General features: G+C 54.8%; 34 protein-coding genes across 34 annotated transcripts; 19 read left to right on the top strand and 15 right to left on the bottom strand.

Annotated features, from left to right (window-relative positions):
- Positions 1–2,377: 2,377 nt before the first annotated feature.
- EsH8_I_001111 (FAD binding domain-containing protein) lies at positions 2,378–4,526 on the bottom strand (the record flags this gene model as incomplete). The annotated part of the gene is made up of 4 exons (XM_083268524.1): positions 2,378–2,597; positions 2,662–3,885; positions 3,948–4,390; positions 4,482–4,526. 4 exons carry the CDS (start codon positions 4,524–4,526, stop codon positions 2,378–2,380), a joined length of 1,932 nt encoding a protein of 643 aa, XP_083118962.1.
- Positions 4,527–5,925: 1,399 nt separating this feature from the next.
- On the bottom strand, positions 5,926–6,908 carry EsH8_I_001110 (succinate dehydrogenase iron-sulfur protein subunit SDH2; the record flags this gene model as incomplete). The annotated part of the gene is made up of 3 exons (XM_083268523.1): positions 5,926–6,246; positions 6,304–6,455; positions 6,548–6,908. The coding sequence occupies 3 exons, from the start codon at positions 6,906–6,908 to the stop codon at positions 5,926–5,928; spliced, it is 834 nt and encodes a 277-aa protein (XP_083118961.1).
- Positions 6,909–7,791: 883 nt separating this feature from the next.
- Positions 7,792–9,091, top strand: EsH8_I_001109 (type 2C protein phosphatase PTC7; the record flags this gene model as incomplete). The annotated part of the gene is made up of 2 exons (XM_083268522.1): positions 7,792–7,861; positions 7,917–9,091. 2 exons carry the CDS (start codon positions 7,792–7,794, stop codon positions 9,089–9,091), a joined length of 1,245 nt encoding a protein of 414 aa, XP_083118960.1.
- Positions 9,092–10,335: 1,244 nt separating this feature from the next.
- Positions 10,336–11,069, bottom strand: EsH8_I_001108 (GPI anchored serine-threonine rich family protein; the record flags this gene model as incomplete). The annotated part of the gene is made up of 3 exons (XM_083268521.1): positions 10,336–10,457; positions 10,510–10,818; positions 10,877–11,069. 3 exons carry the CDS (start codon positions 11,067–11,069, stop codon positions 10,336–10,338), a joined length of 624 nt encoding a protein of 207 aa, XP_083118959.1.
- A 3,743-nt stretch (positions 11,070–14,812) lies between these two features.
- On the bottom strand, positions 14,813–15,983 carry EsH8_I_001107 (protein-histidine N-methyltransferase; the record flags this gene model as incomplete). The annotated part of the gene is made up of 2 exons (XM_083268520.1): positions 14,813–15,451; positions 15,507–15,983. 2 exons carry the CDS (start codon positions 15,981–15,983, stop codon positions 14,813–14,815), a joined length of 1,116 nt encoding a protein of 371 aa, XP_083118958.1.
- Positions 15,984–18,198: 2,215 nt separating this feature from the next.
- EsH8_I_001106 (flavin-containing monooxygenase) lies at positions 18,199–20,114 on the top strand (the record flags this gene model as incomplete). The annotated part of the gene is made up of 4 exons (XM_083268519.1): positions 18,199–18,749; positions 18,802–18,959; positions 19,014–19,643; positions 19,702–20,114. 4 exons carry the CDS (start codon positions 18,199–18,201, stop codon positions 20,112–20,114), a joined length of 1,752 nt encoding a protein of 583 aa, XP_083118957.1.
- A 269-nt stretch (positions 20,115–20,383) lies between these two features.
- Positions 20,384–20,905, top strand: EsH8_I_001105 (uncharacterized protein; the record flags this gene model as incomplete). Its single annotated transcript, XM_083268518.1, has 1 exon — positions 20,384–20,905. The coding sequence occupies one exon, from the start codon at positions 20,384–20,386 to the stop codon at positions 20,903–20,905; it is 522 nt and encodes a 173-aa protein (XP_083118956.1).
- A 1,244-nt stretch (positions 20,906–22,149) lies between these two features.
- On the top strand, positions 22,150–25,872 carry EsH8_I_001104 (uncharacterized protein; the record flags this gene model as incomplete). Its single annotated transcript, XM_083268517.1, has 5 exons — positions 22,150–22,186; positions 22,250–22,388; positions 22,463–23,364; positions 23,446–23,677; positions 23,739–25,872. 5 exons carry the CDS (start codon positions 22,150–22,152, stop codon positions 25,870–25,872), a joined length of 3,444 nt encoding a protein of 1,147 aa, XP_083118955.1.
- Positions 25,873–26,686: 814 nt separating this feature from the next.
- EsH8_I_001103 (succinate dehydrogenase assembly factor 3) lies at positions 26,687–27,353 on the top strand (the record flags this gene model as incomplete). Its single annotated transcript, XM_083268516.1, has 3 exons — positions 26,687–26,908; positions 27,087–27,186; positions 27,277–27,353. 3 exons carry the CDS (start codon positions 26,687–26,689, stop codon positions 27,351–27,353), a joined length of 399 nt encoding a protein of 132 aa, XP_083118954.1.
- A 239-nt stretch (positions 27,354–27,592) lies between these two features.
- On the bottom strand, positions 27,593–29,977 carry EsH8_I_001102 (uncharacterized protein; the record flags this gene model as incomplete). The annotated part of the gene is made up of 1 exon (XM_083268515.1): positions 27,593–29,977. One exon carries the CDS (start codon positions 29,975–29,977, stop codon positions 27,593–27,595), a length of 2,385 nt encoding a protein of 794 aa, XP_083118953.1.
- Positions 29,978–31,052: 1,075 nt separating this feature from the next.
- EsH8_I_001101 (uncharacterized protein) lies at positions 31,053–32,393 on the bottom strand (the record flags this gene model as incomplete). The annotated part of the gene is made up of 2 exons (XM_083268514.1): positions 31,053–31,112; positions 31,173–32,393. 2 exons carry the CDS (start codon positions 32,391–32,393, stop codon positions 31,053–31,055), a joined length of 1,281 nt encoding a protein of 426 aa, XP_083118952.1.
- Positions 32,394–34,527: 2,134 nt separating this feature from the next.
- On the top strand, positions 34,528–37,146 carry EsH8_I_001100 (uncharacterized protein; the record flags this gene model as incomplete). The annotated part of the gene is made up of 1 exon (XM_083268513.1): positions 34,528–37,146. One exon carries the CDS (start codon positions 34,528–34,530, stop codon positions 37,144–37,146), a length of 2,619 nt encoding a protein of 872 aa, XP_083118951.1.
- Positions 37,147–37,369: 223 nt separating this feature from the next.
- Positions 37,370–37,799, bottom strand: EsH8_I_001099 (Rab5-interacting protein-domain-containing protein; the record flags this gene model as incomplete). Its single annotated transcript, XM_083268512.1, has 2 exons — positions 37,370–37,660; positions 37,734–37,799. The coding sequence occupies 2 exons, from the start codon at positions 37,797–37,799 to the stop codon at positions 37,370–37,372; spliced, it is 357 nt and encodes a 118-aa protein (XP_083118950.1).
- An 820-nt stretch (positions 37,800–38,619) lies between these two features.
- On the top strand, positions 38,620–40,694 carry EsH8_I_001098 (Mysoin-binding motif of peroxisomes-domain-containing protein; the record flags this gene model as incomplete). The annotated part of the gene is made up of 5 exons (XM_083268511.1): positions 38,620–38,668; positions 38,731–38,918; positions 38,985–39,457; positions 39,526–39,977; positions 40,033–40,694. The coding sequence occupies 5 exons, from the start codon at positions 38,620–38,622 to the stop codon at positions 40,692–40,694; spliced, it is 1,824 nt and encodes a 607-aa protein (XP_083118949.1).
- An 883-nt stretch (positions 40,695–41,577) lies between these two features.
- On the top strand, positions 41,578–42,539 carry EsH8_I_001097 (proliferating cell nuclear antigen; the record flags this gene model as incomplete). The annotated part of the gene is made up of 4 exons (XM_083268510.1): positions 41,578–41,619; positions 41,681–42,110; positions 42,173–42,462; positions 42,522–42,539. The coding sequence occupies 4 exons, from the start codon at positions 41,578–41,580 to the stop codon at positions 42,537–42,539; spliced, it is 780 nt and encodes a 259-aa protein (XP_083118948.1).
- An 872-nt stretch (positions 42,540–43,411) lies between these two features.
- Positions 43,412–44,867, top strand: EsH8_I_001096 (Ribokinase-like protein; the record flags this gene model as incomplete). The annotated part of the gene is made up of 5 exons (XM_083268509.1): positions 43,412–43,465; positions 43,525–43,535; positions 43,632–43,711; positions 43,827–44,182; positions 44,334–44,867. The coding sequence occupies 5 exons, from the start codon at positions 43,412–43,414 to the stop codon at positions 44,865–44,867; spliced, it is 1,035 nt and encodes a 344-aa protein (XP_083118947.1).
- A 524-nt stretch (positions 44,868–45,391) lies between these two features.
- EsH8_I_001095 (bifunctional dITP/dUTP diphosphatase) lies at positions 45,392–46,005 on the bottom strand (the record flags this gene model as incomplete). Its single annotated transcript, XM_083268508.1, has 2 exons — positions 45,392–45,660; positions 45,732–46,005. The coding sequence occupies 2 exons, from the start codon at positions 46,003–46,005 to the stop codon at positions 45,392–45,394; spliced, it is 543 nt and encodes a 180-aa protein (XP_083118946.1).
- Positions 46,006–46,871: 866 nt separating this feature from the next.
- Positions 46,872–47,910, bottom strand: EsH8_I_001094 (uncharacterized protein; the record flags this gene model as incomplete). Its single annotated transcript, XM_083268507.1, has 2 exons — positions 46,872–47,750; positions 47,803–47,910. 2 exons carry the CDS (start codon positions 47,908–47,910, stop codon positions 46,872–46,874), a joined length of 987 nt encoding a protein of 328 aa, XP_083118945.1.
- Positions 47,911–49,899: 1,989 nt separating this feature from the next.
- On the top strand, positions 49,900–51,440 carry EsH8_I_001093 (KH domain-containing protein; the record flags this gene model as incomplete). The annotated part of the gene is made up of 3 exons (XM_083268506.1): positions 49,900–50,412; positions 50,475–51,354; positions 51,418–51,440. 3 exons carry the CDS (start codon positions 49,900–49,902, stop codon positions 51,438–51,440), a joined length of 1,416 nt encoding a protein of 471 aa, XP_083118944.1.
- A 955-nt stretch (positions 51,441–52,395) lies between these two features.
- Positions 52,396–53,213, bottom strand: EsH8_I_001092 (antibiotic biosynthesis monooxygenase family protein; the record flags this gene model as incomplete). Its single annotated transcript, XM_083268505.1, has 3 exons — positions 52,396–52,422; positions 52,491–52,543; positions 52,631–53,213. 3 exons carry the CDS (start codon positions 53,211–53,213, stop codon positions 52,396–52,398), a joined length of 663 nt encoding a protein of 220 aa, XP_083118943.1.
- Positions 53,214–58,112: 4,899 nt separating this feature from the next.
- EsH8_I_001091 (Ser-Thr-rich glycosyl-phosphatidyl-inositol-anchored membrane family-domain-containing protein) lies at positions 58,113–58,929 on the top strand (the record flags this gene model as incomplete). The annotated part of the gene is made up of 2 exons (XM_083268504.1): positions 58,113–58,344; positions 58,415–58,929. 2 exons carry the CDS (start codon positions 58,113–58,115, stop codon positions 58,927–58,929), a joined length of 747 nt encoding a protein of 248 aa, XP_083118942.1.
- A 9,806-nt stretch (positions 58,930–68,735) lies between these two features.
- Positions 68,736–70,325, top strand: EsH8_I_001090 (major facilitator superfamily domain-containing protein; the record flags this gene model as incomplete). The annotated part of the gene is made up of 2 exons (XM_083268503.1): positions 68,736–68,870; positions 68,928–70,325. The coding sequence occupies 2 exons, from the start codon at positions 68,736–68,738 to the stop codon at positions 70,323–70,325; spliced, it is 1,533 nt and encodes a 510-aa protein (XP_083118941.1).
- A 1,481-nt stretch (positions 70,326–71,806) lies between these two features.
- EsH8_I_001089 (RecQ family ATP-dependent DNA helicase) lies at positions 71,807–77,031 on the top strand (the record flags this gene model as incomplete). Its single annotated transcript, XM_083268502.1, has 3 exons — positions 71,807–72,227; positions 72,278–75,756; positions 75,817–77,031. 3 exons carry the CDS (start codon positions 71,807–71,809, stop codon positions 77,029–77,031), a joined length of 5,115 nt encoding a protein of 1,704 aa, XP_083118940.1.
- Positions 77,032–78,942: 1,911 nt separating this feature from the next.
- EsH8_I_001088 (uncharacterized protein) lies at positions 78,943–81,524 on the bottom strand (the record flags this gene model as incomplete). The annotated part of the gene is made up of 2 exons (XM_083268501.1): positions 78,943–79,052; positions 79,145–81,524. 2 exons carry the CDS (start codon positions 81,522–81,524, stop codon positions 78,943–78,945), a joined length of 2,490 nt encoding a protein of 829 aa, XP_083118939.1.
- Positions 81,525–86,826: 5,302 nt separating this feature from the next.
- On the top strand, positions 86,827–88,428 carry EsH8_I_001087 (uncharacterized protein; the record flags this gene model as incomplete). The annotated part of the gene is made up of 1 exon (XM_083268500.1): positions 86,827–88,428. The coding sequence occupies one exon, from the start codon at positions 86,827–86,829 to the stop codon at positions 88,426–88,428; it is 1,602 nt and encodes a 533-aa protein (XP_083118938.1).
- An 898-nt stretch (positions 88,429–89,326) lies between these two features.
- On the top strand, positions 89,327–90,709 carry EsH8_I_001086 (proteasome regulatory particle base subunit RPT4; the record flags this gene model as incomplete). Its single annotated transcript, XM_083268499.1, has 4 exons — positions 89,327–89,537; positions 89,631–90,017; positions 90,073–90,529; positions 90,589–90,709. The coding sequence occupies 4 exons, from the start codon at positions 89,327–89,329 to the stop codon at positions 90,707–90,709; spliced, it is 1,176 nt and encodes a 391-aa protein (XP_083118937.1).
- A 4,422-nt stretch (positions 90,710–95,131) lies between these two features.
- EsH8_I_001085 (glutamine--fructose-6-phosphate transaminase (isomerizing) GFA1) lies at positions 95,132–97,661 on the top strand (the record flags this gene model as incomplete). The annotated part of the gene is made up of 6 exons (XM_083268498.1): positions 95,132–95,136; positions 95,302–95,372; positions 95,476–95,707; positions 95,809–96,100; positions 96,278–97,382; positions 97,441–97,661. The coding sequence occupies 6 exons, from the start codon at positions 95,132–95,134 to the stop codon at positions 97,659–97,661; spliced, it is 1,926 nt and encodes a 641-aa protein (XP_083118936.1).
- Positions 97,662–98,169: 508 nt separating this feature from the next.
- On the bottom strand, positions 98,170–99,111 carry EsH8_I_001084 (proteasome core particle subunit beta 7; the record flags this gene model as incomplete). The annotated part of the gene is made up of 3 exons (XM_083268497.1): positions 98,170–98,783; positions 98,854–99,001; positions 99,082–99,111. 3 exons carry the CDS (start codon positions 99,109–99,111, stop codon positions 98,170–98,172), a joined length of 792 nt encoding a protein of 263 aa, XP_083118935.1.
- Positions 99,112–99,733: 622 nt separating this feature from the next.
- EsH8_I_001083 (uncharacterized protein) lies at positions 99,734–100,707 on the top strand (the record flags this gene model as incomplete). Its single annotated transcript, XM_083268496.1, has 2 exons — positions 99,734–100,222; positions 100,303–100,707. The coding sequence occupies 2 exons, from the start codon at positions 99,734–99,736 to the stop codon at positions 100,705–100,707; spliced, it is 894 nt and encodes a 297-aa protein (XP_083118934.1).
- Positions 100,708–101,188: 481 nt separating this feature from the next.
- EsH8_I_001082 (uncharacterized protein) lies at positions 101,189–102,697 on the bottom strand (the record flags this gene model as incomplete). Its single annotated transcript, XM_083268495.1, has 1 exon — positions 101,189–102,697. The coding sequence occupies one exon, from the start codon at positions 102,695–102,697 to the stop codon at positions 101,189–101,191; it is 1,509 nt and encodes a 502-aa protein (XP_083118933.1).
- Positions 102,698–103,356: 659 nt separating this feature from the next.
- EsH8_I_001081 (3-beta hydroxysteroid dehydrogenase/isomerase family-domain-containing protein) lies at positions 103,357–104,574 on the top strand (the record flags this gene model as incomplete). The annotated part of the gene is made up of 2 exons (XM_083268494.1): positions 103,357–103,845; positions 103,933–104,574. 2 exons carry the CDS (start codon positions 103,357–103,359, stop codon positions 104,572–104,574), a joined length of 1,131 nt encoding a protein of 376 aa, XP_083118932.1.
- A 1,209-nt stretch (positions 104,575–105,783) lies between these two features.
- On the bottom strand, positions 105,784–109,469 carry EsH8_I_001080 (uncharacterized protein; the record flags this gene model as incomplete). Its single annotated transcript, XM_083268493.1, has 4 exons — positions 105,784–106,233; positions 106,288–108,317; positions 108,370–109,066; positions 109,128–109,469. 4 exons carry the CDS (start codon positions 109,467–109,469, stop codon positions 105,784–105,786), a joined length of 3,519 nt encoding a protein of 1,172 aa, XP_083118931.1.
- Positions 109,470–113,870: 4,401 nt separating this feature from the next.
- On the top strand, positions 113,871–114,603 carry EsH8_I_001079 (cytidine deaminase-like protein; the record flags this gene model as incomplete). Its single annotated transcript, XM_083268492.1, has 5 exons — positions 113,871–113,942; positions 114,016–114,102; positions 114,177–114,270; positions 114,346–114,517; positions 114,579–114,603. The coding sequence occupies 5 exons, from the start codon at positions 113,871–113,873 to the stop codon at positions 114,601–114,603; spliced, it is 450 nt and encodes a 149-aa protein (XP_083118930.1).
- A 388-nt stretch (positions 114,604–114,991) lies between these two features.
- On the bottom strand, positions 114,992–120,226 carry EsH8_I_001078 (DNA-binding E3 ubiquitin-protein ligase SNT2 domain-containing protein; the record flags this gene model as incomplete). Its single annotated transcript, XM_083268491.1, has 5 exons — positions 114,992–116,427; positions 116,482–116,878; positions 116,939–118,808; positions 118,865–119,348; positions 119,434–120,226. The coding sequence occupies 5 exons, from the start codon at positions 120,224–120,226 to the stop codon at positions 114,992–114,994; spliced, it is 4,980 nt and encodes a 1,659-aa protein (XP_083118929.1).
- Between the last annotated feature and the right edge of the window lie 1,670 nt (positions 120,227–121,896).

Genomic DNA, 121,896 nt, shown 5'->3' with positions numbered 1-121,896 from the left:
GTGGCCACGAAGAACCCTAAAAGTGGACAGGTCCGAGAAGCTGACGGAACGTGCTCGGCCGGATCTTATACCAATCCATCATTTGGCCCGTCCCGAAATTGATTGCCGTGGACGGTTCTACTAGCAACCGGACCGATGCACCGCTCGCACGAGGATTTGATACGGGTCACTCCGGATGCGAACTGCCAAAAATAACGAGGTTCTTTAGTCTGTTCCTATCCGCCCAGACCGTTCCCCGGCAAGGGGTTCAGGTTGACGCCCCCTCGAGACAAGCGCCTTGGCAATAACGAGACAATCTGGAGTGGTCTGACAGAATACCAAGCAATGGTTATCTCTTGACGCTGGATGACACAGTCCATGATGGCCTCGCCCAGGGTTCTTTTTCTTCCTCCCTATGAAAATTCTCAAAAAACCCCTTATCAAGTTGCTCCGCAAATATTCTTCTCCCCCGTCCTCCTCTGGGGCACAATTGGCCAAACATCTTACAGCCCAGAGAAAAGACGTTGTCTTGTCTTATTCTAACATCTTCCAACCGCTCCCAAGTCCAAGGGTGCCACAAACAAAGGATATGTGCTGGTGTAGCTCCCTACGGTTCCATTCCTTTTTTGTCCAATTTAACCCTTAAAAGAAGGAAAAAAACCTGCTTTGCTCCTTGCGGAGCAGATCAACTCCAGATCCAGACCGTTCGAAAGCAGCCCAGAACTGAAACCTTAACTTGATCATCGATCAAGAATGGTGGGAGACTGACCACATTTCCGCCTCCTAGCACATGGGGCGCACGCTACTCTGTCCCTATTCATCCGGATGCACTCACTCTCCCGTTTAACGCAGCCCCAGATGATTTCTCTACTGTTTAGCCTGTCCTTCTGTCGTCTTGGCATTCCTACCACGCAAGGCAGGCAGGCATACATCGAATCAAAGTTGACCTGAGATGAACTAACAAACCGTAGCGGAAGCTGGAGAAAGGCAAGACAGGGCGACTGACCTCGTCACCGGCCGAAACTGTCGCAGGCCTACTCCCTTTAGCCTCCGCCTTCCCGCCTGGGAAGCCTTCTTTCTATCGGCCGTCGGAGAACTCGCCGGATTGTACAACTTCAACAGTAAACTTAAGAGGATATATAGGAACCTGGATATCCTCCTCGCAGTCACTCATCCATCTACAGCTCACTTACAACCACACCTTCCACATCTTCCATCACCATTCGTATCTTCCTATACCGTACCGCTTCTCACCCACCGTCTTCTTGCAAGACAACGCATACAACATGCTTTCAACTCAAGTTCTAGCACTCCTAGGCGTTGTTGGCCTCGTCGTCGCAGCTCCCCCGGGTCAGGCCCCTCCCCCTGGTGGTATCGATTGCCCACACACCATCTGCATCGACGGCATCAACCCAGAATGCGGGATACGATGGGGAGACTGCTACGACTACTGCAAGCCGAGTCTGAAACCCACCATGCCGCCCTGCAAGCCGTCGTCCACCAAGACAACCGCTACAAGGACGCCGAAACCCATCCTGACCCTTCCCACGAAGCCTCCAAAGACCACTCTGCGCCCAACCACTCGGACGCCACCGTCGTCGACGACCGATAACTGCAGTACCCGAACCGTATGTATAGACTACGTCAATGAATGCGGCCAGTGGTACGGCGGGTAAGCTTCTGCCCCATGTCCATAATGTTGTTACAGACCAAGCCGCTAACCAATGAAACCCAAAGGTGTCACGCTGATTGCCGTCCATGGCCGACGTACTCCAAGCCGCCTTGCCTGACTTCTTCGACTGTTGATACGCCGCGAGCTACCTGATTCTGTGGGCGCCAATGAATGTGCTCGCGGGGAGGTTATGTTGGCGGTGTTGGAAAAGAGATAGGAAGAGGTTAAGGTCAGCCCAGTATGGGGCTACCCCACGTTTCTCTGTAGCGGCGAGCGATCTAGCGTCAGCGTCAATACGAATATTTTGGCTTTGCTCCATCGTAGTGATATCATCTGCCGCAACGATTATCTATACACACGCCGGCCCTTGACGTCTAATCCACGGCGTGATTGAATGAAACATGGATCAAGGTGTACGACTAGGTCAATCCAGCAGAGTAGTCTTTGAACAAAATGAATTTCTCCTCCTACTTTACACGTTTTTAACTCCAGAGCCAAAGCCCAAAAGCCTGCGGTGTACACGGCCTGCCCCGACGGCCAAAATCCCAGGGCAGGCAGCTATATCCTGCACGTGGCTCACCCACGATCATTAACTAAATTGTTGTCGTGGTATTATGACTGCCTCGATATGCCCTTTCGCCACTCTTCTTCCTCTTCCTCTTCTTCTTCTTCGTCTCCTCAGTCCCAGTTCCCTACCAACACCCGACACCAGTCTATCGTAACACTTTAGTACACACGCTTGAAGGGAGGAACGGCCTTGCACTCGTTCTCATCCAGGGTGTTGGCAATGACGCCACGGTAACCCAGGTCGACCTTGCCATGGGGCTGCTTCTGGAATGAAAGAGTGTGCTTCATCCAGTTGGTGTCGTCACGGTCAGGGAAATCCTCGCGGGCGTGGGCACCACGGGACTCCTTGCGAGCGGCGGCGGAAGTGGCGGTTTGGGAACTATTGTTTGAGATTAGCGTCTTCATGTAACAAAAAGCCATGATTAACATCAAGAAAAACTTACGCGCAAGTCAAAAGGTTGCGGAGCTCAAGGGTCTCAACGAGGTCGGAGTTCCAGATCATGCTCTTGTCCTTGATGGAGACGTCGGGGAACTGAGCGTCGATCTCAGTCATCTTGCGAACACCCTCGTCGAGAGACTCCTGTGTTCTGAAAACGCTGACCTCAGTCTGCATAGCCTTCTGCATAGACAAGCGAACATCGGCGGTGGTCCTGGTGCCCTCGCGCGTGCGAACGTTGTCCAAAACCTCAATAGCCTCAGCACCAGCGTCAGCCTCGATGGGCTTGTGCTTGGTGCCAGGGGTGAAGTTGTCGCGGATGGTGTGAGAGACGGCACGACCGAAGACAACCAAGTCAAGAAGGGAGTTGGCACCGAGACGGTTGGCACCGTGGACAGAGACACAGGCGGCCTCACCGCAGGCGAACAGACCAGGAACGACCTTGTCGTTGCCCTTCTCGTCAACGGTGATAACCTCACCAGTGTATCTTGTGGGAATACCACCCATGTTGTAGTGGACAGTAGGCAGGACAGGAATAGGCTGGGTGCGGACGTCGACACCGGCGAAAATACCGGCGGTCTCAGAGATACCGGGCAGGCGCTCGTGGAGGACCTCGGCGGGCAAATGGCTGAGCTGCAGGAAAATGTGGTCCTTGTCGTCACCAACACCACGACCGTCACGAATCTCCATTGTCATAGATCGGGAAACGACGTCACGAGAGGCAAGATCCTTGGCGGTAGGGGCGTAACGCTCCATGAAGCGCTCACCCTCGGAGTTAAGGAGGTAACCACCCTCACCACGAGCACCCTCAGTGATCAAGCAGCCAGCGCCGTAGATACCGGTAGGGTGGAACTGGACGAACTCGAGATCCTGGTTGGGGAGACCGGCACGGGCAACCATGGCCATACCATCACCAGTGCAGGTGTGAGCAGACGTGCAGCTGAAGTAGGCGCGGCCGTAACCGCCAGTGGCCAGAACGGTGTGGTTAGCGAGGAAACGGTGCAGAGTGCCATCCTCCTGGTTGTAGGCAACGACGCCGCGGCACTCGCCATCTTGCATGATCAGGTCAAGGGCGAAAAACTCGATGAAGTAGTTGGTGTTGTGGCGGAGAGACTGGCCGTAGAGAGTGTGGAGAAGGGCGTGGCCGGTACGGTCCTCAGCAGCGCAGCAACGGTAGGCCTGTCCTCCCTTGCCAAACTTCTGAGATTGACCACCGAAGGCGCGCTGGTAGCTACGAGAAAATGTATATCAGCAGGCTGCGTAGCATTATTAAGCGGTTAGGCCAGAACTCACATCTTGCCGTCCTCAGTTCTGGAGAAGGGGCAGCCGTAGTTCTCGAGCTCGACAATTGAGGCGGGCGCCTCACGGGTCATGTAGTGAATAGCATCCTGGTCACCGAGCCAATCCGAGCCCTTGACGGTATCGTACATGTGCCATCTCCAGTCGTCCTCGTGCATGTTTCCGAGGGCAGCGTTGATACCACCCTGAGCGGCGACAGTGTGACTTCTGGTGGGGAAAAGCTTCGAAATACAGGCGGTGTTGAAACCGGCCTCCGCAAGACCGAAGGCGGCACGGAGACCAGCGCCACCAGCACCGACGACGATGGCATCGTACTCGTGGTCAATAACGGGGTACTTGCTGGAAAGGTAGGGCGAAGCTTCCTTCGCGCGAAGAGGCTGGTTTGCCCAGACCCGCGCCGCAGATCTGGTCGTGGAGAATGCGCGCGCCTGCGAGAACTAAACTTCAGTTAGCAGTGCCCTTCATCACAGTCGGCCTGATATAGTCGCGGGGGGAGAATTCGGAGCAAAGGAACACGGAACAACGTACAGCAGGCTTGGCGGCAAACCTCCTCAACGCCATTGATGAGGCCATGGTTGATGTATACACTATTCCACAGTATCAGTATGGGTATTCGTGGTTTTCGTGTGTGGCTGGTCGAGTTGGGAGAAGCAAGGGAAGACGGTGGTGGCCGAGGATGTTGAGCTCAAAGTCGCTCGCCTGTGATGGGTGGATGGATCGGTAACTGACCGTTATCGGAAGATGGAGATCAGGCCTGAAACTAATGGGTTAGCAAGAGAGCACCAAAGTCACCAAAGCTTCAGAATACTTGCCGTCGATTTGAATTGGTCTCCAAAACGAGGTGCTATCTCTAGGTGATGGGTAGGCCTACAACCGGTGTATGGAGAAAAGTACGGATAGAACCACGGCAAACCTCGCACACGTCTTCCGCAATAAGTCAGCTCGGCACCTCGGGTAATCACACTGCCAATGATTGGTCGGTTTGATCGTGGCTTGTGTCTGAGCGCCACACCTCCAGAAAAGCCACAAGTGGTTTCTGGGGCAGAGTTCACATGCAAAGTCCCGTCAAATTCCGAGATCGATTCCGGGGTATCATCAGTGCGACCGGATGAAAGCTTAGCCTTCAATGATTATCAGTTGAAACGTGCAGGCTTCTCTGTGGGATGAAAAGCAAGCAATGATAGCAACCGAATTGCTTTGAATTTCACTCAATTGACCGACGTCTTTCTTCACATTTTTTTCAATTGGTAAATTTCCAAGTTGCTCAGTTCGGTGGTGTTCACCCGGTCCCGATTAGCATTGCCGAGGTGCGGGTGGAACTGGGTCTCTTCGTCGATGGAAAGGCACGAGTCCATGACTTCACCACGAGAATCGTCCATCGTCATCCATTCTGGTTCGCCACACCCTTTAGACAAAAATAAGAGTTCAGTCAATGGCCCAAATCTTTAGTCGAGGGACCAAATGTAGTCCATTTTATACCAATTATGGAATCTTCAGCCGTTTAAGTGTTTTCTTGTTGCGTGCATTGCGACTGGCAATTGCCCAAACAATTAGGTAGAGCATGCATTTTAGGGCTACCGCTGTGATGAAGAAATGGAAATAATTTAGGATTACCCTAGGTATCTATAGTGAAGCCGCCGTTCCACAACTAATTCTAACGTGGCAACAATCTTTGTTTTCTCTGCTCCTCGCAGGCCTGTCCTCAATTCGCAGCCCCAGTAGCATTCTGGAGGCACTGCCTGCCACCCACCCATCCCTCACGTCGCTTTGGCACGATTAGACACACGAGGACAATGTCCCGTCAGTAGCTGCGGACTAACGGAAACAAAAGAAAGCCTGAATTCAAAGTCCCCTTTTTAGTGTGTCCAAGGAGTTCAAACTCCAGCCATGCTCATAAAGTACACACTACCTAGTATACAGCCAATATCGCGCCGCCCAAGATTATGACTCCAAACGTAGACACCACCGCTGCTTAGAAGGCCATCTGCTTCTTGATCTCGGCAATAGCCTTGCCAGGGTTGAGACCCTTCGGGCAGGCACGTGTGCAGTTGAGAATCGTGTGGCAACGGTACAAGCTCATCGAGTTGTCGAGGGCAGCCTTGCGCTCCGCCTTCTTCTCGTCACGCGAGTCGGCAAGCCAGCGGTAGGACTGGAGAAGGATGGCCGGTCCAAGGTACTCCTCAGAGTTCCACCAGTAGGAAGGGCACGACGTCGAGCAGCACGCGCACAAAATGCACTCGTACAGACCGCTCAGCTTCTTTCGGTCGGCAACGCTCTGGCGGTATTCCTTGCCCTAAAACAGGGGTTAGTACTAGGTTGCCTCAAGGAAGGGGTGCGCAAGATGGCGTACATCAGGGGCGGGAGTGTTTCTCTGCAGGTAGGGCTTGATAGAACGGTATTGCTTGTAGAACTGAGTCAAGTCGGGCACCAAGTCCTTGACGACGTAGGTGTGAGGCAGAGGGTAGACCTTGACATCCGACGAGTTTTCAGTGGGAATGCGGCCTGACAATTGATGTTAGCATTGCTTCATCAATCACCCTGTCCAAGCGATGCGCAGCCAGAGCCTGGCCGCCATACTGGAGGAGGCCACGTACAAAGGCAAGCCAAAGTGTTCTGGCCGTTGATGTTCATAGCGCAGCTACCGCAGATACCCTCTCTGCAGCTTCGGCGGAAGGTGAGGGTAGGGTCAATCTCGTTCTTAATCCGAATCAAAGCATCGAGCAACATGGGTCCTGTCTTGTTGAGGTCCAAAGTGTACTCCTGCATGCGAGGCTTTTCGGTCGGCGTTTCCGGGTTCCAGCGGTAGATGGTAAACTTCTTCATCTTGGGCTCTCTCGTCGCGGGCTCACGATCGCTAGGGGTGGCCAGGCCACGGCGAGGGACGGTGACGGCAGGGCGGAAAGCGGCCTTGGTGGCCGAGCCCAAGACTCGGGAGGAAGAGCGGAGAGATGCCATTATGGCGGTTGATGTCGAGGTGGGATTGAACAGAGAGATGCAGGCAGCAGAAATGCTTATGGGCACACCAGATGGAATATCAGCGATTCCGAGCGATTGGCGGAGCGCAGTGTGGGAAAGCGGCGGTTCACCGTGATATTATCCTTGGTGGCGTTCAGGTGAAAGTGAAAGGCATCATGGAAGTTTGCTTCAATCCCTCGGTTATTGCGTCGAAGCAGCCGGCGAGGAAATGTGGGTCTTTGGCCAATCATTGTCGAGTGATTTTTAACCACATTTAGCTCGCCGCTTTTGGTTTCACTATCAGACTCCTGCTTCTTACTTTCCCGCAGTATGCAATGTCCTTTTTACCACAAAATTGCATTCCGCTGTATCTACGAAGCTATATCTCTTGCGCTGACTTTAACAGAGAATGAATTGGAATCGAGAATGAAATCACGAGTCAAGCAATGGGAGTGGTTGGGGGTGCTCTTGGTAGCTGGATACCTAAAGCGGCGCATCTATCTCCCTATTTACCTAAGGGAAAAACCGGCTGGCCGGACCTGACTCCCCCGGATTCGTGAAGAGGACTTGAGCAGGTGAAAAATGACTAAGCGGAAATACCCCGGATGTCATCCCTGTGAAATCTGGGGTTGGTCTTTTTCAAATGACATCAAATGGACGGCATTCCTACTACCGGTAGGCGCGACTACCTCTCAGATATTGCCTAGTCCATTGCGTGTGGGTGCGTGTCGAGGAAGCTCTTTCGCTTCTGAAAATCTCAAGTCAGCAGCGTCGCTATGTGGTTTCTTGTCACATTCTAACGAGAATTCGGGACAGTTAACATGCGGACTGCGGAAGCACCGCATCTCCAGGAAACACTACACATCGCTGCACATTGGAAGCAATGGCCGCAACGGTGACCTTCTTGCGCCAGCCTCTGGTTCTCCTCCCTACCTTGAGGCCTCTCTCGCAGGGTATGTCTTCTTCTTCGCATTGGGTCTTCTCAGTCACATGCTGACCGTATCGCAGCCTGCACCAGTCTTCCGAAACACCTTGCTCGGCACCAGCCGACCCCTCCAGTCCGCCCCTCCAAGCGTTACCTCTCAACAACTAGAAGCATGAGCTCCGCCTCGGCAGCAAAGCTCTCTTTCCATGTCGCAGCCTCCTTCACAGCCAAGGATCACCCCTATGATCCATCGACACACATTTTCCACTTCAATCCCTACAATCGCATCCAGCAGACTCGGAACAAGCGATCCCGACCAGACAGCGGCCACGATGCCTTCTTCGTCAGCAGAGTGGGCGACTCGGGCTCAGTAGCCCTCGGGGTTGCTGATGGCGTGGGTGGCTGGGTCGATTCCGGAGTTGACCCTGCGGATTTCTCCCATGGCTTCTGCGACTACATGGCCTCCACAGCTTACGGACACGGCCCGGTCAGAGACGGTCTGACAACACAAGGCACAGGCGACAAAGAATCGCTCCGGGCGCAGGGCTTGATGCAGAAGGGTTATCAGGCAATATGCGAAGACAACACTGTCATTGCCGGAGGAAGCACAGCTTGTGTTGCTGTGGCTTCTTCAGATGGCAACCTCGACGTTGCGAACCTCGGCGACTCTGGTTTCATCCAACTCCGTCTCAACGCCGTACACACCTACTCCGAACCCCAAACACACGCCTTCAACACACCCTACCAACTCTCCATTGTTCCTCCCAGCGTAGCTGCCCGGATGGCAGCATTCGGCGGTGCCAACCTCTGCGACTTCCCCCGCGATGCTGACGTCACCCAGCACAATCTCCGCCACGGCGATATCGTCGTCTTTGCCACGGATGGCGTCTGGGATAACCTCTTTAATCAGGATATCCTCCGCATCGTTAGCAAAGTCATGACTTCGACCGGCGCATGGCTCATGTCCAAGAATGGCGTCCGCATCGTCGACAACCTCAAGCCCTTTACGAAACCCTCCGATGACGCCATGGAGAGGACGCCGTCCAAGTTCCTTACATTGCAGAGCGTGCTTGCGGCGGAAATCACTTCCGCCGCCAAGTCGGCCAGTCTGAACCGCAAGGTCGACGGCCCTTTCGCCAAGGGCGTGCAAAAGTATTTTCCGCAGGAGAATTGGCATGGCGGCAAGATCGACGACATCTGCGTCGTTGTCCTCATCGCATCTGACGACTCCAAGGCTGCGCTCCGGAGCCGCCTATGAAAACCTGTATCATTATCAGCATGTCTGAGCACCGGGGCGGTTTCTTCGATTTTGAGTTGCGTGTTATCCAATATAGACGTAAAAAAAAGCAGCGCCACCGTCGCATTTCCCAGTGTATTGTATCTTTTGCTTTTCTTTTGTCAGCCCTGTCAAGTGCTTTCCAAGAAGGGCATTGTCGATGTATATAGAGCAAACAAAGCAAGCCACCTTCTCAAACACTCAGTAGCAAGCCGAGCCTTTGCTGCAACAAAGTCTCGGTCTCAGTAATACACAAAAGATTCGAAGGCCTCCGAAGTTTCCACAATGCATTGTCACAGCCACCTCCTCTCTCATATTTGCTCCACTGATTAAACTAACAGGTTTGGCTCATCCGATCGGCAAACCGTCAAACCAGTCGACTTTGTTTTCCTTGTTTTTTTTCTCCTCTTATTCTGTGCCATGTTTTATCCTCTATTCTGTTTTTAACTGGATGGATTTCGCAGATCGCAGGAGGGGCGGTATAGTGTCCCCTTGCTTCTTCCTTTCCCCCCCTCCCCCTCCTCCGGGCAACCGCCCCCTTTTTTGCTCCACGCGCGCCCAGGCATGGTCCATCCCCACGTGGAATCCTCCGCCTAAGACTTACTTGCTGGGTCGAAACTTCTTTATTTTCTGGGGAAATCCGCAAAATGCATCAAGGGAGGCGGGGAGGCGTCGAGAGACCCTTGATTTACATATTCGGACGAACGAACGACGGATTCGGGATTCCCGTTTGCTCCTTTGACGAACCCTGGCCCGTGCCGGCAGGCGCCCCGGACTGCATGTTCGCGCCCGCCCGTACGGTCGCATGTCGAGCGGGACAGGGCACGCAGCCGACAAGTGTCATGTCACTGTGGACAAACGGCCAAGGCATGCATGCGACCTGATCAGGCAACAAAATAACGCGGGGTTGGGTGTTTTCATGTTGCACATTGGACATGCCAAGTAGTCACGGAGGGTGTAGTAGGGTTGAAGATGTTGATTGGTAGAGGCAGCAATGCATTGATTTGCTGATTGATTGTGTGTACAAGCCTTGACGAATTAGATACACGTAAGACACACGCCGTTTTCTTTCGTCTGCTTCTGTGAGAGCGTTGTGCTACTCAGCCATCCTACGTTCCAAAGCAACGCCTCGTCCCTGATCATTCTTGGATCGCATTACTCTATTATAAACCCTTGTTCGCATCATATACTAGTCAACTGACTCAACACAACCTTCTAATCCCCGCTTACTGGAAGTAGAGCATAGCAGCGATGGTGAGGCCGATAAGGGCAATGGGGGAACCAATGCGGCCAGCCTCACCGGGGACAGTGGTGGTAGAAGTGGTGGAACCGGTAGTAGAGCTGGTGCCTGTTGATTTGTCAGTAAAGCGTCTTCGTTGCATCGTGGCAGAGCTACGTACGGGTGCTGGCACGGGTGCTAGTAGAGACGGTGGAGGCAACGGTGGTGGAGTTAGCAGCAGAGGTGACAGCGCTGGTCTCAGCAGACGAAGAGACGGAGGCGGAAGAAGTGATAGTCGAGATGACGGTGGTGGACACGGCGCTAGAGACGGCAGTCGTGGAGACGGACGCAGAAGCGGTGACAGAGGTGACCAGGTTGAACTGTCCGCTGTAGTTGGGGGTGCCGGAGCTGTCGGTGATCTCAATGGCGTACTGGTCGGTGGGCAGGGTGGTAGAGGGGGTCCAGGTGAAGGAAGTGCCAGTCTGGCCAGCTGTGATAAAGGTCAGCGGAAAGATCTCGTAGCTTAATGAGTGGGCGGGTCAACATACAAGCAATGACACTGACGGTCTTCAGGTCGGTGCTGGGGCCGTTCTTCAGGTTGAGGGTGACGGGGCCCTGGGCATCAGACCAGGTGATCTCGAAAGGTTGACCGGCCTGGATGTTGAAGTCGCTGTTGGTAAGCTGGACAGCCTGAGCGAGAGCGGCGAAGCCAGCGACGAGGACGGAGGTGAAGCTCTTCATTGTGACGGTTTCGAGGGTGTCTTTTTTTCTTCGAAAATTAAGTAGTGAAAGAGTGTAGGGTTATTAGGTACTGTAATCTTGTATAAAAAAAAAAAAGTTGTCAACAACGAATGTCGGGAAGCTCGTGAGGAGACAAGAGAGAGAAACAGGCACCGGCGAGGGAGGGGGGGAGGGAGTAGAAAAAGGCTTCCCCGTCTCGCCGGCGCGAAATTAGGCGAAGCACAATCAGGGGTAGAGCATGAAAGGAAGGGGGGTGCGGGTTGGTGGAGGCATGCGACTTACATCAGTACCTAGCGTGCTATAGCAGACGGAGCTTTTGCTATAATTACTCGAATGCAAGCTGGGGGGGGTGTGGGTGGTGAGGAAGAACCAGCAAGGCAGTACCAACAAAAGAGACCACTACGGTAATTTGGATTCTGGGGTACGATGGAGTGGGTGGTGGTGCGTCTGTGTTGAGGTGGCGGACGTAGTCGAGTATTGGGGTGCGGTGCCTAAACGATGTTGTTTGGATACGATGGAATGTTGGATCATGAAAAAGGAAAAGAAGTGCACACTTGAACTTAATACAATACAGAAGGTATATACATGACGAAGCACGATGGAGGGAGCCTTCCATTTCCGCCAACTTTGCAATGGCGCAATCACAACAAGTCCCCAACGCAGCAACGCAACAGCAACCGCGCACCTTCTTCGTGTCTCCAAGGAGGCCGCGGGCGAGCATCACGGCTCCCGCTGGCGCGAGCTACGAGTCACAGTCGGCGCCGTTCCATTCGTCGCAAATGAGGGAAGTAACAACGGCCTGGACGGAACCTTCCCACTTTTTCCCAGCAGCCCCGGCAACAGGGGTGGCACTAGTGTCGAAACGGAACTAGTGCGAGAAAAACTCTGGTAGGGTACCCCTGTCACAGAGAGGAACTTGGCGAACGCCAGGGAGGGAGGGCACCAGGCGGCTTCAGGAATCCTGTCGTTTTCTTTCCTCCCCAATTCCTTGTTCCGTCCACCCCTCATAGGCCATGGCCCATCGAGTGCGACAAGATCGCAAGCTGAGCTGTTGGAGGCGCCACCTGGGCCTCACCATTTGCGCGCCGTTGCCCGATATGCTTAGCCTACTCAGCCAATGTTGGAGACCAAGTCTCCCAGGTTGGATGGACGCCTTTGCTTCCAGGTAAGCATTCAGAGCATTGCCTTTCCCAACGCTACTAGTGGATGGCCTTCATCCCCCGGTGTCGCCCGAGGCCCCCTATTGAAACCCTTCCACGAGCCTGAACGATTAACGGTTGACGCTGAACGGTGAATGGTGGTGTGCCCTTCCACATCGCCATCGCCGTCCAACGATTCAAACATTGCGCCTGGCAATGGTACAATCCTCCACGTCTCACTCCACTGCAAGTAACATCCGCTGGAACCCGCTGGAACGGGATGCCCCAAGACCCTCGGCTGCCCTGCTTTGCGCCAATCCCTGCCTCTCTCGCTCATGTTCTTCCTAACCCGCTTTGCTCGTTCTCGCCCGACAGTGGGAGGTTCCTGTCGATCTGGGTCTTTTGAGGCGCAGCAAGGGAGGCACAGAGAGACCACTCCAAAACGAGCAAGGAAAATCTCACTCGCTGTGACGGCATCGCCCCCGAAGACCGTCGCATTGGACAATAACAAAAAAAAGCACATTTTTTGCCCCATGGGAATGCGCGAGTGTTGCTGCCGCTGCCGCCCTGCTCTGCCTGCAGCAGTAACTGACAGCGTCCATCCCTCCACCCTCCTTTCCGTCTCGTGTTCGATCGCTCGAGGCCAAAACTCTACTTGCCGCGGACCAGTTACGAACCGCCTGCGGTCCGATCATCGATGCAGGATGACCATGACAGCTCGAGACTCCCCCACCACATTATTGGAAGATGACGACGCCCGACGAATACTGAGTCTCCTCAAGTGGAATCTGTATTTCAGCGTCTTTACTGATATGTGCTGGGGCCCTGAGCGGCCGTCGTCAGCCTTCCGTGCCCGGCGCAAGACGTTTGTTTCGTTGGGGGGGCGCTGGCATGATGCATGAGACAGCAGGTCAGCTGCTGATACGAACACACAAAGTTCCTTTTATTTTCTTCACCAAGGCAATATCGATTCAATGCATGTGCTGACGCTGCTGTGATCTCGTACCCGTTTAACTACGATGGCCAGACGCACATCCTTCTGAAATAGGGTATCGCCATATCGATCATGACAGTAACAACAGGCTGCGGCCTTTCCGCATCACCTGATGAGGATCTACCGAGGCGCGCTGGGGGCAGAAGATTTACTCTCGCCGTCACCCGCCTGATCCGTGCCGTACATTCCATCCCGCCCCTCTCTCGCTCGCCTAGGGTATCGTGGTACATGCGCACGCTGCACAATTCAGTGTGCCATGTCCGTACCGTACCTCGCTGGGCCTTACATAGTACCATCACGTCACGCAACCACGGCAATCTCGCTCCAATTCGGCGAACGGGGGTGCCTTCATAATGTGTTCAATGAGATGCAACGACGTCGGGTCGCTCAATTGCATTTTCATCAACTGCAATTTCCATGTACTATCGCACCCAGCCGGTGGCCCGCTACGGGGGCCGTTATTGGCCAAATCTCTCCAGAACGCGCTATTTCACGGCTTGCACGGTACCTGCATTATGTGTCGTGGTCCTTGCCCTGTGCGCTATTGCCTGATCTAACATCACCTGGCGGGCCCAGAGTCCATTGGGCCCTTGACCCTGCACATGCACAGGCACTCCAGAAGAAGATCCGGTGAGCATCCACCTGAAGGGCTCCGCGGCCGACGACGGGAAAGCCAGCAGCATCGGCAGGGTATCGCTGGGCTTGACTGTCGTCCGAATGCTTCCAAGAATCCATCAATTTCGAGGCTGTTTACGATGATATGCAATTCGTCAGAAGCTTCGGAACAAATCTTCAGATTCAGCAACTCGGCTCCAGTGGTCAACATCTTGGCACCTTTGAGTTTCAAGCTGAGGTCGCCGTCTCCGTGACAGGCTTGGCCCTCCGTGCTTTCCCTCAGACCTGACGCTCCTTTCGACCAGCCGCGCGATCGATGTCGGCTCGTGGCAAATCGCTCTTTGCCCGAGAGGACAAAGCCTGCTAGCCCCAACATGAGTTTCAATCTGACACCCTGCTGGAATGGATGTGCGCCGAAAATGGTACACTGCTTGTATTGGGTGATGTAAAGGGCCGCGGTCCAATGGCGGTGGCGGGAATGTCGGCGCTGGACAACTGTCGATGTTGTTCCGTGTCGCATCACCCAGTGGACAAGACAGAAAACCCCAGCCTGATGCCTATTCTGCAACGCTACAGCCGCACCCATCAGGCAGGGCAAAGACGTCTCACGTGTCTAACACCCACGGGTGGTGGGCTTGGGTCAAATCGTCGATCTATCCAAACCAAAACTCGCAAGACATTATGTCTGGTTCGAATTTCAGGGCATACGTACATGGCATGCTCGGTGCCTCCCACTCCTGCAACTGTTACAGATCACCGTGCCACCGAGGACCCTTACCAAGAGCTAGCACATCGTTCGGGAGAGGTTCCGTGTCTCGCCCTGGAATGCTCTATGGCTTGGCCGGCATGGCTCGACTCGCCCAAGCATGCGCCGTTGCGCCAAGACATCCGTCCCGGAAGGCGTGGGATAGGGATCAGGCATGACGGCACCGACGTGGCGGTGGCGAGGTCATTAACAGAAATATCATCAACGGTTTGGTCTGGAACGAATTATATTAACGGGAACTCAGTGTGCAGTGGACGACTCCCCGCCGAACACCCTCCGTCTCCTCCCTAACCTGTGTCACCGTTGCGCCTTTTCCTCTAGCCCTGTCGACAAAGTCATCAAGTGAACCTCCAACTCCAAAGTAGAGTCTCTTGGCGCCAACCAGCGCCTGCGACTGGCAGTCATTGCGCTCGCTCTGCTCCCTGCTAAGGATGGCAAAAATCATCTCATTGAAAGCTTCCAGGGCGAACGGCGAGTATATGGTCTCGGCCCCAATAAGCAGGGTGTCAAAAGTGTCGGCCTTGTCCAGCTTGGACTGAGTCTCGTACAAGAGATCGACCAGCTCCACCGACCAACCGCCAGAAATGAAGTTAAGAGAAATTTGAGAAGACGAAAGGAAGTCCTGGAATTGCCGCAAAACCTCGGGTGTGAGTTCGAGCTCATCTTCCATGGCAAATGCCTCCTGCAAAACTGGGTTATGGTCTTTCCGTTCAAGAGCCCAGGCGAGGATGAAGTTGGGCAGCGTGACCAGCTGCAGGACCGTCGGGTTGTAGTCGGCAAGCGTGAGCAAAAGCGGCGACCTTGGGGCTGTGTCCCTCATAGTCCACTGCAAGAGGGCAAGAGAAGGGAGCGCCGTGCCGCATCCAAGCTGTGTTTTGTTAGTTTCCGTTGCTACCTGAACAAGAGACGCGCCAGTCTCGTACCTCAATCACTCGGAGAGGCCGCTGCTTCAGCAAATCCAAGTACTGGCCACTGGCAAGGACCTTGACGAGGTCCACACTGCTCTCCCAGCTCTTGAAGCCGCCTTCGTAGACGCCCGTCTTAACGTCGTGGCTGCCAAGTCCTTCAGCGTCGGGGCCTTCACTGGCGGCTTCATCCTCGGCCATGAGTTGCACTCGCACGTCCCACAGCTCACGACGCGGGATTTGAGTAATGCTGCCATCATCCAGGGTGACACCCAGTGTGCCGAATGCGACCTTTGAGGGTAGCTTCGAGAGCATCTCCTGCAGGTCGTGGCTGGTAGGCGGTAGCTGGGGCTTGCCGGGGACCGGGAAGGCGCTGGCTGCAGCGGACTGCGGGGTCTCGGGCTCCGGGGCGGGCACGGAGGCCTCGGCGGCCGGGACAGAGTCGTCCTCTATGTCATCGCCGCCGAAGCCGAAGGAGAATGATGAGGACGCCATGAGGTATTCTGGAGTGGGATGTGCCGCGGGGTTGCAGGAATTTTGTACGTACCGAACAAAAGCTAAGTCGAGGGAAGAGACCTATCAAATGTGGGGGCGGGCTCGCACCAAGCTGTGCGAAACGCGATCTCCTATTGGAGGCTCACCGAGTACGATGGAGGGACGAAAGGGTGAAAACTCATGCCATCGAATCTGTACTTCGGAGAGTTATTTCTGCTACATTGAATCAACCGAAATCCTCTCAAGCTTGCACTGGCGGTTTGTACTCGGTTGGCTGTTGACTTCGTTTCAAAGTCCAACATTGCCAACATGTATGCTTGCTTTTGTTTGCCGCTGTAAAAGAAAAAAAATCCCAAAAGTACTTGCATATCAGCACCTCAAAAGCAGTCTAAACTCTTTTGACTCAACATGGCTTTCGTCGCAAACGAGCCAATAACTAACAGCTTCCAAGGGGGGGCGTTCTGCAATGCAGCACCCAGACAAAGATTCTACAGATTCATTGTCTTTCTTCCCAGAGCCGCCTTCCCTCGGCCTTCGGATCTCGTGCTTATGTCTCTGTACATCCCAGGCGCGCTGAATCGGTTGGATGGCGAGGGCGAAGCTGCAGCCTTGATAGGCTGGCGATCGGGAGTGTATTCAGCAGCTGAGCCCATCTCCTCTGGCGCATCTGACTGCGTCTTTCGCGCACACATTACGCCAAAGCCTCAAGCTGGAGAGCGGCCGTTTTGGCGCCACCGTTCAAGCCCTTTTCCGCATGATTCCATGGTTCGGCTGCAGATATCTACCAGGACAGACACACCACCGCGTCTCGAGGCCGGAGGATCTTGTACATGTTGAGCCTCGTGCTCCGGTGCATCCCGCGAGATCTCGTGTTTCAGTGGTCAGCAAACGCGCAAGAACCAAGCCCTCCCCCCCTCCATCAAAGTGTGCGGGGCCGAATCATCTCACGGCAAATTGAAGCTGGGCCCGGCTCTCACGATCCTGCTCTCCGCGATCTGCGCAACCGGGCATTACAATCCGCCGCGGGTGTTCGTCGGCACTTGGGTTACCGGATAGGATTTATGTCCGCTGACGCGCAAACATCGGGGTCGAAGCTGCTTAAACTCGTGCCCGCATCACCTTTGGTTCCCGGAGACGGCCGGGGGCCTTATTCCAATGGCTGTCCTTTTCACACTACCTGTAGTATATGTATCCGCCCCATGTTGCCCCTCCTCCCCCCCGTCCACGGCAATCGCCACGATCCAGCTCCGGCTTCCAAGCCTCCATCTGCCATCTCGGCGAGGGTCGTGATTCGCCACTCACCGCTCTAGATCCATACCTTGAACACCCCTCAGCCCGGTCTCTTGCCGTGGTTGGACGATTTACGATCACATCCAGTCGGGGTGGCCCTCTGGTAATCGGACCTTGCTTGGCCGCAACAAGCTAGCAGGCGTGCAGACAAGCCATGTCGTCAATTCTGCTCTCTTTTCATGGGCCAGCCTTGTTCCAGAGTCTTTGGATACGTGCAGCCACATCTCTGCCGTTCCACACAACCCCGATATTGATACGCTGCCCGTCGTAAACCGACCAACAACGACGCCTGTTGCAGACCCTCTCACAACATGGCTTCAACTGAGGGTATCCATATTCATTGGAGTCTCTCGAGCGCACTGGTTTGTTCCATGTGAGCTGTCTCTTTTTTTCCCTCTTTTCTTTATTTTCTAACCATGAATCCCTTCAATTTTTGATAGCGAGTTGTGACGCGCTAGCTCGTAGCTGGGGCGGGGTGGTGGTGGTGTGTCCCGTGGTGTAAGTTGTGGAAGTCCAATTAAGACTCTCCTCGGACTTTGCTTCCCACAAAGGAAGCAGGCCATGACCATTACAATGTACCTTCCGTTGCTTCTTCCTCTTTGGTCTTTCTAGTTTACCTTATCCAACCACTCATCGTCGGCAATAACTCATTTGCATCCATTGGCTATTCTCCGTAACAAGCTGATGCACCCCAACCTGCCAACCTGCCAAAGCTCAAAGTCGCCGTCCGTACCCTCCTCTCAGGCGTAACTCCACCACACGAGTATCAGAAAGGCGCTTGTTCAGAAAGAGATAGTTTGCAGCCACTGGCCGGCATCATCTCCAGAACTTGGCCCCTCCTGCAACCTTGCTGAGATATAAACCAGGCCTTCCTTCCTCATTGCTTTCTTCCTGGTTAGCTCGTTACAACTCATCCAACATCACAATGACACGCCAGGGCCCCCAACTTTCTCGCCATGTCGACGCTCATGGCAGCGGATCCGGCCATTCTGATCGTAGCACTGCCGCCTACTCGATACGTGAAGCGCCGTTCGGAACGCCGCGGCCCATCCGGATCGTCGGGATTGGCGCCGGGGCGAGTGGGATCAACCTGATCCGTACCCTTAGAAACACGCTTGGTGCTTCGACGTACGAGCTCGCAGTCTACGAGAAGAACGAGAACGTCGGAGGCACGTGGTTCGAGAACCGCTACCCTGGGTGCAAGTGCGACGTGCCCAGCCACAACTACCAATTCTCCTGGAGACCGAACCCATCCTGGTCGAGCTTCTTCGCCCCCGCGGCCGAGATAGAGGAGTACCTGTGCCAGGTATGCGACGAAGAGAACCTGCGGCCCTACATCAAGACCTTGCATCAGATCGTCGGAGCGGCGTGGTCTGAAGCTAAGGCAGTATGGGAGCTGCAGATTAAGGACCTGAAGACTGGCGCCGTCTTCGGGGACCACGCCAACTTTGTCATCGACGCATCAGGAATATTGAAGTATGTCCTTCCCCTCTAGTCCTTACCGATACACTGGATCTGACCTGTTCAGCAAATGGAGGTGGCCAGACGTGGAAGGCATGTCCGACTACAAGGGCACCTTGGTCCACAGTGCAAACTGGCCCAAGGACTTTGACTACGCGAACAAGACGGTGGCTGTAATTGGAAATGGAGCCTCGGGTGTCCAAATCGTCCCAGCCATGAGACCTGGTAAGTGGTCCAACTTGCCGTCTTAGCGCCCGCAATAGACTTATACCAAAGCAGACGTGAAGAAGCTGCATCACATCATCCGGACACCTACCCTGATCATCCCACCGCGGGTCACAACGATGAAGATGGGACATTCAGCTGCTCTCCTTGAGGAGATTGAGATGGACGAGCTTGAACGCTTCTCTCTGGCGACGATTGAGCGGTTCAAGACCGACCCGGCTTTCTACAAGAAATTTTCACAGACGCTTGAGATGGATTCCAATATCAAATTCGCCGTTTCTCTCATTGCGGGCAGTCCCCAACAGGTATGGGCATTGGGAAAGACGAAGGAGTTCATGACGGCCATGCTCGGGGGGAACGAGACACTCTGCAAGCAGCTGATACCCGAATTTCCTCTGGGGTGCAAGCGGCTCACCCCTGCGTCTGGATATCTTGAATCGTTCCACGACCCGAGGGTTTCTCTTCACACGGACGCTATCAAGAGATTTGTGGCTCAGGGAATAGAGTTGGCCAACGGGGAGATCCTCGAGATCGATGCTATTATCTGTGCCACAGGCTTCGACTCGTCATTTCGTCCCTCGTTCCCGCTTGTTGGCCGACAGGGCAACTTACAGGATATTTGGTCTGAGCAAACACCCAAGGCCTACATGTCTCTCGCTGTTGCAGGGCTGCCCAACTACTTTAGTAAGTCATTCACTCGCTACTCGCCGGTCCAGCACTGACGGTTGTCTCTCCTCCGTAGGGTTTCTTGGCCCCAATGCTCCCATCGTACAGGGAGACGTTGTTACCCTGAGCGAGCATATCGCCACCTACATCGCCAATATAATTCTCAAGTGCCAGACGGAAGGCGTTCGGTCTATTGCCCCGTCAGAAGCGGCCGTGGAAGACTACTTCGAGCACATCGCCGCCATCATGCCGCGTACGGCGTTCGCAGGCGGATGCAGGTCATGGTACAAGCAGGGCGAGGTCCAGGGTCCCGTGACGGGGGTGCACCCCGGAAGCCGGATGCACTTCATCCGCATGCTGGAGCACTTCAGGGGCGAGGATTGGGAGTACACGTACGAGAACGCGAGGCAGAATCGGTTCGCCTACCTAGGCAACGGCTTTACCGCGCCGGAGATGGCGATGCTCAAGGCTGGAGTGCCAGCTTCATAGACGGGCGAGGTTCAATATTACCTTGTTCATAGACAGGGATAGAAATGCTGGTTTGCTTGGTGGCTCGGCTCTGGGTGGTCTGCAGGCGTTGATTTTGGATGGGGGGTTACTTGGCACGACGAATATGAAGTCGATTTCAACAAGGCAACCATTGTCGCCGACAGTGACATGTGCCAATGTGAACGGTCGACGGCACCGCCGTAAGTTCCGTGAGGGTTTCCCACTTGCTGTCTCAACTCATAAATGAGGCCCCTCAGGACAGCCGCAGCATGCACGGATCGTCCGATGTCTCGGTTGCTGAGCCACTGAGTGGTTGTGTCCAGCCGACTAGGCGGATGCGGGTGTACAGTTTGTGCCTCCCACCGACTCCGCCGGCGGAGATGCGGCACGGAAAAACGAACTCTGATCTGGCTGGTGGTGGAGTTATCTCGAGAGGTAGGTATGTGTCTTGCCTGTGGATTTTCCCGCCATGGCCTGCCATGTCGACGGCCTTGTTACTATCATTGTATTCCAAACAGTCCATCTGGGAGGACACGGGGGATGGTGCTTTTGGTCAAGCGCCCCCCTTAAGTCGGCGCCACTTGCTTGGGGAGAGGGAGAGAGCGACATGGCTGAAGGAGAACACCTGGGATAATCGGATGATGAGGTCAAGCATCGTCTACAACGAGGGGGCTGCGCGGAAGTGGATTAAATGGTGGTGGGAAACCCTTGGGGGAGCTGATCTTGTTTCTGGGCTTTGTGACGGCTCCTCTCCCATGGCTTTGGGTTCCATCCTTCACAGCCCGGGTTGACGGACGATGCCGTAAGTCAAGTCGATGAGAAGGGGCTTGGCCTCGCCCTGTCTCTAAAGAGATTTAGGCTCTGGGAGACATCTGTCAACGCATCCACGAGGGGTAAGCTAGGTGCGATTATTCAGTATGAAAGAAGCGAGTAATACTTGGAATGTGTAAGCAGAGAATACAGCTCAATGACAATGACAAAGTCGAAGTGGTTTTTTAAGCGATCAGAGATCCAGATGAAGAAACTCGGACATAGAGGCGAGGGAAAGCCCACGTCCTCCAAGAGTTGTGATGGCGCTTGGGATGGAGTCTGGTCTTCCTAAGGTAGCCATTGGTAACCTTGACGTAGAACTCGCAGCGAGCAGGGCGCCCCTCATGCATGATTGCTCACCACCCAAAGCGCCACCCCGTTCAGCGGTCCGATCCGCCCCACAGCGGCCGGCGCTTACGACCAAACGGCCTGGAAACGAAGCTCTTTCCCGCCTCGCACCAGTAATATTCATCTCCTCTCCAACTCGGAACTAGGTCGGCAACGGCACTGCATACCAGAGACTCGCAAGTGCGAAAGCCTCAGTTGAGGAGGCTCACTCGGGGCCACGGAGGGGTACCAAAGGCACGCCTCGCAAGTCCCACCTCTCTCATCCGCACACCGGTCTGCCCTTCCAGACATACCATGGCGGCATGCATTGCCGCCCCCTCGGACCGGGTTCTGCGGGCAGGCAGACTGGGTGGATATTCCAGTTGGGCGTCCTCTCCCCGTTTCACGCAGAGTGGCAGAACCATTCCGTCGGGTCGACCCAGCCAGCGTTGGTGGCTGCGCAGCTCACAACCAACGCCTGCGTGGGGGCTCCTAATGAAACAAGCGGGCTCGCAGCCGGCGTTGGCACCCTAGAAGGGCGATCGCGAGCCTGTTGGTGTGTGTGGCCATGCCCCCTCAACCCCGGCGGGACGCTGGGCGCTTATCATGGATTATGCGTCAGGCGGCCTGCTGAGCAGGCCTCTGTTGGCCTAGGTGCCTCGACCAAAGGGGGCTACATGGGGCAGAGGTTGGTTGGACGGTTTTCATTGAAGAACCAACCGCCTCCCTCCCACCCGGCCTGCCGAGCCTCACGCCCTGTTGGACAAGTCCCGAGTTCCCTCACCTTTGAGTGCTGAGCGTTGCGATACCCCGACATTGCCCGTTTCCGGCCTCCTTTTTTTCCATAGAAATTCTGGGTTCAATTGTGTTTGCGTTTCGATTGTACATCTAGTTTACCATGGCTAATGATGAACCGCTCTACCTGTTGTCGCTGGGTGCGTTGTGTCTCCGTTGCTCGAACGAAATGTGCCCCAACTGACAAGACAAAAAACAACAAGACGGCGGAGGAATCAGAGGGATATCGGAACTCGTAATACTGAACGAGATCATGAAGAGGCTCCAAAAAGTGGCCGGCCTCAAACAGTTGCCCAAGCCTCGCGACTATTTCCACTTGATAGGTGGCACAAGCACCGGAGGGTTGGTTGGCCGCCCCCAACGAGACACTGGACTAAAGGGACCCCGCGCTGACAGAACGGCCTCGCTTTTAAAAGGCTCATTGCCATTATGCTTGGCCGCATGGGCATGAATACTGAAGACGCGATCAAAAGCTACGAGGACTTCGCAGAGAAGGTTTTCCGCAAGAGGAATCGGCGGTTTAACAGGACGTTCAGAGAGAAGACGCTCGAAGGAATCATCCAACTCATCGTAGCTCGCAAGAAACTGGAAAAGACCGTCATGCTCGACGCCGGGAGGGAGAAGGGCCTGACCTTTGTCTGCGCTGTCTCGACTCATGACAAGAAGACGCCCTGTCTCTTCCGCACATACAAGGGGACGAGCAACCATGCCCACAATGTTGAGATCTGGGAAGCCGCCCGGGCAACCACCGCAGCGCCGACCTTCTTCGACCCCATCTCCATCAAGATCGAAGCCGAGTGGGACCAGTATATCGACGGGGCCGTGTCCTTTAACAACCCCGCGCTGCTCGTGCTGAATGAGGCGGAAGATCACTTCGGTCCCGGGAGGAAACTGGGCTTTTTGCTTAGCTTAGGAACCGGCCTCAAGATCACGGACAAAGGGGCAGATGTAGATGTCGATGCGGAAGCAGCAGCTCGTCGTGCCGCCAAAAAGTCCGGGTTGCCGAGGAAGGACAGCGGCTCCTTAATATCGCATGGCACCTTTGATCTCCTGAAGTACGCGAAGACATCCTTGACGGACACGGAACCCACGCATAATACGCTGCAGGACCGTTTTCGGGGGATACCATACGCGTATTTCCGGTTCAACCTGGACCGCGGCGCTTCGGACATCAAGCTTCACAAGTATAAAGAGATGCACGTGCTGCGGACGGCGACTGAGGAGTATCTGCGCAACGTCCAGGTCTCGGCAGACATTGACAAGGTCGTCAGCATGTTGTACAAGAACGAGGGAGTCAGTTTACCTTTGGATGCCGCATGTAAGTCCTTCCTTGTTCGTGCTTGAGCGCCGGGGTTCCCCTCCTATACCAGCTGTCTACCAGATTCCTAACGCCCAGCAGGTCACGCGGTATCCGAAGAGGCCTCTAAGAAGGCCATTGCCCAAGAAGTCCAGGTAAAGGGCATCGCCAGCCCCCAATTCACCGGGAGAACGGACATCCTCAAAAAGATGGACCGACACTTCAGTGAACGCACTCCGGGATCGTCGCCTAGGAGGCACCTCAGGATATGGGGCATGGGTGGTGTCGGGAAGACACAGATAGCGCTCAAGTTCAGGGACTTGTGCGGATCGAGGTATGTAATATAGCGGTACTCTTTCGATCATTTACAGTATCGCTGACATCCTTTATCGTAGGTTTGACCGGGTCTTTTGGATCAACGCTGCCAGCGAAGACTCCATCTACGAGAGCCTCAGAGTAGTGACAGGTGAGATATTCGGAGGACAGCCATCCAAACCGAACATTAGTCGTGTACTCCAGTGGCTGGAGAGGAACAAGAGGGACGAATGGCTCCTCGTATTTGATAACAACGACTCGATCGACGTAAGCAAGTATATTCCTCCAGGCGATACGGGAAACATCCTCTTCACAAGTAGACGGCAGGATATCTCTCCTAGTCTCGGCGGCGATCAGACCATCGCTATCGACACCATGAACGAGGAAGACGCTCTAGCTCTTCTCCTTCGAGCATCGAAGAGACATAAACAAACGTTCGACGACAGGGACGAAAAGTACGGGAAAGAGATCGTTCAGGAACTGGGATATCTGCCTCTGGCCATTGACCAGGCGGGCTCATACATAGACAACCAGGACTGTTCACTCGGAACGTACCTGTGCGATTTCAGGGAGCGGCGGAAGGTGCTTCTGGGCGATCCCATCTATCCGGGAGTATTCGAGCGTAACCCCGCGGTCTACGGCACCTTTGAGCTCTCGTATGAGGCGCTGGAGAAGAGGTCGAAGGAGGATGGCTCAAGGGGACGGGCAGCACTCAACGCCCTTCGGGTTCTCAACATCTTCTGTTTCTACAACAACGAGAACATTCCAGACGAAATCATCAGTCGAGCGGCGACGAACCGGAAAATCGACAGGGACGTGCTTGGGGACTTGGAAAGCTCGGCTCCTCTGTCGCTCTTCGAGCTCAAGCCCGATAGATCTTGGAATGACAGAAACTACCTGGATGGTATATCGCTCTTGAGTAACTACTCGTTGATCAAGAAATCCGTGACCAACAACGACTGGCACTCGATGCACCGTTTGGTCCATTCGTGGGCCAGCGACCGGATGCGCGAGGACGACCTCAAATTTCAACGTCAGGCTGCTCGCTCCATCATCTTTGACTGCTTCCACCAGAACTTCAGGTTCGAGGACGAGAGGTTTCTTGTCCAGCTACTCCCGCATATCAAGACGTGCCTCGAACGCGGAGGCATCGAGGACATTGACTGGTACAAGCGGACCAGACAGGACAGCAAATACGCCAGGCTCCTGAGCGAAGTCGGGATGTGGCGAGAAGCGCTCTGGTCTCTCGAGGACATCGTCAGGGAGAGACGGGAGAACCTCGAGCCAGAAAACTGGTTGATAGTTGCAGGCCTCTGGGACCTGGCCAAGATGCACAAGTCCTGCGGCAACCTGGAAGAGGCAGAAGAGTTCTTACTGGAGACCACGAACCTGCTGGCAACCTGCAATGCGGAGTCCTGGGCGAAGAAGGTGGTCCTGGACGTAGGTATCGATCGCGCCGAGGTCTTTATCCAGCAGGGACAGCTGGGCAAGGCCGAGCTGATACTGAGTTGGATTATTGAGCAGGAAGAAGCCAAGGGTGGCAAGAGCCCGCGGTTCCGGCGAGCGGTCGCGGCGCTGGCGACAACGGTGCAGCTGGCGGGTAGGAACGAAGACGCTGAGCTGCTCGAGTCGAGGGTGTTGTCGCTGTGCATGGAGAACTCTAACATCGGAGAGGGCCACCGAGCGACGATGAGAGCGATAAGCAACATCGCGACGCTGCGGTCTGCCAAGGGCCAGCACGAGTCGGCGGATGACATGTGGCGGCACGTGCTCGAGGTAGACGAACGCTTCAGGGGCAAAGAACACCCGAATACGCTGCAGTCGAAGCGGAACGTAGCCGTTGGGTGCGTGAAGCTGCACCGGCTTGACGAGGCGGAGGGCTTGCTTCGAGAAGTGCTGGATGTTGGCGAGAGGGTGCTGTGGCGTGAGCATCCCGACATGCTTGTGGCAATGGAACACCTCGCCGGCGTGCTGTACATGACTGGGGAGCTGCAAGAGGCGCTGGAGCTCCAGGAAGAGTGTTTTGACGGCAGATTACAGGTTCTTGGAGACCGTCACCCCCTGACTGTCATGACGAGGGAAGGGCTCGAGAAGATGAGGGAGGGTGCGGTCATTCCTGTCGCAGAACAGGTGCACTGGCAGGATGAAGATACTTTGCAGCCTGGCGACAGCAACTTTGCCTCGCAGGGCATGAACGACAAATACCTATACTGAGGAAAACGAGGTTCATTGTTACAATGAGTTTGTTCTAAGAGGATAGAGGTTGCAGTTTGAGTTTAATGGACGGTTGAGGAAATAGGTGGCCCTGGTACAGGTTATGAGCAAAGCGGTCTGAGAGTTGAGGGCTCCTGAGAATTGAAGGTCCGGGGTGTTCCATGCATGAGCGGTTCACCTTCCTCTAGCGCAGTCGTTTCAACTTATTGTATATTAGCTGGGAACGTCTACCACAGCTGCAAAGGTGTCTCTCTACATACCCAAGTGTTCAACAAAGCTCGAGTTGCAGATGAGCATTCTCACGAATGTTGACATAGACAACCTAGGTATAAATCATTACTTAGTATGCTTCCTAACCTGTTACCACTTGTTTTATTAGCCTCAAAATATCACGCAGCATTTTCCAGTTGGTCTCTCCCATAAGGATGTGTCATTCTCATACTCGAAATGGAATACTGTACAGATAGGCAGCGATATCAACTGGGGGGACTACCTGCATATAGTGTAAGATTTAGAAAAACGCACTGTGTGGGCCCTTACTAGACCTCACAAAATGCATGACAGCAACACCCAACGCGGCGATATCTGCGAAAACCTCCTGAAGCATCTGACCAGTTCTGAAAGCCGTCTTTCAAGCGTTGAAGCACATATCGCCTCCGATTGATACCGGGGCCATTGTTCCATATCTAATTTTCTCACTTGTATGCACGTCTAGTATACGTCAACGAAGAAAGAAAACATAGACCCTGGGTTTAAATAAAAAAACAAACCTGCCCCCTCAAGGAAAAAGGCGGGCTGGACTAGAAGAGGAAGCATGCGGCCGTCACTCGTCACAAGAATGGCCTCGGCCACGGTCTCCAAGGTCGGCTCCGGCCTCTCACCCGCGCCGATGGCCCTCCTGCCGCCCATCCCGCTCTACCGCCGCCTGCTCCGCGCCCACCGCAAGCACCTGCCCTCCGAGATGCGAGTGCTTGGCGACGAGTACATCAAGGCCGAGTTCCGCGCCCATCGCCAGGTTGACAACCCGGCGCATCTGGTAGGCTTTCCCCCACGACAGTTGCATCCGTTTTCTCCTCCTTTCAACTTGTTCATTTTTATTTTTATTTTTTTACTCCGAACCAACAATCATCATTCTCTTTCTTTGACACGAAAAAAGAAACAATGCTCATGGAAACACATTGCTGACATGGTCGTCATATGACGGCGTCCCTCAGATCGGCTTCTTGACAGAGTGGCAGCTGTACGCCCAGAAGATTGAGGGTGAAGAGTGGCGAGGGGAGAAGATTGACCCGGTCAAGGTCGCCAAGATGAGTGGTAAGTCTACTGCCCATAAAGCCGTGCGCGGATTGAATTCGCAGAAAAGGGGGCGTCCAGGGGCTTTGAGAATTTTCTGACAACCCGTAGATGAGCAAATCGGCCAGCTGTATGAGCTGATGCAGGCGATTCGCGAGAGACGCGAGCGAGGCGAAAAGGAGCCATGATGGACTGGTGTCGAGAGCATCGCCTCTGGAAGTCGGGACGGGGAAGCGGACTCATGCAAACTGCGACCCCGACGGATTGTGAGAGTCTGGCAAAGTGATGGCCAGGCGTAAACGATGATCTATGGGGCACAGAAGAGACTTGTGCGGATGGAGTGTACAATATGGATAAAGATTGTTTGATTAAAGATGTACAGTCATGACACGTCTAGCTAGAATGTAAACCATCAAAGCATCTACGTCTATGCATCGCCCTCCAATGCTTCTACAATCCAGTTCGCCTGAATGACGCTAACCTTCTTGGCATAGTTCTTCTGCGTGAAGACGTGCTCCAAGAACATAATGGCCTCCTTCTTCTGCCCATGTAAGACGCTCGACGGGTGGATCGCGACGACGTGCTTGCCCTGAGACGTCACGTAGCTCGCGTCCGGTGCCAGGACGGCCGTCTTGGAGACGAAGCCGCGCAGGAAGCACTTGAGCAGGGCCTCGGCCTGCTCGGGGGCCAGCGGGCTGAAAGGCTGGGGATCCGGCGGCGGGGCCTCGGTGAGTAGGCCCTCCTTCACGCAGAGGCTGCGGAGCTGTCTCCGGATGTTGAGGGCCGTCTTCATGTTGCGGATGTTGACCTTTCGCTTCTTGCACCACTCGATGCGGTCCGCGTTCTCGGCGGCATATTGCTGCATCGTGGTGAGGTAGGTAAGGATATCGCCCTCGCGGCGGTAAAGCTCCTTGCGGAGTTCTTCGATTTCCTCGCGCTGCTCCTCTGACTGCAGCTGGTGGAAGATGTCGTCGCCGGAAGTGATGCAGGCAATGATGTCGATCGCCTCGAGAACGCAGTCGAACTCGGGCTTGGCGGATGCCAAAAGGACAGCGCCCAGAGGCGCTGCGATGGGGAACCCGGCCATTTTGCGGCCTGCGTCGGTGATGGTGCCATCGTCTGCCAGCGCCCCGAGCCCGTGGAGACTAATTAATGCTCGCTCAATGGCATCAATGTCCGGGGTGTCCATCAGCGGAAAACCAAGGATGTCATCTATCCCTCTAGCCTTCATGGTCAAGACGGCTCCTAGGACGTCGATTCGAAGAATTTCTGGCAAGTCTGTTTCCTGCAGGGTGCCGAAGGTATCCTCGGTGTATAGTCTGAAACATTTTCCGGGCCCTTCACGACCAGCTCGACCTGTTCTTTGAATGGCGGACGATCTAGAAATGGGTTTGGCCAGGAGCGATTCCATGCCTAGACGAGCACGGTATTGCTTGACCTTAGCTTTGCCGCCGTCCACCACGTACCGCACTCCAGGTACAGTAACGGATGTTTCGGCGATGTTGGTTGCCAATACGATCTTTCTGGTAAATCCACCTTTGACGGGTTGGAAGGCAGCGTGTTGACCCTCCATCGATAGTTGGCCGAACAGAGGAAGGACCTTGATCTTTGGAACATTGGATGCCAGTGTCGCCGCATACTCTTCGATGAGTGCCTGCACGGATTCGATTTCCTCTTGACCAGTCAGGAAAGCAAGAATGTCACCCGGGAGTGGCTCTTCCATATGTATTTTGAAGATTGTCTTCAGAAGGGATTCTTGAATATCTGGCACCGGCTTGGGAGTGTGTACTGTCTTGACTGGATACTGGCGTCCTTGTATCCGCAGGACTTCAACTGAACTAGACTTTCTAGCATCGTTCTCCTCGGCATCTTCTTTTCTCTCTGTAGTGTCGTGGGAGAAGAAGCCCTGTATGCGCTCGACATCGGCAGTGGCACTCATGATGACAACCTTGAGTGGTATGCCGCCTCGGCTCTTCCGGTCGCTCATGAGAATCTGCTTGAGGAAGCCGGACACCAGGTCGACGTCGACGCTCCTCTCGTGTATTTCGTCGACGACAACCGCGCTGTACTGTCGCAGGCTTGGGTCCCGCAGAAGCTCCTGCAGCAGCATACCCTCGGTGAGGAACTTGATTCTTGTTCCTTTCGGGACCTGGTGGTCGAAGCGGACTGAATAACCGACCATTCCCTCGCGGCTCTCACCGAGTGGCGATCCGGCTTCGCGAGAGACTCGATGAGCCAAAGTCGTTGCAGCAACTCGACGGGGTTGTGTCACTGCAATCATGCCGCCGACGCTGGCCTCCCTGCCGCCATCAATGCTGACAGTTTGTCTTCTGCACCATGGCTCCCTCACCAAAAACTGAGGCACCTGGGTACTTTTTCCAGAACCAGTTTCACCAACGAGAAGTAGGACGTCGTTTTGGAGCATCCGGGCTTGGATTTCTTCGCGATGAGCCCAGATAGGCAGTTTCTGCCGGATTCTGAGCAGACTCGGATCCTCCCTCCATCTCGGTCCTCGAACACCCGATCTTGGCCTGCTCTTGTCCTGCGGCCTTTTCGATTGATGCTTGATGTATGACGGCGCAGTGTGTTCCGGCTTCTTCACATCCTTCGTCGCGGCTTCCGGCGCCTCATCTTCTGTCTTTTTCGTGGGCTGCTCTTGCGCCGGTTGCTGTTCTTGAACTACCTTTTCCTTCTTGGCGGGAGGGTTGAAATAGCCTTCGAGCGAGATTATTTTGTTGCCGACCTTGACGACATGTTTCCCATTAAGCTTCCTCTTTTTCGAGGCGCGCTCGCCATCAGGTGCTGGTGACATTTTGAGAATTCTTGGTGAAAATTCACTGAGTGATCCGTAGTCGAGGTTGAGATTGAGAGCTGGATGTAAGAAGAATTTTTGAGGGTCTCCTAGCTCAGACCCGGCACCCTGGCGATTCCTGATTGGGCGCTAGCCCCGCATTTTCACAGGGTGACACTGTGCAACGCACCTGGCCATCCAATGCTGCCAACACGGGATGAATATCTTTAACGAACTTGTCGCTGGTGAGCGGGACGCTCTACCTCGCAGTCGCTGTTCAAAATAGTGGTCTTCAACTGTCAATTCGGTACAAGTATTGTCACTGAACACTATCTTTCGTGGAAATTGCATGTTGCATCGCTCCCGGGCGCTTCCCACGTCCCGCGCAGGCACCTCACTGTGTCAGGGATCCGCCGACGGCAGAGCCAGACTGACAACATCCCACCATACAACTCATGACAAGTCTAGCATGGCGAATCGATACAATATAATTTGCACTGTACCGGATAAGTTTCAAGGTCAACTGGTCAAAGAAAGATAATTGGCGTGAATGGAGGTTTCCCCGGACAGCTTCCCACTTGGTTACGACCAAGTTCATAGCCAGCATTCATGACAGGAGCCGAGTACTTACGATTAATGCAAACATGTTCAGTTTGCGTTCGAGTTCATCGACTCGGGCCAGTTCGTATCTGTTGTAGTTGTAGGGGCAGGCCCTCGCACTGGCGCCGTTGACCAGCCCGGGCGAGTTCCAGAGTGCCCAGCAGTGATACTTTTGTATTGAGTGAGATGTCACCAAGGCTGCAGTCGATGCATCGAAGAAGGCAACGTCGTCCCGATTCCTGGCAAAGAATGTGCAATTAAGTTAAGAATAAATACAGCGCGCATCCGTATGAGGTTCCAGCAGACGAGTTGTACAAGCTGGAAGACTTCTAATTGTGCCATGGTCACACTGCCTTTGTCTACCGAGGAAGACATCAAGTCTACAGGGAAACTTTAGTCCCGTCAATGAATATGTCACTACTAGTCTTGATGCTATAGAAACCAGACAACTCTGACTCTGTAACCGATGTACTCCAATACCGTAGCCCCTGGCCGCTTACTTGATGCGGTTCAGGCGTTCTCTGTTCATCCTGACTTGGTCATCGACAGCATCGCTCTGTAAACGGCTGTTAGTTATCTCTTCACGGAGTATAGTCATAAAAACGGATGGACTTGCCTTCTTGCTGATATTTTCAATCAAGCCGTTCTGCTGATCAACCTCCCTCATCTGAGCCTTGGCCAGGCCGTTGAGACGTCCGACAACTCCGCTGAGCTGATCAATACCATCGTCAATTTCATCTTCTTGCCGCCGGGCCAATTCATTGCCCTCGTCGTCACTATCTTCGAGAACATATTTGGATCGCTCGGCTGCACTGGACTTCGTCCTGGCCTGTGGCCGGCCCGAAAGAGACAACTCCTTGAAAGTCTCCTCCATGCGCGCATTGGTCTGGTACGCTGCTTGCCTGGTCGACTCGCGTGTCTCACGCTCAGCACGGTGGCGCTCGAGTACCGCCGCGTCGCGCTCCGCTGCGCGCGACTTTGATGTGAATGGGTTGCTAACATGGACGGCGAACATGCTCCGATTGAGGGTCTTGAGCTCTTTGGCTCGGTCTTCCGCAACCTTGTTGTGGTTCGTCGCCAGGTCAAGGTTCTTCTCCGTATTATGCAGGCGTTCTCCTTGGGCGCCCAATCGAGCGAGGGTTGCTCGACCGGTCTCCTCTGCTTGCAAAGCGGCTTGCAGAGCTCTGTTAACAGTCTGGACTGACTCTCCTCTGACCTCGCTGATCTGGTTCTTCGCAGCACGGTACTCCTCCGCCTCTTGCTCTTCAGCGGTAAGCTCCCTAGGCGCACCGTATCCGCCATAGTCCCCATCGGCGCCTGATGCGGCTGACTGGCCATATCCTCCAGCTTGTGGCTGTCTCTGCTTGTATCGGTCCTGGGCCCCTCCAAACAACTCGTCACGCTGGACATCGGTGTCTGCACTGTTGGTCCGACCCAAGCCTCCATAACCGCCAGGGCCACGAGCTCCGCCAGCTGCACCCGACGCGGGTTGGTTCGCTCCGTAGGAATTCTGGTTGTCGTAGCGGTTCGCTCCGTAGCCGCCGGCAGCTCCGTACTTCTCGGCGCCGTAGCCAGCGCCGTTGCGAGGGCCAGGGCCGCCGGGGAGGCCTCCAGGGGCACCAGCACCGGGAACTCCAGACCGTGCTTGTTGGTAGGGCGTCACGTTGGCGTACTTGTTGGTATCTTGAGCGTAGGGGTCGTTGCCGGCGGGTGCTTGGGCATAGGGGTTATCGCTGCCGGGGGCGGGAGACTTGTTCTTGCGACCGAATAGGGCAGAGCGGCCGGCTTCGTCACCGTCGTCGCCGCCGCTCTTCTTGCCGAAGCCGAACTTCTTCATGATGACAGCAGCGGAGTGGTTTTAGGTTTCGGGGTAGGCGAGGTGGGATTTGGGTCGGGATTCTGGAAGGAAGCAAAACGCAACGTGCTCCTGAAGGTTAATCGAGAAAAGAAAAGCAAGAAGACCAGGAGAAAAGGGACGACACGGTAGCAGAGAGCGGTCGCGGACACAGATGGATGCAGCAAGACGGTCGGGCGGGAGCGCAGCGGGGGGTGGCAGGGGGGGTCGAGTAGCCGCTTTATGTGGCAAAATCGGGCCCGTCTTGGGTGTGTTTCGAAGACGAGCGGATGCGCCCCTCTGGGTCTAAGCCATAAAACATTCGTCAGGCCTGGTGGTTTGGACCTGAATGAGTAAGTGCTCTGCCTGAGAAAGATTGGGCTGGGGGCGGCCAGCGACCCGAAGCGCCTGGAACATGCAGCGGACCTGCAATTGAACTGGGTTCGGCGCCGCGAGATGCAGACGACGGGCCAAACCTGCCAAAGTCACCGCCGTTCAGGGTGGCGGGGGGGGATCACAGCTGGAGTCTTTTTTATGGCGCAGTGGTGGGCTGCACAATGGCGGTGGCCATGAGCCTATGGCGTTCCTCCATGCTTGGCTCAGCCTCAGATCTAGCGCTGGAAGGGTTCGTGTTCTCTTGTGCCACTTCCAACTTGTCCAGCGGCCTGTCTAATCCGCAACCAAATTCCAACGTCAGAAAAGTTCCGGAAGGCATGCAGGCTTACGGATTTGGGCTGAAGAAGCCGTACGCATCTGTGCTCTCTGAGCCATGTGTTTACGATGTTGTACCCCATGTATCATGCGCCGTCGTGTGTTCTATGCAGCTGCAGCAATTCCGCTCGTGCTCAACCACTTCTGTCGAGATCAATGCGGAGCTGCAACCGTGTGCAGCTGTGCCAGAAGAAGGAGGATGAGGAGGGAGACGGATCAGCAGGGCCTGATCTTCGAAACTAACGACTCCCGCCCAGTGCAGTGCCGTCCACAGGTTCTTCAGGTCCCTGCCCGTTCCAGGAGGGGTAGCCAAGCAGCTTCAGCGACAAAGGACAGGACCCTAGGTGCGTGGTGGATGCGTCAGGTACATGATGAGCCAAACTTACATTGCACTAGTAGGCGGAGGGTGACAGGTGTTTGCAGAAATAGCCAGGACCAAGGCGGGCGGTTGAGGACATTACATTGCACCCACCTGGAGTCTCGGTACCCAAGTGGGGCTACGACTCTGCAGCAAGCGGACCAGGGCAGGCACAGGGCAGGTAGGCTGGCCCAAGGTGGAAATCAAAACCGCCGCTTTACCAACTAGGCCAGAAACATGCGTTAACAAAGACGACCCAGCCCAGTTATTCACAGTTCTACCTGCCACCAAGAACCCCTCATCGCAAATTCGGTTTATTCCCCAGGAATTGAATTGGATGGTACCAACGTCCAATTCAGAGCTCTGTGGACCCTAACGATTCCATTGCACGACCAATGCAGCGCTGCATGTCAGCATCGACAGAGAATGGCAGGGTGAGACCGTGTGCGCTAAAGCGGCGTCAGCAGGTACCGAGGCTCCTTACTTTCAGAGCTACCTGATGTGGGCTCATGGAGTCATTCACCGCGGGCTGGCAACACTAAGCGGTGGATTACCCGCACTTTCTCCGCATAGTTGAGCTATGCAGTCTCCTACACTAGATAGATACCTACCTAGTGTAGACTTCCGGCCAGCTGCGTCACACCTTGGCTGAGACCTCACCGTCTCGTTGAGTCAGTCATACTCAAAACATCAACGGCGCCCAAGTCGCCATTACAAAACTCATCATCTCCTTGGATGCATCTTGTAACATCCATACTGTACTAGTGTTCGACATTCAATCATATCCACACTCTCGCAATGGCCTCCAACTAGGCTTCTAGTTGAGCTCCCCCTACAACGCGTCCCAACATCTTCGACGACGCCTCACCTTCACCGCACACCAACAAATAGCTTTAGTTTTCAAGATGATACCGCGTATAGCGTCCCGTCCTTCTGCCCTTGTCACTGCAATAGCTTATCACAACCGGCGTTTACATCCATATCGGCATTGTACCTTCTTAGCAACGCGCTCCTGAACTGCCGTTGCGTCTTCTATCTTTGGTCCATTCGCCACTGATAAATAACAAAATGGCGTCCGGATCCATCTTCACCTTCGACACCGACCCCCAACGGGTCTCTTCTCCATGGCTAGGACCCGAGGACCCGGGGAAGAAGCCGAAGTCTGATGACGGGCAGGTTCAGTCTGGTCACCTCTCTGACTATGGGGTTACAAAATTGGAGGCAGAGCCGCAAGAGGGCCCAACTGAGTATAAACTCCATCTCTTGCTGCGACCACGGCGGACGTTTACGTCCATGAGCACCATCACGTCCCCCCAACACCCAAAGACCACTGCCACCCGCTCGTCCAAGATCGCATCTGCAGCTCTGTCGGCGTCCAGTCAGAGTCGACAAGTGCGTCTGCAGCAATTGACAACACAATTGCTTTGGCGACTTCAGCAGTCTTGCGCCTACCATGCACTGAACCCCAAAGACCTCATCATCCCCAAGCTTCCCGACGACACGGATGACTTGAGTCAGGCTATGACGCCGCAAAAACCCCTTCCAGGCCTAGAGGAATCTCGTGGAGCCCTGTATGAGATTGGCGTGGCCGACGACGGCACCTTAGTAGGACTAACCCTGGATGAGATGGATGAGAGCATCACAACTCTTAGGGTCATGGCGGCTACCTTGGGTTGCCGAGTTGAGACTCTACGCCACGTCATTGTGGGCGAATGTGAATGGCTGGAGACATCCGAGCTGGTCGATAGTGTGGCATCGCAGCCAGCACAGGTTGCTCGGCAGGCGAGACTTTGGGTTGTTGAGGCATTGGTGACCCCTGACTTTTCAACAAAAACTACCCGTACAAACTATGCACGAGACGACCATCGCGAGACAAAACAGTCTCCAAAGGTCACAGAACCCAGTGAGCTACCAAGCAGAGGACGTTCCACCACTGACCAACTGAGAATAACACTTACCGGCCCGACGACGTCGGGTAAATCTACGCTCTTGGGTACATTGTCGACGGGGACCCTCGATAACGGTCGTGGCAAAAGTCGAATCAGTTTATTCAAACACCGGCATGAAGTTGCTTCGGGTCTCACCAGTTCGGTAGCACAAGAACTCATCGGATACAAGGGTCATGTCATTTCCAACTACTCACAGGATCGCGTCGAGTCATGGGTCGATATTCATGACCGAGCTGAAAATGGACGTCTTGTCTTCGTCTCCGACTCCGCTGGCCACCCACGTTACCGCCGAACCATCCTCCGCGGCCTCTTTGGTTGGGCTCCCCAATGGACGGTTCTCTGTCTTGGTGCAGACGATGCAGAAACGAGCTCGACCAAGGACGGTGCTAGCTCCACGGCCAATGAGGTTCTCGGGCTGGCGGGTGCCGGTGTTGACCTTGCCAAAGCCCACCTGGAGCTGTGCTTGAAGCTAAAAACCCCGTTGGTCATTGTCATAACAAAATTGGACCTGGCAACCAAGGCGAGCCTTCAGCGAACCCTTGGTCAAGTTTTGACACACATCAAAGAGGCGGGCCGAGTTCCCAAAATACTCCAGCCGGCCCAGGGGAGCACTCAGACGTGGGCTAACATCCCTTCTGCGGATCTCGACAAAGCCAACACTGTCACTGCAGAGATGGAAAAAACCGGGGATTTGCTCAAGTTTATCCCGATCATCCTCACCAGTGCTGTCAGCGGCGCAGGGGTTGGTTTGATGCACGCTCTCCTGGAGAATCTTCCCCTCCCCCCCGCGCCCACGGCACAAGACTTTGTGGGAATGGCATTGAACCCTGAGCAGCCTTCGTGTCTGTTCCACGTCGACGACACGTTCAGTCTCCCAGCATCCTATGCCTCCCTAGCTGAGAACCCTAACCAAACTGACATGGGAACCGTGGTATCCGGCTACTTGCGGTTCGGTCAACTTTCCGTGGGAGACAGCATTGTTGTAGGACCTTTTCCCTCTGGCGATGACGACATCAAAGGTTTAACACCAGAAGGTCGGTCTTCTCCTGGCAACTATGGTCTGTCGATTTCTCATCCAGCATCGGCGGAGCTTGCCAAGATCGCGATACGCAACACGGTCTCAGCCTCAACCATCAAAGGGGAGTGGCACAAGGCCAAGATTGTCAGCATACGCAACTTGCGGCTGCCAGTCAACACCCTGGAGGCTGGTCAAGTCGGTACCATTGGCATTGTACTGGATATCCCGCAGGAGAAGTCACCTGAGGGGACATTAGAACCACCGCCCAGTGCGCCCCGGATTCGAAAGGGCATGGTTCTGGCAATTCCATCCAAGCACATGGTGGACACAGGCATGTCTCTCCAGGCAGCAAGCGGGTTAACGGTGTCTTTCAAAGACCCAAACACGGCGTGTCTGACGTACGGATCCCTTGTCAATGTCTACGTTGGAAGCGTCCGCGCAGCTGCCAGAGTAATGGGCGTCTCCAGACTACCAACCAAAGACGAAACCAGAAACTTGAACGTCAACGACGCTGAAGATATCTTCAACATGAATGAGCACGATGAGCCCGATTCTACTTCCGAATTGGAGTTCTCCGGAGGTGTCCAGGTCACCTTCGAGTTGCTGACCAGTCGAGAATGGGTCGAGATGGGCTCACAGATCCTTGTTCTTGAGGGAGGCCGCAATGATAAATCTGGATTAGAGGGGTTTGTAGGTACTGTTGTGGAGATTGTTGATTGAGCTGCCTGTGGGGAGTGGCTTTCTTTCAGCTCTCATGTTCAAGCGGCGTTATTGAATCCAGCGCGCCATATTTCTTGTTTGTTATGTCATTATAGCGTTGTTTTTTCCTTCCTTTTTTCATTGATAGTTCGGTATGCCATGAATGTAATCTGCGTTCAGCCTTGTACAAAGATCCCTCAACGCCCCGACGCCGGCAATGCCACTCTTGCTAAACCATGCTTCATCACGCCCTCACAAGACCGTAGAATAGAGTCCAGGTAAGGATGAAGCCAGGAAGCCCACCAGTAAGACCACTCGTCCAAAATTCCAACGGTCCCTTGAAATAGCGGCTAGTGCTGAGGAACGGCAAGCCAGCGGACGTCGATTCGGGAGCAATTCGGAGAATGTAGGTGAGGAAGACGGTGACGAAAGAGAGGATGATGTAGAACAGGAAGCCGCTGTATGATTCCAGACCGAGAATGCCGGCCGCGACGCCGAAGAGGGAGGCCGTGAGACTTTGCAGGTTCGAGAGAGTCTGCGTAAGAGAGGTAAGCGTTAGCGAGAAGCTGCGACGGTCGCAAAAGCTAAGCTTCAGAGAGCTATCCCACCTTTGTGTTGTGCATGACGGATTCCTGCACAATGGGGGAGATTTGGTAGTCGCGTTCCGACGGCATCGTTGCGGTTGTGTACGTGTTTCAGTTCGCTGGGGTTCGTTTGGCTGGGGCGATACTGGAGTTTCTCGGGTCTTGCGATTATGTTGCCGTGCTGTCGATGCGCTTCGTGTGGTGAATCAATCAGTGTCTGTTCGTACCTAGAGCTCGTCCGTCACTCAGCGTCTGGATTAGGTAATGCTAGCCAGTGGGCGGTGGAGCTTACATACACACACCAGACAAAATCGGGCAGGTCGACATCGGAAGGCGGCTTTATGATGATCCAGATTGACAAAGCCAGCGTTCCCATGTCTCTGGACCGCTAGTTTCGGCGCCCGCCCCGTTGTCGTCCCATGTCCCAAATTTAAAAATATGCAAATAATTCATCGCACACGGCGCACAAGCCACATTTTCGGCGCGCAACTTCACCGTTCACCCCGTTGGCTGGGGCAGATCATAGTGCATAGCATGCGGTCACCCCACCGAGCCTCCGTCCTCCCCCTTGCACCTTAATCGGTTACAAGGGTCCAGTTTCCTTCCCCATTCGTGAGCGGCGGCTGGTCACTTCAGCTCGGCGCTTTGAGCGAACTCTCCCTTCCCCCCCTGTGTAACCTCCGCAATCATAATACGTCTCCGTACATGCGATTCGTATATATCCCCCGAAAGCCCGTCCATTCAACGTTTGCACATGTTTTGCGTTTCCCTTGAGTCTGTTAATGGTTTCTTGTTCGCATCCACCCCTCGTTTTGTTCCGATCCCACGACGCAGCGGCAACCCGACAACTTAGAGCGACAGATGGCCGTGCTGCTTGCAGGTGCCTCGTCGATACTTGCCAGGTCGCTAGATGGAGCCCGTTGTGTTTGACCAGACGCCGCTCGCTGAGTACCTTCGTGGTGAGTGCAACTCTTCCCAATGCGACCCAGCCCTCCCGCGACTAACAAGATGCGCGCGACAGATGAAGGCGAAGACGAGCAGGCGGGATGGGCCTACGACGACCCAATCTACGACGTGTCACCACCCTCGAGTCCTGAGTTCGCGCCGACAGGTCGGCCGATGGTCAGGTCAAGATTCCGCAATAACCCTCTCCGAGTCGACATACCTACCAAAGCGGCCTCCGACAAGTCATACCGACAAAGCTATTCGGTGCGCCCCCAAAATCCCCTTTCTCCGGCACATGGGGAAATTACTGACTTGTGTGTCCTCTTCAAGACCGCGGTAGCGTCCAGGATTGACCGAGCCGACAACTCCAAATTCCTTGAGCAATTTCGCTATACTATAATCGCATCCCAGCTATTGAGTGGACACTCCATATTATCCCAGCCCCATGCATCATCCCGGCCCGCCAATGCTGCAATTGACGGCAATACGGCCGACGTATTATTGGACTCGACCGGCGCAGTCGCCGTTGTTCTGGGAGCGTTGGCTCTCGCCGTCTCGATCAACTGGCTTGCGGGAACAGGACCGTTGAACAAGAGACGCACTGTTGTTATTTTATTGGTCGTCGTGATCGCTGCAGGGATCGCCCATGTGTTCATGCGGAGGCAATGGCTGAGGTACAGACGGCTGCAGGCACTGTCTGAGGTCACTGCGTTTGTTTCAAACTCTCAAGAGTTTGACAGCGCGACCGGCGCGGCCATTGCCCTAGTGCAGGAGGTCGAACTTGTTTCCAGAGGCTACCGTCTGTAAGTTTATATCTTCCCTGGCCCGGTTGCTGACGGAGAGTTGTATCATGAACTGACACAAGGTTTAGGAGTGCACCTCTTCCGCCCATCAGTCGCATCGAAGACCGCTCGCAGACTCGCAAGTGCGTGCGCCTGCGTAGGGCCCTGCGGGCGTGCTTTGCAGACGTCATACCCGCATACGATCAGACCGCATCAATTGTCAAGGGATTCTCTGAGCAACTCGATTTGGAGAAGTACTATGACATTTATGACATCAGCGACTTTGATATGTCCGATGCCAAGCAAGGGTTTCAGGAGAATGAGTTCGAGGACAACGAATCGTTAAGAACGCTCAAGATCCTCGCCGCACGGTTCCACACCATCCGCAAGATGTTCTTGTGTGCACTGTTGGCGCTAGATACAAGTGGTGACAGCAGCGACCTTTTGAGATGGACAACTACAGTGGAAGCGGTTCGCACTCTCAATTCGGCCACTCAAAAGGCGTTTGAGCGTTTGAAGAGATTGTTGAGTGACGAGGAATGTAAGTAATCTCTCCCCCTCCAGTAAGGTCAAATCAGGTGGCTGACGACCCAAAGCGTTCCCGCCGCCGCCAACCCCAAAGATGCCCTTAACACCCGGCAGGGAGAGATGGAGATCGCAATTACGGAAACTCAACTCCTTGTCCAGTGGAATTCGCGGTTTGCAAGCCAAGTTGCAGCTTTTGAAAGAAGAGTCCGACCGAAGCCTTAACGAATCCGACGACATATCCGAGCTCGGCTCTAGCCTATTGTCTCAGTATGAGTCCATTGGAGGAGACCTGAAACTGCTCATGCAGGCCTGGGAGGAAGGCAAAGCATCCCTCGCCCTGGGTATCGACCGGAACGAGAAACGATTGTCTTCTATGAGCACTTTGCTCTCCCCCACCAGCTCGCTCAGCGGGCTCACGACAGTTGAAGAAGGAGGAGCCGCCGAAGCTCTGAAGGCGCTGAACGGAGAATCGCCGTCCAGCTTGGACTTTAGCAGTACAGGGGAGCCCGATACAGAAGAGATCTTTGAGGCTGTCGCTCAGCCACGGCCTCGCAGCTTATTAACGAGAGAGGAGCGCATCGTTAAGATGAGGGAAGATCGGGAAAAGCGAGAGATCGCCAAAGAGAAGGCGGACGCCAACAAGGGGATGCTCAAAGAGCTGGAGATGGTCATCAACCTCCGGCCCCGCCCACGAACCGGGACGACTCCGTCACGCATCGTTTCGATGTGACGAGGACACGACATATGACGACTGACACGGCGTTTTGGAACAGGAGACTAACTAATCACAGTCATTTGGACTTTTTTCTTTTCCTTTTTTGTTTCTTGAGATATAATCTGTGCAAACACATCTTCTCGCCGACTGCATATAGAAGGGGATTTAAGGACACGGGGACGGAAGCTATTGTTCACTGAGTTGCTCATTTGTATTGTATGATGACACTGATGTGCACCATGATATCCGGTGCAGGCTCCCAATTGGGCCAGTTTACTTGTACAGACTACTTACTTAGTATTCTAATTGGAAAAGGCCCATCAACCGCTTACTTGCGTATGCAATATTGGACTCAGCCACATGTTCATTTGTTGTTTTGTCTAGGATGTCTTATTGACAAAGGACCCTGGTTGTCAGGGTAAAGGAAAGGGGTCACGATTCAGGGGCGTAGGAGTGGAGGGAGCTCGGTGAGCCCGGGCCAGCCATCTTAGATCGGTAGGTTGCGCCGTGCGCGCCTGCCTACTTGTCCTTACGTAGGTGACAGCGCACGTGCCATCATGGATTCTTCTGCCCCGCGCGTTAGGTTGGCGTTGAGCCCTATTAAACGCTTGACGCGTCTTCCTCGCTCGCCAGCCCACCACGCGCAGCGTGTTTGCCCATTAAAGTACTTTCGCGACGAGACCTTCTCTTCTTCACTAACCCCTCAACCACACTTTACGCCCAACTTTCACCAACGCCCACGATCATCATTGCGCCTCCTCTTCCATTTTCTTTGATTTCCGAAGATACCCCTCTACTCTTTTTTTCAAGCACATAAACAGCCAGTACGTTTTCAATCCCCTCACCGATTTTCTCCTCATGCAATTTTGGTGTATGATGCTAACGCCGCCGAGCAGAGATGTTGGAAGCCAGACTCGACCAGGCCGATATCCTGAAGAAGGTAACACGCCACCGCAAGGCAGAACACACGGAAACCTTGGGCACCTTGCTAACCAGTTCAGGTTGTCGATGCCATCAAGGACCTCGTCCAAGACTGCAACTTCGACTGCAATGACTCCGGCATCATGCTCCAGGCCATGGACAACTCTCACGTTGCCCTTGTGTCCATGGCTCTCAAGACCGAGGCCTTCTCACCCTACCGCTGCGACCGCAACATTGCGCTCGGCGTCAACCTGACGTCGTTGACAAAGGTCCTTCGCGCCGCCCAGGGCGACGATGTCCTCACGCTCAAGGCCGAGGATGCTCCCGACAGCCTGAACATTCTTTTCGAGAGCTCAGAGCACGACCGTATCAGCGAGTACGACCTCAAGTTGATGGATATCGACCAGGAGCACCTGGGTATCCCCGAGACGGACTACGCCGCGACGATCACCATGCCTAGCAGCGAGTTCAAGCGTATCTGCCTGGATCTGATGGCCATGAGCGAGTCGGGTAAGCATTCTCCAATTGGTCCATATTTTAATTATCCAAATTGCTAACATCCTGGCGTGCAGTGACGATCGATGCGAGCAAGGATGGCGTCAAGTTTGCATGCAACGGCGACATCGGCAACGGATCCGTCACCCTGCGAAGCCACACTAACGTCGACAAGCCTGAGCTGAACGTCGACATTGCCCTGTCGGAGCCCGTGTCTCTGACCTTCTCCCTCAAGTACCTCGTCAACTTCTGCAAGGCTGCCGCCATTTCCAAGCAGGTCAAGATCTGCCTGTCCAACGAGGTGCCACTTCTTGTTGAGTACACGCTGGTGGGCCAGAGCTACCTGCGCTTCTACCTGGCGCCGAAGGCAAGTTTCCCTTACATGTCTGATATGGAGGCGAATGTCACGACTAACAGGTATTTCAGATTGGTGACGAGGAGTAAATTGGTGATTGACGATGGAATGAAGTTGATATTGCGGGCGTTGCACGGGACTAGGGACGGGGCAAAGGGCCTGTCCTTTCACTCTGGATTGAGTTTTGCATGTTCTAGAAAAGATGCGCAATACGTTGGTAGACGAAGGGCAAAAAGCACTTTTGGGACCACGAAATATAATGAAATTACTGTTTCCGCCTACACGAATTACTGGACCCATGCACTGCACTCAAAGGCATCGACTTGACGATTTTTGTGGGTTCCGACATTCGCACGAGTGCGCCAGTTGCCCGACAGCTGGTTGTGCCACCCGTCAATGGGAGACTTTCCAATCTCGGGTTAGTGCGGGGTTCTTCGATGCGCCCTTTTGGCGGGGTCTTTTTTTTCGTGCCAGGACGGGACCCTTTAAAATATCGGATTGGACGGGCACAGTCGCAACGTCAGAGTCAGAGCGGGAACCGCAAGCTAGAAGAACCTGGAACCGCATCACATCGGCCCAGGTCTAATCTCTCTTAGTCACTTCCAAGACGTACGGAAAAGAGACTGCATCTTGAGGAAGACCGATAATACTTGTTTTTGTTTTTTTTTTTGGCGCCGACAAAGAAACCTCTTTGTCTTTGCTCTTGTTTCTTGTACCGTACAAGTTTCAGTTTCTTATCTGCTTTCTAATACCCTTCCTTTACTTACTGTCCCTCTCTCTTCCTCGCCTGAGATCCTTCCGCACATCGGCATCCCGGTGGCACCCATCATCCCCGCTGATATCCAACTTCCGAGATCCAAGAACCCCACCACCTCCAGACCTAGACATCTCTAGAGATAGTAGACGAGGAAACGCCGCTTTCCACCCTAGAAACAACCAGACATAGTCTCGATCAGGAACCATGACTGTAGAACTGCCCATCCCCGATACGCGCGTCCTGGCCGTTGCCAGCCATGTAAGGCACTCTGAACTCTTGCCCTCCAAATGTGATATGCGACTGACCATGGCTTGAAGGTCGTGTCTGGGTGAGTCTTCCCGCGCCCGCCCTGCTCATTGCTTCACTATGCGCCCAAGCGCGGCCGCGGAAGAGACGCGCACAGCGCTTACCGTCCTTTTACCAGAAACGTAGGAAACAAGATTGCAGTCTTCACGCTGCAGTCCCTCGGCTGCGACGTCGCCGCACTCAACACCGTCCAGTTCAGTAAGCTTATCTGACTCTCTCTCCCTCAACCCGCCCACTTGTCTAGGCACCAGCCTTCCCCTCCTTTCTCCCTCTACAAGAACGACCAAAGGACTGACGACGTACAACCATAAAGGCAACCACACGGGCTACAGGCAATGGAAGGGGACAAAGGTCTCGGCCCAGGAGATCCGGGACCTCTTCGAGGGGCTCAGGCAGTCGTACCTCGACGACTTTGACATGATGCTCTCGGGCTACATCCCGGGGGCCGAGGCCGTCATGGCCGTGGGCGACATCGCAAAGGAGCTCAAGCGCAAGCAGGACGCCGCGGGTGCCCCCGGGAGCTTCTTCTGGGTCCTGGACCCCGTCATGGGCGACAACGGGAAGCTGTACGTCGCCGAGGAGGTCGTGCCCGCGTACCAGTCGCTCATCGAGTACGCGGACCTGATTCTGCCGAACCAGTTCGAGGCCGAGTATGTCCCCCCAACGCTAGTCTTTATTGGCTGTTCCCCGTTTCCTCTTCTTCTCTCTTGCCACAAGCCAGCGCTTGCACGGGCAGCCCCCGTCCCCCTTGACCCCCTCATGCTAACACCCCCACGGGCTCCTCTCGGGCGTCAAGATCACAGACATGGAAACCCTCCAGACCGCCATCCGCGCCCTGCACACCAAGTACCGCGTCCCCCACGTCGTAATCACGTCCGTCTCCCTCGCCTCCCCGGACCACCCGCCGTCCCACCTCTCCGTCGTCGGCTCCAGCATGTCGCCGACGACGGGCGAGCCCCGCCTCTTCAAGATCGTCTTCCCGGCCATCGACGCCTACTTCTCCGGCACCGGCGACATGTTCGCCGCGCTGATGACTGTGCGCATGCGCGAGGCCGTCATCGCCGCCGAGGGCGGGCTCAAGGACACCAAGTCGTGGCTGAGCGGCGACGGGGTCGACGCGCTGGAGCTGCCCCTCGCCAAGGCGGCCGAGATGGTGCTGGCGAGCATGCACGAGGTGCTCACGCAGACGGCGAGGGGGATGGAGGCCATCGTCAAGGCCGCCGGGGAGGCGGAGACGGAGGAGGAGAGGACGAGGCTGCACCTGCTCAAGAGCAAGAGCGCGGAGCTGAAGCTCGTGCGGAACCTGGCGAGCTTGAGGGACCCCGTTGTGGAGTTCCGCGCGAAGAGGCTGTAGGGGGCCGTAGACGACTCGGCCGAGGCGGAGGGGCAAGGCATGGTATGGCACACGGTTACATTGTATACAATGGGAGGAGGCGGTCATCTGTCAGCCTGCATGGGGACGGCGTGGGTTCGGGATAGAAAAAGGCATCATGGTTGTAGCATCGTCATTATTCATCTTTTCCCGCTCATTCTACCCCGCCTCCCCCCGAGGATGCTTGGTTCATCCACAAGGGGAAAGAGCCGTCGCCAGTCCAGCGAACACGGCGTGTGTGACCCAGTCGGCGAAGAGACCTTATAAAAGACAAGCAAGCACTCCATATTTGACACTCGCTATTTCGTGGTAGACGGGAGGGGGGCGGTGTGTTTCTTTTTCGGGTCATCAATTTCCATTTCGTTTCCCTTTATACCGTTTATTTATTTTTCCTGCCCCTTGGGCGGTGCTCCTACGTCGTCGCCGCCGGGCGTCTCTCTATCCCCACACACATCTAGAAGGCCAAGCTTCCCATCTCGGTCTGTCTTCCTCGAAGGGAACTGAATCTATGGCGCAAGAGCGACGCCGGTGCTGCCGAACCCGCCGGCGCCGCGCACGCTCTCCTCGAGCTCGGCGACCTCGACGACCTCGGGGGTGAAGATGCGCTCGATGACGAGCTGGGCGATGCGGTCGCCCTCGGCGATCTCGAAGTCGGTGTCGGAGTGGTTGAAGAGAAGGACCTTGACCTGGCCGCGGTAGTCGGCGTCGATGACGCCGGCGCCAGTGTCGATGAAGTGCTTGGAGGCCAGGCCGGAGCGGGGGGCGATGCGGCCGTCTGTGTCAAGGCTCGTGGTTAGCTTCGAGCTGTAGCAAAGAGGCAGAGAGAGGGCCGGGGGCCAAACGTACAAGTGCCAGCGGGAACGGAGATGGCAATGTCGGTGTCGACGAGAGCCTTGCCCCGCGCGGGGATGGCGGTGGCCTTGGCCGCGTAGATGTCGTAGCCGGCGGCGAAGAGGCTGCCGCGGGTAGGCAGGCGAGCCTTGTCGGAGAGCTTCTTGACCTGGAGTGGCGGGCAGGGCTCCATTGCGGCGGGAACGGGGGCGTCGTCGGAGGCGGTCTTGACTCGCTTTGCGGGATGGTCGGGCTGCTGCTGTGCGACAACGGGTTCAGAAGAGCTCATTTTCTATGCCTTTTTTTTTGTGTGTTTTGTTTTGTTTTGGGTTTGGAGGTCTGACGAGGTGGAAAGTTTACCGTGGGCCAGGTGTATGGTATTTCGGTGAAGTGGGGGACGAAGACTGCGAGACTGTGGACGTAAAGGCGGTGCAAACAGCTAGGGAAGCTGGGTAGAGCTATCCATGTGGGTGTGGGCACTTTGGCGGTGTCGCGAAGACGCGCAACGACGCGGGTGACGGCGAATTGGCCAATCAGAGACAGGGTTTCATCAATCTTCCCGAACCACTTTATTTAAAAACACCTACCTACCTACCCAGGCAAGGTCATCGTCATCAGACAGCTTAGCTAAGTTGTGTGTGTCTGCTGTTGCCGGGAATAGGTAGCTCTCACATCATGCGCCGATTCGTTGGTCCCAGGGTCACCTCAAAGCTGCCTCACGAACTACTATGGTACACCGAATGACAGACTCGGGCGCCCGAGAGTGTGTGCAACATTTGTGCATTGATAGGTTCAAGGTGTGTTCACAACGCATATACGCCAAGTTCTCAATCTCGACACCAACTTTTCCGTTCTACCCAGATGCGGAGGAAAGTGCAGAGTCAATCCTAGACACTGTGGAATGCAGTAGCAAAGGCAAGCCCGCACTGTGGCCGACGGAGCCTCAGCTGCGCCGCATGGCCCTGTTGAGCCTATTAGCTGCCATGTAACCTGACTCAAGAGACTCGACGCTTAACATCAGGAGCTCTTCTCTGACATTGGGAGCCAGGATGGACATGTAGTCGTGAAAATTCAGTTTGATTGCCTGGTAGGCCAACTCCACACGGGGGATCTGCGTGGACTGCGTCGCACGGGTGTGCGGCATCCCTGGCCCTCCTAGTCGTCCAGCTCTCTCCCAAAATCAATCAGCTTTAGTCGGGTAGCGTCCCTGGGATGGAACTGCGCGACCTTGGACCTGACCAGGAATCGCGCCGCCGCTGTTTCCTTGGGAAGCTTGACGTATGCTGCCGCGCTGTCGCCCCCTGCATCTACAAGCTGGTTGAGTAGCTGTTCTGTTAGTTCACGCATCTCGCGCCCGGCGGCGGCTGCCTCGTCCGCATCGCCTCGCCTCTGGCCTGCGTCCTCTTGCGGTAACCCCCAGACTTCCTCGAGCCGTCGCTGCCGTTTGTCCTCGTCCGGCTGGGCCTTGATCTTGACCGGTCGGCCCTGGGCATTGAAACCCGCAATCAGCTGGTCAGAGTCGATCTCCATCATGTCGCCTACGACAGGGCCACCAAGGTCTTCAGCGGCCAGCTGTGCCGCAAGGTGTTCGTCGATGAACCTTCTTAGGGCCTTGAGCAGTTTAGACGTCTCTCTGTTGTAACGCTTTTTCTTCTGCTCGAGTTCGTCCAGTCTTTCCTGGGCGGCCTGTTCGGGCGTTAATTCCATCCTAGATTCAGCCTCGTCCCTGAGAGACTGGATGCGTTTCTCTAAACTCTGCTGGAGAAGCTTCTGATCAGCCAGATTCGCCTGCTCGCTTTCCAGCCTGCGTCTGGTCTGGGCAAGAGAGGCCCCTTGGCTGGACAGATACGCTTGGGATTCAGTAATGGTCTGATGAGTCTTTCGCAGGGCCAGCAGCGCGGGCAAGACAGATCCCGAGAAGGGCACGAACGGAGGTGTGCTAGCAACTTGCTCGAACGCACTCTTCATGACCTCATAGGGCTCCCTTCCTGGTCCGGGCAGATTCCGGCCTGGCCGGCGGCCATCTTGTTGAAGCTGCGCCGGTGTTAGTTCTGAGTCGCTCGAAAGCATGATATGGGCTGCATACCGCCGCAAGCTCTTGCCGGTGTTGCTGGATCTTTCCGTGGAGTTCTTGCAAGCTCTGTTCCAAGCTCAGGGTATACCTGTCGCCGACGGGCTGGGGCGAGTCGGCCATGTTGTGTCGAGTTCCAATCTCTCCGGGCCAGGTCAGAGGTTGAAAGCCGGCGGTCTTGGTTCAGTCGAAACGGTCCGATATCTGACGGCACGGTGCAAATATCAGGCAGGAGGCGCACGCGACCTTCAAAGGATGCCCCAGAAGAAACGAAACACTTTAAGCAACGGCAGCACGAGAAGCCTTTCAACCCGTCCCAAAGCACACGGCCCGTCGTAGCAACAGAGACGTCCAATGGCGTCGAGCGTCCGATACGACCCCTGTCGCAGAAAACAAGGCGTGTCCGGGCGCTAGGTAGATGCCCTCTGGCTGTTTCAAAGGAGGTGTCACCGTGTTGAGTGCTATCGAGATTTCTGGGGGGACAGACAGCGCGCGGCCAGCACAGATGGTGCGCTCACTTGCTGAGCGATCTGGCACGCTGTCAAGTAACACCGACGGGCGGAAATTCCAGTGATCCAAATGAGCTGTTTGTGGCGCTCGAAGAAGAAAATACGGCACCAGTTTACAGGAGCCGTGGCTGACTGGCGGGGACGACCAGAGATTGAAGGGCTCGATGGAAGGGCAAGCGTCGGGGCCTTTGTCGGGGGTCTGAAGACGCGTTGTCGCGTTGACTCAGGGTGTGTAAAGGCCGTGTTGAGGCCGGACATGCACTCTTTGGAAACGACGCAGGGCGGGCACCGCATGTAGGGAGGTCGCAGCTCTCTCTCGGTCGGTTCCCTTTTTTTTTTTTTTGTCATGGTCGTTCAATTTGCAGGAGATGCAAGATACAACAGCAAACACTGTGCACGGCATGCCGCGTCTGTCCAATGAAACAGCCCGACGAGGGAGCACCAGGTGGCTAAGCACAGTTGGGAGCTCCAGTGTCCGGGGGGCCAGGCCCCCCCCATGTAGCTTAATCTGCCGGAGCAAATCACTGGCTGCACTGTAGCTACTGTGTGGCTCCTGCCCTCCGGCTCGCTCAGAAGACTGGGGATGAGGCGCAAGGGCCGTGCGTGGGGTCACTGTGCTGGGTCACGGCACCCGCCCTGTTGGCTGAGCCTGCCCTGGCCGCCCGCCCTGCCTGGTCCCTCTGGCGCTGGCACGGCACACTGGCTGGTCCTGAGGAAGCGTAAGGCCGATCTTTTCTGACGAGGTTTCAGCAATATCTTGCCCTCACCCATCCCGTTTCCCAAACCTCTTCGAGACATCCGGACCCCCTTCCAACCCATCTGTTTGCACGGTTTCTCTCCCATCTCTTTTAACCCGCGCCCTTTCTCCCCTCGCCCATTTCTCGATTCTTCCTGGTGGGTTCTATTCTCACGGCGCAGCGCATCGGTCCCTTCCAACGCTCCCATCACGTGTCGCCCCCCAAGCTCTCTCAGGTCCTTTGGCCCCACGGTTGGCGCGTCGCCAGTCTTGTTTTGCTCTGCAGCTTGACGAGCTCAAGGAGAGGATCATTGCAGAAGGAACATCAAAGCTCTGCTTGCAGGCTTGACAAACCGTCACAACACTTCGCAGCCTGCCTCACAGCTTGGACTGTTCGTTTGACGGAGAAAGGTTTGAGCTTCTGCATCCGAATCGCCTCCTACATACAGCCTTTGTCTACCATCAGCTCCTCCCCTCCCACCTTCTTTACCTCTTTTCCATCATCCACATACTTCCTGCCCGTTCGCTGCCTTCCCGCCTCGCCTCGCCCTGCCCCCGCTTGACCTGAGTTTCCTTGCGATTCTCACGATTTCGGAAGCTACCTACCTCGGCCCTGATAGGATAGGAGTCATCCTGAACCCACATCCCGACCTCAACTTCACGATCCTTTTGCCCTACGACCTCCATCCTCCACGATCACAGCCACTTCACCGAAAGAAAGTAATCTGATTCCGATCCCGACTACGCCACTACACCAGCCCGTTTTCCTTTGAAAACCGTTGTGGTGTAGATAGTCGAATACAAGCTCTTCTTGAACCTAGACGGAATCGCGAAAAACTTGTGTGAGACATTAACAGCTAGCCCATCATGTCCGCGTCGCCTCCCCAGCCCGCGAACTCGGCCAAGCGCCCCCTCGAAGAGACGTCCTCCCCTTCGCGTAGCAACGACCAGCCCGACGCTAAGCGACCCGCTTTGGACAAGATTCTGAAGAACGATGAGGAGGTCGAAATGGCCCAGCAGCCCGAGCCCGACGCCATCCTGGCCACGGACGCGAATGGCGCCGAGAAGACGAACGGCGCAGAGGCCAAGGCCGAGGATGCCGCCGATGCCGAGGGCGCCGAGACGAAGCCCATCCAGAGCTCCGTTGCCGGCTCTGTTCCCGCGACTTCCACCACCTCTGCAAGCCACGACGAGAGAGACTGGATCCACATCCGCGCAGTTATTTCCAGCCCGGAAGCCGCCACAGTCATCGGAAAGGGCGGAGAGAATGTTTCCAACATTCGCAAGATGTCGGGCGCCAAGTGCACCGTCAGCGATTATCAGAAGGGAGCCGTTGAGCGCATCTTGACTGTTAGCGGCGTTGTCGATGCTGCCGCAAAGGTTCGTGTCCTGCGCCCAATTTCGCCAATTCATTGATTTTGCCTGCTAACATGCGCGACCAGGCCTTCGGACTCATCATTCGGACCCTGAACAACGAGCCTTTGGCCGAACCGTCGAGCTCCCAGTCCAAGACGTATCCCCTGCGCCTGCTTATCCCCCACATCCTGATCGGCTCCATCATTGGCAAGGGTGGCGCTCGCATCCGCGAGATCCAGGAGGCTTCCGGGGCTCGGCTTAATGCTTCTGACTCTTGCCTGCCTCTCTCCACTGAGCGCTCGCTGGTGGTCATGGGCGTCGCCGATGCCGTTCACATCGCCACCTACTACGTCGGCAGCACTCTCCTCGAGCAGCTGAACGACAGGTTCGGCGGCCCGGCTGCCTCGGCCTACGCGACAAGGAGTGGCGGCCCCGCCGGCGTTGTCCCGGGCGGCATGCAAGTCGTGCCCTACTCCCCGCAGCCGACCACTGGCAACTACGGCAACCGTGAAAACTACAACCGGAGACATGACGCCCGCGCCCAGCACCACGGCCTGCCTGCTGCTCCGTACGCGCAACCGTACCACCCCCACGCCGCCCAGCCCAACCCGGCCATACCCGTCCACTACGGAGCGGCGCAAGCCGGCGCTTACGGAGGTGCTGCTGCTCCCATGCAGCCCCACGCCGGTGCGGCTGTTCCTCAACCCCACGGCGCTCACCCAGCTCAGCCCATGCACGGAGCAGCGATGCCCGGCGCTCCCTTGACCCAGCAGATCTACATCCCCAACGACATGGTTGGTGCCATCATCGGAAAGGGCGGACAGAAGATCAACGAAATACGCCAGATCAGCGGCAGTGTGATTAAGATAAACGAGCCTCAAGACAACAGCAACGAGCGGCTGGTCACCATCACGGGAACGGAGGAATGCAATCGGATGGCGCTATACATGCTATATTCTCGTCTCGGTATGCGGACCCCTCGGCAGGAAGCCCTGCAACATGGACCGCAAGTAGCTAACATGGCAACAGAATCGGAAAAGCACCGGATTTAACGTTGACGACGTTCATGACTTTACTGACTATCACATTTTAGTTCGGCAAACCAAAATTTCGGGCGGAATGGTACAGTTTCATTTCTTTTGCGAAACATCATCGCCGCGTTTGGGGGATATCGGATTGGTCTCCGGCAACATCTTCGCCGCGAGACCCCGGCTACATCTGGAAAGGGGGACAGGTCTTGATCAACTTCGTCTGATCAAAGGTGCTTTTAGAGGAGGTACTACTTTTAATAGTGCACTACTCTCTTTTACTTCCATCTCCAGCACATCTTGACTCCCTGCCCACATCTTCACCATCACCGTTGCGCGCCCCGTCAGTCGCCGTTCTGTCTGTCGCCCTACCATCCATCCCGCCTCACTCACACAGCCCTGGTGGACATGATAGCATTGAGCCCTAGATTCTCGTGATCCAAACCCAACATCGCCCTGACTACGTCCGCCACAAACGCCCATGCACTCCGTCCTGTCTTTTCTTCTTTCCTATCTTACATTATGACATGTGCGCATCTCCTCTTGCGGACGCGCAGATAGGCTTTCTCCCTTCCCACGTTTCCTTCCCCGCGGATTAGCGGAGGAGACAAGGTCGGGTAGCACGAGCACCGAGAGCTTCCCGTGCGAGAGCGGCTTTGCTAATGATTTCGCGGCAGGCACCAGACGACGTTCCGACGGTGAAACCCGTTGACAGCGGCTGTGTTGGTAGTGATACGCTGAAGGATCCAAGGGGGTGGGGGCAGTAGCTGGTGAGTCTAGTTCTTCCGACGCCCGCGTACTAATGGCGAGCAGCGCCTCCTCGGATCACAAGGAGGATGGATCTTCACACACTCATCGGCAGTATTGTTGATATTATTAATCATTGAGTCAAGTATGGTAAAACTTTGTAATCTTCCAAATTTCGTAGCTTTTCCGCCTCCGTTAATGGATTTCCAATCGATCCTTGCCTCGCTCCTTTTCAGATTTGCTTCAGGTTTACGTGATACTGCCTAGTGTCAGCTGTGTCTCTTCTAGGTGAGAACTGTCGGATGTGACCTGATGGTGACTGTTTACCATTGAGATATCCTTGCGTCCTGATCTTAGCAAATGGATGTTGTCTGATATGGCTGCGTCCGTGTTAGCGTTAGCTAGCAATCCTTGTGCCTGCACGGGTCCATCGTCACGGTGGTTTACAGGGAGGGGGGAATACTCACGTCCAGCTTTGGCCTTGGCGTCAAGATGCGCCTCTTTGCTGTCCCACCCCAGCAGAAGCGTGACCGCAGGGCCCGGTTGGCCGTCGCCCCCGGCCACGGCGATAGGCGTCGAGATCTCACCGTAAGCGTGGCCGTGGAACCCGGCCACCGAGGCCTTGCCGTCCGTCAGCCCTCTGGCGAACTCGGCCGTCTGGCCCACGAACGAGGGTTCCACGCTGTAGGCGACGAAGACCTCGGTGCAGGGGGCGCGGAGGACCGAGGCCGGGTCGGAGCCGGGTGCGAACGGGACCTTGTAGAAGGTCGGCGGGGCCGGGTCGGGGGAGGCGACGGCCTTGAGGGAGGCGAACCAGGGGGTGTAGGACTCGGAGGAGGCGAAGGCGGAGAAGGCCTCGGGGGAGGCCCACTCCACGACGAGGACCGTCTTGGAGGGGTCCTCCAGCTGGTGGCCCGCGTGGAGGGCGTTGACGCCGGGCACGGCCTTGAGGGTCGCAATCACGTCGGACCAGGCCGCCGGGGGTTGGTCCGGGGAGGTGGCGTGGTTTCTGAGGGTCAGGGTTATGAATTCCGTGACGGGAGAGGACATTGCGGCGGCGAGGGAGGAGGACGCGGTGTTGAATCAACGTAAAAGGGGAGCTTTGTGGGGGTGGTTTTTATTTTTATACTTTGCCCTTTTTCTTTTTCTTCGGATGGGCAGGGAGGATATATTGGTGAGGCTCTGATCCAAGAGTGCGCTTATGTGTGTGTGTGTGTCTGTCTGTGTTAGGACGACGTGGTTTCTGAGAAGATGTTTTCGAGGAGTGAGGTCACGGGGAGTGGAAGGCTTTATCTTTCAGTAGATGCGATGCTATTCACAGATTTTCTTTTCTTTCTTTGGATTCTTCCTAGACTTCCGACGCTCGTGATGGAATCATTGTCGTGCAGTACCAGCATGTTCTACAAGATTCTACGTCGAGGCGGAACGTCTGCATTCTAGGAAGCAACGGAAGGGGGCGAGTGGTTGCGGTGCGGTCACGTGGGACACTTACTCCGCACCACGAGCGCGAAGCTTCTGGTGACACAAGCCGGCTCTCTGGAAATGCCACAAGCAGCAAGCCACACGCGCCGCAGCCCCCCTCTCATCCCCGCAGGTGTTTAACCCAATTCTGCTTCCTTTTGTTCTGTCGTCCCTTATTATTTTTCGTCAACGTTGCGCTTGCGGTCCGAGGGTAAGTAAGGTTGCCCAGCTTTGTTTTTTTTACGGGTGTTATTTTTATCAACCTGTCTGCCTCCCCGGGTGGGGCCCAGAATAACGGGAGCGACACTAGGTGCCGTGACCTCCGCTCCGCAAAGCCGCTCCGCTCCCGCTCTCCCGCCGCGGGGGCGTCCGGTAGTTGGTGGCGGCGGCGGATCTGGCCAGAAGAGAAGGCCTGGAGATTGGGTTTTGGAGCGCCGCACCTTGCTGATCCTCGCGACCTGCACATTCTTCCGGCAGTTGCACATCAAAGCAAGATGGCAGCAAAGATTGCCAGGGGGAAGGGGGGGGGGCACATACACGAACAAGATTTGTGTGCGTGTGTGCTCCGTGGTGTCAAGAGCCCCGGCTCGTAATTGGCATTCCAGCCGTTCGATGGTTGTCGGGGCTTGGTCTGGCCCTGAAACCACAAGATGGCTGGAGCGAGGAACGCAAACGACGCTGGCGAAGGCTTCCTCCACCCCCGCGGGTGCTCTCGCGAGCTTTCCTTTTCCTGTTCCCCTTCTGCGACAGGAGTCACGTCAATGAAGTACCATGCCAAACATGCCTCACCCCCAGCGCCACCCAATTCCGGTTTTCGGGCGTCGCGAAAGTGGCTTAGGGCTGAGGTGCATCCAATACATGGGGCATGTCTTGGGGAACCTTTTGCCTATGCAGGCTGCGAAAGCTGACAGGGTTTTTGTTGGTGTCGCTGCGCGGCGAGGCATTCACCGTCCCACCAAACGGAGGACTCTGGCCGCAACGTAACACAGGTATCGGGCGTCGTCGTGGCACCAATACCCCAATGCCGAAGCTTTTTTCCCTCACTTTCTCGCTAGCACAGCCCACATGTTCACGTCAAAAAGAGCGACGGCGGCCGCAGAGACGAGGAAGTGGCTCGTGACACGAAGGCTTCATCGCTGTGCCACTTGGCCGCAGCGTGACGGAACCCAAAAGCCCACGCTCGGCCTTATTCAATGCTAACTAGGCGGGCTGACTGCGCAATAGGGTTGCAGGGAAATGCAAAGCTCCCAACGGTTGGCAAGCATTCTGAGGCCAAATGGAAAGAAAGAAAGGAAAAAAATCAAAGATTCCCAACCCCACGATGGCAGGGTCCGGGGCCGTATTGAAGATGACCTCAGTTTTCCCCCGGCCGAGTACGAACCCACCTCTGCACGACGGCTATTCTTGTCGCAACCGTCCATTTTGCTTTTTTGCGACAAGCTTTTATTGGTCAATGACGTCGTCACCCGGCTCATCAACTGATTTCGGATTCCCCCGTCATCAATGCCTTCATACTTGGTGGCCCACGGTTTGCGAGTCGTTTTGGTCGAAGGGTGTCGGCAATAGAGTTCGGCGTTGAAACTCTGACAGGGGAGAGGCGCAAAGGGGACCTTGCTAACGATGGCCGACCCGGTGCGACGGACGAGTCGTTCCTCGAGGTCCCAATTTAGCATGTGGCGCCTGGTGGTGTCTGTTAAAAAAAAACCGTCGGATTACATATCATCTGCCGGCGATGAGAGGAGGGAGGCCGTGATCAGAGTGTCATGGCAATGGCGGAGGACTGCATGCGAATTACCAGACGAATGAACGGACGGGGGAAGGGCAAAGCCATGTCTGATTCAACTGCGTCCGGTTTCTGTCCGACGCCTTGCATAGAGCGAGGCGTCCGGGGGCGGCGGGGGGGTTAGGCTACCTGGGGCTGAAAGCTGAGGCCAAGTCAGTCGGCCGACTCCAGTCTCCATCGTGTCTCCATGCCCACGACGACCTCACAGTTCATGAACATGGGTGTAAAGAGTCATCGGGGTGAGAATGGGTATTCAAGTGTGGCACGGGCAAGGTTCCATGACATCTTGTCAGCAGGTAAGCAACATAGTAGGCATATTGGGCTGTGGCTGTAACACTACTACATGGAAATAATGGTGACATAGATGGTAATGTTCGTATCGAATGCATTGTAAGGTTAAGGTGCGGTGAGATGGCAGCGCCGAAGCAAACTCGAGGACTGAAAAACTCGAATTGAATCGAGAGCATTCGATCGCGAATTTGTCCTCGCTTAGCAGCTAGTGCGATTCCTTCGCGCGGTTGTCAAAGGGCCGAAGACTCCAAAAGATCCTTTTCTTGCAGGAGGAGGGTGTCGTCGCCCCGGTGTCCCCTGTATGACGCTTCGCCGTCTAGCCAACTAGACCTCGCAGTAAGCTGCGCCATGGTAAATTAAGTGACCGCTTTGACGCGTGCCCGGTGTGTTAGCCCGCCCGCCTGGTAAGTGCGGCGGTGGAAAAGGGGGGGAGAGAGACGGACGGATTGGTGGACGAGGGCGGCGGAAAATGGACGGTGGCGCCAAGTCGGGGCGGTCCCATGAACGGTTTCCTTCGTTCCTTGCAGTGGCCGTGTGGTACAATGTATGCCCTCCACTACATTAGCTCCAGGGCAGCTTGCGCCCACTGTATCTGAGAAACTGAGCAATCAACGACGTTTATTTCAAGATCCCCGTTAAGGTAAATGCTGGGCTTAAACGCCCGATGCTCAATAGGACATGGGAAACGTCACATCATCTCGGCCCCGTGTGGGCTCACCAGGGCAAGACACCCAACAGCAATTCCTGGTGTAGTGTATTGTATATCCGCATGCTATGTGACTGAGTGTCCGCAGGCCTACGGATATACAACGTAGCGTGTGGTCTATGATGCCTTTTGCTCTTGTTACCCCCCCCAGCCGCGAGTGCTCTAGTCGGAGGGGAGTCCCTGGCGGGGCGAGTATGGTGAAGTGTGCGAGCTTGGGAAGCCCCGGCCGAAACCCGTCTTGTCGTCCTGGGCCCTCTCGTCAGTGCTCGCTCCCTGAAGCTATATTCCTGCCTGTATTGCATATAGGGTCCTTGGGTAGCACGCCATGTCCCAAACTTGGCTCTTGTTGGCGGCTTGGAATGGCCTTGCAGGCGGTTCCAGGGCTGGGTATTGTTTCCGGGTTCTAGAGCCTAGGTTCCGTCCTTACCCGGCTCTTCGAAGAGGCGGCCATACCCTTTGAGGCCTGGCGAGGGGATGACATGGAGGGGCAGAGAGAGATGAGTCTGCAAGCGAGTCGAATCGACCGTCGCAGCTTGGGCTGCCTAGATGTGGGCGGGTGCTGTTGCCTTGGGGCGAACCACGACACCTTCGGAGACAAGTGGGCTGTGGGAGCTGAGGGAGTATGGGAGATCTCGTCCCCCCCTCCCCCTGGAATGGCACGAATTGGGTCGCCAGGGGATGTCGAGCTTCGGTTGCAAAGTGTCCCATTGGGTAGAACTGCGGCCCATAGCCTAATAAACGGAAAGCGCGTTGGCTCAGCCCTGTTCGGTCATGATCTGTCCCTTGCCCTGAGTGGGAAAGCTGCATAGTACTTTGCAACGAGTACCGCGTTGTGGCTCCAGTGGCTCCAGTGGCTTTCCAAGAGAGGACGCTAATGCCCGCAGCTCCACGATTTGTGCTGGGAAAACCCACGCGCTTGGAGGAGGAAGGAGTCGGCAAGGTACCTCGAGGCAGGTACCTGCCTGCAGCCTGCGCCAGGGAAATTTCAATGCTCCACCCCCCTGCTTCGTGCCACGGTGACCCAATGGCAACGGGGCAATCTCGTCTTTAATTTGCACACCCATGCTTTCTCTGTGGGCGGCGCAGCGACAGTTGCAACGAGGCACGCAGAAGCCGTCAGGAGCAGTTGCGCCCAGTTCCAGCGCGCCAACGACGTCTTCCTTCCTTCCCTCCCTCGCAACCTGAGAGTCATCGGATGAGGCCATCGAATGTACCTGACCAAATTGGGCCCGCCTGGATACTTGGAGAGTTCTCCGCTCACCTCACCTTCACACACAGGACCTGGTATTAGTCTCTGAATGCCTCCTTCCCCCCCCCCCCCCGCCCCAGACCTTGGACCACGGGCCATTGCCTTGCACCCACCCCCCCCTTGCCGCGCGCACAGCACACCGCACTAGCATGGGCCATGCTCACCTCACCACCTCCTCTTCTTTTCCTATCCCTCTTCTCGTCGTCTTCGTTTTCTTTCCTCTTTCCTTCCTTACCACCATCCAACCCTGTCAACATCACCGTGTGTCCGTCTCACCCTCTGGCTTTCAGCCTGCCGCTCTTTTTATATAGTCACTCATTATCCCCGTCGTAAGACACCGCTCTCCCTTACAACAACCAACTCGCTTTCTTCCAGTCACTCGTTCTCCTGGACTTCGTTCGACTTTTACTATAGACCTAACTTCTAATCACCACCTTACCAAACCCAAAATCACTCAAGATGCAGTTCAAGATCTCCTCCGCTGCTTTCCTGGCCTTCGCTGCCTCTGTCATCGCTCAGAACCCCAACTTCGACCCCATCTACAAGCCCACCAGCAACGAGAAGGTCAACGCCGGCAGCGTTCTCAGCATTGAGTGGGATGCCCCCGATGCCTTCAAGGATGTCACCGTCTCCATCAGCCTGATCGGCGGTCCTGTTCAGGACAAGCAGGTTCCCCTTCTCGACATTGCCTGTGAGTATTTTCGCTTCCCTCGACGAGGGATGCTGCCATGTCGAACGACTCCTTGACTGACAACACCCAGCTGGCATCGCCAACTCTGCTGAGAAGTACAGCTGGACCATCCCCACCACCCTGGGCAAGGACGCTTTCTACGGCCTGGTCATCAAGTCCGAGGTCAACGCCGACGACTTCCAGTACTCCAACCCCTTCCACATCATTGCTGGTGAGGGCACCAGCTCCGGCACCACCACTGTGACCTCTTCCGTCGGCACCGCTACCGTCACTCTGTCTGCCAAGACTTCCTCTACCGGTTCCGTCTCGGCCGCCGCCTCGGCCTCGACCTCCTCTGCTGAGAGCGTCATCGTCAACTCCACCACCGCTCTCTCTACCACCGCCGCCCCGACTGCCGCTACCCAGTCTGGCGCCGCTGCCACCACCATCACCAGCGTCACCCGCGCCTCCGCCTCCGGCAACGCCACCGTCTCCCGCACTGCTTCCACCACCATTGCCACCGTCACCGGTGCCGCTGCTGGTGCCCAGGCCACCGCCGGTGTCCTTGCCGTCCTCGGTGGCTTTGCCGTCGCCGCCCTTCTCTAAGCAACACTCACTGCAGCATTTCTCGGATTTTCTACATCTGTCAAATTGCATTGGGCATGGTTTTGGGTTCGACGTGCATATAGGTCATGACTGGATTTAAAAAGACGGGAACTCGGCTTCAAGGCTAATGGGCTGGGAATCCCGCGCCATTGAGCCTGGAGGGAATGGGCTCCCGCACATGGCGTTTTCCTGTGTTTTCTATACCAGCATCTCCGTGGACGAGTGCGATCACGAGAGATAGGTTGATACCTTTCTAGTTAATGTGAGACAAGAATGATTCGGTCTATATTTTTTTACCAAAAAACAACACCTTTTTTTAACCACGAGTATCTCCATTTTCGGGCTGAAGTCAGTGACATGTCGATCACTTCGTGTAGAAGCAATGCCGATCAGATAATCTTGCAGCTGTCGCGCGACAACCGACAGCTTGTGCCATGAACGGGTGGGATTCTCAGGTATCATTGGCACAGGCGCAGGCGCAGGCACAGCAGGGTTTTCGGCTACCAACATATGGGACGAGCTTCTGCTGACATGCAAGGGTTTGCGACAGCAACAGCAAAATCCTGCAGCTTGGCAACGACTCTGCACCGGGTGACGTACCTGTTGTTCCCCCGTTGTCTTTGAAATGAGACCTTGCCATTCAATCTCGATGAAAGGGCCTTTTCTTCTTTCCCTTCCCCGCCATCTTTGTTTTGTTTTTCTATACAAATTGTTACTAATTACCAAGGCCGCCGATCGCAACCAGGACCAAAAACCACCGACCTGTCATTCTTGGAGAATACAACGGCCACCGTCCGGCCTACGGAGTCCCTGCCAAGACGTGTCGCCTTCGAACCTGACACGAAATAACCATGACTCGGCCAACAGATTGGAACGCCAGTTTTCTGGAGACGGCCAGAAACTCTGTGGTGTGCAGAGTAAAGTCCGACAAACCCCCCCGCGGAGGAGACGAAGTGAGTGGGGTGTGAGGCATCACCTTTTTGAAACTTACAGCGTCGGTCTTTTCGTATTTTTCGGCCTTTTATTTTCAATTTATTCGGGCGGCCTCTGTTTCGAGTTCCGCCAGATACAGCATCTGTGGCCTATTTTCGGCCGGCAACTCCGAGGATCCCCTCGGCTCCGTCCCCAGGTTTTCCCTTGATTTTTCATATTTGCGAACATGGAGGGTGTTGCGCTGCTTCGACGATGTAATCAATCTAGGTTTTTTTGTTTTTTTAACCCATTTTCTTTCGTCTTCTTTCCTTCTTTCCCTTCTTCTTGGTCTCCTCTCCACCCCCTCTGCAATTGCGGATCCTCAATCAAGCCTGGAAGATGCGGCGCTGTGCAATGTATTATACTTTCGGCTTGCTCATCTCGGGAGACGTTGTGGGAGCACGCGTTCCGGCGCGGCAGGCGTGGTGCCATCCGCTGCCCGGGTGGTATCACGCTGCGCACAAGGTGGTTTTTATTTATTTATTTATTATCAAGGGTGCCAAGATAGCGGGGGGTGCGGTTTCGTTGAAGGGTCGACCTTGTCGGTCCCACGAACGCGGTATTGCATCGCATATTGGCACCTTTCCTCCCGTTATTAATGAGTTAGGACTGTTCCGTCAGCCGAGAGTCGGGCGGAATGTTCAGCTTCGGCGAGCGATCTTTGGTACAGTGTGCGGACGCGCGTCTTCCCGCCTCCCTCCTGGTCCGGAAGCAAAATGCACTTACGATGGAAGGGGTTGGCTTCTATGGTGAGGTCCCGAGAGCTGGGCCGGAGCCCGACCGTTGTCGAGGTAAGGATTCCCGGTCACGGTGCAGCCCGTGGTTCCGGGTCGAGACAAGGCTTTTGGCATTGCTCCAAAGGGGACCCGGGGTGGGTTGATACTTAGGGAAGGCAGGTCACCATGTAGATTCGTCGACCAAGCGACATTGTCGGAATATGGGCGAACGGGCGAGGAATGGTAGGGGTTACCAACCTGCTCTGCCCATTGGCTTATCCGGCGAGTTCCTCGCGTGAATGGCTCCTTGGGCAATGCCTCACTGCGTCTCGTCCCAGACGTCTTGGGCTCCCTGTATGCTGAGTCGTTAGCTGTTTCTGTTGAATAGTAATCTGAGGCCAACGACGACGTTGTCTACCTTGGCCAGCAGCACCTCCATGCCGCAGGTATCCGGACCGGTTCAATGTACCGTCTTGGCCTTCTTCAACCTAGGCTGAGATCTTGCATTTCAGGGCAGCTGTCTGATTATGTCTTCTTACAATCAATCCTCTAGAGAAAGGCAGCGAGACGAGTCCACTGTCCTGGTGCAAAGGCTCGCTGCCGTTAGTGGGTGTCGTTTCCATTTGCTCTGCGTTTCCCTTCGACCAGTTCTTATACTATTCCACTGTCGGTTGATCTACAAGGCTCCTTCCACGCAGACAGCGCTGTTAACATCGCCGACGATTCGCGGCGTGGGTGCTTTGTTTGCGTGTGGTTTCAACGTACCTGATGCTTCGCCGTCGCTGCCAGGGCATCCGGCCTTCCTCTTTATCGACCCCTCGACGCAGTCCTGCCAGCAAAAGTTCGACAGCCATACCCTTGTGAAACAAAGAATACCTTCCAACGCTGGCTTTCAGGAACAAACACCCCGGGCCGTCTGCTGGTATACCAACTCCCTGGTTCCAAAATTCAGTATTCGTAGGTTGGCTATACTGGTCGCTAAGGACCTTGGAGGTGCTCGGGGATGGTTGGGGGGTGGTAGGGCTGCGTACGCAGAACCAGCAACAAATATCCTTGAACTTCGAGCACGGTCAACATTGCGACAGCGTCAAGCAAGTAAGACTTTGGCTTGGTGGAAGAGCACTTTTTGTTCTAGCGCCAAGTGGGTGTCTGATGATACAGATTGAATGTTGTTACCAGCTCGAGTTGCGAACGAATGAAATCCTTCAGTTTCGAGCCCGGCCACGGACTGTTGGAAGCAAAGTAGCAAAGGTACAATATGGCAGGACGTCCTATAAAGCCCCCGAGCGTTGGTCTGATGTCGCTTGCGGATAGGACTTGACATGCCGTTTTGCTATCGAGAGACCCTCTCATCTGACGGTATTGCAAACGCCTCGCGAATGTAACACTTGAAGTCTGGACGAGCCTGCAATGGATGCCCGGCGACAATCAAAGGCTTCCCACGGCAATTTCGGTTCATAAAACTATGGAAAGTGGGCAACGCAGCTTCGAGACGGACGGTTAAGGGTAAATTCACCTAGACTCCAACCCCTTTCGCCAGGGTAATTGCAATCGGGCGCTCGATTCGCTGCTCCTGCGTTGCCCGGAGCCATATCGTTCGATAATTTCGAAACCATCCGCCCCTCGGCGTTTAAATACTTACTTTGGGTAACCAGTCTTTCGCCTCCTTTTCTCTGTTAACGCGTACTGGCGCAAGCCTCCAAGGCAGGGTATTTTCGATGGCTCTGCATGCCAAGTCTCGTCTGGAGAAGAATACATCGTACGCCACGATCCATTCTAGGTTACTTCTAGCCACTGGCCCCTGGTTCATGCTCAGCGGCATGGTTGTGTTCAACGCTCACACCACTAGCTGCGTCTTTCTTTTACACCGGTCGTGGGATGTGGTGCAAGGAACGGAAGTCACTTCATGCTCGGTTGCATAAAAGTGTATTATATCTACTTGTACATTCCATAGAAGCTATCCAGTCGTAATATGTGTAAAAGATAAAGATAAGAAAGCTGATAAACAAAATCAACAAAAGAACACAGCACACGCGAATGAGCTAACAATATTCGCAGAGAAATTGTCGAGGATTTCAGGTTGGTATCCCGGGAAGTCTGGAGAGGGCCCACCAAATAAGCTCTGGCGTTGAGCCACCCATTTCAAGCACGGTTGGACAGGGTTACGACGATCACCTCGGAAGCCCTAACCGCACATATATTCAAGCATCAGGCTAGCTTTCTAGCTTGAAGACGCTGAGCATTGTAAAAGGAATACCATTAAAAACCGGAGTGGGATCAGCGTAGCAAATCTTCCAAGTAAATGGTTGAAAAAAAGACAAAAAAATCAGATGCGTCAATCGCTGACGGGAATTGAGCCCGACGTGGCTGGTGATTGTTAGTGGTGATGGTCATTAGACTGGAGAGTCAGGGAGAGCTTACGGGTCGAACCCACAACCTTGAGATTAAGAGTCTCACGCTCTACCGATTGAGCTAGCCGGGCGGAATGAATCCTGCCTGTAGGATGGTTGGTGACGGTTCGTAGGTGTGAGCGGTTTATGGTGGGCGAACGGAGGTCCACCAAGATTGGGCGGGCCCTTCGTGGAGGAGAATTGTCCGGGCTCGGGGTGATGGTGAAGGGGAGATCTGGTTCAGAGCACCAATTCTAGTACGTTTACTTCACGGGGTTTGCCGTCTTGTATAATTTGGGATGGTGGTTGTCTTTGTCTGCTACTGGGGTTGAAAGAGAACGGACGTCGAAGCTTGATTCTACGTGCAAGCTCAGCAATACGGTATGCAATGTGCGTTTCAGGCCATTCCTATCAATCTGAATACCCTGAAAATGGAAAAAATGACACCAGGCACTCAATACCTTCTTCGTTAGTGTTATGAGAGGATGGGCGTTGTTGGTCTAACACCATTGAGAAGCTGCTTGTGAATTGAGAGGGCCACGCTGCCATTAAATAACAGCTGGGTGTGGTAACTCGGTGCTTTGGTCCATACTTAGACCTGATAAGATAGCATTCTTGATATCTGAAGAGAATATCCGTCCTCGAAGCGTCTCGATTTCTTCGATTCCGAGCCTTGGGAGAAAAGAGCCCGACTCTCTTCATAGGAAATACACCCCATACCATTCAAAAAACAACCCCGATACACTCATGATTTTTTTGAGCCTCTTGTTTGGCAGATTTGTAGATAGTAACATTGCAAAGTCACTACAGGAGGGTTGAGGAAGACTGTTGAACTACCTAGCTAGAGTACAGGCAGGCGGTCGGGCCACGGGAAGCAGCAGCAGTCGGGCCGGCTGCCAACGGCGATATCTCCAACTGCTGCTTCCGCTGCCTACCCCTACTTTCTCCCATCTACAACCAACAGAATACAGTACCAGTTTCGCTCTTCGATCGAGTTACCGCCCGTACGGGTATCCCGTGATACCAACAAAGACAAGAAATCAAAACTGAAGGGTACTCCAATCCTGGATTTACACCTTACTTGAACGAGCGGATGCACCGCATCTCGAGATTTGAAATCAACCCCGTATAATTTGACCAAGACCAAGATGGTGCAGTTGGAAGGCCGCCACAGGAACACTACGGACGTGCCTCTGGATCATTGGAGCTCGGTGAATTCCATTGTGGAGGAGAAGCATATGACCGACTGCCTTTGCCCTTGGGAAAAACTACAGGAGAGAATTTGTCTAACTCCCCTACAAAGGAAAATTATCCTGTCCGGCAACGGAGAAAGGGAGAAGGACCATTCCACATATCGACAACAGACTTGAATCTCAGCATATTCACATGCCCGGAGGGTCAACCCGTCAGCCCAAATTTCCGAGGCTGAGAGGATATTCACAGGTTTTGGCGTCGCTCTCAAGGAGTGGGACGGAGTCGTGTGTGTTGCTCCCCCCAAGGAATGATTTTCATTAGTCATGACTAGCAACAGCGGTGTTAGAATTTCGTAAGGCAGAAAGATTCTGATCAGGGCAGGCTCTGGACGGTAGATGTTGCTCAGGGGCAACAGCTGAAGGAAGCCGCCTTCTGTGAGCTTGTGCATACTCGGAGGCGTTTTCTCTCTCAGGGACGCAAGACAGAACTCGTGAGAGAAGGGGTGACCAATGGCCACGAGATATTGCATCATTGGGTGCGATGTCAGACTCAACAGACAATGAAAGGCGGTAAAACACCGAATATGGACACTATTCTTGAGTACGTTACTGACGAGTCCCGTATGTTCAAGACAGAGATAATATCGTCGTTAACTGGCTCGTGTCGTCGAACGAAACGATTGTAGATCTGAATGCGGGATTGAGAGGCGCAATAAGATATAGGCCTAAAGCGATGACGAGGCTCTAAAACCACGATGCTCTCCCTTGCCCGGGCATATTTATTGGAAGTTGAAGTTCCTACGTGAGCCGGCCCAGTCTGGAACGGGGGCGCAAGGAGTAGATTTTGGTCTAATGTCGAATGTTGTAAAGTACAAGCGAAGGGCTGAAATGTGAGCACCAGTAGCTAACAGCTCCTTGTGTCGACTGTAAGCTAGGCCACGATACTCGATCAAGTTCCAGTTTCTGGGGATCTATGATGGCACCAGTGTGCTTTGATTGTAGGTGAGCGATGAGTGGCCACATACAATGGACCTGAAATGACACCAAAAGCTGCTCACTGTCGCAGAACCGAGGCAAGAAACCCTCTCCTATTTCATGGCACACATATTGACGCCCTAGCCGGAGGCCCGGCTTACGAGTTCTCCGGCGATTATTTTCAAGCTTCAAGCTGCTAGATAGCGTCGTCTGCAGCATGGGATGCTCACTTATGGACCTGAACCGCCGAAGAGACTGGGCGTCGCTGCCCAACTTATAATTGACAGTGGAGTTTGCCCCAAAGCCCTCGCAGGTACTGTGCGATATTATCTCTCTTCATCACATTGATTCAGGTAACTCCGGCTCCAACAAGAGATAAAGATATCAATCGGGCCGCGCGATATGAGGTCATGGGCGAGTTTCTTGGATCTCCTATCCTAGGAGCTGGAATCTGACGCAAAGGTTTCCTGTTGGGCAGAGATATGGACGTCAAGGTCGACCGGAGATGCAAAATTTGATCCACTTGCTCAGGCGAAGGACCTCTTCGCCGGCCAGTTCATGGGGTTCCAAGGCGGCGTGGTGCGCCGCCACAGGGCCGAATGCCAGACCCCACGCTGACTGGCGCACTCCATGCCACGACACACCCAACACTTCATGCGTCTCGGTGTCATTGTGCCAGATAATGGTAGCTGGATTGAATGAATCTAGAGACTTTATTACAATTGAGACCGATCATGATGCGATTAAAGACTATAATGCTTGGCTCGACAGATTAGCGTCTCCTAGGAAATGCCGGCGCGAATCTGTCTGCCAAGGCGAGAGATGCTGCTTTGCATTGCACCCGCCGCATAAACCCGTGTGCCGTGGACAGATTGGCAAACATGGACCTTAGTGAGAAGGAGAGGGTGGTCTTTTCAACAAATGTGTGCTGGGAAATGCCCCCCTAGGGGTAAATATGGATATGCTTCCAGGGGTGGTTTTGATAAGCAACAGTCGACCGACTGCTAGACCCAAGGCCTACAAATGCTTGCCGGCTACCGCACACCGGCGACCTTGGAAACCCTCTGTGTATACCGTAGACTCAGTATAATCGCGTCGCGGACTGCCTGGCAAAAGACTGCGTCGTAGATTTACCTTCCAGCAGTAATCGATATCTAGAGCGTTGAAGATATGCTCGCATGTCGCATGGGCCGTCTGGCGTCTCGAGATTTGGCGAGTGGTAAGAGAGGTCGTTCCGTTATCTTGAATTGTACAACTCCGCGGAGGTTGACTTACACGTGCGGAAAGCCAAAAAGGGGTCCGCAACGCAGCGTTAAGTGGAGGCTGAAAGGGCCGTTCAGAAACGCCCGCAATCCACGGCCGCTGTGCCAGATGCATCCATGACAAGCGCGGTAGCGCCAAGTTTTTGCGCCTCACTTCGCATTGGTATACAGACTCGGGTTCGAAGGGAAAGACATGGAGAATGAAGTTGGGTTCAAGTCGGAGAGTCTAGACCCCATCGCGGCACGGTGGAAGGGAGGGAAGTCGGCTAGCCGGGGATGCACGCCGCGACGGGAGACAGAAGACCTGAACCAGCCAAGTGGGATTGACGTGGGGGCAACCGGCTGACATAATCCCATGGAGAACCCTAGGTAGGTATCTAGTGAGTGGGACTCTGCGGCCGGGGGCTTCCTTGGCTCCGCTATCTCTTTATCTTATCTCAACCTTCATCCCCCTCCCTTCCCCGAATGCAGTATAGCAACACACAAACTCTCAGTCGCAAAATTTTATCAGCTGTGCACCCCGTCTGGCTCTTCCGCTGTTCTTAGGGGGATTTCAGGGGCAAAGGTAACGTGGAGAGGGGCATTGGGAAGATGCGGGACCGCAGCATTGTCGAATCATAGATCTCCGGTTTATACCAAGGCAACTATTCTTGGCCTGCCTCCAGGGAACGGTACATGGCGGATGGTCCAGAGTCAGGGTCAGCACTGTGCCCAATTCTCTGCGACATCAAAGAACATCAAGCCCGGAATTCTCGTCCATCATCGGCTACGCTAGTAGACCGAGCCAGCCTGGCACCAAGGGGCTGCCATGCCAATCCGCGGCCCTTGTCCATATCAAGATCCAGCCGGCCCCCAGTCCATTTTTTCCCCCTAGAGAGCCAAGCCAGTGCTTGAAGTTTAATTGTAGTCGGTTGGAACTTCTTCAACTGCGGCGCCAGCAGACGTTACTCACTCAGCAAAACACAACCAGGAACCTCGAGGGGGCATAGCTGGGAACTGCGGCATTCCAGCTCCAAATCATTGCTGGAATTCCAAGACACATGCCACGCTCGACTAGACCCGCGGAGATCGACCCCAACGATTTAAGCCTTCACCAGTCAGCCATCAGAGTCACAGTCCTTATCTCTTGGATGCCAGGGGTGGGGCTAGGTTCACCTGTGCCGACTGCATCTCGAGCGCCTCTGCGAGCCTCCCAGAGATAAGCAACAAGCTCACAAGCCTCCGTTTCGTCGTGTTCCCTGGCTATTTTTTCTTCTGTCCAATCACAATTCTTTGAAAGTATTTTACTGAGTGCCCCGGACAGGCAAAGACCGTCGAGACAAGGCATAGGCCCAGTGCTACAGGCTGACTTGCTTGGGCCTATCACCTCAGGGTGCTTCGCTATCTCGATTCCGAAGGTCGTCACAGCACCGTTTACACAACCTGCTACACCTAGATCCGCATACCAGTCGACGTAGAAAGCCATTCGGTTCGTTTGCTCAAATTCGAGGAAGGTTTTCCATCTATCCGTTCGGATTCGGCGGTCTTGTGAGCTCTGAGGCTTTGAGATTCTCACGGACTCTTTCATATTTGTTAAATCCCGCTTCATTCTAAGCTGGGCCTTTGAACAACGACTCAAGACGTACGCTGGATAACCTTATCGATTATTCGAGCGCCTCCTAGACCCCCAGTCGTCAAGAGGTTGGGTGGATCGAGACAGAACGTGCAGCACCGGCACTCTCACTTGAGACACCACCCTAGTACCTCAGCCTACCTACACTACACGAAAGATTGTGTCATTTCCGCCCTTCTCCAGGCCAAAGGGTCTTATCAGAGAGATCGACAGGCGAGCCCGCTCATAAGGCTACCGCACAGTTAGCCGGGTCTGGTCTCTGGGCACCGCTTGGCCGCCCCCCATCCCATCAACACGCCTCCATCATCATCGCGCCTGCGTCCCCCATCTCCCTTGTATAATTACCCACAGGAAGAGCAAGGGATTGCTCGTGGGAGAGCCTATTTGGTCTAGCGCGGTTTCCATCCGGAGATGTTTCAATCGCCTCCAACCTCGGAGAACCATATGTCAATGGATTGCAAGTAGGCATATAAGACTGTCCACTGAACCTCTCCGAACCTCTAGTTATAGACAGCAGCATCCGAAAACTCGACGACAATCGTCAAATACAAGCCTTTACAAGCCTTGTCCTGGAGCGCTCCAGACTGCTTCCCCTGACGACTTACACGAATCTCGAAAAAAACCTTGTCAAAGACCTCACACCACACGAACCCGAAATATCACGAACACACATCACGACCTTGAAGATGCAGCTTTCCACTCTCTGGAAGGCACCTGAGGTGAACCCTATCAACCGCAAGGCCCGCAGTATCCCAGTGTTCAACATTTTCAATGTATACGCACGCGCTTTCCACTTCTCCTGGCTCGGTTTTATGATTGCTGTGCGTATGAGCCTCTGCAAACACCCTCTCGGACCTTCTTGCTGATAACATATCTAGTTTTGGGCATGGTACACTTTCCCACCGCTGTTGACGGTCACGATCAAAAAGGATCTCAACCTGACCAGCGCCCAAGTTGCCAACTCTAACATTGTCTCCTTGGTCGCCACCCTCTTCATGCGCCTCGTTGCTGGTCCGGCTTGCGATCGATTCGGTTCCCGCATCGTCTTCGGCTCTCTGCTGCTCATCGGTACCCTGCCGATTGGCCTCGCCCCGCTTGTACAGAATGCCACAGGCCTTTATGTCAGCCGTTTCTTCATCGGCGTTCTTGGCGCGACTTTCGTTCCCTGCCAAGTATGGTGCACCGGTTTCTTTGACAAGAATGTTGTTGGAACTGCAAATGCTTTGGCTGGCGGTTGGGGTAACGCCGGCGGTGGTATTACCTACTTCGTCATGCCTGCGGTCTACGACTCCTTCGTCCACGCGCGCGGCTACACTCCCGGCCAGGCCTGGCGCTTGACCTTCATTGTTCCCGTCATCTGCCTTTTTGCCTGCGGCCTTGGCCTTCTTCTTCTCTGTGAAGATACGCCGACTGGCAAGTGGGCCGACCGTCATCTTCACGCTCAGGAGAACTTGCAGTCTCACGGGGTCAGCGCTCAGCCCGATGTTATCGACGTACCTGGCGGCATCACCGATCGTACTGTCGGCTCCATGGCTTCTGATGAGGAGAAGACCAGCACCCATGGCAAGAACGGCGTCATGACTGACCACGAAGCCCCCCTTTCCCGCACCGAGATGGTCGAGACAGTGCATAGGGACACCGTCGTTGCCCCAACCTTCAAGGAGGCCATGCGGGTCATCGTATCCCCGCAAACTATCTTCCACATCGCCACATACGGCTGCTCCTTTGGTGGAGAGTTGGCCATCAACTCGATTCTTTCTTCCTACTACCTTAAGAACTTTCCCACCCTTGGTCAGACGGGAGCTAGTAACTGGGCTGCCATGTTCGGCTTCCTCAACGTCGTCACCCGCCCCGCAGGTGGGGTTGTGTCCGATCTGCTTTACCGATACGGCGGGCAGAACCTGTGGCTTAAGAAGGGGTGGATCACGACATGTGGTGTCATTACAGGTGCCCTCCTGATTCTCATCGGTCAGCTGAACCCGCACAAAGAGGCCACAATGTTCGGCCTCGTCTTCCTGATGGCTGTCTTCCACGAGGCCGGCAACGGTGCCAACTTCGGTCTCATCCCTCATGTCCATGGTCACGCCAACGGCATTGTTTCCGGTGTTACTGGTGCTGGTGGAAATTTAGGTGGTGTCATTTTTGCCATCATCTTTCGTTTCATGGATAATGGCGCGAATTATGCCAAAGCATTCTGGGTCATTGGCTGTATTCACATTGCCGTTAACCTCGGGGTCTCCTGGATTCACCCATTACCCAAGGCTCAGCGTCACTAAGCGAGGTCTTTAGTAAAGATTTATGATATTGATTACGGCGTCCTTACTATCATTGTGCAATGCTTTGATTGGGCACGCGTTGGGATTATTAGACGGTTCAGGGGTAAACAAGTCTGGAGTACGGAAATGGGCAATATGATATCCATGGCTAGAATTATTGGAGAATACTGTTTCAATCGGAAGCGATTCAAGTTTCAACACCCCTTCGTTGTCCAAGTGTGTACTTCTCAACCATGTTGATTCGCCGATTAATTTTTCGAGATTCGGTGAAAAGGCCTCCTTACCAGATCTCGAATGGGCACGTTTTCTGCATGCCGAAGACTGGGGCGGGGAGGTTTAGCCCGCGCAGATGAGACTTGCGCCATCCTACATGATTAGCAAGCCCAACAAGCACATCATGATCTCATTTGAAGCTCTGTATTGTTAATCCAACCCAGTTAAGGGAAATCGAAGCCTGCTGACGTCAAGTGAGTTCTCCACATTGGAAGGGGGGGAAATTCCCCAGAAACTGCATATGCCGTCTTATCTGCGCATCTCGATCGGCATCTAACCGGAGGTGTGGCCGTCCCGCCTACACGGCGGCATCCACCCTTCATCACCCCCGCTTCCACAGCGCTTTTCTCCGCTAGATGATAAGCGATACAAAGCTTCGTCCGGGGAAGCTTTGCGCTAGGCAGATGTGCTCCAACTGCATGGTAAGCTTGTCGTCACACTTATTCGACATCGGGGTTTGAGAGGGATAGCCGAGTGCTTCTGGGAATGCAGCGATACTTGACCAGACATGTACTTCACGTCATGTTCTATTAGAGTGTTTTCTCTCTTTTTCAACCTGTCAATGAATATCTGCCGGCAACTGGGAAACTAAGTAAAGCTTGGTGAACAAATAGGGGACAGCATTGTTCGCTCAACGCAGCAATGTGCATCTCTGAATGGAACAAACCCTCTGTCATAGCCACTAAGCACTGCGCTATCCTGCCAAGGACGGTACCGATATTGGTTGGTATTTGATGCAGTCCCGACCTCACAAGAAGAAGTGGCTACTCGAATAGTACCCAAGAAATGTCGACATTGTTTCACTCCAAAGCTTGAACGCGTTTGAGTGAGACGAATCAGCGCCCCAGACGCCTTATCGTCTTCACGAAGTAGGTAGAGACATCCTCCTAGCATATATGCGCGCGCATGATTGGCTCTTTCACATTTGGCAAACATGGTTGATAAGACACTTCCGGAGTTTCGCCGGCTAGTCGCCAAGTCACGTGAAGACGAGACCGGCCGAAAGTCTACTATGTACGAAAGGACGCGCTGACGCGCTAGCTAAAGTGGGCGGGGGGGCAAACGCGCTCGGCACCATCATCTTGCAGAGTTCGCCGTAAACACCAACGACCAATCGTACAACGACCGCCAAGAGAGCTTCGATCGCGCCCAAAACGTCCCCGATGACGCTCGGAAACTCCCCAGGTACACTTATGGTTGTCGGATAAATGACTCGAAACAACCTCGGGGATCAACTCTCCTGGCTGCTGAGCAACGTAGCGATATCGAGACCGACCGAACTGTTGTTCCCGCCAGCCCGCGACCCCTCCGGTACCGAGTCGTCGCAGTCGCAGTCACGCTTCGGTAGCTCGAGCTCCCAACAGGAGCCTCTAAGCCGTCCGATTTCCCAGTCGATAGCTGGCCGCCCGAATGCTGAGCCAGGACCTCACGCCCTGGACGCGGGGGAACAGCCACGGGACCCTAGAGTGGGAACAGCGGGGGACTCTGGCTCCATGGCGAGGTTGACCTCTTCTACGAGGTCTAGGAGGCCCTCGTTGACGGTGAGGCAGCATCAGTTGCTGACACCGTCCTCGACGACAAGTGGTGGGCGGTTTCAGCAAGCTTACACGGCCAAACTTCAACAAGAAGGCGAGCGCAAGTCATTTTCGTCAGTGCTTATATATACTGACCCAGTGCAGATGCGCGAAACGGAAGAAACGACAGAGTTGCGCCATCATCATCGCAAGAAGGGAGACGTAAACAGGCACCTGCGCCTACACCGGACTTTTTCGACGACGATGACGACGAAATTCTCGATCTGACAGGCAATGATACGGTCTTGTCATCGGATTCAATTGCGTTAGACGAGGGAGTCACAGTATGGAACGAGGAGCAGGCGTCAAGGCAGGAGTCTGTATCCAAGCGCGGCCAAAAGAGGAAAAGCACAGAGATGAGCAAGGCGGGTGATTTGGATTCAGACTCGGACGAGTTCCCGGACATTTACAAGACGTTGGGGACGCCAGCACCCAAGAGCAGTTGCTCTGTCAAGGGCATGAGCACCATACCGTCAAGCATTCGTCGGGGTACTACGGATAGCGGCGTTATCCAAGAGCGGACCATTACTCAAACAATAAGCCGCACGCAGCGCACTTACAAGATGACCGACGACTCAAATGACAACGGGACACCACGGCGGATACCAATGGCTCTAGGGAACCCGCTGGCCCTTGGACGGACTCCAAGCAAAGCACTGCGGATATCGTCTAGCCCTGAGTCGAACCGTAAAGCGAATACGTTGAATATTCAAGAGAGCACAAACCGAAGTCGACCCCGGGTTATAAAAGATTCCGACGACGAGTTTGACGATGGGGATATTGACGAGGAGCTTCTGGCTACGCCAACCCGTCATATGGGCACACTTATGCAAGCTGCAGACACCCGCTCCAGGCCAGCATCCGCTCCTCTGGATGATAATGAGTCATCCGACGAACTTGTTGCTCCCGATACCCCTTCTAAGCCTCAAACATCGGTGTCCCCTGTGGAAGAGTATTACCGACCAGTGGAGACGGACCTCAGGCACCCATCACCTCGAAATGACCCAAACAATCAATCGTCCCAACAGACTGCGTCATCCCAAGGACAAAAGTCGACTATACTCAAGTTCATATTGAGCAACCCGGATGCACTAAAGGCCAAGGAGCGGATGATTCAGGAACAACGGGAGCAAAACTCAAAGGAGTACGCCAGAGTCTTGCGAGAAGGTTCCAAAGAAGATCGTGCCAGAGTCAAGAACGCGAAGGAGTTGCTATTGAAGCGACAGGCTTGTTTGCAAGAAGTGTCCGATCTCCTGACATCTCACGCAGCACTCGAGGATGAGAGAGAGACACTCGCATTGCAAATTGCCGATGCTTACGACGAAGGTCGCGATACTGAGCAAGATGAAAATCGCTTAGACGAACTTGCAGACCAAGCCAGGATTTTGGAGCAGTCTATCGGCCGACTTCTCCCGACTGCTGACATACATGGCGAGTCCTTCATCGAGGATTATCGTAGGTCAAAGCCCATTGTCATGGGCACACAACCTAGCCACAAAGGTCCATCGAGGACATCAAGGGACAGGCTGGCGAATACTGAAATGGACAATCAAGTCATTCACCAAACACAATTCCCTGGGTCATCTAGACTCACCGACCCAAGGGGTCACTCGCCGCCGCCATTTCCGCGGGGCAGACCTCTGCCGCCAAGAAGCGCGAAGCCTGGTACCTCAAGTGCCAAAGCTCATCGACGCGATGATTTTGATGATGACTTCTTCGACGATATTGAAGACGACTTTGGTACCCTGCATGCTACTGCGCCGCCTGTTTCTAGACCGACCCCGAATCGCCGAAGTCCTTTCAAAACAACACGTCCTCGTGCTCAGGATATGTCCAGTGATTACGGCGACGACGCAGATGCAGACATGCTTGCCCTTGCTCAGGATTTCGAGCTCCGCCAATCTTCGTCAGCGGAAAGCACGAAGCGGAGGAATGCCCTCACTGCGACATCAGGCAATACTGTCCAACCTCAAAAAGCAGCCGAGCCTTTGAAGAAACGAGAGCTATCCAAAGCAAAGCTCTCAATACCTCCCGAGCTGATGAAACACCCCTGGTCTGCAGATGTTAAAAGGGCTCTGAAGGACAGGTTTAGAATGAGGGGTTTCCGCCCCAACCAACTTGAGGCCATAAATGCCACTCTCGCCGGTAAGGATGCATTCGTGTTGATGCCGACCGGTGGAGGGAAATCCCTTTGCTATCAGCTACCTGCTATCATCTCTAGCGGAAAGACGAAAGGGATTACGATTGTAGTGTCCCCCCTGCTCAGTCTTATGCAAGACCAGGTGGATCATATGTCGGCTATCAACATTCAGGCGTTCTCGCTCAATGGCGAGACCAATGCCCAGAAGCGAAGCCAAATCTTTTCCTCCTTCAAGGAACGGAGCCCAGAGCTTTACATACAGCTACTATATGTTACGCCTGAGATGCTGAACAACAGCCAAAACTTCAACAGGGCCCTCACGAATCTCTACTCAGGCAAGAGACTCGCACGAATTGTCATCGACGAGGCTCATTGCGTCAGTCAATGGGGCCACGACTTTCGCCCAGACTACAAAGCTTTGGGTAAACTACGGCATCAATTTCCTACAGTTCCCATCATTGCACTTACGGCAACGGCGACTCAGAATGTCATCGTTGACATCAAACACAACCTGGGCCTGGACCATTGCCAGGTGTTCTCTCAGAGCTTCAACCGGCCCAACCTCACGTATGAAGTTCGCAGAAAAGAGAAGGACTTGATCAACAAGATCGCAGATTTGATTACGTCCAAGTATGATGGGCAGTGTGGAATTATCTATACCTTGTCGAGAAAATCCTCCGAGCAGGTGGCGGAAAAACTGCGCTCTCAACATGGTATCAAAGCCAGTCATTATCATGCGCAGATGTCGGCCGAAGACAGAATCAACGTACAGCGACAATGGCAAAAGGATAAGATCCACGTCGTTGTAGCAACCATTGCTTTTGGCATGGGCATCGACAAGCCCGACGTTCGATTTGTTATACACCACTCAGTTCCCAAAAGCTTGGAAGGCTACTATCAAGAAACAGGACGAGCTGGCAGAGACGGCAACCCTTCAGACTGCATCCTCTACTTTGGATACCAAGACGTTGTCACTCTGAAGAAGATGATCGCAGACGGCGAAGGCAGCGAGGAGCAGAAGGAACGACAGAGGGTTATGCTCAACAGAGTGACTTCGTTCTGCGACAACCGGGAAAACTGCCGACGTGTTGAAATTCTTCGTTATTTTGGAGAGGTCTTCAATGCCGATGACTGTGAGAAGACGTGCGACAACTGCCGTGCAGGGGCCGTCTTCGAGCAGCAAGACTTTTCCGAATATGCCATTGCGGCAATCCAGAGCATCGATCTTCACGAACGCCTGACTATCAATCAGTGCAGTGATATACTGATGGGAAAAAAGTACCAAAAGAATATTGATCCGCATCCCGACGACCCACACGGCATCGCTAAGGGAATGAAAAAACATGAGATTGAGCGCATCATTGACAGACTTACGGCCGAGGAGGCCCTGGAGGAGAGAAATGTGGTGAACAAGAGGGCTGGTATTGCGATTCAATATCTCATCGTACGTCATGATATTCTCCGTGTACAACATCCGATTTTATTATTTAACTAACGGTCCTAGGTTGGTCGCAATTCTCACCTATTCCTCAATGGGCGCCGCAAGCTTTTGTTGTCGGTTCAGGTTTCTGGTAAGGATAGGGAACCCTCAGCACCAAAACCCAAGAAGCGGGCCAAAAAGTCACAAAACGACGAAGAAAATGACCTGGACGACGAGCCGTCGAGACATTTGCCGCCTTCAACGAACGTGTCTTCGCCTGCACAAGCTCGAACAACTCGAGACAAGAGGAAGAAGGGCAAAGCTCTAGCTACTGTTGTCGATACCGACGAGGAGGACGAGATGTTGCGACAAGAGATGGAGGAACAAAACTTGCCCATGCACGTGAATGGTTATATCAAGGACGGCTTTGTCATGTCAGACAACGATTCCGACGACGGTTTTGAGCCGCTGCCCAAAACCCGTAAGCGGGGGAACGCCTCGAGAGATGTTGGTCCTCGAATCGAAGAGGATAGACGCCTGGCTGAACTCGACGAGTTGCACCAAGACGTCGTGCATAACTTCGTCCAGGAGGCCAAACAGCTTGAAGAGTCTTTGCGCAATGCGCAGAGTCTTCGGAAGCCACTATTCTCCGAGAAGAGTTTCCGAGAAATGGCCATTCGATGGACGTCGACCCTGCCTCAGATGCGCCAGATCCCAGGAATCGATCATGAGAAAGTGGATAAGTTCGGCAACAAGTTCATTCCTTTGATCAAGCGCTTCCAGAGCAACTACAAGGCCATGATCAGTATCGCGGATGAGGAGGAAGACATAGACGCTGGCGGGCAGGACGTGGTAGATCTCATCAGTTCCGATGAAGATGAGGACGAAGAAATGGACGACGGGGAAGAGGGAGAGGAATCCTCAAAGTATTTTAGCGGCGGACCACCTCCGCTCGCACCTGCCGTTCAAGAGTGGAACGAGAGAATGAAAGAATTGGAGACGGCCCCTCCGACTCGAGCTTCGTCGACCTCCTCCACACGAGGACGCGGCGCTGGTGGACGCGGCGGCCGGAAGTCAGGCTCTCGCAAGGCCTCCGGTTCTTGGTCGTCATTCAAAAGCAGAGGAGGCGTAACCAAGAGGAAAGCCTCTGGCGGGCCAGGTAGGAGGGGCGGCGGCGGAGCAGCAGCATCGGGCTCCAAAAGTACGGCTGCGGCGAACTACTTCACCAAGGGTGGAAAGAAAGGTGGAAGTAGTGGAGGCGGTGGCGGCGGCGGTGGTATTGGGCTTATGCCTTTTTGAAGGAGGCAAATGAGACATGAAATGCATTGCATGAAAAGAACTTCACGGATCCCATCGTTGTAGTCGGGGCCGGTGGGACGGGATGAAAGCGAGAAGCGATTTTGGGAGTGAGGGGCACTTACAACCTGTCCTATTGCATTTGCATGGCAGCCCCGAGCGGAAGACAAGGGGCATTGAGGAGTAGGAGAAGACCTTGTATTCTGTTTTTTACTTATCAGTCTTCATGGCGACGGCGCAGTGGGCGATTACGCATGACTATATGGCTTGCGCGGGGCAGGCTTCGGCAGCTGCTCCGGCGCAGTAAAGACGCTTTAATGTCGACAATGATCAATGCATATTTCCCATCACGAGGGGGTGGGATGAAGATTATAGTCTCGCAGGTACGGATATCAATTTGTGTCCTTTCGCCCAAGTAGCTTCTGTCCTCGTCTTAGCCACCTCCCCAACTGCTGCAAATCTTGCCCGTCCACTCTGGGTCCAACACTATATGGGCAGATGTCCTTAATGTAACCTGCACAGGGGCAGAGGCGGTGCTTCGCTTCCTTTCGTTTGTAGCCAGGACTCAGGTTAATGCTCCTAGTAGAATCATTTACTTAGAGGAATCAATCGCCACCTTTCACTGAATCCTTCTCAACTGTTTAAAAAGCAAGTATCGATTTGATGGGGTATAAAGTCTGGCTGGGAGGTCCACTACATTCGTCGCAACACAAACAACGACTCCTCATTTTTTTCTTCCTTTCCATAGTTGAAGCCTCTCACCCGTAGGAGACGGTTTGTGTTATTCGTTGGGTCCATCGCAGACGGCCAGGCCACGATGACCCATGAATTCTCCCTATTCCATCCGAGACCAGACTCCACCATCCGTGGTATAATACGAAAAGACTGTCACACGAGTATTTCACTCTCCCGAGAGAAAAAAAAAACGCCATTCGACGGATCCCAATCCGACACCTCGCCATAAACAACAGAAGTAGAATCGTTCAATGGCACTGCCGTGAAGCCAAAAAGAAGGGTAGTCGAATATATACAAGTTCAATGTTGCATGTCATGTCGAAGACGAGCTGGACCATATAAGCCCAGACAAGTTCTCGAATCTTCATTTAGCAAATTTAAGCCTCGCTTGTGGCACTCGTTATTGGCGCGACAAGTTCGCTAACGGGGGTTGCTCTTCATCTGCGTGATTGGATCATTGGGACGAGGAGGATTTCTGCTCAAGGAGAACCGGGTGCCCTCCTTCACCCACAGTAGACAGACTTCTAGCCCCGCCATCGGGGCTTGTTGTTCGCCGCGGGTTTTGATAGTTCGGGAAGAGTTTTACGCGTGGCATTACGCGAAGTCGTACCCATTTGAGGGGTTTCTCTGCCGCCCGTTGTGCTATTAGCCTTGGGCTGTGGCAGCAGGCTGGTTCGGCGAGTAGAAGCTAGGGAGCTTGCTGGGCGACTTGGTGTTTTGTCACCAAATGAGTGAAGCTTGGGGGGTTGCAAAGACGCTCGTCGGCTGGATTGAGATTCGAGGCCAGATGCAGAGACAGACGAGGACAAGCGAGGTTTAGAGAGAGTTTGCTGGGAATACGGGCCAGGTGAAGCCAGGCGCTCTCGGAAGGAGAGTTTCGAGGGAGCTCTTTTGGATGGCGTATCCTCGGGCATGGGTGACGTGGATGAATCCCGATTAAAGGGGCCACGAAGAGTTGGGAGTTTTGTGCCACCAGGTGACGAGGATCGTGGGGCCAACGAGGACGGAGGACGGACAATGGGAGATGTCTTCCTGGCATAAGGGCTGGGTGTCGTCAGGGTCAGAGGTTTGAAGTTGTGCCCGATGCCAGCGTCCGTCGTAATTGTGGAAGTGTTCCAACGAGGACGATTGGACTGTGTTGACTGGGATCTAGGAATGTGTCCAACAGATGAATGAGATCTAGGCATATTGCCCGCGGACGGTGTGCTGCCAAGTCTCGAAGTCATGCTCGATAGTCGGGAGGTCATGGGCTTGCGCGGAAGCTGGGAAGAAGGTGTTGGCAACGATGACTGTCTCCTACCCGAAGGCTGCGGTGGGTGGTTGTTTGTGCTTAGAGAACGATTCTTGGCCATCTTCGGCGTCGGGGTGATTGGCTCTAGACCAAGGGTCGACATGATGACTGATGAAGGCGGGGAGCTGCCCGGGGTCTCGCGACCGCTGCCTATCGTTGAGCGATCATTCGATAACATGCTGGAGATGGAGTCTCTCAACTGCTGGCCGCGGGTGTCCGCTTGCACTTCATCAACAACCACATCCATCTCTCTCATCTCGTCCTTGATTGAATCCCATTTGGACTGCATTTCGGCGTGCAGCCGGAGAATCTCGCCATTTACTGTCAGCCGGTCCTTAACGCCCTTATCAATGATGGCTAGGACTCGCTCGATGGCTGGTCCGTAGTGCGTCTTCTTGGCGTCATAGCTCTCGATCTTCTTGCTCATCGTAGGTGGACTGCTCAAATGAAGGCCAGTGTCGACGGCATCCCTAAGCTTGATCATGGACCTTTCGACGGATTCAATCATCTTCTGGGCCTGCCGTCCAGCACCGCGGAACACGATGACCCAACGATCTTCGCCCAACTCCTTGCGCAGCGATTCGGCGTCCTTTTCCAGCTTCTTGTAGCTGCCGTCAAGACCGGTGCGTCGCATATTCAACTCTTCGCAAGCTGTAGGGAACGACTTTTCTGCTCTGGCGGCGAATACTGCAAGTCTCATGGGAAGGAAATCCAGCGATGCGCGCAAGGGTTGCATCCGTGCAAAAAGGGCTAACAGACTCGAGTCGTCCTGTGACAAGGTGGGCGTTCCTGGAGACGTTGACCCGGGGCTGAGTGGAACGCCGGGCAGGCTGAATCGGTTCTGCGCCTGGACTCTGGCTGCTGGCGGTGGTGTGTCATCGACTATGTTCTCGAGGTCTCCAATGTCAACACCGTCGCCGTTCGCGGCAGCCATCAAAGACTTGTGACGGCGTTCCTCCATCTCGAAGACAAGACGGCTCAGCTCGTCCATTTCACTCTGAATATCCCCAAGGACATTGTTCCACAACTCTTCCCACTCCATCGCGATCTCGACTTGTCCTTTGACAATGTTTAGAGTCGCTTTGATGTTGGCCCACTCTTCAATTACAGACTCCATTTGGGACACGGCGCGGTGAAGGTCCTCGGGCGGAACGTTGGCGATATCATCGCGGCCTTGCAGCTCCTCGATGGCACCGACGTATACTTTGATCAGCTTTTCGAAACGATAGATGGCATTTTCAACTTCCTCCAACCCTTCTCGGCCACCAGCAGCCGCCCATTCGACGTCATCGTCGCTGTCCAAGCCACTGATAACTTCGGATGCCTTGTAAATCCAACTTCTAATCTGTTCCGCGGCGTTGATGAGTGCTTTCGATGCGACTTGCGCCGTCGGAATGGCGGATACCTTGCTCGACAAAGACTCGGCGTCGGGAAGTTGGAGGGATGTAAGTTGGGCTAGCTGGTTGGCGAAAGATGCGCGGGAAAGCGTGTAGATGGAACCTGGCCGCTGGTGGCCAGGAGTGAAGTATGATACAAGGTCGGGCGTGAACTCGACTGCAGGAACGGGCGGCGTGTCCTTTGGCGGCGGAGGTGGAGGTTGATCAGAGGGTGGTTGATCAGAGGCTGGCTGGGCAGCATTTCGTTCAAGGTGCTCTCGCCGCGTCTCTAACTGGACCTTGGTGCCGTTTCCGTTTGTATGGTCGGGCAGGCGATACTTGTGTGTCTCCATGTCCAGAGGATCGGTTGTTGTGATCTCGGGTAGGACGAGAGACGCGCCCTGGGCAACGTCTGGTAAGGACAGCGCCTCAGTGCCGGTGGTTTCTCTTGATGCAGTGGGTGATGTTGGTTCCGGGCTGTCGGATGAAGATATAATGCCCTTCCACGGGCGACCGCGGCGACGGATCACGTATTCGGTGGAGCTCGCCTTATGATTCTCGTCGATTTGGCGGATCTGATCTTCGGGCAAACGCCCAATGCGGTCTTGTTGGGTGGGAGGCTGGCCTGCCGATTTCCTGTGAGAGGTGAAACCGAGCGCTTTCAATCGTGCAGCTAGGTTGGGCGATGGTCTGCGTGTTTGTTTTACTTTTTTTGCGTTCGGTGAATCGAGGTTTGATGTGTTACTGGATTGCGACGTTGTCGATCTATCGCGTGATGCACTTTTGGGCGACTTTTTGTTGGCCTGTTTGGCTCCGGTGTTGTCGATGGTGTTGTTGTTGTTGTTTACAACATGAAAGGGCGGGTTGAGCAGGAAAAGATCGGGGCTGCAGACGTCAGAGAAGCCTAGGTCGAGGTCTGCTGTTGTAGCGGCATGTTGGGCCTGTGCATGCTCCTGCGCCTTCTGTGGGTGCTGTAGTTGGTGGCTGGAAACCGACTTGTAGGAGGAAGCGGCAGCGGCGTCAGCAGTTGTTGCGTCGTTGCTGCAACCGGCATCTGCCTCTGCCTCTGCAGCCGATGCCCCCCCGGCTGACATTATTTTCGCTGTTTCGTGAATAAACCTTCATTCAAGGCGCAGATTCCCTCCCTTTTGGCCTTGAACCTAAGGCGGCCCCGCGTGCCTCCGTAGAGACAGACCTTTTTTAGTATGCTGTAATACCGTACGTGTCCAGTCAAGGACTCAAGATGGACGACAAACGATGAGCTGGCTCGTGGATTGGCTGGGTCCGGTGGTCCTGAGCCTGAGTGATAACTGGGTCGGGTTGACTGATCCTCGCCGGGTTCAGTCAGGTCACTTACAGGCCGTCGAATGAGAAGGATCGACGAGCGGACTGGGAGCGCTGGGAGTGCGCTGGATGCCCGGGCGAACTCCTCAAGCGCACTGTTGTCAATGCCTTAGTCGGTGGGGTTCGGCGACAGGGACTCTGGGGAGTCGACGGACGGGAATGCAGTCGTTATTGGAGCAGACGTGCATGCGCTGCAGTATGATGGGACGCAGAACGCCGGTCGTTGTTGGCGTGGTTCTTTGGGTGACCACGCGATTGGATTGAGATGCAGAGCATCCGTAGAGCAACACGTACAGCTGACCGCTTTGTCTAGGGTAAGCGGAATATGGGTGGCGTGTGGTGAGGTAACGGGTTCCGCAAGGCCTTGGAACTTGGAGATCAGAACGCAAGGAATAACGTAGCGGCGGATCGATTCGCAGCCGGCCGAGTGTCAGTTTAGTCTCCAAGGTGGCTCAATTGGCGCCCATTGCATGGGTCTGGCCGTGTTCGACGATGCTGGGTTGGTCCTTGCTAAGGCGTACGTGTGAGAAGGGAAGACGAGGAGAAGGAAATGAGTGGTAGAGAGCGATGGATGAAGAGGGAGTGTATCCCTAGGTATCAGAAAGTTGTAAGCTGGAAGAGAGGGGGAAATGGCAAAGAATGCACAGTAGAATGCTGGAAAAAGGTAATTACGAGAGGGAGGGAGCGACAAAGAAAGGAACCAAGGCACTCAAAGCGAAAAAGAGAAAGAAAGCACTGTCTACAATAAGGAAAGAGTGTGAGGGAGCAAGAGAGGAGTGGCAGGGAAAGGGAAAGGGAAAGGAAACATGCGCCTTCCAAAAAATGAACCGAATTGATTTGGATTCGATTGGGACGAGTCGGAACGGGATGCGACAAGGTCCTCGGCGACATGCACAAGGCACAATGTCAGTCTTTTTTCCCCCCTCCCTCTTTCACCAACGGCATTCCGCAGTGTTTTATTGTTTTGCACACGATATGGGTGCTACACGAAGCTAGGTAGGTGCCTTGTACTGGCTGTAGCTCACCTCGATTCCGACCCTCCCGTCGTCAATGTTACACGGAGAGCTGAATATAGCATGGACTGGCTGTAACAGTTCAAGACCGAGTCAAGCAGTCCCTCCATCAGGATGGCTAATCCTCCATCTGGCCTCTTGTCCCCAAACACGTTGCGGCGTTAGGGGCACGTAGCAGTCGCGTAGTCTGCATATTTCTGTACACGATCATCGTCGAAAGGGAGAGGCACAGTGACCTAACCCTCTCCCACCTTGACGGCATCAAGGTGAGCCCCCCCCAGGCCCAGTGGTCTTTGTGGCTCGTTTCCTGACGGCGACGATGAAACCCCGATTGAACCCTCGCTTTTCTTTTGGCCCCTCTCGTATATTTTTCTTTTCCCCCGAGAAGAGAAAGCCGGATGATGGGATTTTGCGACCTACGTATTTGGCATCGGCACATACATGTACAACGAGCAGTAGATGTCCATGGGATTACGGATAGATGTCTTGGAAAACATTCCGATATCCATGCTTCCCTGTCTGGCTAGTAGTCATCGTCCGTCTCCCTCGGGCTGTTGTCCAGTTTCGCTGTGTAATTTATTGCCAAATAACGCAGTCGAGAATGACCCTTCATTTTAAGCTAATTGTTGCTTCAGCCGTTTGTTACCGCCTTGGTATGCCGAGACAATGGCTCGGCCTGGATTCGATGGAAGCCAACCACAGAAGCAATAGTTTCTGATCACACGGTTGCGACCAAACGCACCTAGTCCATGCTTCATGTCCCGCTCGTTCCCTCTTGGAACAAATGGCTCCAATTGAGCAGTGGCCAGCCGACGGATTGGTCAACTTCGTCTTCCCCTCGCCGCTCACGAACCAGGAGTTCATTGCCCTGGAAGCCTTGCGGTCCGCGAGTGGGCCACCACGTTGTCAGAGACAGCTATCATGAACCTGGACCTTATTTCCCGCAAGTTACAACGTCGCAATGGCATCACCAGTTACGGTAGTTGAATGCCTCCTCTCGGCCAACCCTGGGCCTTTTGATAGAACTTATTCCCGGTTCTGGACTGGTCGTCCGCCACCAGGCCGGGAGCCCTGGCAGTTGGGAGGCTCATGGAAGATTGGATGAGCCGGGGTGACCCTGCGCCTTGGGCTGGCGGATCGGGCATTGTGGGCCGTGCGCCGTGCGCCGTGCCTGATCTGCGCACAGTCCCAGAGAGTTGGGTGATCGTGTGCGTGCGTGCGTGTGCTCTTCGGCCAGCGCGACGATGGCCCGTTGCGTTGGTTGTGGGTTGGTTGGCCGATGTCTCTTACGTGCGTTTCAAATAATAGCTGCACAAACCCATCTGTGTCCGAAGTTTCTCTCATGTGCCAAACTCTGAACGCAACGTGTGCCTCTAGTCGGTGGTGACGCAACAGGGCATAATCATCATCGAGAGAGGCGCATTCCGGGAAAGGTGAGGTCGGATTGAGCCGTGACACCGCAGGCTGCATATTACTCTGCATGTTAACCCGTCCGACTTGCGCAGTATGCAAGGGACGGGGCACCCTCCACTAACGTCAATAGGTAAGATGAGGCACACCTCTCGTCTAATGTCTCACAAATCCGGGGGCTATACGCGACTGTTGGCTAAGAGTCGAGAACTGACGCGAACCAGAGTGAATTCAATGCCGTCGATCATAGGAGGAGAGGTGAGTGGAGAAATCATCCCAATACCTACCTAGGTTGGTTGGCACGATGGCAGGCATATGCACTTGCATTTCCGGAAGAACCCCTAGTATTGAAAGGGGTCACCGGGGACATGGGGAAAGTGACAGGTCCGTCTCCCTTGATCAGCCCCTCTCGTTGAAGAAGGGAAACAAAAGAAAGACTCCAGGGGGAAGTCACACAGCCATGTTGGGAATTATACAGAGTGCTCCCCAGGATGTTGGTGATGTCCCAAGGCAACGGAGTCCATCTGCATCCAGTGACGCCTGTCTTAATATTACCGGTACATGAATCCGGATTGCTCCATGTTGGAAAGTGCCAAGACGCCGGGGAACTTAACAATTTATCCTGACGTCGGAACCTTCTCTCTTTGTAGCAGAGTAAAACCGGCACAATGTGCACACCAGGACGTTTCGTACCTTACTCCAACAGCACCAATCAGTCTCCAGGAATTACTCGCTGTGATGTGCATAGTCAAGCCGCTGCAGATGGACGCCAATTTCAGCCGGTCGGCAGACGGAAATGTAGCCTCTACGCGACAGGGTCAGGCAAGGAACAATGACCTGGAGAGGTCGCGGGATAGGTCGCGGGATAGGCCGCTGGTAGGGCAAGGGAAAGGCATCTGGCCCTTGGCGCCATGTGGCCGAGACTGTGCGGGTTGCGTCACAACGTTTCGAATTGGATTCGATTCCTCGACTACTCACCAAGGAGGGCATCGTCCTCGCGATGATGTGAGATTCTTATTAGCCGACAAACCACTGGCGTTGACTGAGAGAGAGAGTGAGAGAGAGTGTGAGAGAGAGCCCGTGTTTGGGATTTACGAGGGGGCAATCTTGATGTCGGGAAACACGGAGTTATTTGGCGGAATGAGCTTATCCACTCGTGCTTTGTTGGCCGGACGAGTTGCTGGAGATTTTTTTTAAGATTTGAGCCCCTGAAAATGCCATCGCCATGGAAATTCGACTGGACGACAACGGGAATAAGAAGAACAATTGATTCGGATAGACTGGTTCACGTGGCACAGCTTTGCAGCAAGAGAGGTAGGTCTTGGGCTTCTCAGCAAATGTCTTGCTGCTTGGCTATTCATGGTTGCCGTGCCTTGGTGCACGAGTTCTCTGTGGTCTAGTTGAGACTCGTCATGTCATCGGCTTGGTTTCCCGGTGCATCCATCCTGATATTTGACGGCTGAATAAGAAGGACGATGATCCCCCTCTTGCCCTGACTTGTGGTGCACTACAAAGAAACCTAGTGCAATTTCACCAATCAATAATGCGCTAGCAGCCCACCACAACACGCCCCAAGTGCAGGATCAGAGTTTCGCTATTTCGACGTTGCCCTGCGAATGAATGTTTAGAATCGACCTTTGGGCGACATTGGTTCCACGACGAGGAAACAGTCCCCAGCATCGAGCTGTGTGCTTCTCTTTGGACCTCCCCGCAATCTGCGCAGCAAAAACAGTCCAAGGGTAATATCACCAAGAGAACAAGGACGGGCAGAACCACACCTGTTTCACGCACTCTGCGCTTCCCCTCCCCTCCCCCCTCGCCTCGCCTCTCCCCGACCCCACCTTCGGAGACGACGCGACGTTCAATTTAAACAGTCCCTCCCTGGCCGCCCGCGCGCCACTCCATTGGACCCCCAATTTGCCCGCTGGAGACTTTCTCTCATCAAAGATTCGCCCTCGGTCCATCCACAGAGCCCACTGACGCAACTGAACGAGGATCCAGGCAGAGACGGCCAAGCGACCAAACACACACCGCACCCGCACTTCACCTGCGCTGTGGCCAAGCCCAACACAAAACCCCTGACGCCGGAAAGCCGCGTCGTGTCACTGCACAGCACACCTTACCCGTCTGCTCCTAAACGACGGGACCTTGCCTTACCGTAATCGACCTACCTGTTTACCGGCCGGGGTAGTAGTCTAGTAAACCTTCCGCCCGCTTCGTCCGACCTGTAATTGTCCGTTGACCAACTCGCTTCTTTCCCTTTACCTTTCTCACCTTACGAAATTCGCCGTACGTGCCTCGAACCACCAACACACGTTGCTTCGTCAGGATCTCCTCTTCGTTGACATCTGGACGCTGCTGTGCACCCAGTCCCCTTGAAGGCTTTATACGCAGTCCCTTCCTTGCTCTGTACATACCTTACTGCGACATTACCTGTCCCCTTCACGTTGCCTAGCGCATAGCTTGAGTCCGCCGTTGGACCCCTAGCTGAGACAAGACATCAACATACACCGTTCAATCGCTACAACACCTTTTACGACTGACCACATTTCAAGCCCCAGAGGCGACATCTACTCACCCCCGCTTCCTGACCTTAGCCGAGCATCTGAATTTTCTACCAACCTAAATCATGGCTACGGCAAACGAGGAGCCGCCTTCTTTCCGATGCGACTCCCCACCGCCCGAGATCTCCCCGACTCCAGCTATTGGCGCTTGCCCTGAACTATCTCGCTGCTTGTCGACAGCTTCCTCCATCTCCCACGGGTCCACCACCGACGGCGCCTCTCGCGAATCCCTGGGGGGGGGCAGCACATATTCCAGACAATCCTCCGGAAACTACAGTCGCCGCTCCGATGTGAGCTTTGCATCTTCCCGGCAATCAACATGCAGCAGCATGGATGGCCGCTCCAGTCGACGCCGCGGGTATGTCCGACCACAGGGTACCGACTTTGCTGCGAGTGCTCGGCACAGAGAGAGTGTACTCAGCTTGGGAAGTATTGCCCATTTGCAATACTACTTTGCGCGGACTGGTCTTCTCGACGGCAAGGGTGCCCAACTGGCACGAAAGAACAAGGCGAAAGGGGGCCTGGACCTTTCGTCTGTCAGCAGCTCAAGCTTGTCGCCAAGGATTGTTGGTTCGGACGCCGAATCTTCCTATGCCTCCCCAGGCAACAGCCCGGATCTTTCTGGAAACCCATTTGGGGCTGGACTGATGGTGGAATCTCCCACTGAGGAACACGACTACTATTCTGACGATTTCGAAGACCCTGATCCGGATGTTCTGCCTCCCACCGCAAGCACCTACATCCACAGGCAGAAGCCAGTGCCCAAACCGCCAACGATAGAGGAGTTGAAGACCGACCTTACAGGGACTTTGGAAAAGGCTGCAGTGGCGTTGAAAGGCGCAAAGGACAACAAAGAACACAAAGAGGTCACGCCGCTGCTGAAAGCCCCCTGGGATGTTCCGGAACCACCCCAGACAACTCAGGGTTGGTTTGAAGTACAGGGCATGCATATCCTTGATGTCATGACTCTCGCCATTCGCGCTGCCAGAAACTACTACACGGCCCACGAGGTTCCAGAACGGATAGACGCCATCAAATCCGAGAAGGAGATTCGCGCAGAGCTGCTGTCCGTGATGGAGACCCTGAAGCAGATGGCAACCCGTAAGTGGGCTGGCGGAATGAAAGAGGAGGAGCACCGCATTCTCGCTTCCTGGATTCAGGGGCTCTTCGACATGCTGAAGACTGAAGAGAAAATGGTAGAGGCAGAAAAGGCAGAGCGCAGCACTTGGACCTGGCTGCAAGGCGACTGGACTGGCAAAGAAGTAGACAGGGAACTGGCTTTCATGTCTTCGCTTGACCCTGAGGCTGGTCTGCAGCCGGAGTACACTCCTGCAGCCGGCGCAACCGAGCTTCCTACACCGTTCTTGCAGAGTCTGCAGAATGGCATCCGGCTCGTTGAGTTGCACAATGCGGCAGTCAAGAGGTCAAAACGGCGGTTCGGCTTGATAACCACGTTTCACACCGACACGGACAAGCCTTATCGATGCGCCGACAATATCCGCTATTGGGCCAAGGCAGCAGAGCTGCGCTGGGAGGTCCTTCTGAAAGTGGATGCTCTTGGCATCGTCTACAACAGTAGTCCCGACGTCTGGGTCAACTTTGAGAAAGCCGTCATGACCTGGAGCCGCAAGGTCCGTGAGGAGATTACCTCTGAACTGTTGGGTTAAGGGCAGTCACCTCAGGCTGCCGTCTTAACGATTAATGTCCCCCTCAATACCCGTCTTTCTGGAGTTCTTGGTGGGATATGGATTTCATTTGTCGCATTTACCTCGGGAGGACTGCAATCTACGCAATGCATATACATACCTACAGCTTTACGCATCTTGTCTCATTGATATCTAGTTTTGTGAAAAAGCAAATCTGAGAATGAGACGTCGACCTACCCTCTAACCCAAGAATGGAGCGGGGCATATAGGCGTCGGAACAGTTATTTTTTTTTTACCATTCGTAGTACATATTTGGAGGCCATCCCTCCTAATTGATATTGAGACATGAGCAGTTTGCCGGTTGGGATATACAATATGCAGTTAAGATATCTTTTCTATTCAATAAAGGACGAAGAGCGTCTCATTTTACATGCATCTCGGTATTATTTTGTATGGTAATTTCTCCGTGAATTTCATACCAATCCCACCTTTCCTCTTAATCATGTCAGTCATCTAGGTACGTTGCTTTCATGAAGCGAAACACAATTATCGTAGGATCTCAGGGCTAGAGTCGTTGCTGCAAAAAGATGACCCGGAGCTACTAAAGTTCCGTCCCCGAGAGAGTAGCCAATCACAGCTCGGTCGGCAGAGCTTCGGTGGCCGCAGGGATGAGGCGCTAGTCGGAGCTGAGCCGTGCTTCTGTGAGGCAGAAGGCTACAGTGGGAGGTACGTCGACACCTCAACCTCCGAAAACAACGATCCGATTACACACAAGCTATCTACCGACCGACCGACCGACCAACCCTCTCCAATCCCACCGGAACACGACGTCCACGCTGCAGCGACCTCTCCTTTTTTTTTTTTTTGACGAGACCAGAAAGTTAGATTCTTCTTTTTTTGTTCACCAGCATAACCAGAGATGTCTTCCGACGACGAACGCCAGAAGGCTCTCGACTCCTACCGGACGAAGCTGCTGGAATCCCGGGAGTGGGAGGCGAAGCTCAAGTCCCTCCGGCTCGAAATCAAGGACCTCCAGAGAGAGTTCGATAGAACCGAAGACAACATTAAGGCGCTGCAGAGCGTCGGCCAGATCATCGGCGAGGTTCTGAAGCAGCTTGATGACGAAAGATGTAAGTGAAGTATCCCGCCACCCCACCGCTGCCCATGCAGCCCAATCTGCAGGAGCGACCCTCGCTGACAACTGCTCTTACCTTTGTTTTCAGTTATCGTCAAGGCCTCGTCCGGTCCCAGATATGTTGTCGGATGCAGATCAAAGGTCGACAAGGCCAAGCTCAAGCAGGGCACGCGAGTCGCTCTGGATATGACGACACTTACTATCATGCGCATGCTTCCCCGAGAAGTCGACCCTCTCGTCTACAACATGTCACTGGAGGACCCCGGACAGGTCAGCTTTGCCGGTATCGGTGGTCTTAATGACCAAATCCGCGAGCTGCGGGAGGTCATTGAGCTGCCGCTCAAGAACCCCGAGCTCTTCTTGCGTGTGGGCATCAAGCCGCCCAAGGGCGTTCTCCTCTACGGGCCTCCCGGTACGGGCAAGACGCTGCTCGCCCGTGCTGTGGCGAGCAGTCTCGAGACCAACTTCCTTAAGGGCAAGTGCAATCTACAGTGGGGGGACATTTATAGCATGCTGACTTTGGCGGGCAGTGGTTTCATCAGCGATTGTCGACAAGTACATTGGAGAGTCTGCTCGCTTGATTCGCGAGATGTTCGGATACGCTAAGGAGCATGAGCCTTGTATCATCTTCATGGACGAAATCGATGCTATTGGTGGACGCAGATTCTCCGAGGGTACCAGTGCGGATCGTGAGATCCAGAGAACGCTCATGGAGCTCCTTAACCAGCTGGACGGTTTCGACTACCTCGGTAAAACGAAGATCATCATGGCGACGAACAGACCCGATACCCTTGACCCCGCCTTGCTCCGTGCCGGACGTCTTGACCGCAAGATTGAGATTGCTCTGCCGAACGAGGTGGGACGCTTGGAGATTCTCAAGATTCATGCCTCCGGAGTGGTGACGGAGGGTGAGATTGATTTCGAGAGCGTGGTGAAGATGAGCGACGGTCTCAATGGTGCGGATTTGAGAAACGTGGTGACAGAAGCGTAAGTCCTGTTGCATCTTGCTCAACCCTGACGCATAACAACTAACATGCGGTGCTTAGCGGTCTGTTTGCCATCAAGGACTATCGTGATGCGATCAACCAGGACGATTTCAACAAGGCGGTGCGCAAGGTCGCCGAGTCCAAGAAGCTGGAGGGCAAGCTCGAATACCAGAAGCTATAAAGCGGAAGCGGAAGCGGTATGACGATCATGGAGGGAGGGGCATGCTAAGGAAGCAAAGACAGCAAAAGGGGCGGCTGGGACGAACATCATCGGGTCTTGGCTGCTTCGGGAGTCTTTAATGTGTTAAACAGTGTACAATACCCGAGTCCAGGTTTGGGGTTGTTTGCAAATGGGATCATAGAGACGTACGGCGTGGAATAGAGGCAGCAACGGGGTCCCAAAACATCAAGAGGCGCTTTGCACCGGCTGGCATACGCATCGTCGTCGTGACCATGGTGTTCAGTCAAGCGCACGCCCTTGTGATGACGCCGGGTAGCAATCTTAAGCAACACGAGATGCACGGTCGTCCATGTCGTGATGAATGCAAGGCAAGGGTGTTTCTCTTATCTTCGCGCCCTTCCTGCGTTCCTCGGCAGCTTCTGTTATTTTAATCATTTGAAGCTATTGATAATACACAGCCTCGACTGGGCTGGGGAACCCACCCGGCGCCACGTGCCGCCGCTGCAAGTGCTACGGTTCTGCGTAGGCCCTCAGCAATATACCACCTTTCTGCATCCGGACAGCTCTGCCAATCCACCACGGAGCGCGGCATGCGAGCTGTATTGGACGAGGTTGCCGCCGACACGGGCCCCAGAAATTTCAATAGACCCGGAGTCAGCGTAGGGCTGGGGAAAGGGACCGGGTGCTGAGGATCGGATAGGGGCGTGTGGTGCAAGCCACACAGCCTCACGGCTGCACCCACAACTGGAGGGGGTGAGTTTAGGTCCGTTGGTCGAATCCTCAGCTAACCGAAGCTTCAGCTGTCCGCTAAGTAGGGCCTTGCATGGGCCCTCTCTGTTCCTTCACAAGCTTACATAGGATGGGAAAAGACGGAAACATACACTTGTGATCCTGTCTGACGAGGAGCCGGTCGGTGGGGAATAGAGCCGCGCATTGTAAGCCTGGGAGGATCGAAGGTCTGGTCCTGCACCTGTCATTCGACGAGGCCGACATGCCGTGCACAGGAGGCTGTTTGGTGTTGCTGCATGCGGACGGCGGGGGCCTAGCTGAGACCGCATCAAGCCATGGGTGATCTCGCACGGCAACGAATAGAGACAAAGGTCAGCCACATGTTTTCGATGTATGGATTGCCGTGGACTGGAGATGAGCGACTGCAAGCGGGAGGTCCACTGCAGGCGGCGCGTCTGTTGTATGGCGGCGGGCGTCCATCATGACAGCATCTCGGACATCTCTGAGCCTTGTTCGGAGCTCGAGAGGTGCTCGACTGGATCCGTGGTGCGATGCACTAGGTATCTCCCATGTTGGCCAGTTCCACCCATGCTACCCGGCCCAGGGACTGTGGGACATGTCATTCGCTTCAATCTGACATCAGACAGCGCTGGGCAGCGCGCAACGAGCGGCTGTGAAGTGCACCCGATCGGCTTTGAGATGTTTGGCTCGGCCGGGTGGGTTTGCCGCCACTTGGAGAAGATCTGGGTCGTTCATATGGAAATGGAGTGAGGAGATGGAGTGATGAGATGGGCGGTGGCATTGAAAGATGCCAGATGGTGATTTGCAGGAGAAGCCGGCCTAGCAGGGTTCTCTCCCCGTTGCGAGTTGTTATTTTTGGCGATTCCTATACGGAGTGGACGACATGTCGCCCCTTTTTGGCCCGTTCTCGCGATGGCCATTGAGGCTGTACCTTCCCTAGTGCGTTGTTCTCTTGCTTTTTTCTTCTTCTCTTCGTACCTGGACGCCCCCCCCACTGTCCCCTGGGGCCCCTCTATAGCGACATGGGTGCAACCAGCAACGGAGTCAAGTAGCAAGAGAAAACAGGGGACCCGGCCTTGGGAATTCCTGTCGCCTTGTGTCGCAGTGCCGACGATCCCCACTGAATTATTTCTAGCGCTGGACAAACAAGGTGCCTGCACCCAGTAGATTGGTGACTGGGGCCAGGGAATACGAAAGGAAAGGGGCCAAAGGCGATGATGTCGGTAATGGAACCCTCGAAAAGGCGATGGAGGGCGGATGCGCTTTGAGACTGGTGGACAGGGTCGGGACTGGAAAAGGTAGGCAGCCGTCGCGCATAACACCCACGGAGCGGGCATGCGTTATAGGCAATATCAAAAGCTTCAATTGCCGGATCGAGTGGTTTATGACGAGAATGTTGAACTAATAGCGACTTTACCATGTAACATTCGCGTTTCTGCCCATCCAGAAGCCCCATTTGTCACATTTATTTTTTGAATAATTTGGCCTTGTATTCAGTGTAAGTCAAGGAAAGGAGGTTGTTGGGACACGACGGTTTTGGATCTGATCTTGGGATTGATGTGAGAAAGTATTGGATGGGGTTGGGGGACAGGCACATGGGATGATGAGATGGGGGGGGCGTGTGGTCGAAAAAAACTGGTTGGTAGACTGGGCAAGGTAACTCCCGGAATGAGCGAGAGAGCGAGAGAACTCGAGGATTTGTGGTAAGGCGCGGGTGAGGCGTCACTTTAGGTTAGCGAGGAAAGGAATGATATGGAAGGCATGGCATTTCTTCGGCGGACGACCAGGCAAGGTAAAATGCAGTCAGTCAGGATTGACAATGATGCGAGCTACGATGCGGTGGACGAAGCTGACTGAAGCTTGCCTAAGTCGATGCCTATTTGGTGCTGGGTTTCATCAAGAGCTGACCAAGTTCGGCAAGCGTAGCGCGACAGAAGCAACTTGCGGGCGGTGTTGCTTTTCAAGCCGCGGGTTTTGGAATGGAAGCGACGAGAACGGTGAGAAAGTAGCACATGCACGCAATGAGTCCAAGATGTTGTTGGCCAATGTACCTCAACTCGCATTCAAGCCGATGTTTTTCTTGAAGAAGGCCTACTGAGGGTCCTGGGCCTGCGTGCGCTGGACAGATCGACCTGTCCTCCGCAGCATTACTGTATCCGTAACGATGCGTTGGATAAAAAGCAGGTCTTCTCCGGACCTGGGATATAGTACGGGTACGTACCGAGGACGATCTCCCAAGCTAGTGCAGCAGCCGAATGGCTCAGCCAGGAATGGCGCCACAGCCCAGCCAAGGAGGGGGACCTTGAGAAGAGGCGGATGAGATGTGGGAGGTGGGCGTGGGCGCTCCTACGCTGCGCTTGGGTCTGTGAGAAGGGGCATGTCACTTTTTGGATGTCATTCTTGTTTTTCATCTAACGAGGCACTAGCGAAGCTCACCAGGATAGACCGAGCTACTTTGAGATGTGCAGTCGACTCAAGGTTCCCAAAGAGAATCGTGAATGCTGCTGCTGCTGTTGCTGCAGGTGCATGTGCAGGCGGAGGTGCTAGGCACTGGTATGACGAGGTAGGAACCGCAGCTGTAAGCTCTTGTTGCCGGTGAGGTGGGGGCCCGCCAGAGACTTGCCCCTCACACCTGCCTTCTCAGCTCTTCGACTGGCTGGCCAGGCCCGTGTTCCTTCTCTCCCAGACCATGTCGCTCCTCAGAGAGTAGTGTACTATGGTATGGATACACCATTCAATGTGCATAGCATTAGAGCCCAGATCCATTCGTTGCCCCAGCGCCTGAGTCCTGATATCCTGCAGGTATGCCATCCCGGTCGAGACATGTCAGAGACCTCACTGCCTCCGGGGGGCGGTAATTTAGCATCTGGCGTGCCCAAACAATCAACGCAACCAAGCAAAGACAACCGCACATTGATGGCCCAGACAATCCAAACTAGCAAATGAAAACGACAGAAGCGCCGTGTCTCCCGCTTGCAAGACACATGTACAAGCTCGGAAACCACAGAGGGTGGTATTATTCCCCAAGCCGGAGCATCCACCTAGACTGCCCGTGCAATCGGAGAGCCTCTTCTTCAGACGACGAAGAATTAAGGTACTTAGGCTCTCTAACCTTGTTCGATGTGTAGCATCACAGGTCCTTATCCAGCGTGCTCAAGGGCGGAAACTTCCCCGTCAAGTTACACCGATAGCTTGTGCCTGTGCCTCTGCTTGCGCTTGTGCTTGCTTGTCCTGCTTGCTCTTGCTGCTTTCCTGCTCGCCGCTGCATCTTCTTCTTGCCTTAGTGTAGGTAAGAACAAGTCGAATTCGTCCATATCAAGTACAGTACCATACCACCTCACCCTCGCCGCACCCTCTCTGTCATCCTTAATACGAGCACGCCCCCTGCCACCCCGCCCACCGCCCGCCTCCACGCCTCTGGGCGCTACTGCGTATTCTCTCCACGTACACAACACACTCCCCTCCTCTCCAGTTGACCAGCACACATAAAGCTGCTCAGCTCCCGCCTCCTTGGACTTGATCTGCTCTGTTCATTCTCTCTCGATCCAACTATCCATCTCTCTCGCTCTTCTTGATACCCCCCACCGCCTCCTCCACGACCTTTGTCTCCGCCTTTCTCTGCGAATTGGTCTTTTACGTTTTTTTTAGGGTCTTCTGTTGCGTTGAATCAACATGTGGTATGTCTCCCCCAAATTCCCCCCCGCTCTCCTGAAAGCTTGCCCGCAACCTCCCCCCCTCTATTCAGCTTTTACCAGCTGAAAGAAAGGGGTCGTGGTGGAAGCCACAAAAGCAATTGGGCACCAGAGTAAACCGTAAGCTGACGGAAATCTCTCTACCAACAGTGGCATTTTCGGCTACGTCAACTACCTGGTGGAGAAGGACAGGAAGTTCATCCTCGACACTCTGGTCAACGGTAAGTACACCGCCTCCTCCTGGCGAGCTCCAATTGGAGCATCAGCTCCACCCACTCCTGAGAGCCCTTTTGCTGACGAGGCAATGTTTTTTTTTACTACCAGGTCTGTCCCGCCTCGAGTACCGTGGATATGATTCGGCCGGTCTGGCTGTCGATGGCGACAAGAAGAACGAAGTTTTCGCCTTCAAGGAGGTCGGCAAGGTCGCCAAGCTCAAGCAGCTCATCTCCGAGTCCGACATCGACCAGACCAAGTACTTCGACTCACATGCCGGTATTGCCCACACTCGCTGGGCCACTCACGGTCCCCCGTCTCGTTTGAACTGCCACCCCCACAGGTACGCATGCACTCCTCGGCCCCAGAGGATAACGACGAACTTCTCGTCCATGCCTCCTTTCCCGCCAATGACTCGGCGGCTAACATTGCATTCTCGTACAGATCTGATCCCAACTGGGAGTTTACCATCGTCCACAATGGTATCATCACCAACTACAAGGAGCTCAAGACCCTCCTGAGTGCCAAGGGCTTCAAGTTCGAGACCGACACCGACACCGAGTGCATTGCCAAGCTTGCCAAGTACCTGTACGATCAGCAACCCAAGGTCGGCTTCACCGACCTTGCCAAGGCTGTCATCAACGAGCTTGAGGGTGCGTACGGCTTGCTGATCAAGTCCGTCCACTACCCTCACGAAGTCATCGCTGCTCGCAAGGGTTCTCCCCTTGTCATTGGTGTCAAGACCCAGAAGCGTATGAAGGTCGACTTCGTCGATGTTGAGTACTCTGAGGAGGGCGCACTCTCTGCTGAGGCCGCCTCGCAGAACGTTGCCCTCAAGAAGCAGCAGGACAACTTCTTGAACCCCAACGCCCTGCTGGGTGCCCCCGACAAGTCGCTTCTGCACCGATCGCAGTCGCGTGCTTTCATGACCGATGATGGCATGCCCATGCCCACCGAGTTCTTCCTGTCTTCTGACCCCTCCGCCATCGTCGAGCACACCAAGAAGGTCATGTACCTTGAGGACGACGACATTGCCCACATTCACGAGGGTTCGCTGAACATCCACCGTCTTAAGAAGGCCGATGGCAGCTCCAACGTGCGTACCATCCAGACCTTGGAGCTCGAGCTTCAGGAGATCATGAAGGGCAAGTTCGACCACTTCATGCAGAAGGAGATTTTCGAGCAGCCTGAGTCCGTCGTCAACACGATGAGAGGTCGTCTCGATAGCGCCAACAAGACCGTCACTCTTGGTGGTCTCCGCTCCTACATCTCCACCATCCGCCGGTGCCGTAGAATCATCTTTATTGCATGCGGTACTAGTTATCACTCGTGCATGGCTGTCCGTGGTGTCTTTGAGGAGCTGGCCGAGATCCCCATCGCTGTGGAACTGGCGTCCGATTTCCTCGACAGACAGGCGCCCGTCTTCCGCGACGACACTTGCATCTTCGTTTCTCAGTCCGGTGAGACTGCCGACTCCCTCATGGCTCTCCGCTACTGCCTGGAGCGTGGTGCCTTGACAGTTGGTATCGTCAACGTCGTCGGTTCCTCCATCTCTCTGCTCACCCACTGTGGTGTTCACGTCAACGCCGGCCCTGAGATTGGTGTTGCCTCAACCAAGGCTTACACCTCCCAGTTCATCGCCATGGTCATGTTCGCCCTCTCGCTTAGCGAGGACCGCGCCTCCAAGCAAAAACGCCGTGAGGAGATCATGGAGGGTCTTGCCAAGATCCCCGAGCAGATCAAGGATATCCTTACCCAGGATCAGTCCATCAAGCAGCTCTGCTCCAAGACTTTCCAGAACCAGAAGTCCCTCCTGCTCCTTGGCCGTGGCGCCCAGTTTTCCACAGCTCTTGAGGGTGCCTTGAAGATTAAGGAAATTTCCTACCTTCATTGCGAGGCTGTCATGTCTGGTGAGCTGAAGCACGGTGTTCTTGCCCTCGTTGACGAGAACTTGCCCATCATCATGATTCTCACCCGCGACGACCTCTTCAAGAAGTCGCTCAACGCCTACCAGCAAGGTATGTCAGGTTTCCAATCATCGCCACTCTTGATTCGACTGCTAACAGTTTTCAACAGTTATTGCCCGTAGCGGTAAGCCCATCGTCATTTGCAACCCCAATGACGAGGAGTTCAAGACCAGCGAGGCCGAGAAGATTGAGATCCCCAAGACTGTTGATGCCCTTCAGGGTATCCTCAACGTCATCCCTCTGCAGCTGATTGCCTACTGGCTTGCTGTCATGGAGGGTCTCAACGTTGACTTCCCTCGTAACTTGGCCAAGTCTGTCACTGTCGAGTAAATTGCTCTTACAGAGTGATCGAAATTTGGGTTATTGGCAGGTGCTATCGCCATCGGAGTTGGGTTGCCAAAAGGGAGGCTGGCCCTTGATGCTTTTAATGTCACAGCGGGCCAATTAGAGGCGACATGAAGCCTTCGAGATGTATTACTGGGTATTGTGAAAACGAGGGAATGGTCCAGCATGGTAGATTCAGGGCCTGTCAAGATAAAGGAGCGTATTTTGAGGTTAAATGCCGCAGCGAGGCAACCTGAAGCAATGAAAATAATATTGTCTATTTCATTTGATATTGTTTACACTTGCGCACCGCCGACTCACTCATTGTGTTACCAATAGCCTGTGTGGTGGCAAGGAAGCCGATTCTGACTTCTCTGCATTCCTCTAGAGCCATTCCAGTCGCCTCTAGTAGTAATCCGACATGATCAATCGCCGAAGGAAGGCTACCACTCCAAGTAACCAGTCATTGTCATTTCATTCCTGTCTATTTCCCGAATTTCCTCATTGCCCCACCTTAAACGACCTGCGTGCCGTAGCCACGGATCCGTTCCGCAAACTTCCAGCTCTGCTTCTCAAGCTTCTCGTTCTCCTTGAGGTCGACTCCATCCTTGGTCACAACAGCGATGGAGTAAACGTCCAAGCTGCGGGCATCACGGTAGAAGAGCACCTTCATGCACTCCTTGATTACATCAACGGCTTGCTCCTTGGTCAGCTTGGCGGCGGCCTCCTCGTCAGGGACATAGCGACGCATGATGGGCTGAGCGAGGGCGGAGCCGAATCCCGTAGCCAGGGAGGGGGAGGTGAAGGTGGTGCCGAGCAGGTCAGCGGCGGCGAGGAAGGGCTTGTTGCTGTCGTCGAGACCGGCGACAAGGAGGGAGTTCCAGAGAGGGTCGAAGTCGGAACGACGCTTGTAGAGGAGCTTGGAAAGGTACTTGTGTAGGTTCGCGGCATTGAGGCGAGGGGGGGCGTCGGTGGACAGGTCGTAAGACTCTTCGATGTCGAGGCCAGAAAGGTGGCGGTCGAGGAACTGCATATCGGAGACGTCGCCGCCGAAGCCAACGACGGTAGAGTTGGCGAAGGTGCGAAGACGCTTGACGTCGGTAAAGCGAGCAAGGGAGCCGTAGGATGCTGGAGATGGGTCAGTAAGCTGTTCGAAGAGAGGCGAGCCGTAAGACGTAGGAGCGAGACGGGGGCGTACCCAGGTTATCGGCAGCGATGACGACACCCTCGCTGAACTTGATGGCAATGACTGATGTGCCCGTGACGATGGGGGCTTGTGTCGCTTGGTTCGGACCATTGAGGTTCATGTAGGAGGCATCGTAGGCTCCGTAGACATCGTCTCTGGGCTGTGGGGAGGGGTTCGGTTTGTTAGTCCATCGTTGTGAGGTTGAGGGTTCAGGGAAGGAGGGACGGGAGGGAAGCATACACGGCCCCAAGCTTGCGGTCTGTGGTCCATTTTGGCAAGTTTTGTGTGATGTTTAGAAGTGTAAGGTTGTGATGGCAAAAGAACAAGGTCGGTTTTTCTTTGGTGGTCGTCGTGATTTGGTTGGGTTTAACGATGGTTGGTATGTGAGGTTGAATGAAGCTTGGGGTTGCTGTGCTGAGCTTCGCGTCCCGTGGGTGCCTCTGCCGCCGGCCAGCCAGCCGCGGCCACTGCGTCAGTGTGGTGGTGCCTGACAAATGGGGCTGCGAGTTTGGATACTGCTTCCGTAATGGGCCAGCTTGGAAAGCTGTTGGAGTGGGTAGGAGTGGATATGTACTGGCGACTTATCATGAAATGTATTCATTGAGATGGGGAAAGTACCTACTACATTGGAGCTTCAGGGGTCGAAGTAAAACAAGCAAGGAGTCCAGGTCGCATGCTCACAGTCCCCCCCGTCATACCGTCAACACCAAGCAGGCAATTGTGGTGTTGAAAATCCCCCGACTCCTTCGACTCTCACGATTGGCCTGCTCCTGATCCGAACATTGCTCGATCTCGACTCCCTCTAGCCTCTTCGACTCGCCCCATCGCGGCCCTCGCAACTGCTAAACATTGTCGACTACGGAGCTTACCCCACCACACATAAACATTCACGATGTTGACAATAATCGGCCGAGCAGCCGCCCAACGTCTGGTCCTCCGCACCACGCAATTGGCCATTCCTCGAACCCAGCCCGTCGTGCGTGCGACATGCCGCGAATTTTCGGTCTCACAATGGGCTCTTCTGCCCGCTACCAAGGCGTCTGTGACTACCAAGGCCAAGAAGTCGACGACTGCAGCTAAGGACGGTGCCGCGACGAAGAAGAAGAAGGCCACCACCGCGACGAAAAAGCCCGCGGCGAAGAAGAAGCCCGCGCCTAAGAAGCGGGTCAAGAAGGAGGTCACGCCCGAGGAGGCGCTCAAGCTTAGTGTGCGGGAGTGGAAGAAGCACGCGCTGCTGTCAGAGCCGAAGCAGCTGCCCACGACGGCTTGGACGGTGTACACTACCCAGCAGTACAAGACCGCGGCAGCAGGAACCCTTCTTGCTGAACGGACCAAGGAATTTTCCGAGTCGTTCAAGGACTTGTCCTCGTATGAGGTCCAGGTAAGCTTTCCCTCGTCAACGCCCGAAATTTGGCAGAATCAGAGATTTACGAGACTGACACTGGCATTCACCCCACGCAGCGCCTTCAGGAAACGGCAGACGAGAACAAGCTCACCAACAACGCCGCCTACAAGTCCTGGGTGGAGACTCACACGCCGCAGGATGTGGCCGAGGCGAACCGCGCGCGCGCGCGTCTCCGCAAGGCCCGTGGCAAGACCATTCCCCGCGCCATCCGCGACGAGCGCCAGCCCAAGAAGCCGCAGACGTCCTTTGCGCTCTTCACCAAGGCGCGGTGGGCCAGCGGCGACTTCGCCGGCCAGCGACCTGTCGAGGTGGCAGGCAGAATCGGCGACGAGTGGAAGGCGCTCTCGGAGCCCGAGAAGGGCGCGTACGAGGAGCTGGCCAAGGCGGACGGGGACCGGTACGAGCGTGAATCATTGAGCATTCTGGGGCACACCGTCAGGCGGAGCGCCACCCCCGAGTAAAGGGGGGCCTTGCCGACAGGAGGAGGGCAGTTTCCAGTTGGAGCCAAGCGTCCTGGTGTAGGTGTATTTGAGCGGACTAGGCGAGGGTGGTCGGTTGTGTACGAGGAGGGAAAATAGAGAAGAGGCGGTCCGGTTACTTTCCTGTACTATTCGTGCAGTCGCGCAGACCAGTGGTTTCCCCTTGGTGTCTACTGGTTGATCATCGGAGGATTGAGCGATATTCCAATGCTGTATTTCAAATACCAAATGTCAGAGAGGCCTCGCGACCAAACTTGGTGTCCAATTTGCTCCTTAAAAAGAAACGCCCCGTCGCCCTGGCCCCTTGGCATGCTATAGTAATCGTGTTGTTTGCGCGTTGTGCCCAAACTCAAGTTTGCGCTGCCCAGCAATATGCCCCCTTATGCAATCAAGACGCCTCGCTAACCCAGAAAACACGAGGACATGCCTGCAATGCCTCCCCCGAAGCCCCTTCTCACGAGCCCTAGTCCGACCTATCACCCATGCTCTCCCCAGACTCCGAGTTCTCATGGCCATTGGTGATAACGATCACCTCGCCCGCTCCGTCCACCCATCTAGCCCCGTCCTTTTTTAGAGCCCGCTCGCTGGCCAGGTATAGAGCCAGATAGACATGCCCTACGATGTGGCCCCAGCAGTAAACTCGCAGCCACGACCAGTCCTCTGCGCGTTTACACCAAACACCCCACCCTGCGAACCCCTCGAGGATGTAATCCGTGAGAAAATGCCATGCGCGCTCACGGAGCGTGGGCCTCCAGTCTGTCCAGTCAAGCTGCCAATGACCTCTCTCAAATGATCGCAACTCTCTCTTCTGCTCTACGGGGGAGTAGCGCTTTGAGATGTTGAGCTGCTGTGCTAGCTCCCTCAGCTTGGGGGTCAGGAGGTCGTCGGTTGTCAAGTCAGTGGTGCCGACAGGGGGCCCGACGGGGTGAATCTCGAGGCGTTCGAGGTAGCTCAGGTGCCGTTCGTTGGGTGGGCGATTAGGGCGGTATAACTCGCTGGTGACGGGGCCTACGTCAGAAGAGCTTCTGATCATCGACCTCGACTCCGAGATGGGCGCTGACCGCTTATGCCGTTTTGATGGCAACAAGGGCTCTGAGCCGGCTCGAGTCGGTGAAAAGACCAAGTGTCTTTTTCTTGATGGTTGACATGGCGTGTCTTGCACAACTTGCTCGTATGGAGAACTCCGCAGTGGTGGCCGCTTGAAGGGAGGGAACGGGGTGCCGAGTATGATGTTCTCTGCCGAAGAAGCAGGGTCCTGCAGAACCTCGCTACGAACCGTGGGCGAATCGCTCGCTGTAACGAGGACTACCTGCCCATCATCGTCATCCACCCCCTCCTCCTCCTCAGCATACTTCTCTGGTATCAACGCTGCCTCTGTTGGAAACCTAGGAATGCGAGGCTGGGTTTCCGGGGATGCCTGCTGAGACTCCCCGTCGGCTTGGCTGTCAAACTGGCATGCCAAGTGCTCGAATAATCGACTTGGGGATGAGAACTCAGCAAGGCTAATGGTGTTTAGAGGCTGCGAATCACCAACGACACTCGGAGGAGCCTGCCAGCTGGCCTGCGTGCGCTGAGACTCTGTCTCGGGCTGCGACGAGGGAACCACGTCCCTGGACGTAGCCGTTCGGGCAAGGCCAGGGGAGTTGATGTTGTCTAATACGCTTCTAAATGACAGCTCCGGGGAGCGGAATGATATCCGTGATGGCGCCGGTGGTGACGAGGTCTGCGGTTGAGTCGCCTCGCTGCTGGGGATCGGTGCATCGGACCAGGTAGGCAAAGCCACAGGCTCAGCCTGTGAGCTTGGTATGACTATGCTTGCATTGCTAAGTGAAGGGGCACTCAAGATCTTGGTCTGGCTGCCCGGCTTGAATGCGAGATATGCCTGCGCCAAGGCACGGTAGCGCGCATCGTCGACGGTCCTGCACGGTGCCGTGACGTGCACCAAGATCTCGACGTTGTCATTCGTCTCCATGACGTTCCCGTGAGCGCGCTCATCTCAAACAACAAGCGCCAATAGGCATAATGACAAGGTGTGCTGCATGAAGTTCGAGCGTCCAAAACTTCCAACAGCCAGGCCCAAAGAACTATTCAAAGGGCAGAAAGGGTATAAAGACGGCCTGGGTCCGGTGCGCCACGTAACGTCAGATTGGAGATGAAGTTTTGAGAATGCGACTGGATGGCTGAGCGCCGTAGAAGTCGCAAAGTCAGTGCACCTCCTTCAAGGTGGGGTGCATGGCCCCTGTACAACGTAGCAGGCGGAAGCACGCACACCACACCGAACCCACCACGCCAGAGACCTGCCAAGGGTGGTTTTTTTTTTTGGCCCGCAGCCTAAATGCAATTAGCGTGCTGAAGAGCTCAGAAGTAGTTGTACCGCTCAAGGGAACAGTTCCAGGCCTTGGTGGTCTGTACTCGGTACTAAGCTGTCAATCGAGATTGAGACCGCAGAAGATTGGCCCATCCCACGCCAGCTTACCCCAGAGTTCTCAACTCAGGGACCAGAAACACACAGCCATCGACATTTCCTGGCTCCCCCCGACCTCTGCTACCTGCACCTCCTCGCTCTTCACCCGCCAACCCGCCCACCGCCCCTTCCAATCCGAATCATCCGCCGCACCAGCATCCGTAATCATGTCCGAGAAGCCCTCCACGCCACCTCAGCTGGGCAAGGTCCTTGTCGTTGGCGGCAATGGTTTCCTAGGCCACCATGTCGTTAACCAGCTCCTCGCCGGCGACCGCTGGGCCGTCAAATCCGTCGACGTGATCGACCTGCGCTGCGCCAACAACCGCAACTCATCTGCGACCTACCACGAGGCCGACATCACCGACGCCGACAAGATCCAGTCCCTCCTCGAGAACATCAAGCCCGACGTCGTCATCCACACCGCCTCCCCCGCGCCCCAGAGCGACAACGCCTCCTCCAAGGAGCTCTTCCGCAAGGTCAACATCGATGGCACCGCCGCTATCATCGCCGGGTGCCAGGCCGCCTCCGTGAAGGCCCTCGTCTACACCTCCTCCGCGAGCATTATCAGCGACAACACCAACGACCTCATCAATGCTGACGAGCGCTGGCCCGTCATCCGCGGCGAGCTGCAGACCGAGTACTACTCCGAGACCAAGGTATGCGCCCCGACCCAGGACCTCTCTCGAAAGCGCTGTGCGCAAACTCAGTGAGCCAAATGACTGACATGAAATCTCACCTCCTAGGCCGCCGCAGAAGAGCTGGTCATCAAAGCGAACCGCCAAGACCCCTACCCCCTCCTCACATCCGCCATCCGCCCCGCGGGCATCTTCGGCGAGGGCGACACCATGGTAACCCACCAGATGGTCAAGATCTACCGTGAGGGCAAGACGGGCGTCCAGCTCGGCAACAACGAAAACCTCTTCGACTTCACCTACGTCGGCAATGTGGCCCACGCCCACCTTCTGGCGGCGCGCCTGCTGCTGGCGACCGCCGCCTCCTCCACGGCGCCCCTCGACCACGAAAAGGTTGACGGCGAGGCCTTCCTCATCACCAACGACAGCCCCGTCTACTTTTGGGATTTCGCCCGCGCAATCTGGCGCGCCGCCGGTTCCGACAAGGGCACCGCCCACGTCTGGGCGATCCCCCGCGAGATCGGCGTCGTGCTGGGCTTCTGCTCCGAGGTCTTCTTTACCATCATCGGCAAGCCGCCCATCTTCAACCGCCAGCGCAACATTTACAGCTGCATGACGCGCTACTACAACATCAGCAAGGCCAAGCGCCTGCTCGGCTACCGCCCCATAGTCAGCCTGGATTCCGGCATCAAGAGGGGCGTGCAGTGGTTCCTGGAACAGGAGAAGGCGGGCAGCGTCAGCGTCAAGGCATGAGAGGGGTGCGAGGGAAGGGAAAGAAAGGAGAGGAATGGTTATGACGAGCGGCGACACGGTATTCTCGGGCTTCATGTGACAAAAAGTAGGTTTTCGTATATACATACACATATATATAACCCCCCTCAAGTAGGAGGGGGCGGGACTAATAAACGGCCCCAAGCGGCCATATACAGAGCAAGCAAGCAACAAATCCAACAGTCATGGGCTGCTTGATGCCCTCGCCTGCGACGTCTTCTTTGGGCGACATTTTACAAAACGTGTCGGCGCAGAAGAGGACATCCACTTGTTGAATCGGATTTCATTAATTAGAGGGAAACCTGCAGGCAACATCTGCCTGTCCAGTTTACATTTGCGGAACTATCTGGCTGGCTCTTTCACGCCATCCGTAGCTACACGATGAAAAGACTGCCGTCTTGCCATTCACTGCCTTGCATCGCCTAGGCTGACAGTAGACAACTTCTTCCACTCCCTCACTCCCCCAACATCCCCCGCCAACCGCGCATAAAAGTGGCGCACTCAATTCTCTCCACTCCCCCGCCTCACTCCCCCGCCTCGCTCCTCCCCTCGCGCTCTCGGTCTCTCACTAGCCCCTTCCTTCCAGATCCTCCCACAAATGTAATCCGACATCTCTCCGTTCCACCAAAGAAGCGAAGCTATAGTAGGTCTCGTGCGCAAGCCAAGAAGAAAACGAGGCTAGCTGTCCAGCTCGAGGCGGTCAATCAATCAAGCCAGTAATGCCCGTCGACAAGTCGATGGGCCTTGGGGCCTATACTCCAAACCGAGCCACAGTCAACCCAAACCAATCAATCCTCCCCCTCTCCCTGAAGACGACAACCATCATGTCGTGAAAGAATACCAGCAGGCCACAAGCGAATCACTCATGCCGTGCTGATCCGATGCTTTACTCTCAGAGAAGCCAAGAAGTAAAGGGTTCGAAGAAGTTGTGAAAGAAAAAGAGTTTTGAAAACAAAAAAATCATTCATGCCGCCTTGTCGTGAGTAGAAGTAGCCGAACAAAAGGGAAATCTTTTTGTCCTTTTGATGGAAAAAAAAAAGGGTTGGGAACGCCGCCAACAATGCATGGATATGTGACTCTTGAAACCCCAAATCGCAGTCCCTATAGAATGCGTCGCAAGTAATGTGAACCAATCGGTGGGAACACTTTTCGATGCGTGTATGCGCCTGCCATTTATGCGGCATGGCTCGGCTATGTGTTTCCGCCAACACCAACACTGCTGTTCTGCCTTCCCCAAACCCCGCCGGATTGGCGCCATTCTCTCTTCTGGGCATTGTCGGGGCCTTCGGTATCTGACTGTTCGAACTGGCTTCCGTACGGGGATGGATGGCCATTCTCGTCTTGTGTTCGCCATCTCTGGGGGGGTGTGTTAGGATGGGGTTGGTTGAAAAGAGGCAACGGCGGCTCCTGCACGGGCCGGACACTGCTCTCTTGTTGCCACAGAGCGGGGTCAGTCTCAACCCGGCGAGGAGGCGGACGGCTCGAGTTGTCCGGTCTGTTAAAGACCTCATTAACTTCGCCAAGCCCTGGTCTCTGGCCCATACGGTCCTGATAGCGCTTGAGGATGTCCTTGGTGGTGAGATCGGCCGTGTTGCCGAACACAAATGGATCGTTGACAAGATCCATGAGTTCGTCGGGGACCTGTGAATCCGAGTTAGCCATGTGTAAATCCAAACGGTGCAGAGGCAATCTTACCAGGCACATCTCCTCGATGGAGTTGATCATGTCGTTGACGGCGACAATGGCAAACATGGGGTCGCTGTCCAGGGCAGGGGCTTTGTTGCTGCTGTAAAGGATGTTGGGCGCAATGACCGTCGCCAAGTTCTTGATATCCATCCTGGATCCGGCTTCTTCGTCGATCTGGTGGAAAGATCCAGCCCACTTGAGGAAGCAGAACAAAATCTCCAAGCAGTCTCGGTGGGACTTGGGCAGAAGACAGCAGATGAGGTGCAGATACTGTTTTCTCTTCGCGTCGTCCTGAATCTTGGCGACAGCGATCCAGAGCTTCTGGAGTTTGAAGGTCATGAGGGGATCGGGAAGCTCGCGGAAGTAGCGCTTCAGTAAGGCGGCGACTTGGACCACGGGTTGGTCCATGAAGCTGATGCTGTCGCATCCTTCGCGGTCAATTCGCTCGCACAGTTCGGACAACTTCTTGATGTTGCCGTTCTTTCGGAACACACCCTCAACCGACAAGTCCATCTTTCTCATCGAGGAAATGAGGTCGTCGATAATGGCAGGGATCTTGAGAGTTCCAGGCCCAACACCGTCTGTCGACTCGGCTCCATCCTTGTCAATGATGACCTCCAGGGGGACTCCAAAGATGCCCTTCTTCTTGACGTTCTTCGGTCTGTCATTCTTGAATGCCTTGCCCAAGTTCTTCCAGAACGTCGGTTGCTTTCTCGACTCAATGAAGCTCAACAACTCATCAAGACTGAATTCGCTCTCGACGGCAGGGTGCAGAGTCAGGACTGCCAGGTGACGCACAATGAAGGATTCCAGTCCCGAGAGCTCCGAAAAGTACTTACGTCCCAGGCGTTGCGGCATCGGGTCCCCCATACGGTTTTCAGTCTCTCTACCGGCGGACTGCGATCTCTGGTGCCCGGTGGGATCGGTTGCAGGGGACCGGAAGAGCTCTTGTCGACCGGGCTTGTACTGTTGCTCTTTGACCTGTTCTGCGGCGACAATTCGCGGGATGTCATCCAGGGTCAGAGCGTCCTGATGGTTGAACATCTTGTCCGTCGTGCCTTCGTCGTTTGGGCCCCTTCTGTCTTCGACAATCTGGAGATCCCCATCGGCTCGTCCCAAGTCCTCGCCTGCCGATCCTGGGCGGACGCTGCGTCCCTCTGGTCCGTCCATGATGCGCGAGGTTCTAGCTTTCCTGAAGCTAGACGACAAATGCTTGTCAAGTCGAGTGCTTCTCAATCGGCGAACATCATTCAGTGTGTTCTCGTACGAAGACTCGCGATTGTGCTCCCGTTGATCTCCGGCGTACGACTTGGAACGGTTGTCTGAGTTTAGGTAGGGTGCTTCTCCGGGAGCCAAACTTCGGGACCCTTCGCCCGGGCCGTAGCCGTCCATGTTTTGGTCATCGTTCTGCCGGGGCAAAGCACCATTACTTCGCAGAATGTCCAATAATCTGGCAAGCGCTACCTTCAGCAGGAAAACGTACTGCTGTAACTTGGTGACATGCTCAAAAGGCACCATGTCTTCGCTGTTGGCGCCAATGCAGTTGTTGCAGTACACCTTGTTGTCGAAGGCGTTGTATCGTGCCTCGTCCAGCTTGCGACCGAGATCCCTGGTGCATCGCGAGCATTCCACACAAGCGATGTGCCATCGCCTGTCGGAATTCTTCGCACACTCGTCCTCAACAGACTTGTTGCAAAGCGCGCAGTGATCCGAGTCCTTTGCCGAAAGTCGCGAGTTGCCGGTGATGGCCTGAAGGGTGTTGTCATCGGGCTTCATGCTGTCCAGCTCGCCCAGGTCGTCCAAAAACTGGTAAATGCCTTCGGAGCTCTTAGACTCCTTTTCGAGGCGTAACGCTCCCTGTAAGCAGATCCGGATAAGGAGTTTCAGGTAATGAGCGAGACCTGTGACGAGAGATAACAACTCTTGAGTGACGCCAAGCTTTCGAGCTCCCGTGTCTTGGGTCTTGGACAACAGGGAAAAGAAAGACACTATCTTCTTGCATAGAAGCTTGGCCTCACGTCCATACGATAATCCTATTTCTGGCTAGTTAGCACGAGTCGGGAGGAGGGTGGGGGAGTGTAGAATACACACCTTTTAACTTCAGCTCGCTCATGGAGTAGTCCAATCGATCCGCAGACTGGAAGAGGATCTCAACGTGCCAGATGAATTTCTTGGCAACGAGCACACCGTCGACGTAGGCGCCATTACTGACATGAAGCAGCATATCGGAAATGCAGGCCGCAGACGACTCTTCAAAGGTCGACAGGACGCTCCAAATGCGATAGACCTTCTCCTCCATGCGCTCCTCCTCCTCTCTGATAACCTCGCGCGCGGCGGGGTCCTCGATCTCCTGCGGTATCTCGGAGGATTCGCTCGGTTGCGTCAGCCGCACGTTCCAGAATTTGTGAATCATGTAGCACTCGGGATGCCAGTGTTGATTCTGGCCGTTTCTGTAAATCTCCACGAACTGCTTGAGAATTGCAGTCTGGCAGCCATTGCATCTTTGCGCGAACTGTGTGGAGTAGTGGTAATGGCAGTAAACATGGCCGTCGTGCTCGTAGTAACTGTCCTGCGCGCCAAAGACGGTGGGACACAAGGAGCATGTGAAGTGGTCGACGTGATACTTGCGGTCGAGCGCGGTGATGTAAGAGCCTCGAAGGGCACCGCCACACTGGAAACAAAGCAGGCCAAGCCGGCGGAAGTAGTCCGTCTCGCAGAGCGGGTACTGGCCCTCGCCATTTTCGTCATCGACGGGGAAGAACTTGGAGGCTACAATCTGACCGCAGTCCTGGGGGGGGAAGTCGGGTTAGAGGGGGGCATGAAAAGGACGAAGGGTAATCAAGACGTACACGACATTTGAAGCAGTCCAGATGAAAGGTTCCATCCAGAGCGCGCACGAATTGGCCGGTCAGCGGCTCTCCACACTTCTTGCAGATTCTCTGTTGACCGCTGGCTGACCGCCCGCCTCTTCCCTTGGATCTACTGCGTTCACCGCTCCGCCTCGAGTCGCCGTCTCTGCCAGGTGTTCTGGGGCCTGGTGAGCGGGAGGGCTGCTGTGTGCGATAATTGCTGTCGGGAGTTCGTCGTCCTCCATTCTGCCAACCTCGGTCGCCAGGGTAGCCGGGTTCCATGGGGGAGGAATGGGCATGCAGGCGGTCGTCAGGCGCCCCATGATCGTAATCCGACGCCATGATGCTATTGCAGTACTCTTGGCTCTCTCGTCGTGTGGTCGATTGCAACTCTCAGCTGGTAGGGCGAAATGGATTGAAAGCGGCCCGTTAGCCTCGAGTGTCGGAGGTGGGAGTTGCCAGGAAGTTGTCGGTCGGCATCAGCTGGAGCGTAGAATGGCCGGGGGGTTGGTGGTGGAATGGGTAAGTATGTACTGGGGTCGAGAATTGAAGAAAAGGGTCGTCGTCGCACGGCGGCGGTATCGTGCTGAGCGATAGTAAATAAGTCGGGCGACGGCTAGCAAACCACTCGCGTGACTGGCGGGAGACGGCAGGCCACGTCGCAGGCGCTGGACTGGACTGAAGAGAATGGCGGTGGTGGTGGAAGTGGAAGTCGGGGTTGGGAGTCGGTCGAGTACGAATAGTCGGGGTCAGGGTGAGGGTGAGGGCGAGGGCGAGGATGAGGGTCGGGGGAGACTGGGTCGGGGTCGTCGAGGTTAGGTTGTTGGCTTGTGGCAGTGGAGCAGCAGGAGCTGAAATGCTGCCAGCGACCACTCTTTTTCGTCTCTCGTCCGAGGGAAAGAAGACGACAAGGGCAGAGGCCACTGTGCTCTGCAATGCGAGGCTATGTGATGCAAACCCAGAAGCGTCGTAGGAGTGCCGCAGTCCAGCACCGGCACCAGCTGAGAAGGGGAAAAGGGGGGCCGGGTCGAGGACGATCAAAGGAGCGCGGGCAAAGGCGTGAGGGTGGTTTTGTTGTGAGGCGTTCGTTGCTGGCCGTAGGGAGATTTAGTGTGGGCTCGATCGGCTGCACCCAAAACTCGGGCAAGTCCCCAGGCAGGTAGGTGGTGGTGGTGGGCTGTGTAATAAGAATGGTGTAGAGTAAATGGCCTACCTATGCAACCCGGTATTTTTTTATTATTTTATTTTTTCTTCTTTTCCTCTTTTGAGTACCTCAAGCTTTCGGTACGCAGAAAAGGTACCTCGGTGGGAATAAAAAGTATGAGGCGTAAGGTGGTGTGCACCGCTGCCGTGGCTCGTCTGTGGTGTGGTTGTGTAAAAGGAATGTACGGGTAAGGCAGTGGAGGGCGGTAAGGCGAGGCAAGGCAAAGCGGAGTGAGTGGGAGAGAGAGGACGGGAGGAGGTGAGGATGTTACCTTGGGTACCCAAGCAAGGCAAGGAAGGTATGCTAATTACTCCTCACAGCCGTAAGGCGCTAAGACGGAGGATCGCCGTCTCTATGCACTGTTTGGGTTCTTCAGAGACGCTGGCTTGTGGCGTTCAAAGGAACGGAGCATCTGTACGGTGTGCTCGTACTCTCTGTAAGGGCAGGGAATAATAAAATGGTACGTGGGCAGAGAGACAACAGCAGCCTGAGAATGTTCCCCCAAACTGGACGCGATGAGAGAGAGAGAGAGGGGGGGGGGAGAGGGAGAGGTAGAGAGTCGGCCCAACAGCTCTGCTTCGTCCGGCCCGAACGTTAATTGAGTTTTGCTCCCATCTACTTCTCGATCTTCTCCCACCGCTGTGCAGGCAATCGAACGAGGGGAAATTCGGACAAAGCAACGACATGAGAAAGAGCATCACTCAATGCATTGCTGGGGGCTTTCATTGGGCCCCCCGCCCCTCTCAGCGGATACGGGGCATTTCTTCTCACTGGACGTGGTAAGGGACCCGTGATGATGGGGATGCTATTTACAGTGGAATTACAACTGCTCCTGGCAGGACGAGGGAGTGGACCCGACCTTGGCCCCCATTGGCGCTTCGGCCGAAGAGTCAGGTTGACATCCGTGCACGGCCCACTGCAAATGTGCCTGGGCGGCGGAGAGGGGAGGGGGGGTGGGAGTCTTCACTGCATTTTTGGGCGCTTGGCCCAGCAGCACACGCAGAAGGGGCATGAAGGAGCCCGACCCTGAGGCGAAGCTTGCCGACGCGTGTGTAAGACAAGATACCTTTCCGTCTGTACCTCTTTGCCCAAACTCCTCACGCCCAGCGCCAAGTCGCCCAGCAGCGGAAATAAGGTGCGATCAGATGCAAAAAAAAAACATCGGATCACCTGCCCTGTCACGTGGATCTGGCTGATCTTCGGTCTCTTCCTCCTTGGGATGATCTCGAAACCGGCCCCACCAATTTTTTGATATACGAGTTTACTTTAGATAAACGCCGATGCAAGCTTCGGGAGAAATTGATCCATCGTAACATTAATCACAATCGCGCTCTGCTGATCATAACGGCTTGCTCCACACAGCCGGCTCCTCATCGTGAACCTCATTCCGGGTCGCGAAACTCCTCGTACTAATCCTCCTCTTCCTCCTCTAGCAGCTTAGCAAGCTCGCCCGCCGCCCGCTCCTTGGCTCGATTTATCGGATCCGCCCCTTCTTTTTCTTCTTTTTCTTCTTTTTTCTTTTCTTTCTTGCATGGTTGCTTCGTGGTATGCCCCTCACATTTCTGTATCTTCTCCGTCATGTTGTTCTCGCATTGGTTTCTCTGACTTGCGAGTCTTGGGGGCTTTCTTTCAGTCTCCCAACTCCACGTTTATGCTTCATCAAATATGCTCTGCTGGTCGGCCGCGCTATTCGTGTATTGCTGCTACTGGCCACCACGCTAGTAAATGTACTGTTAGCATGCCGAGGTGCTTCGCCGAGGCTCTAATCTCGGGGACCCCTTGCCGTATCGTCCGATGACCCATGAAAGGGATGCCACGGTGTGGACAGGTGCGGTCCCTAAGATCATCATCTGGTCCTCTGTGTGCGAGCAATCCGAGGGGCTTGGCTGGTGCTGGGGTCTGAATCAGGAAGACTCCTCGGTTTGACTGGCGGGATCATTGTCTTGGAACACTCGAATGCTTTGAACGATGCCATAGTTCGGAGCAGTAACATAGCCATGCAGTTGACCCTGGCTCGCACTCTTGGCCACACAACATTGTGGTGCCCGGTTTCCTCTAGCTTGGTTCCTGCTTGATGCGGATCCTGGATCTCTTCCGTTTCTTCATATGACTTCGCCCATATTCTACACATACATATCCATGTACAAGTTGGGAGCCCATACACTTTATCGGCAGTCTGGGTACAGCCATGGCTACCGTTTGTGAAAAGGTTTAACAATCCTTGATGCGGAAGGGCCGTTCCGGTTCCATCGCTTCGCCTGCCAGTCCTGGAGGGACATTGCGTTGCACGTATTTCCTAAAAAGTGTTGGGTAATAGATCCAGGGCCTTGAGCAGTTTGTGCCTATCTGTGTGATGTCTTGGCTAGAGAGGTTGGGTACGGCGCATAGGATTCGATGTAAGAAAAAGAGGTAGAAATATCGTGTACTTGGTGGTGATATTCGAAGTATATGTGATGTTTTTAGGTGGACAAGCATTCGTGAGAGAGTATGACATGTTTGTATCCCTTCTATTATTTACCTCACCCAACCAACCACCTTCGTCCGTATTCGGCCATGTCTGATGGACTGAGATGAAGACCATCATGTAACCGAAGAAAGATATGTGTGGCTTACACATGGCCTTCATCTCCATTCGTAGTTATTTTTAGCAACTGGCACATGAAAGCTACGGGGAACAGACAGAGGGAAGCGAGGAAAATAGTAAACCAGCTATGGTATGCTGGTCCGTTCAACACCGCCAGCAGTGGTATTATTAGGTAGAGTATATTTCATAAAGAGAACCGTCAGAAAAAAAAAGTTTGTTTACGATATGCGGCTTACATGGACCAAACCCTCCAAATCATCGCTCGGTTTCTCTGCTATATTGCCGTGGGTATCCACATATTGCATCACCAGCTCATTGTCACTCCCACCGGCCCAGAACACAAGCAATAACAAACCCTAGATGTACGGGCCAGAAAACATATTCCAGTAGTTGTGAAAAAAACCCATGTACACGAAAACTGATGATAGCCACACTGCTGTTCTTTCGATGGCAACCAGTACATAAGTCCGGCCCAAGGAAGACGCTTAACTCCAATCCGCATCCTCGAGACTCACTACAACCCAGCGTCAAACACATATGATGACTTATAAGTTAAAGATGTCGTTGAATCGACATTCGACCCAAGCACTGACATCGAGAGCCTGTCTCATCCGACTGGTCGTGGTGGCATGAATATTTGACTGCCCAAGTGGAGCAACCCGATAAGGATGTTCCCAGATCCATCATCCCATACGCCACTCGTATCTCCGCCGCCACCCATAACGTCTCCATCGTTGCAATACTTTTAGCAACTAACTAGCGTCCCGGTTGAAATATTCACCTCCCTCTCCCAAAGAGTCCCGGCATAACTTGGCAAGATCGTTTAATATCCTCTTCTGGGCAAACTCAACGTGACACTCGGCATCGCAACCTAAACCCAGCCAACCGCCCCCGCCCCCACCTTTGTACCTCTCTTACTCCAACTCCCCCCCCGTCTCCAACTCCTCCAACAGCCATGAACGACGCAGAGGGTCTCGCCATCGCGATCGAGGAGGCCAAGACCGGCGCCTCCGAGGGCGGTGTCCCGGTATGAACACAACCGGTCGGTGTACCCGCGTGAAACATTAACCAAACTGACGCCGGCCCTGTCAATCCACCAGATCGGAGCCGCCCTCGTCTCCGCGGACGGCAAGCTCCTCGGCCGCGGTCACAACCGCCGCGTCCAGATGGGTTCCGCCATCCACCATGTAAGCTAGCCAGAAACATCATCCCCGCACTGTCGTCGTCAACCCAACCGACGGACTGACACTGGGGGACATAGGGCGAGACCGACGCCCTCTTCAACTCGGGCCGTCTGCCGGGCAAGGCCTACAAGGGCAGCACAATGTACACAACCCTCTCGCCCTGCGACATGTGTAAGCCCCAATCCCCCCCCTTCGCTCGACACCCATTGATTCTGTCCTCGCCCTAACTAACTCTGCCCCATCCAGGCACTGGAGCATGTCTCCTGTACGGCATCTCCCGCGTCGTCATTGGCGAGAACAAGACCTTCCTCGGCGGCGAAGAGTACCTCAAGCAGCGCGGCGTTGAAGTTGTTGTTCTCGACAACGCCGAGTGCAAGGGCCTCATGGACAAGTTCATCGCCGAGAAGCCCGAAGTTTGGTAGGGTCTCTCCTTCTATCCTCTGCCTCATCTACATGCTAGACTAAGCTAATCCGGACAGGAACGAGGACATTGGCGAGGAGTGAAGTTAGGAGTGGAAGGACTAAAAGGAACATTGGACTTGTCGAAATCGATGTAGAACCAGGACACAATCAAATACTCCGAGGGATGTCAAGTGTATGGATTCAAGTGCGAGTCTCATTTACGGCTTCTATTCAACAGCATGACGTCTAACAAAAGGTGTTTCGTAGGATGTGCTCGTAACACCCACTTTTGACCCTCTCTCATTCAAGCCACCGGCTATAACAGTTCGGTATCAGCCGACACAAAAAAGGTTCTGTGTTTAATAGAATGCATAATCTACACGAGCGAGGCAGGTTTACCGCACTCCAGCTCTGAACGTTCCAGACATACCCCGCACATCCTCCGAAACTCCTAAAGATCGCAATAGTAAAGCAACTCGTCGCGAGGCTCTCAAGAGAGCAAGTTGCGCAGAGATGGGCTGGTACTGGCTCCTGCAGGTCGGGGTGGTTCGTTGTTTGGCCGCATACTAGGTGTCCTCAAAGGACCTCCAGCATCTTGGGGAGTAGGACTGCCGTATGGCGCCCGTTGAGGTAACAGTCCTTGGGCGAACGCATCGGGACCTCTTGTTGGAGGTGCTCCGTTGGGCAATCCATGTGGTGGCCCATGGGGGCTCTGGCGATAAGGATGCATATACGGCGATCCGTGAGACCCGTGAGACCCGTGAGACATGGGCCCTGCCATGAGTGGCGAGGGTGGCATTCCATTGTGCGCGGGTTGCCCCATGTGCCCGTTCGGAACAGCCGTAGGCATTGGAGGGTGGGGGGCCACGGCCATCGGCGGAGGACGCAAGGTGGACAGCGGCTGGAACGGCGGGGGCCGTTGAGGAGGTGAGCCATGCCGAGCAGGCGGACGGCTGTGCCAGTCTCCATACCTTGGCGCCGGAGGGGGGCCATAAGGACTTGGGCTTTGATGGGATGCCGGCGGCGGGATTGGGGGTGGTACAGGGGCCGCCTGAACAGGTGGTACCGGAGGAGCAGCCGGCGGTGGTGCCGCAGGCTGCGAGGCAGCCGGAGGTGGCGGCGGCGGTGGCGGCGGGGGAGGAGCGGGGGCTACCCAGGCATATGACGAGAGACTACGCGCTCTTGCCTCAGGGCCAGTCGTCGGCGGGCTTCTCAATGGCGGATGCCCTGGAGGGGGCGCGGCCAGGGCATGGTGTGGCGGGACGACAGGCAGCGGAGGAGGTACTAGCCTTGCGGCTTCAACCACCGGAGACGGATCTTTCGGTGGATGGGGGTTGGGCTTTCGCTTAAGCTTGCGACACTTGTGGCATTGGAACTTTCTTTGCTCCACAAACTTTTGCGCTTCTGAACCGAGACTCCCGTAGTGGCCGTTGGTGAGTTCCCGCTCGTCTGAGTTCTCGATATGCCACCACTTAAGGCTAACGTCGATGCCGCAAGTGATGCATATCTTTTCGCCCGCTTGGTGGCTGTGTGATGTTTCGGTGTTTCCACCATGGGAAGCGCCGTTGATATGCAGCGTTGTGGTAGATGCTCGTCGAGCACTTGGTGTGAGAGGTACGCCACCCATCTTGGCAGCATTCGTCATGAGGTTAGCTTTCCGGACTGTGCCAGTCAGTGTGAGATCTGCCTGCTTATAGTTCTGTACGTAAAGCTGGAGAGCGTTGAGGCCATCCTCGTTAACAACATCTTGCATCCGGTGGATGGTCGATTTGGTGGGAACATGCTCTTTGCACCAGACCATGGCTGACATGACACCGCTCTCGCCGTTGATGGTGACAAGGTTGAATTGATCACGACGAGATCCCTTCACGGGAGTGATGTCGAACCCAAGCATGTAGCCTTGTTGACGGGCACACTCGACGTGAACTAGAGCCGACTGTCAGCTGCAATGCTTTCGAGAGCCAGGGAGAGAGGACTTACCAGGGTTGCGACAGTGGTGGCAAGCAACGCAAGCACCGCCTTTGTGGCCACAGGCCTTGCAGACCTCGTCATATCTCACACGAGGGATTGATGGAATGCCCTCCGACGGACTCAGCGCCTTTGCATTGCCAAACTTGACTTCTGCTGTCCAAACAGCACAGGTGACGTGAACCCAGTTGTTGTCAGCCGTCCGCTTCAAAGGTTCTCGGGGGTTGACTGGGCGATTGTTGTCCTCCTGCTTCTTTTTGTAGTAGTCCGCGGCCTTCTGTGCCTGTTCGCGCTCCACTCTTTCACGTTCCTTCTCCTTCTCCGACTTCTTCTTGGAGACAGAGATCTTTGGTGGCTCGACAAAATCATGTTCCGTGTGTTCAATTGGGCACAGGACACATTTGTATTGCTAGAAGCAGCCAGTCAGTTTTGGCGTCAATGGCCAGGGTAACAAGCATGGTCGACTTACAATCGAAACCTGGGGGCTCTTATCGTTGGTGCACATATCGCAAGTCCATTTACCAGGGTTCCTATTGTCGACAACTCCGTAGCAGTTGCGGTGGACCGTCAAACGGCATTCCTTGCAGGACAGATGCTGGTCTCCTAGAGGCTCCAGCTGGTCGCAAACAGCACAAGGCATCGTCTTGGGCTTCGGGATCTCGGGTGCTGGGGGAGGAGCGGGTTTCTCCGCCGCCTTCTCCTTCTTCTTGGGATGAGGGGGGATGGGAGCGGGAGCAGTAGTGGAAGCAGAATCCGACGCCAACGGCTCCGAGTCTCTCTCGGGAGGGGCTCCTTTAAGTTTCTTACGGGGCGGTTCGTTGGACGGGGCCGCAGCGGCTGCAGGAACCGGCTCAGGAGGGTTGACGGGCGGAGGGGTGTTCCAGTAGGTATGCATCTCCTTGGCCGCCTCAAGTTCCTTGAGGAGCTCCTCGTCTTGTCGTTTCTTCCAGGCTCGGCCACCGGCTTGAGCAATCTTCTTGGCCACCTCGTCCACATCCTCCCACTGGATAGCATAGCGCCGCCAGAGCTCTGCGCATCTCCGACACAGTGCTTGAATGTACTGGCCGCCCTTATCCTTGTTCGAATTTTTACCTCCACTTTCGCTCACAGGGGTACCCGACGCGTTTGGAGCCCGTCTCCATTGTCTGGAGTATTTGGTATGGCAGAACTTGCACATGAAGCCCTTTTTCTTGCTCTGCGCTTTGTCGCCATCGAACGCAGAGTCGTCCGCGTCATCGGCGATATCGTCCTGCAGCTTGCTGGCAGCCACCTCGGCTTTCTTGGCCTCCTTTTTGCTCTTCCTGTTCTGGAAGTTGCCCCAGATCTGTTTGCCTTGCTGAGTCTTCTTCCAGGTGTAGTAATACCGCACAATTGTTCCGGGTGAAACTGTCTTGACATGTCGCTTAACCAGATAAAGCTCGGATCCGTATTTGCTGACACCTTCCTCAAACTTTTTCTGTTCTGTGGCCGTCAGCTCGGGCTCCTTGAAAGCCTGTTTTTCAACTTCGGAAAACAGCTTCAGCGCGCGGTCTTCTTTGTACCCGCTGTGGAAGTAGGTTTCCAAGGCTACATCGTGAAGATTGGTTGAGTTTTTAGGCAGGTTAAACTTGGGCGCCAAGTCTTCTGCTTTCTCCATGTACTGATCGACCTTCGCTTCCCAGTTCTGGTTCTTATCGGTCGCTGGGGGTGGGGCCCAAAGTCGGGTGGCTGTCGAATTCGGGTCGTCGCTGTCGCAGTCTTCTCCCCTTGCAACATAGCCGGGAGGTTCGTCCTGCACCCACTTGGGACGCTTCTCGCGACGGGACTTCTCGGCCTCTAAAGCTGCCAGCGCCTCCTTTGACAAACCCGGCCCCTTCTTTCCCGTCTTCTTGAACTCGAGAGGCTTCTGGTACTGCACCGGCTGGCCAGGCCATGGAAGCACAGTGGCTTGGTGCTTTGGGCCAATGCGAGTGCTTGCGCGTGGGTAAATTCGATCGTCATAATCCAAGGCATCCTCGGGTTTGCAGTGTATTCCGAGATAACGCCAAGGCCAGAGACTTGCTTGGTAAATCTGCTCTGCGGTGCCGGTGCGATGAGAGTCGTCATCGTCGGCGGGGCTCGTTCGTTCCGTATCAACTTGCATCTCATCGTCATCGTCGTCATAAAGATCCTCGTCGTCCCCATCACCCGTGGGATCAAGCAAATTGGGAGTGTGCCGGGCCTCCAGCTTCCGTTCCTGCGCGCGGCTGCATGCAGCACAGGACCAAGCGAAGCCCCGAGAAGGCTTCTTCAGCAGCGGCGGTCTGACACAGTTCATGTGGTATGTCTTCTTACAAACGGCACAGTCGACCGAGTCATTGCTGTTGTCCCGTTAGCGACCCAAGTCTTCTTCAAACCACGGCGTGGGTGGACCAACCTTGCACAGTAGCCGCTGCATCGCTTGCAGAGCTTCACCGCGCTAGTGAACTCTTTTCCGCGGCCTTGCTCCACAATAACGAATTTCCAGCGGTCATCCAGCACTTTCTTTACCCTCTCAGGAACGTTCACAATTGTCGATGTGGGAATGAGATCGTAATTTTTCTGGATGTATCGGTCGTAAAGCTTCTCATACCAGAAGCAATCCGACGTTTTCCGGTACTCGTCCATGTTGGGGATTTCAGCTTTGTGCAGGATATGACACTTCCCACGCAGGGCTGTGAGAGGACTAATATCGGAATGCATTGTCGCAAACACCAGGCGAGTGTCGTTGACCTTTTTGCCAATGTCCTTGGGTCTGTAGAACCAATTGATGCGAAGTGCATCCACCGGCTTGGTGTTGTCATTCTGCGTGTGGAGAAACTCCATGATTCGTCCCAGGTAGTATGGTTCCCCTGGGGGCTCACACACAAGATAGACGTTGTCTGTGATCCTGATCAGCATGCCATCCTACCAAAAATGACCGAGGGGGGGCCACAAGGATGAGTTTGTGGTTTGTTGCTGTCTTACCATTGGGTGCTAGTATGGTACCGTCATCCGCCACCAACTTTCCCTCCTTTGGGACCGCACCGGAATTCGCAAAACTGAGCATGTTCGTCTCTGCGTAGGAGCTAGCGTAGGGACCCGACACTGTTTTTCGTGATGCCCCCATGCCAGCGGCCAACGATGATACCGTTGCTGAGGTCTGAGCCTGAGAAGGTGCAGGCGCGGCGTTTGAAGCTGCCTTGCGTTTTTTTGACGGCTGCGCTGAGTTTGTCGAGGCCGAGGTTTGCGCTGCCGGGGTTGGGTTTGCAGGTTGCGCGTCCTTGGTCCCGTTCTGAGGAGCGACCGACTTTGCGTCGTCGGATGGGAGAGCTTTGCGGGATGAGCCGGTGGAGCGCGCGCCATCCAGGGCTGATGTCGCGGACACATTACTGTGACGCGCCGACTTTTTGGACTCTTGATCCTTCTTGTCGGGGGCGTAGTCGTACATGTCGACATCGAGGTCCTTGTCCTCGGCGTAATTTGGGCGCGACGACCCATTTCGGTTCCGTGACCGCGTCCCGTACGGCTTTGCCGCCTCGGTGGCATCTTTTGCAGTTGGATCTGAGCCTGGTGAGGATGCCTTGGCCATAGGCTGGGAGGCACTACGCAACGCGGCGTCAAGCTCGGTCAAGTTTGATTTCTGTGCGGCGGATGTCGCCTTTGAGATCGATGCACCTGAGGTGGAGGGTTGCCCGGAATCCATGGAGTCTTGCGCAGATGGGGTGGCGCTGGCAGAGTGGTCCTCAGAGCTGCTGGCGGTTTGTGTTTTCTGTGCCATGATGACGGTGGCTAGTGGCGCGGCGGCAGAATATGAGTTGAAATATGTCGGGGCCCTTCCCGCGAACGAGGGGATGCAAGAGGGCCGACAGGTAGAAGGTCGTCACAGGAAAGGCGGAGGCTCCGATCCATATGCTGGGCCGAAGGGGATCCAGGGCTACTTGTCCAACGAGGCGGCCGTGGACCAGATGCAACCCATGAGACAGATACCTTGCGTAGGTATGTGCGGCAGAATCGTGGCCGAGGGGAAAATGTATGAGAGTGGGTGTGTGAAGGCCCTTGGATCCGGCTCGCAAGAAGTGACGTCGAGGCAGGTGCGCGTTGGTGTGGACGCGGATATGGATATGGGATGTGGACGTGTGTAGATGAGAGTGTGAGTGAGTGAGGTGAGTGGGTGAAAGGGTGGAAAGGGAAAGGTGGGTGAGGAAGGACGGCAGTGGGAAGGAAGAGATGAGAGCCGAGGAGCGAGGTTCCGCGCGACCAGGGAGGAAGGAGGCAATGAAGCCAGAGCCAAATTGGCCGTGTTTGTGAAGGTGGTGAAGATGGACAGGGAGGAAGTGATGTGGAAGAAAGGAAGAGAAGGAGACGGGTCCAGACAAGCGGAAGGCAAAATGGTAAGAAACGTCGAAGAAGGTCGACCAGCACCAAGCACCATGCACCAAGCACCGATGCTCCTGCGCCTGCGCCTGCACCTGGTCCGTCTTTACCTACCTTACCCTTACCTTGCCTGGCCTGCCTTACCTTGCCTTGTCCATAAATCTGGGCTGCCGCTACCTACCTTACAGTACTGCTACGATTGCTACAGCTGCCGCAACGTGAGGTAAGGTAAGGTACCCTCCCATAGGCAGACAGAGGGTGGTAAGGTCTGGGCCAAGTACCTGATGGGGGGCTTGCCGGTACGTACCTGGTTACCGACAGACCAATGCTAAGCTAAGGTAATCCCTCTCCAGTCCCGTCTGAGCCAGTGAGGCGGCGGCAGGAGAAGCAGCAACAGCGGCAGCAGGCCCTCGCCTTTTTTTTTCTTTCGTTGCTGATGGGGCTGCGTGGGAGGTACCGATCTGCTGCAGGTCGGGGAACGCTACTCGCTGTTGCACGTAAAATATGCAGGCCAAGGAGGTAGCGATACGCTGTCGCAGCATGCATGGTACCAAACCCACTCTGTACTTCTGTACCCGCTCCCGCAGTCATCACTCTCACACCAGGCCAAGGGCCCATCGACCTCACACCTCACCCCAGGCCTGCCAACGCCGCAAAATCCAACTGCACGCCCCCCGTCCATCTCACCTTCTATCAGATCGTCGCCATGCTCTCTCCCCCTTCTCTCAGTCTCTGTGCGAGTTGAGGGGGATTGCCGCGACACACCCAACGCGCTTTCCCTTCTAGCCGACCGTCCGTGTGTGGATGCAGCTCCATCAAGACCACTTCGCCTTAAGGCAAGATTGTCAAGAGATATGTATGCGAGCGCGTGTGTTTGTGTGTGTGTGAGAGAGAGAGAGAGAGTGTGTGTGTGAGTGTGTGTGTGTGGACGATGCCCAAGACCTGCATTAGGCGACGTCTGTCCCTCTGGTCTCTCTTCTGTCTCTCTCGAACTCGCTTGTAATTGACGTACCTATGGCTGGGTGTCCGTACTCCGTGCCCTCCCCTGCCTTCATCGGACATCAGACATCTCGC

This window comes from Colletotrichum jinshuiense, chromosome 1 (genome assembly GCF_051148585.1).
Source record: "Colletotrichum jinshuiense chromosome 1, complete sequence".
Taxonomy (NCBI): Eukaryota; Fungi; Ascomycota; class Sordariomycetes; order Glomerellales; family Glomerellaceae; genus Colletotrichum; species Colletotrichum jinshuiense.
Note: the sequence above shows the minus strand (reverse complement) of the source record. Positions and strands in the feature narration are given on the sequence as shown.